Consider the following 144,179-nt stretch of genomic DNA (forward strand, 5'->3'; position numbering starts at 1 on the left):
ATTGGTCTCCTTTTTTTTCTTTTTAGTTTGCAGATAGTGAAAGCTGGTGCATCAGTCTCCTTCATGTTTCCCATCAGACACCAAGAAATGACCAGGCAAAAAGCCAAGCCTAAATGAGGCAAAAAATTCAGCAATGTTGTTTTTTCCTCAGCTTTTCATTTAGCTGGAATTTAACATTGACTCTGCAAAGAGGGAAGGGCAAACTTTCTCTGAAAACACTTTACTTAGCAACCAAAATTTGAAGCCTTCCTTTACTGTGGATGGGGAATACCCTCTATGATTGGTTTAGTCAATTTACATACAGTGATGTCTAAGGCCATGGAAAGAATGAATGATTCAGGGTGACTGCAGAGCTGCTGGACTCTGGTTCCCTATATAGTCCACTGCATGGATCCTGAATAGAGACCATAAGTTTGTCTCCTTTATCTATGCTACTTAACATATGTATCTTTCATCAGCATCAGAATCCCCTGGATCATTTTCCTGGATATACCAATGGTTGGTAGGCAGTATGAGGAGTACATGTACTTTGTTCTGTGAGCAACTCAGTGTTATTAAAGACTTATGCTTTCTGAGTCCTCTTCAGCCATTACTGGCATAGCTGAGACACTGCAAGGAGCACAATTTTAAGTTGATACAGCCTAATATCTGGTCTGCAGTTCATATGGGCTTTACCTAAAACTACACTGAAACCCTTATGAGTAGTGGAAGGATGTCATACATGGTCTTGGTAAAACTAAAAATAAGCTCCTCCCACTTACACTGAGAAGCAGCTTAATATTCTGTTACTTATTATCCTTGGGTTCTGCTTACATTATACAGTGAAAAATTATGTCAAGAAATGTGTAAAAGATACAGGAGAAATTAGTCTATTAGATTTACAACATTTTTCATTACCATTTAATTTCATGTTCATCATTTTCTATTTATTAAAGATTTTTCTTTTAAGTTCATGTCTAGTTAAACTACAATAACCACAGCATGTATAAAGTACTCTGAAAAATTAATTAATTGATTGGAAATAGATAACATTTGATTATTTTGAACTATGAGCTAATTTTCAAGACAAAAAACATAATATCACTGAAGAAATGGTGCAGTTATGAACGGGACTAAAATAATTAGGGCTTGAATAAGAAAAAGTAGAAAATGAGAAAGTAAAATTTGCATACAGAAAATTTAAGAGCACTTGAGGCTTTCTGATATGTATTTTTCTTGGAAAATTCTCTTAGATTTTAGGATAGGATAGAATAGGATAGGATAGAGTAAGATTGGGTAGAATAGAATGGGATAGGATAGGATAGGATAGGATAGGATAGGATAGGATAGGATAGGATAGGATAGGATAGGATAGGATAGGATAGGATAGGATAGAATTAACCAGGTTGGAAAAGACCTTTGAGATCATCGAGTCCAACCTATCACCCAACACCATCTAATCAATTTGGAATGCAGAGAAATGTTGAGAAACTTTTAGTTCTTGGAAAAGTTCCTTTGACATACCAGGTCCCTGAAAATCTATGTAGATGAACCACTTCATATAAAAGAGGCCTTTTAGAAAGACACATCTTAAGGTGCCTGAAAACCAACTGCTGTCAGGCAGGTTCCAAAGTTGTCACTGCTGGAACAATGTTCACAGAGAGCACAGCATACAAGCTACAGGCAAGTGTCTGTTTAAAATCTGTAATATTAAATTCCCTGTGTGGTGAAGCATCACTATGAAAGTTAAACAGAAGACAGAATAGAATAGAATAGAATAGAATAGAATAGAATAGAATAGAATAGAATAGAATAGAATAGACCAGACCAGGTTGGAAGAGCCCTCCAAGATCATTGCATCCAACCTATCATCCAACCCACCTAATCAACTAAACCATGCAACCAAGCACCCTTCCCCCTGTGCATGGGACAAGAGAAAGAAGAGCAGAGAGTAGCTGTTAGTAGTTAGCCACAACAAAGGAACAGTCAAGGTCAGCAAGCTAGCAGAAGCCCCTGCTAGAACAAGGAAACCCAAAAAGAGAGTTAGTGTACACAACTAGGTTTGTGTTAGTTATCAGGCCAACAAGATTATTTAGACTTCATCATTATTTTCACTTTTACATTCAGTGGTGATTTATTTGCATTCTACCACTTTCTGTTCAAGATCTGTGGAAATTTTTCCTAGGCACAGCCTGAAACTGCCACAGCTGAGAATCCCAGAACTGCATGCACTACTCTAGGTAAGGTCAAATGAGAGTAGGACAGCATATAATATTGTGGAGAATTGTGTCCTTCCGCCTGCTGGCCACACTTCTTTTTATGCATATCAGGATACAATTCATTCTTGGGAAAGGTAAAGGCTGTAATCTTATATTCAAAGAAATAAAATCTGTACAGAGTCCAAAAATTATCGTCTTAGGAGGCAAAAGTTCACACAGTACTCAACACTCAATCAGTTCCAGTTTCCTTAATGAAAGTTCAAAGTGTGCAGACTCTCTAGAAGTGTTTGTGTGCACAAATGTACACAAATACCTGCCAACTGCTAGAATAAATGCACATGGCTGCTGAACCATCCAAATCACAGACATAAATATCCATCAGGAATAGATCTGAGAGGTGACTTCCTTGAACTTGTGGAAATGATCACTCTGTGCCTTTTTGGCTCTGAATTCACTGGATAAAAACATGCCACAAATAACTAGAAGCTTCGTGTAGAGCTGCAGTGTTTATGGTATTTTCAGCTTTTATTTGCTATTCTGTATAAAACCACTGGTCCTGAATCCTCATCTGGTATTTTTAGAAAACCACATTTCAGGCATAAGGCTCAGTTTTCAGAAAAGCTTAATCTTTTAAGTGTGAATACAACATATGTTAGGATCTGTGTGAAGTCTGAAAACAGGTTATGCTGTTAGATTAATATAGCATAGTCTGCTGCTTCAGATCCAAAGGGATTGTAGCCTATCAAAGGATGACTGGAGCACAATTAACTGTTAGCCAAATTTTCCTCCCTCATTTGCATCCTACACAACTTAATGTATTTCTGGTCTCTTCAGCTGTAGGATCTGAACCTACAGTTTTCATGAAGCATGAAATTTTAGAGCCAAGAAGTGGGCCATCATTGTGGCTCCAGTTCTGTGAAGTGAGTTCTAAAAGTCATAAAGAGAAGGAGTTTTGCCTGTGGGTTGACTTTCAGTAATTTTTTTGTCCTATAAAGTCACTAACACATGGCAGGTGTAGTTGACTGTGCTTTAGGTATGTTCTTATGTTAATCCAAGCTCTAAACTTCCCTCAGAAAAATACATTTTCCTCCCTATTTTCAGAGCTGAAGAGGCTTTTTGAAAAAAAGACAGGGTGAACACCTGCTTGGTCATCCTACTCACTGTAGGGCCTCCTACTCATCCACTCACTACTGAGACCATGTGTAAGGCCACCAACTATAATGCTTATGTTTTTCATCAGGGGGACCTTAGCTGCCTCTCCATGTGGGCATTCAGAGATGACTCAATAACCCTTAATATATCACTGCTGTCCACCTGAGTCCTTCTAGACAAGCCCTTGACTACTGTATCCACACCTTGAGTACTTGTGTCCAGTTCTGGGCCCCTCAGTTTAGGAAAGATGTTGACTTGCTGGAACGTGTCCAGAGAAGGGCAACAAAGCTGGGGAGGGGCTTGGAGCACAAGCCCTATGAGGAGAGGCTGAGGGAGCTGAGGTTGCTTAGCCTGGAGAAGAGGAAGCTCAGGGGAGACCTTCTTGCTCTCTACAGCTACCTGAAGGGAGGTGGGAGCAGCCTACACCAGAACAAGAGGACACAGTCTCAAGCTGTGCCAGGGGAGGTTTAGGCTGGATGTTAGGAAGAAATTCTTCACAGAGAGAGTGATTGGCTATTGGAATGGGCTGCCCAGAGAGGTGGTGGAGTCACCATCACTGAAGGTGTTTAGGAAGAGACTGGATGGGGCACCTGGTGCCATGGTTTAGTTGATTAGTTGGTGTTGGATTATAGGTTGGACTCGATGATCTCAGAGGTCTTTTCCAACCTGGTCAATTCTATTCTATCTGGACTAAGGAATTTAGGAAGAACAGTAGAGAGACTGTACTTTTTGTGTTCTGTAGTAAAAGCTAGAGCTTTATCCTTGTGTTACAAATCCATTACAAACTCATATTATTATAAACAAACTTTCATATAGCCAAAAAGAAATGCCTACTTACTTCACATAAACTTAAAAACCCCCAAGTCAGTGTCATTTTAATACTGCAAAATTCACTCATGTCTGTATGCTGCTGCTGACTCATATCATACAGAGCTGCAATAGATCATTTTCCAAGAGATATGGTGTGTATCTTGCTTTTTTAACATTATTATTAAATTTGTTCCATGGTTGTACAGTAAAATGCCTCAGTGCCTTTCCAATCATTGTCTAAACTAAGGCTAACTTCACAAGCATTTTACTTATTAAAATCTGGTGATTTTAAAAGAGAAAATATAGAACATGAAGCCTATATGGCCTTTTCATTACATCTCTGTCTACTTCTTTGCTTTGGTTGATGTTGTCAAAATCAGCCCTAAGTAACTGAGCAGATTTTACTCCTACAACATTGGCTGTTTTCTCATGTTGAGCTATCCAGTCACCTCTATCTAGCATTTCTCTTTCTTCTGTAGGTAATGATGTCTCTTACAGCACAAGACCTGAACTGTGCAATTTCATCTAAGACCTGACCCCCTTTCCTTTGTCCCTTTCCTTCCCCTGGCTTTGTTGGTAAAATTCATAGTTCAGTTTTGCTCAAATATCTGTTTTTTTGTTCTCACCTTTCTCACTAAAATGTATTGTCATTTGCATTCAGGAGTGTCCATACCTTCTCTATGTTGTATAACCTGAAAAGTTATCCAAAATAAAAAACGTTCAGTACTAAGAAGGTGCAAAGGTGCAGAAGGCTTCTTTTCACTTTCCTGTATTTGTTTTTTGCAGAGCAAATTGCATCCTGAACAAGAAAGGTAGATTGCAGCTAAGCAATTGCTACCCATTGTCTGGGTTCACTGTTGTTTGCTTTTATTATGTTAATGTTTAAAGACCTCATGAATAAGGAGCTATCTTGCAAAGTGTTGTGTCTGTTGTGATGCCCAAGGTCACAAAATTATTTCTATTCAACTCTTGATAGTGTTAGTGACACTTAAGGACACATTTGCAGGCAGGTGTGAGCCCATGTGCTCTTCTAAATCGGGCTCTTAGTCTCTGCTTTTGCAATCAGATCTGTGAGGGTGTGCGATGTTGTCACCATGACCTCTCAACTGTCAGCTCTAAGCAAATGTTTTTCCTAAACTATTTGCTGAAAAATTATATTGACTGTAGAATGTGCACATCTGTAAGCAGATAACTGTCCTTAAGTCATTAGAAATTTCATGCATACACTTAAAAAGAGGTGTTTCTGTGGTCCTAATAGCATGTATGTTTGAGTAGATACTGGATTGATAAGCAAATTTGTACTTGAAAAGACTTTTCAAGAGTAGTCTTAATTTATCTTTTCATTCTTTGAAATATATGCAGTTTTAATGATTTACTTGTGTTAGGTACCTATATAAAAATATTCACACACAACCTTATTCAAGAGTTTACTACCCAACAGTGCATATTAATAAGCCATTTATTAACAAATCAGTGGAGCATGTCCAGAGAAGGGCCACAAGGATGATTAGAGGGCTGGAGCACCTCTCCTATGAGGACAGACTGAGGGAGTTGGGGCTGTTCAGTCTGGAGAAGAAAAGGCTCCAAGGTGACCTCCTTGTGGCCTTCCAGTATCTTAAGGGGGGCTACAAGAAAGCTGGTGAGGAACTTTTTTAGGGTGTCAGGTAAGGACTAGGGGGAATGGAACAAAAGTAGAAATGGGTAGATTCAGACTGGATGTTAGGAAGAAGTTCTTCACCTTGAGGGTGGTGAGATACTGGAACAGGTTGCCCAGGGATATGGTGGAAGCCTCATCCCTAGAGGTTTTTGCAGCCAGGCTGGATGTGGTTCTGAGCAACCTGATCTAGTGTGAGGTGTCCCTGCCCAAGGCAAGGGAGGTTGGAACTAGATGATCCTTGAGGTCCCTTCCAACCCCCTAACAATTCTGTGATTCTAAATGTGCATCCTATCCCACAATGTGGCATAGGAATCTTTCAAGAAAAACTAAGGGAGCTGTAGCTGTCTCTGCTCTCTCACTCCACTATGCATCCAGTCAGAAAATTCTAGTAGCTTTTATTGTTGTATTCATTGAGAAAGTTTTTTCCTAGTTGTGGTTAGAACTTAAAGGTAGCTTTAAATTATACATGTGCTAAGTTTAAGTTATGAACACGTCAAATTCAGGGTTTATAGCAAGAGAATCTGAGGATACAGAAGATAACTTAAAAATCACCTTAGCCTAGATTGACTTAAATGCACTTTTAAAAAGTAGATGTCCTCACACAGAATCACAGAGTCACCAAGGTTGGAAGAGACCTCAAAGATCATCAAGTCCAACCTCTCACCCAACACCTCATGACCACTAAACCATGGCATCAAGTGCCACATCCAATCCCCTCTTGAACACCTCCAGGGACGATGACTCCACCACCTCCCTGGGCAGCCCATTTCAATGGCTAGCAGCTCTCTCAGTGAAGAACTTTCTTTTCACCTCAAGCCTAAACCTCCCCTGGCGCAGCTTGAGACTGTGTCCCCTTGTTCTGGTGCCGGTTGCTTGGGAGAAGAGACCTACCCCCTCCTGGCTACAACCTCCCTTCAGGTGACAGCTGATTATTACTTAGGAAAGGAGGTAAACACATCCAGGTGAATAAATAGAGTCAATGGGTTAAACAAAACAAACCCTAAGGCTAAGATTGATAAAACTGTAGTCTTAAACCTTTTCAATGGTCTGCTCATAATGACAGAGAGTGGCTTAATCAAATTCCTGTCTGAAGTGAGACACATAAAGGGGAATGGAAATAAAAAAAGAGGTAACTTCTACTTTGTGAAATAAACACAGACACACACACAAATCCAGTCTATTTTCTCCACTAAATGCACTGAAATGACCTCATTTTCCCCCAGAAGAATGTGCAGTACAATAAAGAAGTAGTCCTTTCTACACAAAAGAAGGCCACTAGAGAGAAAAAAATGCCACATGAGATGAAGCTTTCAAATAGTACAGCAAATTCTTGCAACATTTAGTTTTGCTTTAATAAGAGAGGGGATATTATTCTTCCTTGAGTGCAGTAATGGGAATACAGTCTTAAAGTCAGAGTTTGTAATAGCCTTGCTTTTTGTTTTCCAATGGAATAAGAACTGTTATGACCCCTTGAAAGTGTGCTGAAAGCTGCAAACTTAGGAAGGTATTCTAAACTAAAAGCACTCATTAAAGAGAGCAGCATTGTGATCTGCTCTCTTGTGGCTCACCTCTCTGAGAGGAGCATTTCTTCCACTTGGCTTGCTATTCTCTACTCTGTCCACTGCTTGTAGAAGTTATTTTCCTCAGTCTCCTACTCCCTTCAACTCCCATCCCAAATAAAGGTCATTTCCAAAAGGGTTTCTAAATAGCAAAAAACCCAAACAGAACTCCCTAATCATAAGATCTGCTGCTATAATAATGCCATTAATTATTAGCTTCTACCTCCACTGTGCTCAGTTACCAACTGCTGCTATCATCATGTTAACAGAAAGCCATGAAAGTGATTTTTGGTCTTTACCAGTTGTGTTAATGTAAGAATGCTCCTTGTTGCAAATACTCTGCTACCTAAAGCTATCTTCACTTCTGCTGCTCACATACTAGCTTGTGCAAAAGATTTTTAACTACCTCCTTTTGGTTTTCATTTGAGCAATTGGTGTTGAGGTTATAGGTGTTTGGTTGTTTGTTTTTAATAGGGTCCTGATGGAGAAGTTAACACTTTAGCCTATGACTTTCCAGATAATAGCTTTTGAGCTTGGCAATTAAAATAGCTTGAGACATGTTGATTTCACATTAATAAAAGCGAGCATGGTGTTAGGAATGTTTAAGGCCATAGGTATCTCCTCCTCAGATTCCCACTCTGACACATCCAGACAAGAAATATTTGGCTTCATTCCATTTTCCTGAATGATAGCAGGATGATATAGCCTTCTGTTGGAGTTCATTTGTCTTCAGAGGCTGAAACTCATTTTTGTATTACAATATCATATGAAGAGACAGCCTGCAAGCCCTTGCTAAGCCATCCTAAACAGCCTATGATATCATGGAATGTGTTGTTAAATGCAACCAGTTATAAGCCAGTTACTATCCAAAACTGTGAGCAAGACCTAATAAACCTGCCTCTCTTAGCTGAACAGCAAAATCTGATTTTAGTCTCAGGGGAAATACAGTGTTTGACCATTACATAATGCCATTAAGCATATTAATCTTGTCTTTGGTAGCAGTGTGATACAAAATACAAAGCCTGTTGTTTGATTTTTTTTTGGGGGGGGTTAATAATAGATTAAATTCAGTTGATGTGCTACAGCTTTTTTCTCTTCAAAACTGGGAAATATATTGCTCTCTGGAGCATCCAGAGAAGGGAAACAAAGTTGGTGAAGGGTATAGAGAACAAATCTTATAAGGAATGACTGAGGGAACTGTGATTTTTAGTCTTGAGAAGAGGAGGCTAAGGGGAGTCTTTATTGCTCTCTATAACTACCTGAAAGGAGATTGTAGTGAGTGGGAGCCAGTCTCTTCTCTGCAGTATTGAATGACAGGATGAGAGGAGATAGCCTCAAGTTGCACCAGGGGAGGTTTAGATTGGATATTAGGAAAAATTACTATAGGAAAAGTAGGGTCAGATGTTGGAATTGATTGCCCAAGGAGGTGGTACATGGGTGTACATGGCACTTTAGGATGAGGTTTAGTGGGCATGGTGGTGTTTGGTGGTTGGATTGAATCTTAGACATCTTTTCCAACTAAAATGATTCTATGCTTCTATTCTATGCTTCAATTCTATGGACAAGTTGCTGTATCTTTTATTCTATCATATACCTTATTCTATAAAGCAAATAAAAGAAAGAGTTTGGGGTTTTGGATTTTTTTTAATTCTATTCTTATATAGACTTACCAGAAATAGGATTAGGTAGATTGTGTGCTCCTTCCTTTCTTTCACCTCTTCAAAGTACTGTGATGTGGTTTCTTTATCCAGATGAAACTGTATACATGTCAAAACCTAATTCCATTCAGAATTGTTACAAACACTTCTTCACACACAGTCACAGAAACCTTTAGGTAGACCAAATTTCTGGATTCTTGTAGAGATCAGGAAGAAAAGAGATTCTTCCTATATCCCCAATATTAAGATTCACAGATTTCAGATCTTTTCCTCTCACAAGAGGAGAGCATATGGACTCATATTCAAATAACGTTTCTTTAGTGGTTTTTTTTTTCCTTCCTCTCCTTATGTTCCTTCTTTCTCCAAATATTTCACTTGAGCATTTCTACATTTTTTAATCACCCAACCCTCTACTGTCTTTGTTAGATGCCTTTATGCCTAGCTGTTTCTTTGGAAAAAGAAAATATTATTAACAGTGACTTAACAAAAGAAGTACCTCAAATACGAAGCAGCGGAATTAAATGGATTGTGAACACAAGAATATGCTGTTAGTCTTTTAGCTGTAAAAAACCCACACCTTTGAATTTGGATTAAGGAAAGGATTGTTTGGGGTATTTGATTTTCTTTCCCACATTCTGCCCACTGTCCCCTATGACAGAGTAAAAATGGGGAAAAAAAGGCTGGAAGAAGAAAGCCTAGAGACAAATGAAAAGTGACAGAGGAAATGTACTTCAGAAACTGGTATTTTTCTACAGAGGGTCTTGAAAATTGTCTTTAAACATGTCAGAGCTCTTTGAAGGTGAAATATAAGTAGCACAGTCATATATTTTCACAAAATATCAAGCCTGACAGGGTCTATAGACTAAGAATCAGACATGCTCATTAAAATAAATGCATTTTGCAAATAAAGAGTAAGTGAAGCACTTCAGTTACTGGTATTTGGTGATGCTTGGTTATTTTCTCTGCATTACCTTTTGCGGCACATTTTAGAACTGATTTAGCCCTCATTCAGACTAAGAAATAAGGGGAAGTTAAGTTCAAAAGACGTCTTATTTCATTTTTTCAGACATCAAACCTAATGCTCTGAAAAGAAAATAATAAAAAGTCTGGACTTAAAGCATCTGTGATACGGGTGTAAGCCAACATTTTTACCTACAGGCCTGTAGTAGGCTATAAAGTAGTAGAATTTAGAAAATCTCTCATGTGATCATTTTTTTACAAGATAACAAACATTATGATTGTTATTCCACATTCTTTGTTATCTTCTACAAAAGCACTGTAGAACAGAATAAGGAAGTAGATGAATAGTAGAGTAACACAGGTAAGTGCCACAATATTAAGTACCCGATAGACATCTTGTGCCAGCACTCTATTAGGTTAGGCTAACTGGAAGTAAGACAAGCAGGAAATACTAGAGATATCAGAAAGAGGTGAACTGGAACTCTCCATAGGTAAAAAAAAGGTCAGAATAAATAGCCTGACTGCAAAGTAGCTCATAATTCACAGCCTGTAAACTTACATGATATTCTGTGTAGATTTTGGTAGCTTTATATTAGTGTTTAAAATGAAGAAAGAGACATCTGGTGTGAGGGTATTGGTGTGATTGTGAGATTTGTTAATGCAGGAGTTCTTAGCCTCTTGAAACTTTTCTGAACTGTTAAATCTTTCTTCACAGGAGAGTAAAATTCACTACTAGCTAAGCAGTGATAACTATTAAAGTCTTTATCTCTTACTTTCCCCCCTTTTTTCCCTTTGCACTTAGTACTCACAGCATCACCATCGCCAATGTGTATGCTTCATATCATTGTATTAAGTAATATTCTTTGTGACTATTGCACTGGGTCCAGCTAGGGTGCAGTTGACTTTCTTCATTAACAGCCTGTATAGTTCTGTGTTTTGTATTTGTGGCTAAGACAATGTTTGTAACTCACTAGTATTTTGACTGTTTCTAAACAGTGCTTGCACAGGGCCAAGGTTTTCTCTTTTCCCACATTCTGACTCAGCAGTGAGTCAGATGAGGGTGGGTAAGAAGTCAAGCAGTGGATGGAGTCTGGTCAGCTGATACAAAATGGCTAGAGGAGCATTCTATACCATATTAATTACATCATGCTTAGCAATAGACAAATACTGTAAATGCTTGTAACTAATCATACTGGGGAGATATCCTTGAACCTTTGCAATTCTTTGCTACTGTTTGGAAGTGCAGGTGTCAGCAAAAGAGCAATGGAATCTCTGTGTTTCAGGACAAGCTACTGGGTGTGGATGTGTTTGCTCATATCCACCTGTATTGCAGAGATGGCATTAATTTCAAGAAAGTCATGTTTAGGAAGGGAAATTTTGAGCACCTTTTTGGCAGCAGATCACTCCTGAGCTAAGAAGGGACCAGGTCCCTAGAGCATTGCACACAAACGTAGTGTTCTGATAGCAGCTGCATCAAGTTTTGTATAAAAAAATTTAGAGGTGAACATGTTTCTCTCTTCATCAAGTTAGGATAATCCACTGAAGATTCACTAAATGTGTGAACTTGGGGCAATTAAGGAGCTCATATTTAAAAAAATAATAATTAAAAAAAATAAATAAAGCAACACAATATATCTACATAAATTAGGCTTTTAAAAAAAAGCATGAGGCATGAACAAGTTTGCCAGGTTGATGGTCCAGCTATCCAGATAATCTCAATGGGATGTTCTCCTTCTCAATGTGAGATGTCACTCAGAAAGCACACACAAACCTGAGCACTCCCCAGCCTAATAACTTTAATTGCCCTCATCTGTACCCTCCTCAAATCTACTCTGGTATTCTTCAGACCCAGAGAATAGAAACTGCCCATTCAGCAGAAGCTACACTCGAAGTGAAAGTGCCCCAAGGATTTTACATAGCATTTTAAGTCAATTTTAATGATGTCTTCTTTATTGTTACCATTAACTCTCTTAATAGCATCCTCAATATTTTCTTTGCTTTCCTGGCTGCCCTCGTGCACTGAATTGAAAATTCAGATGACTGTTAACCATTCTGCCAGGATCTTTTTGCTGAGTTGAAACTGCTACTTTCATCTTAACATCGTGTAGTTGTATTTTATATATTATTTTATCCCCTAGATGGATAATCTTCGCATTTATCTACATTGAACTTCATATTCCATTGGTTTTAGTCATTAACTCAGGTACAAGAGAAACTTCTACCTAAACTGTCCTTAATGCATCCAACTGTCACCAAAGCTTAACTTTAGCAGCAAACTTGGACATTTCACTGGACATTTCACTGGATATTTCACTTAGAACTCACTTTGCTGAGGTCAGTGCTGAAGAAGCCAGCTAGAAATAAGTCACACAGACTCCGCTGCAGTTTCTTCCCTACCCTGAAAAGTGAGAACTAAGCTCTTTTTCCTTTCTGTACATAAACCAGCTTTATGGGTCCCCATTAAGGCACCTATCCATCACTTCTGTGGCAACTTAGCTTCTTTAATACTTCTTCAGGTGGCATCTTGCTAGACTATTTTGAAAATTGGTATCCTGCCTGGGTCAGGAAGGTACAAACAGGACATTAGTGCCCCCCAAAAACCTGTAAGCTTATTGCAGATATATTTGTTACAATGTAGGAGAATATTTAGAATAGAATAGAATGGAATGGAATGGAATGGAATGGAATGGAATAGAATAGAATAGAATAGAATAGAATAGAATAGAATAGAATAGAATAGATCAGATCAGGTTGGAAGAGACCTTCGAGATCATCCAGTCCAACCTATCATCCAACACTACCTAATCAACTAAACCATGCAACCAAGCACCCTATCAAAGCTCCTCCTAAACACCTCCAATGATGGTGACTCCACCAGCTCCCTGGGCAGCACATTCCAATGGGCAATCACTCTTTCTATGTAGAATTTCTTGCTAAAATCCAGTCTGAACCTTCTCTGGTGCAGCAAGTCAACATCTTTCCTAAACTGAGGGGCCCAGAGCTGGACACAGTACTCAAGGTGTGGCCTAACCAGTGCAGTGTACAGGGGCAGAATGACCTCCCTGCTCCTGCTGGCCACACTGTTCCTGATGCAGGCCAGGATGCCACTGGCCTTCTTGGCCACCTGGGCACACTGCAGGCTCATGTTCAGCCTACCATCGACCAGTACCCCCAGGTCCTCTCTGCCTGGCCGCTCTCTAGCCACTCTGACCCCAGGCTGTAGCACTGCATGGGGTTTTTATTTTATTTAAAAACTAATAATAATTAAAGAAAAAACCCAAATAATAGCTTTAAATAAACCAGATTTATTTTTCATGTCTGTTCTTTCAGAAGACATATTTCATTATTATTGTCTATTAATTCTGGAAAGCAAAAAGAAACTTGGGCTTAATACTTGTTGTAACAGATGTGGGGTTCTGTAACTCAGCACTGAGAGATTCTGAGTGTTACATCTCTGTTGCCCTGACACCCTGAATATCTGAAAACTTCAACCTAGAGATCCTTATTCCTTCAGAGTAGAGTCTTTGAGGCCAGTTTCTAGCAGGCTGTGCTGAAGTCATTTTGTCCTCAAGACAACAATTCAAATAAACCCTAAATATATAAAGACCTTTTTTTTCACTTGATAGTAACCAGAAAACCTTGCAATACATTTGTGCCCTAATAGTCATACCTTAGAATGTGTGTACAACTCAATCTAATTTCTGAATTGTAAATATGAAGGTAATAATTTTGTGACAGAAAATAGTTTAATTTTCCACTTGTATTTTAAAGAATTGACAAAAGTATGAGAGAGGTTATTACACCCTTCTTTATCAACAGCATATTACCTCTCCATTCCGCTGCCGTAATCTTTTATCGCTTCTATATGTAAATGGAAAAGAACAGAGATTTCAAACCCATTTGCAGTACTAGTACTTAATAAGACATGTTTTTAAAGGTAAATTGATTCTAAATGGGTTGCTTATGCAAAGCTTGGAAAAATCAGGGTGTTTATAGGCAGTATAATGATTACAGGGTTTTGGCATTTCTATTGTAATAATAGACATATCTATTACCTAGAAATGGCCGAAACTCTTACTTACTTTTGTAGTGACAGGTAGATAAATACAAGCTCAAATGCTGATATATTTGTAGACCTTAAAATTCTTCCTTGTTGAGCTAAAATATCCCCTTCCTATTCCTTGTCCCTCTCTTCCCATGAGGGAAATAATATAATGTGAAAACTGAAATATTGGTCTTATCCACAGGGATTTCATTAAGGTCTGATTCTTGGGAGCATTGGTGTTTGGTCAGCTACTAGAAGAGTTTGGAGGGGTTTGGTATTTTGGCTTGGGGTTCTTTTGTTTGTTTGTTTGTTTTACTTTTGCCAAGTTTCAGTCTTGCATAAAAGAGCATCAATATTTTTATCTTTTTAATATATTTATTTGTTTGTTTACTTGGTTTTCTTTCAAAACATATAAAATCAGTCAAAGCTGATTTACATTTGTGTTTAAGTACTTCCACGCAGACTAGTCCTGTGTCTCATTTTTCATTGATTTTTATGAGTGGCAATTCTGATTTATAAATGTAGACAATCTGAGGCTGAAAGCTTGTCCTATTAAAAAAGCTATGCCATTTCAAATGTCATTGTTAGCATTTAATTATAGAATCATAAAACTGTTGAAGTTGGATGAGACCTTTAAGATCATCAAGTCCAACCACTTGCCTAGAGTTCATAATCCCACCTCTGCTGCTAAGTTACTGTCACTAAATCACGTCACTCAACACCACATCCACACAGCTTTTAAATACCTTCCTAGAAATTTCTTTGGGTCACTTCATTGAATAGATGATTTTAATCCACATTTATGAATCCTCCTCAAGGGCTGCATGAAATCTGTAAGGAGTTTATGCACGTTCCACCCCCACCCTCTTTTTTTGTTACAGGCTTATTGGAAGTCAGAATTTAATTAATTTTTGAGTTCACAAAACAACACAGATATTAGCTCATGTGACAGGAATCTAAAACTCCTTGGAATCCTTTGGCAGTTTCAGTATGGTGTTCCATGTAAAGTAAATGTATCAGTTACTTAATTGCAGTACAGTATCAGAGTATCACTAAGGCTGGAAGAGACCTCGAGGATTATCGAGTCCAACCTGTCACCACAGACCTCATGACTAGACCATGGGACCAAATGTCACGTCCAATCCCCTCTTGAACACCTCCAGGGATGGTGACTCCACCACCTCCCTGGGCAGCCCGTTCCAATGGCGAATGACTCTCTCAGTGAAGAACTTTCTCCTCACCTCGAGCCTAAACTTCCCCTGGCGCAGCTTGAGACTGTGTCCCCTTGTTCTGGTGCTGGTTGCCTGGGAGAAGAGACCAACCTCTTCCTGTCTACAACCACCTTTCAGGTAGTTGTAGAGGGCAATGAGGTCACCCCTGAGCCTCCTCTTCTCCAGGCTAAGCAATCCCAGCTCCCTCAGCCTCTCCTCATAGGGCTTGTGCTCAAGGCCTCTCACCAGCCTTGCTGCCTTGTAGCCCTTGTCACCCTTGTTTCCTTTCTGTGGGTTTGCTTATTTGTTAAGTGACACACGAATGTAGGTGCTTCCTTTCTAAAGAGATTTATGTTCTTCATATTTGCTTATCTTGTGCATGGATGTGCCTGCTCGGGAATGTTGTAAAAACCTATCAACAAAGTTTTATGGTGTCATTAATTTACAAGCGCCTCCTATAAATATCTGTTCGTGTGGATTATTATGCTTCTTTTCAGGTTCTGTCTTTTGTCAGTGCTTAATTCATACAAGCTTTCAAGAGAAACATGAAGGTGAAAAAACCATCTAATAAGGAATATGATCCTGTTACTAACTATGAAGTTTTATTTGCTCTTCTGCTCGCAGCTTTTGTGTGTGTTTGTGTTGGACTGATTGTACTTTCATGGTTATCAATTCAAGAGTTAGAACGAGGTAAGTAGCCAGCTTTTAACCTTTCCAGAAGTTCTTCAGTAGATGTTCAGACTTTGAAACCAATGGTGTTATCTCTGCAATTATATTTCATATTTCATGCTATGTTTTTAATGATACAGTCAATGGTTGAGGGGTTTTATTTCTTTTCCTCCCCTGGAAAATGATATGAACAAACCAGGCAAAACTACAAGCACTTGAAGCATGTCCTGAAGCCATATAAATTAATTTTCATGGCTTAGACTTTGGGAGATGTCTCTGAAATGCAATCCAAGCTACAAAGCTTTGGTTATTCAATTGTATTCATCAAATAGATGAGGCAAAATGGCAGACTCTGATTTTTTCCTTTTTTCTCCTTGTATGAGGTTTCGCTCAGAAAGACTTTGATAATACTCTGAAGTTTGTGGGGAGCTTTGTGTGTTCTATATCTTGAAATGTTTTTATTACCAAAAAAAATATATATTGGTATGAGAATGACCCTGCATTAGACAGTCAGCTGCCCATGCTGCATAACAGTAAGGTAAAGTAATTATAAATATTTAGCTCAGAAGAATGTGATAAACCAAGTTGCTGCTACTCAAAGTAATCTAAATTTTAAAGATCTTGTGGAATTGTGCTTTGATGAGGCCAAACCTGGAGTATTGTGTCCAGTTCTATGGTCCCCAGTACATCCTGATTTTCATTTGGAACAAATTGTATTTAGGTTTATGTACTATGTATTTAGGTTCATGTATTTAGGCCCTCAGAGCTAATGGGAAAAACATATTTTGAAATGGAGGGAAGGTAGTAGGTTAGGCAAAAGTTTCAGGAAATACATTTTTTTGTTTCATTCTAGTGATTTCTGTAGTTCAAAAAATAGAATCATAGAATCAATAAGGTTGGAAAAGACCTCAAAGATCATCAAGTCCAACCTGTCACCCAACCATGACCTGTCACACCTCATGACCACTAAACCATGGCATCAAGTGCCACGTCCAATCCCCTCTTGAACACCTCCAGGGATGGTGACTCCACTACCTCCCTGGGCAGCCCATTCCAATGGCTAACAGCTCACTCCATGAAGAACTTTATCCTCACCTCCGTCCTAAACCTCCCCTGGCACAGTTTGAGACTGTGTCCTCTTGTTCTGGTGCTGGTTGCCTGGCAGAAGAGACCAAACCCCACTGGGCTACAACCTCCCTTCAGGTAGTTGTAGACAGCAATAAGGTCTCCCCCTGAGCCTCCTCTTCTCCAGGCTAAACAATCCCAGCTCCCTCAGCCTCTCCTCACAGGGCTTGTACTTGAGGCCTCTCCCCAGCCTCATTGCCCTTCTCTGGACATGTTCAAGAGTCTCAATGTCCTTCTTAAATTGAAGAACACAGAACTGGACACAGTACACAAGATGTGCCCTAACCAGTGCTGAGTAAAGGGGCACAATGACTTCCCTGCTTCTGCTGGCCACACTATGCCTGAAAAAGGCCAGGATGCCATTGGCCTTCTTGGGCACCTGGGCACACTATTGGCTTATGTTCAGCCAGCTCTCAACCCCAGGTCCCTTTCTGCCTGGCTGCTTGCCAGCCACTCTGTCCCCAGCCTGTAGTGCTGCATGGAGTTGTTGTGGCCAAAGTACAGCACCCGGCACTTGGACTTGTTGAATGCCATCATGCTGGACTCTGCCCATCTGTCCAGCCTGTCTAGGTCCCTCTGGAGAGCCCTCCTACCGTGTAACAGATCAACACCTGTCCCCAGCTTGGTGCCATCTGCACATTTACTGATGACTGACACAATCCCCTCATCCAGATCATCAATAAAGATATTGAAATAATTCTTTCACATTGAAGTTTTTGGTGCTTCCATCACCAAAACTCCATAGTATCTCATACAGAAGCACAGGAAGACTAAACTACCTGTGAGACATACTTTCTTTTTTTTTTTTTTACCTGCTTTGTCAGTGTATTTCTTGAGTTCTTATTTTCATTTCAGATTTTAAAACTTGTTCTCCCTACTGAATCTATTCCCCTTTTACAGAATACAGTCACATTCCAGGAAAATGAAATTTCCCTTAAAAGTACTGATGATATATTATTTCATCTAGATACAGACCTGAAATTAATGACTTATGATTCAGAAGATTAATAAGCAAGAATTTAATCACATTCAAATAATAATACATTTTTTTAAACATGTGTTTGATACATATAACCCCACAAAAAGCACTTTTACTCTGCTCAGAATATTTTTAATCCAGAACACACACAAAAAAAATTCATAATTCCTTTGCAATTATTCTTCTTGTTTATTTTTGTCCCTTGTGTTAGACACAAGCAGCCACATCATTGTCCCTTTCGTTCGTTCACAGTGCTGCTGGAAAGTAGCACTTAAAACAGAATTAAGAGTACTGAAAAGCAAAGATATATAATAATTCATTCAGATATGTTTATGTAGCTCTCACTCTTATGAACACTGGAAAATGTTTATCACTTGTATAAAATCAGCACCTCTGATTTCAAAGCAAACCAAAAAGCTGAAAGTTATTCTGTTGATGATCTCTGTGGAACCAAATCTAATGCAATGTTTTTCGTTTATTTCTGTATAATTCCAAACATTGAATTGAATTTTTAATTATCCAGCTGAAGCATCTGAGAGTACTCACAGCTACACAGGGATATTTCAAATACTCTCTGGGACTCCATTCACTCCTGCTTTAAAAAACAGATCGTCAGCTGATTTCAAAGTCCTTGCCTATGATGTTGAACAACTGGTAAGAGCCGATTAGTGTCTGGTTAATTCAAGAGCATTTCATAGGGAGGTTAATTTCATAACATGAATACAAATAGAATACCAATAGAATAGAATGGAATGGAATGGAATGGAATGGAATGGAATGGAATGGAATGGAATGGAATGGAATGGAGTAGAATTAACCAGGTTGGAAAAGACCTTTGAGATCATCCAGTCCAAGCTATCACCCAACACCATCTAATCAACTAAACCATGGCACCAAGCACCCCATCCAGTCTCTTCCTAAACACCTCCAGTGATGGTGACTCCACCACTTCCCTGGGCAGCACATTCCAATGGTCAATCACTCTTTCTATGAAGAATATCTTCCTCACCTCAAGCCTAAACTTCCCCTGGCACAGCTTGAGACTGTGTCCTCTGGTTCTGGTGCTGGTTGCCTGGGAGAAGAGACCAGCCCCTGTCTGTCTACAACCTCCCTTCAAGTAGTTATAGAGAGCAATAAGGTCTCCCCTGAGCCTTCTCTTCTCCAGGCTAAGCAACCCCAGTTCCCTCAGCCTGGTATTCATTAATTATTTTTCGTTTCTATGTAGATACAAGAAGTTTTTCAAGCAAGTGGTCTGAAAAAGGAATTTGAAAGATGTGAAATTTCCCAGTTCCAGTGAGTACAGTTTGATTAAACTCCACAAATAAAAGCTAAGAGTCCTCACTACACTTCTCTCTGGAGTGCTTACCAATACTTTGCTATTCATGAGATTCTCAGATACACCCAATAATATTTCTTTCACATCTTACATCGTCTAAGTGGTGCTGTTGGGAGTTTGACACCAATGTGTTTCCTTTGGGCAAACTGCCTTCTTGGACTCCTTTATGTTCATCACATGATCAAACCTGTGAGACTGAGCCCAACTCATATAAGATCTATATTTTAATGGGCTGCTAAAATCTCTTCTCCATCCCCTCCCCTGCTCCCTCCTCTCCTGTGCTCCCCCTGCCCCAGCCCTGCCTCGAGTCTGGTAGTTGTACTGTGTTTGCAGGGATGATGGCACTTGTCATCTAGAGGAAAGTGCAATTAGAGATCTGCTGGCATAAGCTCAGATGAATGGAAATACACTTCTATGAGTCTATGGACATGAAGTGCAGTTGTTATTTGACACTAGGTAAAACTGCACCCTGTGTGTCCTAAAGAGTCCATAAAATAGATACAGTAAGACCTTCTTTATTTATAAAATTTGTTTGACCTCATTTTTCAATATTCTATTATGGTGCTCAGCCTACTGCAGGACATCTGGCAAAAAAGTGCAGTGGGCTCTGAAGTGTTAATTCCATGTGGACTGTTCTTAATAGGATCCTAATTCTCCCATTATTAAACAGTTTCAGCACATGCTTCCATCCTATCCAACAAAAAGAAAATAGAATAGAATAGAATTAACCAGGTTGGAAGAGACCTTTGAGATCATCAAGTCCAACCTATCATCCAACACTATCTAATCAACTAAAGCATGGCATCAAGTGCCCCATCCAGTCTCTTCTTAAACACCTCCAGTTATGGCAACTCCACTGTCTCCCTGGGCAGCACATTCCAATGGCCAGTCTCTCTTTCTGTGAGGAACTTCCTCCTAATGTCCAGCCTAAACCTCCCCTGGTGCAGCTTGAGACTGTGTACTCTTTTTCTGTTGCTGGTTGCCTGGGAGAAGAGAGCAACCCCCAGCTGGCTACAACCTCCCTTCAGGAGGTTGTAGACAGCAAGAAGGTCTCCCCTGAGGCTCCTCTTCTCCAGGCTAAGCAACCCCAGCTCCCTCAGCCTCTCCTCATAGGGCTTGTGCTCCAAACCCCTCACCAACTTTGTTGCCCTTCTCTGGACATGTTCCAGCAAGTTCAACATCTTTCCTAAACTGAAGGAGCCAGAACTGGACACAGTAATCAAGATGTGGCCTAACCAGTGCTGAGTACAGGGGCAGAATGACTTCCCTGCTCCTGCTGGCCACACTGTTCCTTATACCGGCCAGGATGCCATTAACCTTCTTGGTCACCTGAGCACACTGTGTAAACTGAAGGGGAATCAAGTGCTTTTGTGCTGGGTTTTGATTTTTTTTTTCTTTTTTTTTCCAGGAAACCTGAAGATAGTCATGAAAGATTCAAGTCAGAGAATGGGTACTTACATCTTAACTTAAAATATGGGCAATGATGTTGCTGTTTAGATAGTTCTTCCATGAACAGTGAATAGATGAAAAAAATATATGTTTAGAGATTGGATAAGGCCCTGTAAAGATCATATAAAGCTTCAAGACAGATCTTTCCTCCAAAAACATCCCTTTGGATTACAGGGGGGAAAAAAGAAGAAGGGAAAAATAAGTAATAGTCTCTGAAAATGTGCATTTAGAAAGATAAGGACAGTGATACAGGTAGGAAACTAGCTAGAAGGAAAGGATATCAGTTTGTGCTGATCTTTCTTGTGGAAAGCTGCTTAGATTGGTGGGGGCAAATCTTACATTACCATAAGCAACTTAAGTTATTTTTGTTTAAAGTAAAGGGCTAATAGAACGCTACAGTAGGCAAGAACAAAACAGAGAATAAAAGATTAGGACCTTGGCAGATCTGGAAGAGTATGAAAAATTAATTACAAAATTGGCTGCCTTAATTATGAAACAGAGACCACAAAATTGAAGCGCACATTACATGACGACAGGGGATGAGATTCTGTGATAGCAGCTGTACTTGTGATATACATGTTTTCTATAAATATGTTATGTGGATAAACTTTCAGAGGAGACAGCTCATTTGAGGGACTGCTGAAAACTGGAACCAGATTTGAATTAGAGAGATCTTTTGATTGGGATAGTGAGGGTATAAACCTAATTTAGCTGGAAACTTGGGAGTATGAACACTTTATGAAGGATTTTACAACATCAACAGAATGGAGTGCACAGTGGTATGTCATTCCCAGTTTTTATCCTTGTGAAGGTGCATCCAATACATAACAATGGAATTAGTCTCCTAAAAAATTTGGGCATCAAAGATGGAGACATCTCTGAGATAATTGTTCAAGACTCTTTGTAAGTCATGGGTTTATAGAGTTTTCTGACCTGGTCAGTTTAGAAGCCTTTTTTGGGAGGAGATCGATTGTACCAAAGAAGAGTGTATTTCTTTATAGCAACTACAATGGGAATCTAGATATCTGCACTGGGAGCATCTGCATTTGGTAACACCAATTCCACTCCTGTATCTTGACACAAATACCAGAGAAATCACAGAAAACCTGGTGTCAGTGAAAGTTGGAGCTGAGTTTTTAATACATCAGTCAAGATATGTCTTCATTTCCATTTGGAAACAATACTTGGAATTTTGTTTTGTCTCAGAAATTATTCTCTGTTTGACTGCTAATTTAAAAAGTGTTTGCCTTGTTGGTCAGTCTCCTTGTTATTTCACCCTTGAAACTCTGCTGACTCACAGGGATAGCAATAAACTCTTTTGTTTGCTCAGCATGGCCCAGAGGTTATCAGAAACATGTAAGAAATTATGGAGGGCAGTTTCTCCCTGTATTGCAAACTACGCTTAGCAAAATTGCATGATTAATCAACCCTTATCAAAAAGCATTACTGAGTCAGCTGCAGTTGGGTAGTATAAATGCTTAAGAATAAAAGAGTTTCTGCCTAAATGTAGGTAAATAGAAAGGAACTTTAGCAAGTACTGTATTTTAACAATACCTTAATCTGGCTACAAATATAAAACTTAATATCTAGAAAGGAAAGCAGAGAGAAAAGAGAAAGCACTTTGAATAAATTTCAGGCCCTGTGGATTGTAAATGTAGTTTCACCACTTATTTCAAAATACCTGTGATTTCAACCATTGCTGTTGTTTTATGAGGATCCAGGCAGTCACACAGATCCTCACATATGCAAAATCTACAGATGATGTTTCCTTCATAGAAATGGTCACCTTGTATTGTATTTTTGTAACAGGAACAATATATAATTCTCATAACTCTTCAAAGTTCACCATCAATATTCTAAGACGTGAACTAGGAAGATCAGTCAAATAACAACAAACCTACTTCTTTAACTTATTCAAATTTTTCTCCATTGCAACAATTAATATAAGTCTTGGTTGCTGTTTTTTGGTTTTTTCCAATTAAAATAAAAGTAAACAGTGATGAAAAACCCCACAAACTTGTTTCTCTACAGTTCAAACCCACCTGACAATTAAGAGATGTTAGGATAGGATAGGATAGGATAGGATAGGATAGGATAGGATAGGATAGGATAGGATAGGATAGAATTGAATTGACCAGGTTGGAAAAGACCTTTGAGATCATTGAATCCAACCTATCATCCAACGCCATCTAATCAACTAAACCATGGCACCAAGTGCCCCATCCAGTCTCTTCCTAAACACCTCCAGTGATGGTTACTCCACCACCTCCCTGGGCAGCCCATTCCAATGGGCAATCACCCTTTCTATGAAGAACTTCTTCCTAACATCCAGCCTAAACCTCCCCTGGCACAGCTTGAGGCTGTGTCCTCTTATTCTGGTGCTGGTTGCCTGGGAGATGAGACCAGCCTCCACTTTATGTGTCATTGTTGCCAGCTAACACTTAAAAATACTCTGATTTTGCAAGTGGAACCCATGTTGGAATTAAATATTGTCTATAGCACATATGGCACATAGCAGATGTGCTTAATTAGCTTGCATAACTAATAATTTTCTCTGTTTTGTCTTTCTAGTATCATTGTGATTTTCAACCTTTATTTTACTCCACTGATAGAAGCTGAGAAAGTAAAGAGTGAGCTGGTTTGGGGTATCAATGCAAATAAAACTAATCTTACCCAGACTTTGAAAGTTGATGTGAACAGCATACAAGTCACAGGTAATGCTAGTAAAAATTTTTCTTTCTTATAAATCCTGAAGAACTCCAGGTAGCACAAATGAAAACTTTGGCTTCCAAACAGCAAAGGAATTGTTACTTATACTCATGGGTGCCCTTCTTCCCCTTACAGACTTCTCAGTAGCAGCAGCAAGAATCATGTAAACCCTTGTTAGCTAGAAAGCATGAGTCAACATTGTGTGCATGTTCACTAAGGATGGAGTGAAGGACAGTGATTGCTCATGGAAAACACTCCATTTTATCTCTTTTATGTAGCACAACATCTGTAATTTCATTACCTCTCGAGGTAAACCAATTAAGCCCCGACTGTTTCATAAGTAAATGTGATTATCATTTTGTTTTGCTAAAGACTAAGGACCCAGCCTCACAGTAAGTGGAGACTTGTTTATTCACAAGATGTCAATAAGAACAACAAACTGAATACAGAGTGCAAATTATGGAGAAGTATGCTCAAGGAACTGACTTTATACTCCTTTAAAGCTTAAGTAAAGTGTAAACGGAAAGAAATAAATGTGGCTTTGAAGACTTTTAATTCTGCAAATATATAAATATAGTGGGTTTTGTGTACATTTATGAAAGCTTAAGTGGAAGCCCAAGAATCAATGGTTTTTACCTCAACAAGCTTCAAAACAGACATTCAGTGAGGATGAGGATAAAAAGTAATTTGAATCTCTTGAATTGGATGTTGATTAGTTGATATCTGAAGACTTGCTGGAGATACTTTTAAGTAGCAACTGACTGCTTTAAGAGGAGTGGGACATCTGATGTGCAATGTCTCCCTCTTGAACCTAAAAGATGCATTTAGGTATTCAAAGGCTAAATTCAGAGTCTTGACATATGTTCTCTTTAGTACTTGTACAACATATAAGAAGTTGTTCTAAATAACTGCACATCACTGTGAAAAGTGATTGCTCATTGTACTTCAAAACTTCCACCCAAGAAAATTATGGAGAGCTTTTTAAAAAGTTATATATCTATTGATGAACTTTGAAGGAGTCAAACCTTTCTTGCTATGGGCTATTGAAATATCTTTTTTTCACATGAGATATCATCTGTTCAGTCTATCTTTAGTGCTTTAATAAAATAGCAACTGTAACTAATTAAGAATCATAATTATATATGGCACCTCTGCTTCCTATATCTCAGCATGTTCTCCAAGAGAAGTCTTATTCCTATTTCAGAGAGGGAGGGAATTGCAGCACAGGTGTGACTTGCTTGAAATCATGATTTTCACAGTGATTAAAAGTAATTTTCTGGCAAATTATCCCAGGTTAATTTTAACTAATTTAGCTTATCTAAATACTGTTCTATAAATCACAGGTACTATGAAAGTCTCCACAGGACAAAAAGTTTCAAGACAGAGATTGCCCATTTTAAGACATTTTATATGTAATATAATTAATAGACATTGAGGATTGGAAATAATTAATGTAGACCTGTCCTTCTTAAGAATATCATAGAGTATAAGAAACTTCTAGGAACAGGGTGACTTGGCCAAAAGAAGGAAAGAAGGATAGATGCTATAGGTAGTGATTCAAAGGTAAAGAATTACAGCTGGCTTTGTTGGTTTGGGTTTGGGGTTTTTTTTAACCTTCTTCTAAGTTGCATAAAAGGAGATACTATGCTATAAAAGGAGTTTATAATGAACTTGCTTTCTTCCAGTAGCTGATGAAAATCTTACTACAACAGTGCCTTTAACTTCATCAGGTCAGTATCTTTCTTAAAATATACACAATTTTTTGTTACCAGTACAACATGAAGAAACATCCACTCCTCAGTGGACATGGGGTGGAATATAGTAACAAAAGATGAGGAAAAGGCAGAGGTACTTAAGGTCTTCTTTGCCTCAATTTTCAATAGCAGGATAGGTTGTCCTCCAGACAACTGGCCTCCTGAGCTGGCAGATGGAAACAGGAAGCAGTATAATCCCCCTGTAATCCAGAAGGAAGCAGTTAGAGACCTGCTGTGCCACTTGGATCCCCACAAGTCTATGGAAGCAGATTGGATCTGTGCTAGGGTAATGAGAGAACTGGCAGATGAGCTGGACAAGCTGTTCTCCATCATTTTCCACCAGTCCTGGCTCACTGGAGAGATACCAGATGACTGGAAGCTGGCCAACGTGGTGCCCATCCACAAGAAGGCCAGTTGGACAACCCAGGGAATTACAGACCTGTCAGCCTGACCTCAGTGCCAGGAAAGATTATGGAACAGGTCATCCTGAGTGCAATCACACAGCACTTACAGGATGGCCATAGGCATTATTTTTTTTTCAGATGATATTGTCATATTAACCTACTCACATATTAAAGTCTTAATGTAGAAAGTAAAAATAGTAAACAGGGATGGTAATACAAAACAGTTAATAACCAAACAAACAAACAAAACCAAAACAACAACAACAAAATAAACCTATGTGGGAGCTGGAGACACAAGGGACATCCTCAGTGATTCATAGAATCAATAAGGTTGGAAAAGACCTCAAAGATCATCAAGTCCAACCTGTCACCCAAGACTTCATGACCACTAAAGCATGGCATCAAGTGCCACATCCAATCTCCTCTTGAACACCTCCAGGGATGGTGACTCCACCACCGCCCTGGGCAGCACATTCCAATGGCTAACAACTCTCTCAGTGAAGAACTTTCTCTTCACCTCGAGCCTAAACTTCGCCTGGTGCAGCTTGAGAGTGTGTCCTCTTGTTCTGGTGCTGGTTGCTTGAGAGAAGAGACCAACTCCCTCCTGGCTACAACCACCCTTCAGGTAGTTGTAGACAGCAATAAGGTCTCCCCTGAGCCTCCTCTTCTCCAGGCTAAACAATCCCAGCTCCCTCAGCCTCTCCTCATAGGGCTTGTGCTCAAGGCCTCTCACCAGCCTCATTGCCCTTCTCTGGACACATTCAAGAGTCTCAATGTCCTTCTTGATTGATACTAAAAGCACCCCTAAGTGGAAGTGTCATTGGAGCAATCACAAATAAGCATTCTGTACTTGCTGAATGCTTTGCAGTTTGCTGTCACCAGTACAAATCTACTTTTTGGGGTTTTTTAATGTATAAATGTGCCTACATGTACACATGCCTGTAAGTAAATACACAAATACTAGATAATTTTGAGGCTCCTCTCCTCTCACTGAGATAACTGATTTACTGAGCAATGTTATTTATAAGTAAATGTATATAGATGTTTTAGTACCAATATTAAAGTTGTTGTAACTTGTCTGGTTTCAGCAGATCCCGTGAGTCTGATTACAAGCTCCCTGACACCAACCTCAGGTCAGAATCTTTCCATACCATTGGAAAACTAAATATTGCTGTTATTGTTTTAATGGGGGAAAAAAAATCCAACAACAATATCTTTTGAAGTTATTGTAAAGAGTGTGAGTAGAGCTGAAAGAATGAGATTTGAAATATACTTGGGTTCCACCTTATTGTTTTTATGTTTATTGCAGCCTTTGACCTTTAGGATCAGCACACTCAAGCTGGTGTTATCATATCATATTACATAAACTGGTGTTTGGGGATACAGCAAAAAATGCAGATACAGAAGCAGAGTAGCTGTTGCTTAGTTCTGCCCAAGAAACTGCGTGAGTGCTCCTGGAGTGCAAGCAGAGTTCCAATTTTGTGTTGTGTTTCCCCAGGTTCAGAGCTAGTCACCACAAGCACGTCCTCAACAACTTTAGGTAAGTAACTAAAGTATGGGGAGAAGCAAGAAGATTATATAAAACACTTTGAGATCTTAGAATTACATCCTGTACAGCCTCGTCTCACATCATTCAATTCTCATATTCCATTCCTGCAAGTACACAGTGTGTGGGGCTGACCTTTGATTTGACTAAAGAAACCTCTTCAAAGAGAAAGGACTTATAAGACAATACAAAAAGAGTACAGTAATTTACATATTGACACTCATACCAACTGCTACTTTTTGTTGCTTTATTCTGGGGGTTTTTTGTACACACACAAAGTGTAAAAATGTTAGCAAACTTTCACGTGACTTCCAATGGACAGAAAGCCAAAGGTGTTTGAATCTTTGCAAACCTCCCCTAGCCTTATTAAATGATGACACATATGAGATATTTATATGCATTTTCAAGTAAGTCTAGTGTATTTACTTCCATGTTTTATTTTGAGTAGAGCAATCACAGTGTAATTTAGGGTAATTTTCTATTTTAAAAAGGGGGGGGCTGGGAGGGAGGAGAAAGTCCAAGTTTCACCAGAACATGTTAAATTCTTTTTATCCAGTAGGTGGCAATGCTGTTTAGTTTTATGAGTGAAGAACAAAAAGACTCGACCATGTATGGCAACAACGTTTTCTTGCATTCTGGGCTTGTATTATATATTCTTAGATTATTGATTGAGTTTTTGCCCTAGGCCTAGAATGCACAGTTTCACCCCTGCTCATCTGTGGCAATTCATTCATTGGCACTCTATCACCTCCAAAGCTTGACTGAAGTACGTTTGGTTTGCTTCAATTATCAACTGAGCACAAAATGGCAACTCTTTTGCTTTCCACTGTCTGCGTTGCTGACATGAAAGTGTTTTTGTAAAGCACTTTGAAATGCTGTGACACATCCAAACCAATTTTAGTGTTTGTTACACTGATGCATAATAAAGTGTTTGACAGGCATTTATTTAATCTGATTACAAAGCTAACAGTATTATGTAAAAGTAAATCAACTTAAAATAGTTAGAGGCTGTATGACTAGCTTTACAAATTAATGTTTATCTTTCTTGCATAAGAAATGTTTACCTTTTCCCATGAGCATTTATTGAAAGAAAGGCTGAGGGAGCTGGGATTGTTTAGCCTGGAGAAGAGGAGGCTCAGGGGAGACCTTATTGCTGTCTACAACTACCTGAAGGGTGGTTGTAGCCAGGAGGGAGTTGGTCTCTTCTCTCAAGCAACCAGCACCAGAACAAGAGGACACACTCTCAAGCTGCACCAGGCGAAGTTTAGGCTCGAGGTGAAGAGAAAGTTCTTCACTGAGAGAGTTGTTAGCCATTGGAATGGGCTGTCCAGGGAGGTGCTGGAGTCACCATCCCTGGAGGTGTTCAAGGGGGGCTTGGACGTGGCACTTGGTGCCATGGTTTAATCATGAGGTCTGTGGTGGCAGGTTGGACTTGGTGATCTTTGAGGTCTCTTCCAACCTTGGTGATCCTGTGAATAGTGCTAGCTGAATAGTTTCCATAGAATTCAATGTCATTTTCAAGAAATTTAAATTAGCAGTTATCCAATACTTTTTTAGCTGCATGTTTTCATTCTCTTTAATGAGACCTACTTAAATTCTACAGATGTCCAAGACCAAAACCACCTAAAATATAAAAGAGCAAGTTTGCAGTGGATGCTATAAGAAAACACTCTAAGTGAGATTCCACATTTTCAAGGATGTGCCTATGTATTATTTTATGCAGAAATTTGCTCTTAATTTAGAACTTTCATTTGCAAATCTGAAAAGAATAAGGTTTCTGATAGTCCTGGTATTTAAAAATCCAGTCTTAAAGGGTTTTGTTTTCAAGATATGCTGTTTGAAAACTCGATGAAGTACAACATTGTGTTACATTGAGGTGAAGAAATTAAACTGTACTCAACTAAACCAAAACAATTCCAGTTATTTAGACCAAAATACAGTATTTTCCATCTTAGGAAAGCATAAGAAATTGGGAAAATGTCATTTAGTATATTGCATAAAGCAGCTTGAGTTGAAGGAGGAAGCAGGAATTCATGGAAATTTTATTCCAGCCCTACTTCAAGTTTAGTTTAAAATAATACATCACTTCTGAGAACTTCCTGCATTCTGAGCCAAATTTATCTATTTACTGTATGATATTTCATTCAAAGCTTCTAAGAGTGCAGTTCTGTAGAACACAATAGAGAATGGTTTGTTATGTGCTAAATAACCAGAAGCAAGTCAATTTCCCTTTATAGTGAAACTGCATTACTGCTGTCCTTTTATTGCTCCTGTCCTTATTTCAGCTGAGTGTTTGCCACCTGCTGAACTATGTGATGATGGTGTAACCTGCCTTGGAAAAGATTTATTTTGTGATGGAATCTCGGACTGCCCGGATAGTTCCGATGAATCTCAAAAGAGATGTGGTAAGAATACAAACCCCAGTAAATCATTTATTTTCCCCAAAATGTACTTAATCATTTCAGTAGTTTGATAAGCTTACAGGCAATCAACTACACAGTGAAGTCCAAAGAAAAGTTTCTAAATTAGGTGTTCAAGGGGAGATTGGACGTGGCACTTGGTGCCATGGTCTAGTCGTGAGGTCTGTTGGGACAGGTTGGACTTGATGATCCTTGGGGTCTCTTCCAACCTTAGTTATACTGTGAGACTGTGATACTGTTCTAGGAGAAGTTGGGGGAATTAGTTCCCTGCTTCTTTGGTTTGTTTGGTTTGGTTTGGTTGTGAATATAGAATTTAGTGCTAGAAGTTGGGAAAGCTTGTTGCCTTTCTGCTGTCAGAACAGCCTTCTGACCTTTCCTGAGAATAACAGTGGAGGCAGTCTGGTCTGAACACCCAGGAACATGTATGTATCAGGCTCTGGTTTAAAAACAAAAAACAAACAAACAACACCCACACAAAACCAAACCAAACCAAAACAAAAACAGGCAAGTAAAAGACCAAACCATTATAAAAGAAGAATTTCCAAGCCTGATTCTGAAGGCTGGTGGTATGCTGGCTCCTTCTGCCAGGAGTTGAAATTTAACCCCCTGCAACATAAGAGGTAAATTGCAGATCTACACATTACCTCCATTTTTCTGAGTTCAGTCAGCTCAGAAGGGAGCATTTAGATGCTTTTTGGGGGGAAAATAGGCATCAGAATACTTCAGTAGTATATCCACTGGAACACATTTAAATGTCTATTTAGCCTAACTGCTGCATCCAGGTAGATCATAATGATGATGGGGTCTGAGGAAGAACTTCTGCTGAAGAAATCAGGTCTTAAACTAGCCCCAGTTAAACTGCTCTGCTGTAAGCTGTTCTGCTGTAAGCACCATACTAAGCTCACCTTCTTGCAGTCAAAGCTATGTAGATAGACATGGTTCAGATGTGCCCTGGAGACTGTACAGAGGTTTAAGTTGTGAATTTTTCTAGGAAGAGTTGTTCATAGCTTCTTATGCTTCTTTTGGGTATGATTTGCATCTCTCCCTGAATCTCTACCAAATACAAGCTGTGAATGCTCTGTCCCTTTGTTAATGAAGATACTGTCTCTTAATCAGCATTTTAACGGTCACCAAAACAATATGCCCAGCTAAGCTGAAAATTTCAGGCATGTGCATACAAGTGAAAATTTTTCAGAATGCCATAAGGAAACTAGCTACGGTTACACACTTCAGGGAGCTGGATGACTTAATCATGTTCCTCTTGCCTTGTACTTCCAAACAACTCATTCAGTTACCTTTAGTTCACCAGTTTCAGCTCATAGCCTTACAGCAACACAATTTTGGCTGAAGCACAAATTGCTGCTCCATGACTTTTATGTTACATCCTCAGTCTTACATTTTCCATCCAAACCCCAGAGCTTTTCTGAATGTATATATTTAGGTTTCTTAGCAGACTTTGCAAAAACAGTGGGAATCTAAAACTGTGTGCATGTTTGGGATACCTGCCATTTTTCCCACCTCTTTGATTTTTCACTTAGGTCCCATCTCTAGAAAAGCTTAATACTGTCCTATAAAAACTGAAATAGTCAAGCTTTTCAGAAGTGCTTCAGAGTTTCACAAGGAGATTTACAGCCAATTCATAATTTCTACCAGAAGTGCTTTATACACAAGGAAATTGCTGCCCTTTAAACAACTTTGTTTGGTTTTCATCTTATTATTCCCTCTAGTACTTCTGATTTTGGAACATTTTAGTGGTTTTAAAACATAGGGTAGGATGGTTAATTTTAATAGTTTCTTCCTGCATTAGAGAGAATTCAGTAAAATCTCAAATTCTCAGCAGAGGTTTAGGCAACTGAACACCATTTTTAAATTTTATTGATTAAAATTAACTTGAAAGGTTTTTCCTGGCTCTGCAATGCAGTGCAGTAACAAAAGGCATTGCAGTTAGCAATTTCAATGAAAGGGTCTCTAGAGAAATGTGAAAGTCTGAGCAGCATCTATTAATAATGGCTGGCATTGCTGAAAAGCAGCCATGTACCACATAAGTGTAAGGAAAAGGAGACTGGAGGCTGATCCCAGGAGGTATTTCTCTCTGCAGACTCTCTTTGCAGTTATTATATGTCTAGGCTAACACTTTGTGATTGCCTACCTCACAGAATCACTACAGTATTGAGAGAGATTAACCATATACAAGACAGTAACTTACTGTCCTTAATCATATGTAAGCAAGTAATGTACTGCCCTTGGCAGGGAAAGGTTCTGTCACTTGAAATATGTGAGCTTGATCTGACCAGTTTGGGGAGCTTCTTCCTGAAATTCAATGATTGTAGGATTAAGCCCTACTAATGTGCCCTGCATGCAGCAAAATAAATAGAAGCAGACAGCAACATTCATGTTGGGAAAGCAGTGAAAGTAGTTCCCACAAAAGATGTTTCCTGCAGAATAAGGCAAACTGATGCTTTTCTGAGGGCTCCAAGAGAAGGTAGCAATGAAATGAGCTTGCCCATTTTGATCACAGCTGCATCATCCTCCCTTCAATAAGGGGTGCTTAGAGATGACCTCCAGAATGAACTAAAATCTTTCTGTCCTGTTTAATTACCTACTGTCTCTGAAGAAACATAAAAGGAAACAAGAACATAAATGAGTTGTTGACAAAAGCAAACTTTTCTCACTCATTTTATTAGACCAATATGTTATATCTCTTTATTACTGACAGTGTTATAAACTCTTTTTTAGGTCATGCTGTGTCTTGCTAATCACCTGTTAACAGTGCCACTCTTTTACACACTGCATTAATGACAGTGTAGGCACTTCTCACAATGATCCTATTCTCAGTGGGAATGGTTGTAAATATTAGGTCATTGGAAAGTCCCTTACAACCTAAAACATTCTATGATTCTACAAATTTCTATCACTGTAAACATGAATTAAAATGGAGAGGAAAAGTACTTCTATACTAACACCTAGCTCTAAAGTGTAGCCTATTCTGATAGAAAGGTTAAATAAAAAGTCTCTTTCAGGAACCTTTTCCTCTCTCTATATATATATTTAAATATATTTTTTCCCCTCAAAGGCCATGAAGATTGCAAAAGGGAACGTGTTTCTGTTCCAGCTGATGCATTACACTTATCATCACTAGTGAAATTCATTCTGCACAGCCTTTATTCACAGTGCCTGCCTGAGCCTGACTGAAACAAAGCTCAAGTTTTATGTTGCCATTGCTACAGTGGTAGTCAGAACGAATGTTACACTTATAAAATGAACAGACAAGGAACTGCAATTTATCATTTTATGTCTTTTCCCAGAGGTAATATGATCAATAAAATTTCCATGTAATTTTCAATATGATTGATTGATTATTCATAATTTTGAATGCAATTACACATATACTTAGATTTCTGATGTTAATGAAAAGCTCTATTTCTGATTATCTGCCTCAAATTGATGAACTTATCCTTACCTCTCCAGATAATCTTGCATAATTTTTACCCCTATTTGAAATCTCTCTGATTCTTCCTCAAAAAAAAAAAAAATGAGGAGAAATCATCATCAGATTCCTAACAGTGTTCAAGAGATGCAGCCAGAGCTTCAACAGTGCTTCAGTGTCTGCTGAAATAATGTAACTCTACATGAATTAGCATTTCCAATCTTCCTGAGGATTAAAATTTATTTTTCTTTAAAACAACTAATTTTCAAACTGAAAAACATAGAATAGAATGCATAGAATAGAACAGTAGCACCAAGGGGGGGAGGGGGAAATATATGATGATAGATGATGTTTGCCTCAGATGAATGAATTTGATTGCTGGCAGGAAATGGGTTATCCACTCATCTCTTTCGAGTGTTTAGAAGTATATAAGACAAGAAACCAGGAGGGTCATAAAAGAAGAGATAGTGGTCGTCAATCTTATCCCATCTTGCTTTTATTCACATGGTATCAGGTTGTTTCTGGTTGCGCAAACAGCTTCCTGATTCAAAGTAGCTGCAGATAAGATCTGTTAAGGCCAGGTTCTGGCTCCTTCCAAATCTGTAAAATAAAGTAAGAGCAAGCAAGTTGGATTAGTTGAATCCAGCTGTAGATTTCAATTATTTAGATTGGTTTAGTCTAGTTTGAATTAGTTGGATGGTCTCTAACTTAAAAGCTGTTCTTCTCTACTGCTTTTCTTCTCATAGTACTTTGAGGTCAAATACTCATAGGAATTAGAAGTGGGAGTAAGTTGGTAAAGTGTTTTATTTTGTTTTCCCACTCTTGCTTACAAAGCATTTCCAAGCTAACTCATGCAAACTAATATCTAAAATTGCCCTCATTTTTGGCTCCAATTCTGTTTTTCACATGGCATTTTGACAAATGTTCTTCATTATATCTTTACAGATACAGTTTGTGATGGAAAATTTATGTTGACTGATTCCTCTGGGTTTTTTCATTCTATGAATTATCCCAAACCATATAATGCAAACATCATTTGCCAATGGATTATACTGTAAGCCATTTCCCAATAATTTTCTCTCCTTTATTTTTCTTTTAGTTATTATTGTGAGGTGCTATTGTTTCATGCACATCAGCCTTATAACATTTAGGTTTTTTTCCCAAATAGCCTAGCCTGGAAAATATGTCAGACAATTTTCTCCATTGTATTTACATAACTTTCTTTTTAAACTTGAAAATCTAAAGCTCGTAACTATGTCAATAATTTTCCCACATGAAAAAAATTCTTAGGTCTGATTTTGAGAAATCTTGTTTGTTTTATGCAGGCACAAGAACACACTTACAAACTCACAATAAATTGCATAACTCAAAATAATTACAAAGATATTTATTTCAAAGTGTTATAGTAAATACTAGTCTTTAGGTAATAGCTTTATTGATAGAGCTTTTACTAACACTTGCAAGAACTCCCTTGTCGTGGGAACACATTTCATCTGGGAGTTAATGGCACCTCTACTACTAACTCATTTAGGAATATGTTTTAAAAGCACACGAGTATCATTTGCCATAATACCACCAAAATGCTTTTTAGGCTGTAGACACAAGAAGTGGTAGTTGTTTAATCAGGGATACATACCTACAGGGAGGGACAGTTATTTGACTTTGACACTCTAAGTGCACTTCATAGGCCAGCAAGAAGAAAACACCCATATGTGATAAATCTCATTCTAATAATATGAAATAAATTAGATCATTGCATATTGGAAGCTCCTGAGAGTCTCTACAGTGACTGCCAGTTGAGAAACTACTGCTTTGAAAGGCAGTAATTCTTACTATGGCTTTGTAATAATGGCTGTTCTTTAAGAAGCATTCATTTGGTAGAAGAGTATCAAAGGAGATTAAGGAAATGCCTTTAAAATTGGATAAGATTTGGACTTCTTATTCCCAAGGCTTCTTTGAAGGTGCTATCCTTTAAGTTTGTTCAGGGCTTTTGTCTTCACCCTGACACTTAAGAGTCATGATTTCCCTTCTGCCTAGTGCATTTGTTTCTTCTCATCTTCAGCAATATTAACCTGGTTCTAAAATGTAGGTGTGTCACAGAAAAAGACTGTATCCTTCAGAATATTAGCCTGGATAACAGAATTGTTTCTATGAGGGAATATTTTGAGTTTTCTAGTAACCTATGTAAGATATTTTCTCTTCTTATTGTTATTATCGCTATAAAAATATGTTAAAAGTCACCTTATAATACATCCAAGATTTGATTTCTCATCCACCTTTCTTTGTCTAGAGAGATTTCCCCATTACCTTCAGGAAAAGCTCTTACATTTTCACCCCATTTAACTCCTGCCCAAATGAAGATACAGTTTTCTCTCCCTGTTCAAGAGCAAAGAGTATACTCAATATCTCCCTGAAAGGAAATGCAAATGCAAATATTCAAACATTTACTTCATGCTTCTCTACTAATTGGTACTGATAAGCACCAGCAAATTGCTTTCAAAAAGCTATCTTCAGTGGGTCTCTGAATGCCAGGAAACAACCAATGGTGGTAGAGGAGGCTAAGTTAATCGTGATAGTAGAGTTTTAGAATTTAGAGTACCATATATGTTTAGTAGAAAGGCAATGGGAGAAGTACCTAAATATAGATTGCTATTCAGCTGAATATCACACTGTAGTGTTTAGACAGTTTAATTCTTAAAATATACCTAATTTCAGTGACTAAATGACCACTTATACTGTCACAAAAGAGTTTTGCCCTACTCTTTGCTAATTTCACAAACTGAAAGTTAACCAAATAGGTCATCTTGATCAAGAATCTTAATTAATGTGTTTGTATCCTTTCTGAATTTAACATCATTCAAGCATGCAATAGATTTACTACTAAAAAAGAAATAAATTAGTAGAACATAACTTTCAGCTATAAGACTTCTATTTCTTGTGTTATCTTAGAGTGCCTCGAGGGTTATCCATTAAACTGAACTTCACTTCTTTCGAAACACAACAATTTCAGGACAACTTAAATATTTTTGAAGGTATAGGACAAAACAAGATTTTAAGAGGTAAGATTATTTTCCAGTTAACATTACTATTCCTTTGATAAAATTTCAGTGCTAAAATAAGTGTTTGAAGTGAAAAAAAAAAAGTAATTGCATGTGTATGCTTCAGTGGAAGAATGCATGTGTGTCCAATTAACCTAACAGAAAAATGATCTAAATGGAGCAGGGAGGTTATTCTGCTTCTGTACACTGCGCTGGTTAGGCCGCACCTCAAGTACTGTGTCCAGTTCTGGGCCCCTCAGTTTAGGAAGGAGGTTGACTTGCTGGAACGAGTCCAGAGAAGGGCAACGAAGTTGGTGAGGGGTTTGGAACACAAGCCCTGTGAGGAGAGGCTGAGGGAGCTGGGGTTGCTTAGCCTGGAGAGGAGGAGACTCGGGGTGACCTTATTGCTCTCTACAACTACCTGAAGGGAGGTTGTACACAGGCGGATATTGGTCTCTTCTCCCAGGCAGCCAGCACCAGAACAAGAGGACACAGTCTCAGGCTGCACCAGGGGAGGTTTAGGCTGGATGTTAGGAAGAAATTCTATGCAGAGAGAGTGATTGCCCATTATGTGCTGCCCGGGGAGGTGGTAGAGTCACCATCATTGGAGGTGTTCAGGAGGAGACTTGATGGGGTGCTTGGTGCCATGGTTGAGTTGTTTAGGTGGTGTTGGATTGGTTGATGGGTTGGACGCGATGATCTTGAAGGTCTCTTCCAACCTGGTCTACTCTATTCTATTTTATTCTATTCTATTCTATTCTATTCTGTTCTGTTCTGTTCTATTCTGTTCTATTCTATTCTATTCTATTCTATTCTATACAAAAACTATTGGGCAATGTGCTATGATACTCTTTGAAATTCATTACAAGCATGGCATTGCTTTCCTCATACCTTGAAATACTGATGATACCTTATATCTGTTTCTATATGCTATTCTGGAAAAACTGGGAGTCACAAGACTAAGTCTGTCCAGCTAAATTCCATCAGAAGTGAAATATCTATAACTGAAGATAAATATATATATATAAAAGTCACGAAAATATATTATTAATTATCCTTATTTTTGGAAACAAGGAGAGAATAGGAATGAGAAATAGTGAAAGACATAGCATTTAGGAAATGGAGAAATTATTTCCTTTTTCAGTATTGCTTTGAATTTGTCCCTTGCTTTGGAATTTCAATTTAGATGTAAGAGATTGCTTCTGTAACATTCTCTGCAGCAATCATTAACTTGCATGGGTTTAAAGACTGCTATGGGCATGACCTAGGATGACATAAAGACAATGTTGAAGACTGTCCTTCAGTGGACTGCCTAAAGCTTTGTTGTTTGAGAGGCAGCAAATGTAGAGGAAAGGACTACAAGACATTGCCAAATTAAGACTCTCCACTTTAGTAAGTACAAGAAATTGAGAAGGAGGAAGAAAAATAATGAACATATATGTGTGAAAGGGGATGCTCCTTTTCTTTCCTTAATAATGTGGCACTATTTCAGATAGATAGATAGATAGATAGATAGATAGATAGATAGATAGATAGATAGATAAAATATTACTAATAAATAACTCCTCCTCAGAAAAAGAAGTTTCTCTATCTCTGTAAAACTGGGCTAGGACTTCAGAAGATGAAAAGTGAAGGCAAAAACTCTCACAGAACATTGAGAAATTCAGAATTTTCTTTGTCCTGAATATAGGTACTAGTCTAACCATTATTGCCCTGCATTGTATCAGCTTTAGATGGAGAAACAGCCACGTTACTGTGTGATAGTTTGTATCAATCCTTTGATTTCACACATATGATGCTTAAATGAATGAATTTAAATTAATTTAGAATTTGATGTCGACATTGAGATACAGTGTACCATAGAATCACAGAATTGCCCAGGTTGGAAGGGCACTTGAAACATCTTCTGGTCCAACCTTTCACAGAAAAGGGAGCCTGGATGGGATTATCTAGCACCCTGCCCAGTCACTTCTTGGACCTTTGTGATTTCTCCTGTACTAAATGCCTTCATTCATATATCAGAAAATTAATTTCCCATGTAGTTCACATTTTTCCTTGCTCTTTGAGTATCTGTAAGTGTGTGTGCTAATTGTTGAACTGTGAGAGTAAATATATATATAACAAAACTACATAATTAGTGCTATGATTCTGGAGTTTCAGAATGCATATCCGTTAATTTTGACAACACTTACAGCATAACAGGCATAGAGATTATACTGCTGAATTTGTCTACATTTCTCCACTAGCTACTATCCATATTGATGTATATGAGAGATGGAATATGCAGAATGGGATATGGCAGCCAAACTGATAAATGTCTTTAGGGTTTTTAAGATATTGTTTGCAGGATCACAGTACAAGAGGGAAAGCATTCTTTAAGATTCAAAAAGCTAATCCACTGTATATTTATGACAGCACTGGGGATTTTAATGCACGTGGGCTTGGGGTTGTATTAACTCTGACTATATTATTCTTTATTTCTTCTCAGCTTCTCTGTCAGGGACTAATTCTCAGACAATTTACATTTTCTCTCATGAGGCTACAGCACAGTTTACATCAGATTATTCTGAAAATTACAATGGCTTTAATGCAACGTACACTACATTTAATGCAAATGAACTACATGGTAAGTGTTGGGGTGTTTGTGTGTGTGTTTGGTGGAACTATATTTTCAGTTTGACAAAATGCAGACCAAAAGAGAATCAGTATTTTATAACCCCAGTCTACTAACTGTATCCACTTTAAGAAATTTCACAGTATCTTAAAGATTCAATCATTGTTTTCAAGAACACTCTCCACAGGTATACAGGTCTGTGTCTAGCAGCAGGGTGATGTCTTACAAACTTAGTCTGGTTAAATAAGAGTAAACCTCTGGCTATGTCTTCATCAAATTCCTTTCAGCCAATTTGTTCACTAATGAACACTGCTGAATCAGTGACACTAAGCATTATTCTGTGATCACCTGACAGTACCTGATGTCCAGAGTTTCTGGACACTTCCACAAATAGTGGCCCTAAATGGTAAAATTAATATTCAGGAAAATGCTTGTTTCAACAAATAGGCACAGGGAAAAGTCCAAATACAGTAAATCAAAAGTGACCACAAAATGCAGCAATATGATTCATGCATTGGTGTTCTTTAGTAGCTGGGGGGAAAGCTTCTTCAGCTGCTTAATTTTGAGCATGATGTTTACTGGGATTGTAACTGGAACTGCTACAGGCAGTATCCAGAGTACTAGAAAACTCTTGTCATGTGGAAGCCTTTGCTAGGGGCTAACCTGCACTTCAAGGCACTAAGCACAGACACTAAGCAAAATTTCATGGGAAGAAAGGTGATGAGGATATTGCAGTAAAAAAATTTGAGCAAAGAAGGTACAAAGGAGAAGGTTAAGGAAAGGGAAATCTGTGGTGCATGGAGCACAACACTTAACCTTCTGAACATTCAGTTCTACTAGTAAGCCCTTTCAGCTGGAGCAAACCAGGCCTTGGCAAAGAAGGACAAGAACATGGTTAACCCTTAGAGTTATCTTTGCAAGGAGTCCTCTCTCGTTCTGCCACCACATGACTGTTAAAGAACCAAAAAAGCAGGTTAATGCATGAGTGCAAGAGCATATGGAGCTACCTACAGCAATAGTGTTTTGTTAACAAATATAAAGAACATATCTATTTGATTAATTATTTTGTATTGCATAGAGGGAATTGAGTCAACACAGGCTCCAGTTCTCAAATATTTACACTGTTTGTCACTCATTCTTATGTCTCTGTCATTTTTACTTACTAGAGGTTCTTATTCACAGATTATGAGAAAGTCAATTGCACATTTGAAGATGGCTTTTGTTACTGGATACAAGATTTAGATGATGATTCAGAATGGGAGAGAGTTCAGGGTCCTACCTTTCCCTTTATGAGTGGTCCTGAATTCGATCATACATTTGGTAATATATCAGGTAAGGGCAAACACAAGCTGCTTGCAGATTAAAGGCAAAGGTCAATTTAGCTTGTATTATACCACTGTACAATATAGAATACATAGAATACATAGAATAAACCAGGTTGGAAGAGACCTTCAATGGTACAGCAGTGGCATAATTGGGATGTAATTTTATTCTGTCTTAAAAAGTGAGTCAGGCCTACCAGACAAAATATTTGATGCTACTGATTGCCATCCTCTGGAAATACAATAAAACAAGAAATAAAGGGATATATAAAGTGATTAAAGTATTGAAAGTATTAAAAGTATTGAAAAGTTTCAGTACTATCAGCATGACAAAGTGCTTTCTCTAAGAAATGAACTTCTATTAAGTAATTATAGGTCAAATAATTGCATGTTTACCTTAAGGTAATAAACAAGTATAGTACAGTTACATTTTAGAGAAATCACTTCTGTTTCAGCCCTGTCTACTGTCAGCATTCTGGTTGCCACAGAATAATTTTGCTTTGTCCTGTGCACCAGGCACGCTAGTGCGCACAAAGCACAGAAACACTCCAGCAGCTGCTGTGCCAAAACAGCTTATTTAGAGGAGTAATCACATCAAATGTGTGCTTTAATTGACGAGACAATACCAAAAAAAAATCAGCTTTTGAATGTGCATCTGAATGTTTATCCCAGAATCATACTCCAAAAGTGGTTTTCTGCTTCTGCAGGAAAGCCAAACAATCTTCCCCTCCGCCGATTCGTCAGTCTAGTTAAAACTAATTAGCATAATTTGTATTTTGCAGTGGTTCTATGTATTCTATACAAGACTTAATGAGTGACAGATAACAGGAAAAATTGCAAATTATTCTGGAAGAAATTGCTCCTAGGAAAAGAAAAAAATATTATTCAGCATATTATTGGATATAAATTATTCATTTCTATCTGAGTAAATGCACAGCTTCTAAACAATCTTCAGAAAACTGTTTTATCTTCCCACTTGACTCCTGGAATACAAATCAGATTAAAGGATGTAAAATATGTTTAACAGCACATTTGAAAATTATTTCTAGCTCTCTAATTTATTTCCAGTGCTCTCTGCTTCATTGTGCTAGATCTAAGCTGACATGTGTAATATTGTTATATGTAACGTTGGTATTGAATATTCAAATTTATACAGCCTGCGTTTGAAGTAAAAATGTGAGCTGCATCTTTAATATCTAGCTATTGTATACATTGGGTGAGACACACTGTTTTTGTTTTGCTGGAATAGAATAGAATAGAATAGAATAGAATAGAATAGAATAGAATAGAATAGAATAGAATAGAATAGAATAGAATAGAATAGAATAGAATAGAATAGAATTAACCAGGTTGGAAGAAACCTTTGAGATCATTGAGTCCACCTATCATCCAACACTATCTAATCAACTAAACCATGGCACCAAGCACCCCATCCAGTCTCTTCCTAAACACCTGCAGTGATGGTGACTCCACCACCTCCCTGGGCAGCACATTCCAATGGCCAGTCGCTCTTTCTGTGAAGAACTTCTTTGTAACATCCAGCCTAAACTTCCCCTGGTGCAGCTTGAGCTCTTGTTCTGTTGTTGGTAGCCTGGGAGAAGAGACCAATCCCCACCTGGCTACAACCTCCCTTCAGGTAGTTGTAGACAGCAATGACATCTGCCCTGAGCCTCCTTTTCTCCAGGCTAAGCAATCCCAGCTCCCTCAGCCTCTCCTCATAGGGCTTGAAAAGCAAAAGACTCAACAGTCGATTCTGAACACTCTGAGAGCTGACGAAACAAAGACAGAGAGCTGTTACTTTGCCTATATGAAGACCCTTTCTGAAAAAGAATGCTAAGCTCATTTTCTTAAAACTAGACACCATGAATTCTTTAAGGCATGCTTTCTAAGTCAACTCAATAAAAGGCCTGATTGAGATTTCAGGCTCTTGCATGAAAAAGCTATCTAACCTAGAAGTATAAATAACATTAAAATTGCACATAATACAGTTATATAATCATATTTATATCTGCACATATATAAGTATTAGGTAGACAGAAAATAAAATCCAGGATTAGAGCCATTATTTTAGTAGAGCAAGAGTTTTACTTTAGGACTTTTAACTCTGACTAATTTTGGTTTTCTTGTGCCAAATCACAATGTTTCTGTAGCCAGGTCTCACATTATTTTTCCACATGGCAGAGAGAAGTACAAATTCTCAGCAGCAAGGAAGTAACTTAGAAATTCTTCTGCAAAATCACAAACAGTGTGAAATAGGAAGACTTTTTAATAAATTAAACAGAATTGGAATAGAATTAACCAGGTTGGAAAAGACCTTCAAGATCATTGAGTCCAGCCTGTCATCCAAGACTATCTAATCAACTAAACCATGGCACCAAGTGCCTCATCCAGTCTCTTCTTAAACGGCTCCAGTGATGGTGACTCCACCACCTCCCTGGGCAGCCCATTCCAATGGCCAATCACTCTCACTGCCTTCACTAAATAAAAAGCAGCTCTCCCACTGACTTTAAAAGGACTGGTTTCATTTCATGTCTAGTTCTGGAGAGTGCCAGACAAGCTTAAAAGCTCACTTTAATATGTCATTCATTGATGAATATAACTTGGGATAATCATTCACATTTATTGGGTCAGGAATCTTCCAAGTCATGTAAAACTATCTGCATTTGATATTATTGATATTATTTTTAACATCAACAAACCAAACAAACCACAACAAAGCTGATTCTATACCAACTAAAACATGCACATTATCTTGCAGGATATTATATTTCAACACCCATAGGACTTGGATTCACAGAAGAGAGAGTCCGAATTCTGAGTCTGCCTTTGGTCTCTTCAGACTTGTCTTGTTTAAGCTTTTGGTATACTTACATAACTCCTATACATATATTTTGTTTAAGAATAAAATCAAATAGCTTTCTTTCATATATAATACTAATCCAAGTAAATATTTCAGCAATACAAGCTTGCTTCTCTTTGACTTTTCACAATCAGTTTCAATTCCAGGCCTGAAACCCTGACTCCTTTAAAGATTTGATGCTTGTGGTTTGCTCTAATGCAGTTTCTTTTTCACCCTGCATCCAATATTCATTTCCATACAGAAATCATAGGAAGAATCCCTGAAATATTGATTTGGTTTTTTCATGAAGCTTAGCTAGGCTTCTGCAGAAAACATAACAAAACACCAAATGAAACTTTGCAGTGCAATATAAACATACAATACATTTGATGTTCATGTTCCCTGCAAATTAGTCCTAATTCCATAAAAACATTTATCCAATAAAAACCTTTTGCTTTTTTTTTTTCATTATATTTTGCTTTGTTATACTAATGAGAAAAAAAAATTGTTCTTCCCCCTCTAGGTATTTCATGTACAGTCCCAACATTTACCTTTTAAGAGTTAGCATAAGTAATGAACACGGTTTGGAAAAGATCGTTTTCCAGAAAGAAGGGAACTATGGAAACTATTGGAATTATGGACAAGTAACATTAAATGAAACATCTGCTTTTAAGGTTTGTTCTTTTCAAAATTCACCTTAGCCAAACTCGTATCAGAGGTTTCTGCCAAATGAACTCCACCGCTCCTAAGACTATTTACTAATGTATTTCATCAGATAGATGTTGGCATGCAGAAGACTAGATTTCCCACTTGAATTGTCATCCTCTTCTCTTCCCTACTCTGGAATTTAAAGTATTATTACTGTAGAAAATAGAAAACCTTAATACTGTCTTTAGACAACAAAAGTTATCACAGAATCATAGAATTGTTAGGGTTGGAAGGGACCTCAAGGATCATCTAGTTCCAGCCCCCCTGCCATGGGCCTGGACACCTCACACTAGATCAGGTTGCTCAGAGCCACATCCAGCCTGGCCTTAAAAACCTCCAGGGATGGGGCTTCCACCACCTCCCTGGGAAATCTGTTCCAGTATCTCACCACCCTCATGGTGAAGAATTTCTTCTGAACATCCAATCTGAATCTACCCATTTCTAGTTTTTGTTCCATTTCCCCTAGTCCCCTAGTCACCTGACACCCTAAAAAATCCCTCACCAGATTTCTTGTAGCACCCCTTAAGATACTGAAAAGCCACAATAAGGTCTCCTTGGAGCCTTCTGTTCTCCAGACTGAATAGCCCCAACTCTCTGAGAGAGCTTTGCACAAAATGAGGGTGTTAAAAGCCTATCACAATCTGATGTGGAGTTGAAAAATCTTGACAGTGAGTGTGATATGAAGCACTTAGCCATGGGAAGAATTCAGTTAAATAACTTCAGATTCTGAAGTAGTGTTTTCATTTATTAATTACAGAATAATTCACTGAAAGTATTTTCCAGACAGAAATGTATTTGGTGCCACAGGGTTAATAACCAACCTGACTTATCTGTAAACAAAAGGAGGAGACTTATGCTAGGCAGTTTCATCGGCAACTCTCTACTGAAAACAATTTCTTTTTATAGCTATTTGAGGTGGCGTGTTCTGCTATAGTAGTTTTGATTGATGCAAAAGCACTGCCATAAAGATGCATTTAACATCTGAAGAAGTAAATGCATCTGTGACCTGGCTGCATCAGATTTCCAGCAATGTGTGCTTTACAATCTCAGGAAGAGTGCTAGAACTAGCTGCATTTCCCATCACAAAGTCCTTAGTAGCAGTATTACCTACAATATGTGGATAGTAAAGCAATGTAACAAACAAGCAAGATTAATTCCATTTTTTCATGGAGATACACCATTAGATCAGAAGAGGTTTGAAGTGATGTGTGATACAGAATTTGTGCTTCAAAAATTACATTAATTTGTATATGAAAACTGAAGTTATTGAAGAGTTTTAAATCATGCTCATCATGAAGTTCCTGCATTCCTTAGGATGTTTTATGTAGTGCTGGTTTCTTTTACCAGGAATCTTGTCTCATCCCGTGTAAACTACAATGGAAATAAGAGCAACCAAGAAAGAAGACAGAGTGGTTTGGTACAGGAAACTGAAAAATGTTTTCTTACATTATAAAATTATTTTTAACTTTTTTTTTTTTTCTCATGAACTCAAGGTTATTTTTGATGCATTCAAAAGGCGTGGTCCCAGCGATATTGCCTTGGATGACATTGGCCTGACGAAGGGAAAGTGTGATGAAAGTGATTATGTAGAACCAACTCCAGTTCCAACTGTCACTCCTGAACCTTCAGTTCCTAGTAAGTAAACACTAAAATACATTGATTTCCATTCCCTGTTACTGTATTTGTGTAAAACTGATTAAGAATTTCATCTTCCAATGTTACAAAAAATCTCTCTTCATCGCTGCAAAATTATCTTCAGGATAACTCATGAGGGATCAGGTTCCCTGCCCATGACTCCTTAATAGCGAAAGAACTGTTAGGTTGACAGGTTAAACAATCAGTGTAGTATGCCCCAATACCTGAAGAATGGGGGATAATTAAAGAACTCAGAATTTTTCTCTAACAGTTTTCATTAGTAAAGTTTCCAAGAAGCCACTGAAGGGGAAAGAAGAAAAAAAGAGAATCATAGAATCATGGAATTGTTAGGGTTGGAAGGGGACTCAAGGATCATCTAGTTCCAACCGTCTTCAGATGGTCATGAACCTGATCTTCACTCACCATGGGCAGTTCCTTCTTCCAGTCCCTGCCATTATCTTGTGTTATTCTGGGAGTGCGGCTGGAGTCCTTACCAGTGAAGACTGAGGTAATGAAGTCATTGAGAACCCCAGCCTTCTCCATGTCACTTGTCACCAGTTCACCTATTTCCTTTCTGAGGGGGCCCACAGCTTCTCTATTCTTCTTTTTACCATTAATATACCTATAGAATTTGTTATTATTTCCTTTGATCTCCCTGGCTAGATTTAATCCTAACTGAGCTTTAGCATTTCTAGCCATGTCTCTTGCTGCTTGGACAGCTTCCTTGTATCCCCTATTCCAGCTGTCCTTTCTTCCACTCCTTGTACAGTTTCTTTTTGTGTGACAGTGTGTCCGGGATATCCTTGCTCATCTAGGCAGGTCTCCCAGTATTCTGTCCTTCTTTCCTCTTTGTGGGTATACTTTATTCCTGGGCACGGAGAAGGTGATCCTTGAATACTGACCAGCTGTCCTGGGCCCCTCTTCCCTCTAGGGCTTTGTCCCTTGATACTTTGGCCAGCAGATCCTTGAAGAAATCAAAGTCTGAATGCCTAAAATTCAGGGTTGTAAGCTTGGGTTCCATCTGAGAGGTATCTGAGGGGGTGTTGCCATGGCTAAATAGCCACTTTGTTAGTGCTAGTTCATTGTGAAAGAGGCATGAACTGCTTTTTGAAGAAAAGATTTCTGCAGAAGACCTATTAAAAACTGCCTTGAAATCTTTAAAATAAACAGTGAATATGTTCCAGGACTGCCTCCTCTTGGATTTATTGTCACTCACATAGACCAGCTTGTTGCTTTTTTGACAGCACAGAGTAAATAAACGTGGTCTGAAATTAAAATAACAGAAAAAATATCTTGTTGCATTGTATTCATGTTGAAGTTCTGTTTGCTGATATCATCATTCTATCAAATCTGTCACCTTTAAATCTATTGCATCAGGACAGGTAAGCAAACAAAACCTTCTAAATACCAGAGCAAAATTCAGGTATGGAACCTCATCCTGAGAAACAAGAAGGTAAAGTTCAACAGATGCCAGTAAAACTCAATTTCAATAGCACAAGTAATTTCTGTTATACCAAAATGCATTTGTCATTTGATTGCAGTATTCATTAAAGTAATACTGTGGAGGGGTGTTGATATCTTCCACCTCAACCCACCTTTCAGGTGCTGTGGGTAAACACACCTTCACATGGTAGCATCAGTCTAATGATTAGCGGTAGAATGACCCTGTGGTTGAAAGGAGATGAGTGCTGCTGTCAAAACACCAAAGAAATGTCCTTCAAACCAGCAATCTCTACCCAAAATATGATAAAGTTTTAATACTCAAAAAAAAGGAAGTGGTCATGTGGCTCATTGTGGGAAGAGGTTATTTTCAGATAGCTTTGGAAGGTTATAGGGAAGATTTGCCTTTGCTTGAATTAGAGAAAGCTCTGTTTTGTCTTTGACTCTGAGGGGCATGTAAACACCTTGTAACAGGAGAGAAACTGGGCAGAATTTGGTTGGATGTGTTAAAAGATTGTTTTGTTATTTTGACCTATTGTATGCCTTAATTACATGCATGCCAGTAGAAAATGACCTATTAAGATGTGACACATGTGCCTTCTGATAGAATATATAACTTTACTGTATAATGTAATAAACTTCTTCACCTGCTTACATCTTGTCCTGGAACCATTGCTCTGGGTGATTAGAACATTTATCTAACAATAGCTTATAACTCCTGATCAAACACATTAGAGAGGACCCATACTGTCCTTGAAAATTATACAAAAGCATAGTCCCAGGTATTGCTTGGGCAAAGTTAACTTGTTTGCATAAATTTGTTGAGGCATGGTACATAGACACTGCCTGTAACCTGACAACAAATAGTGAATGTTATCAGTCATCTTCAAAGAAGTACGAAATTACTTTGATGGATGTGGTGCAAGCTTACTAACATTAATGGCTTCTCTACAAAATGTCATGTCTACAAACAAGAGATGAAAGAATTTGAGCTGAGCCAATTTCTTTCGCTAGACTTCGAGCTTCAGTAACAGGCACTGGCATTATTCACAGTGCCACAAAAGCTCACTGAAAAGTCAAAGAAAAACAAATTGATAGTGGGATAGAGAAGCCAGGTTTGCTTTTGTCTTCTACACAAGACTGTCAGCTTATGCTTTCATCTGAAACAAAGACTGCTTTCATCTTCATTTTCATTTATAACCTGTCTTTTGCAGTGTAAATTCCACACTTAGGATGTATATGTCAATATAAATTAAAGTTTGGGCTAAATCACAGGGGAATATTTTTATGAGTAGATCATATATATTTTTCTACAGTGTTGGGGAAATAGTCTATTATGCTCCATGAAAGGACAAAGATTATTGGTGCTGATTGCTGCTTCACGTAGCTCTCTCCAGTGAGTGACAGCTATGTGAATAACTGCAACTGGAAAATTTGAAACCATTTTTTTCAAGACATAAGTAAAATGACTTACTTCTATCATTTTTCCATGCAAGAGAGAGAAGATCTCTACCAATATGTCTTACATGTAGTCAACATCAGATTAGAATTCATTCTAAGTTGCCCCTGTTCTGCTACCAAGAAAGTTGGGTTTGCTCTGCTCATATCACCAGATGATACTAGTAAAGAGCCATGCATTTCTTCATGCAAATTAACAGTAGTTGCATGTCTCTTTGTATGTGCAGCAATGTTCCATTAAAAAAAAAAAAAAAAAAAAAAAAAAGAAAGAAAAAGGGAAAAAGAGTGTAATTTCAATTTGTTGTTAATGGTATTTACAGAAAATAGTCCTCACTGTGAGCCATAGGGCTGAAACATTACACATTTGTTAGTCAGCGTGTGATCGTTGACAGTTCCTTCTCCTTTTAGAAGGTTAAACTTTTATTGACAGGAGTGATTTGGTGAAATACAAAGTTCTATAAAATGAATGTTGTAAGAAGGTTCAAAGCTTCTTTGTATGCAGTAGAGCTTTGTCTCAGTGGGATTCAAACAGCAAACTCAGTAGGACTTGTAGATTATGAAGTCCTCAACCAAGCGGCTCTCAGTCTACAGTACTGAAACACAGTGAACACACTGAAACTATTCTGAAACAACATGGAGTTAGGAAGAGTACTAAAGTTTAGCTGAAGTCTGAAAGTAAAAAAAAACAAAGGAAAAAATCAATTTAAAAAATAAACCAACAACAATGTTAAAAAGAAGGTAGATTTCTTCTGTCTTAATTCATTTCCTAAAGCAGGCAGAGGAGTACTCTTTACTTTTGAATAAAGTTTTTGTGAACAGCAGAAGTGGAAAACCAACACAGCTCATTCTGATGGTACAGCTGAAATAAAAATATATAATATTTCTCAATATGAAGTAAAGTTTTGGGAAATGAAGCTGTTGTATTTCAGATGTAAAGTGTCATATATATATTAAACTAGAATGTTGAATATATAGAGTACAATTAGCTATGTCTTTATGTGTGTATATGCACATCTCCAATACTTGCTTTTAAATATATTTCATTCAGTTCTATGTATAAGTGCATTATACATGTTTATGGTAAAGACTTTTCTTTTTGGAGCAGTTGTTTCAAGGAAAAAGCATATGCCTACTTTTACTAGAATAGACTAGAATAGGCCAGAATTAACCAGGTTGGAAAAGACCTTCAAGATCATCAAGTCCAACCTATCACCCAACACCATCTTATCAACTAAACCATGGCACCAAGTGCCTCATCCAGTCTATTTACAAAGTTTAACTGTAAAAGTTTCCAGGGTGATGATGAAATCTAAATAACAGTAGAAGATGAGGAGGGGTTGCTATGAATTTTATTTGCTAGATAACAAAATGGGCTTTATTCTTGAGTTTCTCTGCTAATGCTGCAAGATCAATCAGATAATGAGCAAGGCAAGCTAAGTGCATAAATAGGTTCTATAAGAGATAGAGGGGGTTTCCTCTCCTCATTTGGCATTTTCTAGCTTTAATTTAATGTACTAATAAATTATACAGTTTCTGTATCATATTCTTTTCTTCATATTTTCTGTCATGTGAATGGCTTGCAGACCACTGATTACCAAATGAAGGACAGAATTCTCATAACTACAGGGTGAAGTCATCTCATGGCACCAGCACATGGTTGTGCACTTGGGCACTAGCACTTCATGAACTATATATATGAACCCTTTATATGAACTATAGTTGTAGTTAGCACTATGATCCTGATTGTGTGTGTCTGATTTAGACACTGTAACTAATAGGGACAATGACTTTCTTACATTCCTTATTTCCTCAAAGCTCTGCCCTTACTCACAACTCATTGTTCAATCTCTATGTTAACAGCACCATAACTGAACCCTTACAGTGATGATGTTATCTTGAATATCCTCTTCCTAAGATTAGTTTTTCCAAATGATCTGTGTTACAATAGATTGCAAAAGTCAAACAATGGATTAACTATGTTTTTAATGGTTTTTTTTTTTTCAGCTGACTGTGGAGGGCCAGTTGAACTCTGGGAGACAAACAGTACATTCAGCTCTGAAAACTTCCCAAATAACTACCCTAATCAAGCTTCTTGTAAGTCATTCTTCTTCAAGTCTTCAGGAAAAATTTAGCTGTATAAAAGCAAAGATACTAAATCTGCCGTCCCAAGTAAGATGCTAGCCATCAAAAATGATCTAAGTGGGATCTTTTAACTGAAGTCTATATGGAATTTAGGAGAAGCTAAAGAAGAATGTGCCAGTTGGTTAAAAAGTGAAGACAAGCATAATCCCTTTGAGTGGGTTCAGAGGCCAATTTCTTAATACTTATTATGTCAAATATTTGTATGTCTATGCAGCAGACGAGGTGCTGAAAATTCCCATTTTACCATTGCACCTCAGTGTATTTGCCAGGTCAAAAGCACTACCTCTTCTGTTAAAGAATTGACCTTTTCTAGAGGCAAAGAATATGTGCATTCATTGTGCCAGGGATCTTCATTCCACATTTCTTAACATCCTAGTGAAATAAACATAATTATTTTGCTCCTGTGACTTGACTTAGATTAAGCTACAGACAGCAGAAGTGAAACTGCTACAATGTGGTTCACTATGTGCTGTTGATGGATGGAGCAAGGAAGAGAATTTTTTCATTGTTTCTTAATTAAATGTTCATTTTTTATGACTTTACCTTTAACTGGAGAACTGTGTTGGGATGGTAATCACAAGAGCTGAGATTTTGGGCATGTGTGTTTCTGTGCCGCTTGAGCTCTGGCTCTCATTTCCACTTATTAATTTCTCAAGTTCCCAAATGAGATTTCTGTTAGTGAGAAAATAATTTTCATTCTGTGAACAGATTCATTTGACTTTCTTTATAAGATTTACATAGTGTCCACACTTACACAGAGTAAATATGATAAAACATAAGCTAAACAGAAGCAAATACTTCTCAAAAAGACGTCGAACTTGAAAGACAGGCTTCCATCACTGATTATAGAAATTATCATACCATCAAATAAGTGACAAGGCCATTTGCCACATTTTCACTGTTAAAAAAGAGTGAGTTTTGCTACTTTAGGGAAACTCACAGTTGTCATCAATGGTAAAATCTGCCTCTGTGTATGTCTTCAAAGCCTCTGTTCAGTTTTCAAACTTATTTTAAGGAATGGCAGTCAATTGAACTTTGGATCTTGACAGCATTAGTTGCTTTTAAAGATGAGATTTAGACTTTAGGTCTCTTGGGTTACTCTTAATAGTGTGTCATTTATTTATTTATTTGGGTTCCCAAAACCTTTCAACATGAAAGTAACACAGTAAATGCAACAACTGAAAAAGTTATTTTTGTGTGTTACTTTTTAGGTGTGTGGTACCTAAATGCTGAAAAGGGAAAAAACATTCAGCTTCATTTTCAGGTTTTTGATCTGGAAAGTACATTTGATGTGGTTGAAGTCAGAGATGGCAGAGGACCAAATTCTTTACTTTTGGGCAAGTAACAGAATTGGGTACTAAAATGAATGTGGTCAGACAATTGGAGTAGACTGATAGACATAATGCAAAGGAAATCCATTCTGATTTCATTCTACATCTCTTCACATTTTGCCCAGGGAGGTGGTGGAGTCACCATCCCTGGAGGTGTTCAAGAGGGGATTGGACATGGCACTTAATGCCATGGTTTAGTAGCCATGAGATGTTGGGTGACAGGTTGGACTTGATGATCTTTGAGGTCTCTTCCAACCTTATTGATTCTATGATTCTATGATTTTTGAGTCTCAGAAATTTGGGGGAAATCTGGAGAAAGCATCCTGTATGTGACATCAAATTTCACAAGTATTTGCATACACTCAACTTTCCATGTAATTCAAATTACTTTAATGACTTTTTTGGACTTGATGATCTTCAAGGTCTTTTACAAAGTAGTTAATTCTGTGATTCTGTAACTTGTCGATAAATAGGACTGCTCATTATGTGCAGAAACAGAAGTATAATCTCTTAATTGAACCTTAATCATCTATACTGATAGTAGAAATTTGGAGTTGAGTTTTGATCATTGCAGTCTGATATCAGTCAAATTTAGGGGAATAAGTATTCATTGTGGTAGCAGTACTTGCTTTTGAAACTAAAACAATTGCAAATACCTAAGAAAAATGTAGCTTAAATGTGTTCATGTTCTCCTGGAGAGCAGCTGTCTATACAGGACAAGACCCCTTGCCAGATGTTTTCTCTACAACAGATCAGATGACAGTAATCCTCTTTACAGACAAGTCTGTAACAAAGAAGGGATTTCTTGCAAACTTCACTACAGGCTACCGTCTAGGTAAGCATATAAATCCTTTGGTTTTAAGAGGTTATACCGCTGGCCCACATGGAGAGTGGAAGGGAGCTCTCAGCCCTTGATCAACAAAATTATGAAAAATATAAGAGAAAATGCCTAGTGATTACTCATCTGTACTTTAATGTTTTCTAGCATGCCTAGTAATTACTCATCTGTACTTTAATTGGACCAGTATCTGTATCACCTGCAACTCTATGTGAAACTATGTGGAAAACTGACTCAGTGTTTTGACCAAAAACTATTCAGATACTAGGAGGGTAAAAGCAAACTATTGCTTACCAAAGCCTCAGAAAATATGACTTCATGAGTTATTTGAGGGTGTCATTAATGCACATTTGCATGCATTTGTAAAATATTTATTATTAATCACATGCACTGTAAGAGAAATAGATACAATAAATCTAGTTAGTGCTTGCAGTACAGTCCTTACATCTTCAAAAACTTTGTCCTTAGTGCATGAAGAATCTAGGAAGAATTAGTCTTTTAAATGTTTGGGCAGCAGTGGTTCTGGTCCCAGCCAGTCACCTTTGGAACGATTCTGGGTTTTGTCAATGACTACAATGAGATTTGTTGCTCACAGAAGTAATTCAGCGATCAGCTCTCCAAAACACACAAAACTGAGACAATTTCTAAAGGAGAAGGAACAGCACTATGCTTACCAGGGCAAATATTCACACTAACTCTAGGCCACATCCTGACAGAATTAATTAAAGGATTTATAATATTGCTGTGAAAGTCTGAGAGCAGGATAAATGACAACTAAAAAGCAGTGTCTATTCAGAGATGTGACGTGTATTAGTTTGCACAAACAGAAAGCCTGCAAGAATCTCTGCCCTTTTTCTTATTTTAAAGATGCTAAAAGACAAGTGCCTCCCAGTTTAGCTGCAGGATTTTTATGGATTAAAAGCAAGAATAATAATTTTCTTAATCTTAAAACCAAAATGTTAACCATTGATTTACTACTGTAAAATCTGGTTAGTCCCATTGTGTAAAGTTGAGAGGTTTATAGGGACATATAACTGTTTTGCTGCTTCTTGTTCTGCCTACTCCATCATATTTTTTTCAGTCCAGTGAAGCTGTGGTGGTTTTTTTTTGGCTTGTTCAGCATCGTTGCTGAGCCAGCTTTGCCCACATTTTGCTGTGAAATAAAAAGCAAGGCAGAGTTCTCAAAGTGGCCACTGCCATTTCTGGTTAAATGTATTAAAGTGGTTCCATTTGCAAAATAATTATGCTTATTCATGATCTTTGCAGCCAAAAGAAAGAGACTAATATGATTAGCATGCAGGTCCAAGGATAAAAGGATTGTCAGTAAATAAATTAATTTTACAAGAAAAAAAAAAATCTTTGCATTTTATTTTTCCATTAAATGTTGAGGTTTTGAAAAGGAAGGATAATTTTAAAAGAAATATTTTATGGCAGTATGTAATAGAATAAAAAACCCGTCAAGCTGAGAGCTAAGTTCTGTGAAAAATCTGTGTAAAAATCTGGTTCTGGCCTTTTATAAGTCTTATCCTTTTGCTTCCATATTGTATAACAGATCATACTGTCTTGACACTGTGAGATATTGCTAACAATGAAAGACAATAGAGTAGAACAGAATTAACCAGGTTGGAAGAGACCTTTGAGATGACTGAGTCCAACCTATCACCCAGCACCATCTAATCAACTAAACCACAGTACCAAGCACCCCATCCAGTCTCTTCCTAAACACCTCCAGTGATGGTGACTCCACCACCTCCCTGGGCAGCCCATTCCAATAGTCAATAACTCTTTCTGTGAAGAACTTCTTCCTAACCTCCAGCCTAAACCTCCCCTGGCACAGCTTGAGACTGTGTCCTCTTGTTCTGGTGCTGGTTGCCTCAGAAAAGAGACAAAATCCCACCTAGCTACAACCTTCCTTCAGGTAGTTGTAGACAGCAATAAGGTCTCCCCTGAGCCTCCTCTTCTCCAGGCTAAGCAACCTGGCTCCCTCAGCCTCTCCTCATAGGGCTGTGCTCCAAACCCCTCCCCAGCTTTATTGCCCTTCTCTGGACACATTGCAGCAACTCAGCATCTTTCCTAAACTGAGGGGCCCAGAACTGGACAGAGGACTCAAGGTGTGGCGTAACCAGTGCTGAGTACAGGGGCAGAATGACTTCCCTGCTCCTGCTGGCCACACTGTTCCTGATACAGACCAGGATGCCATTGGCCTTCTTGGCCACCTGGGCACACTGCTGGCTCATGTTCAGCCTACCATCAACCAGTACCCCCAGGTCCCTTTCTGCCTGGCTGCTCTCCTGCCACTCTGACCTCAGCCTGTAGCGCTGCATGGGGTCGTTGTGGCCAATCTGTAGAACCCTAATGAAGGAATCATCTTATCATCTTGCATGAAAAAGTCAGAAGGAAAACTGTTTTCTTGCCTTAAGATAATGGCAGATGCTTGTGTCAGTAAGATATTTTAAAAAAAAAAATAAAAGGAAAGTTTCAATAGAATTTAAGTAGATTTCCTGTAAATACATAAAAGGATTCCATTAAAAATATATTTTGGCCATAGAAAGAACTATATATTTACTCTCTACTTGCTTTTGTTACATAGCTGATACTGAAATAGCTCTTGGGAATGCTTTCCTGATTTTTTCATTTTTTTTCCACTTTTGTCTCTTCCACTTTCACTCCCAGGAAGATTTCGAAAGGAGGCTCTTGGCTTTCAGTAATTCTTTACTTGTATCTTTGACCTTGCATACTTTAAAGTCTAAAATGTTGTGAAAGTGCTGAATATCTGAAACTGGAAATCATTAGTCACTTTAGGCAGGATTTGACCAGCCTTTGACTTTCCTTGTTCGTCCAAAGTTTATTACATGTAACAGAGGCATACTTGTAACTAAACAATGCTAACAACAGCAGAAACTATAAGATATAATACCACAGATTTATTTCTTAATTTCCTTCTCTTTACATGAATAATCTTTATTTTGGGGGGAAAAAAATAGTGAGGAGAGGAGAGGAGAGGAGAGGAGAGGAGAGGAGAGGGAGAGGAGAGGGAGAGGAGAGGGAGAGGAGAGGGAGAGGAGAGGGAGAGGAGAGGGAGAGGAGAGGGAGAGGAGATGAAATTAAAGGTACTGTGTACTTTCACCTTTATTTTTTTCAGGTGAACTGTATGATCTCCAGTGAATATAACCTTCCTTATAATTACAGATTTACTTTTCTGCTTTCTTCTAGGAGCTTGTGCAATTGATGAGCATCAATGTGGTAGTGGGGATTGTATACCACTGCATAACCTCTGTGACCACATACCTCAGTGTGAAGATGGCTCTGACGAAGCAAAGTGCAGTAAGGTTTCCTTCATACACAGAGAAGTATTGCATGCATATTTGGTAGGAATCACTTAGGAAAACTGCCACAAAACTTCAGCTAGCACAAAGTACTGCAAGCTGCATGAAGGCCCTGATGATTTACACAGCAGTGTCTTGCTGAGTTTGTCAGCACAGAAAAAAACAAAGCAAAAAAAACAACCAATAACAAACCCAAACAACAAATTCTGCTCTTTAGTAATGTATGTAAACTGGAGAAGATCTCTGGAAAAGGTACAACATTCCTCTGTCCTTAAAACTGTGGCTGCTGGTAATAGCCATTTAACTAAGTGAAAACTCTGCACATGCTTTCCTTCTGTATCCATTTTATATTCCCAAATTCTAGCACTTTTTGGCTGGCTGGCTTCCATTATATGGAGGCAACACCATAAGGTAAAGCATCCATTGCTTACAGTATTATGTGCATGTTCCTACAACAAGGAGACCAAGAGCTGCTGTTGCTTATTCTTCTGGTAAAATGGTTATTTCCAAACTGCAGGTGTTCAGTGTGTGGGTTTATTTCACATAACATGGAAACAGCATTCTCTAAACATTCTTGAAAATGCATAACCGATGTTAAAACCATGTTGGGCCTAGCATAGAAATTAGATTGCTGTTTCTGGCAATGTGTTGTTCTGACAGTCTGTTATGGAGAACTACTGGAAGAGTTAAAAGTGGGTTTTTAAGCTCAGTACAACATCATCTTCCCATGATTTAAACAGAACTGCTAGGAATCAGATAAGTCCTTGGATGTGTGCTGGCAGTTCTCATTGATTTCAGTGTCTTTTACATGCATATATATATGTATATATTCATTATATATATATTCATATACATGACATATATAAGTACTATTATATATATACATACTCAAAGGCAGAGGTTCATTTTTCACATTACTGTAATTGCCTTTTTTAATTAATATATTCTTCCTTTAAAATGCAGAGAATAAAATTCATTCCAGCTTTTTTCTTGAGAAAAGACTTTAATGTGTTTTTCCAGTTCTTGCTAAAGAAGAGCTGAACAAGATAACCATCACCTACATTAATACGATTTACCTTTTCTCAGAGATTTATTTTGCCATAGATTGGCTACTACTTCATAACAAATTACCTCACATTAGAGGACTGGGAGAATTGTTTCCAAAACCCCATTTAATCCAAACAGTGGCTGAATCAATCTAAGCTTTAAAATAAGAAGGAAATTCAATTAGGTATCCACACATTGAGTCTTTTCAGTGTCCAAAAGTCTTTTCCTGAAACCAATTTCAATTTCTTGTCAAAAGTGGGAATTTGAGAGAGACAAACTCTCATTTTCAAATAATCCCACTTCTGAAATTTCCCAGAGACCCTAAAGAAAAAGCATAGAACACCTCTTTGTGGAATTCTAAAATATATGAAGTTTGAATTGAGCAGAGAGCTCAATGACTCTCTGATTCCTTATCCAAAGTATGCTTTGAGAAGAACATGGACCTGATGATGAAAAAAATAGATAAGGAAATTATAGTTCAAGTAAAGGAAAAGACATGTCAAAAGCATTTTGGAGAAGTCAGGTAGTGCAAACAATTTTGAGGTTTTCCAAGACTGCTCAGAAGTTTCTTATAACAGTGATAAATCACTGTACATCACTTCTTTCCTTCATGCACTCTGCCTGTCAGAGACACTCCTAAAAATCAAGTTTGGTTGGTTTTGTTTGTTCTTACTATAGTAACTAAGCTTTTACTCTGTGGTGGAAGTAGTTTCTTTGGGGAAAAGGGAAACAAATAAGATCTTAAAAAGTATGTTTGGCAACTAATAAATTTCATAAGCATTGTGTATTTTTTCCTTAATTCATTATTGCCATAATTGTAGCTCCTGAGATATACATGGGGTTCTGCTGACCTTCAACCTTGTGATCCAACTTGCTTAGTCACTATGTCAGCAGCATATTTTTCACCAAATGCTTAAGGTGTTGCTGATTTTTTCTCCAGGAAGTTTACATAGAGAGTTAGATTTTCAAGGAGCTTTCTTTATTTGTGTGTGTGTTTTAACTAAAGAGACAAAGAAAACAGTGAAAATTGTCATAGCAATTTGAACTGGAAAACCCACTTCTTCTGTTAGGTTTGGGTTTAACCTTATCTCCAATCGGTGTTACTGAGCATCATGTGGCCAAAGCTTTATACAGCATCTGGAAAAATTATGTAATGGTGGCTAAGAAAAACCACTGGTTAGAGTTGATGGGAAATGTAGTTTATTGTCTATTCATGAGACATTTACAGATTACAGGTTATGAAACTCTCCTGTGGCAGAAATGTAGAAGGAGATAATAAGATTTCCTTCCTGTGGGAATACAGCATCCTGTAGATGCTGTGTTTATTACTGCTGTGATGTATCTCAATTTTGTTGTTGTTCTTTGCTGGCAATAATAAATCTGTTTTGTTTATATTACATTTTGTCTGCTTTGTGGTGGTGGGGAGGGTGGTTTGCCACCTATCTAACATCTTTCTGTCAATTTTGTTCTACAGTGAGATTGGTTAATGGTTCTTTAAGCACTGAAGGGCTGGTACAGGCCAGGATTGGGATGACATGGCACCTGGCATGTGCAGATGGTTGGAATGAACAGATTTCAGATAGTGTTTGCCAGCTGCTGGGGCTAGGGTGAGTAAAAAAATATTCATTGTCCTTGTGACTTGTTCTTGAGTCTGTATATTGGTGTCTTCATCATCCTTTTTTACTGGTGTCTTTATCATCCAAAAAAAAGGGCAAATGTATTTTTATGTGGCAAGTGAAGTGCTTGGCATGCCAACACAATTTGAAGTATTGAGAACCCTGTTTTGATGGCATTCATTACAGGACTGATGATTGAATATGGCAGCTTAGGCATGAGGATACATATTGGAGAACATTGGGAGACTGATGGAGAGGCATTAGCCTTTTTTCATTTTATATCATCATTTACTCCTTCACTTTTATGAGGATGGCTCAAGAGTAAAGCTGGAGCAAACAGCCATCTTGATTGCTTTGCTATCATATAGTGTTCATATCAGGTAAATTCAAGAGAATCTCTTGGGTATTCTGCTACATGGCTTCAAATACATTTCATATCTGTCATTAGAGCTGAGCTCTTGAGAGAGGAGAAGAAAACTATTTCACTTGATGTATAGTTAGATGAAGAAAGGAGGAGGGAAGTATATGAGTGAAAAAAAATACAATTGGCTTCAGTCACTGTTCAGCAGAATTTCCAGGGAAAAGCTGAGGAGGGTTGAATGCAGAAGTGTTGTATTTTTCAGTCTATGCTAAAATTTATGGCCTAAATTCTGGCCTGCCTTACACTGTGCAACTTCACTGCCATCCACTGATTAATAAACAGCTTCCTTACAGTGCTGAGGCTTTTAGGGAATGTCACTCACCCAAGTAATAATCAAATTAAATTCTAAACTTGCAATTCATTATGTTGGTGTCTGTCCAAATTAGGATGCCTGCAAATGCCCTTCTGATAAATTAATTGTAGAAATCACAGAGTGAGGACACAGAAAAATATTCAAATGTATTTGGAAATACTTTTAGTTGTTGGGTTTGGCTTTTTACTTCTTTCCCTTTGGGGCAGGTACCACGATTGCATAAATACCAGATACATGCATGCACACATCCTGACTGTAATTTATGTTATCTCACTTATACATGCATGTAAGAGCATACAAGTACTTGGTCCTTTACAGTGCCCAGTAGCTGCCTTCTGCTGATTATTTCCACCCCTCCCCCATTTCTTTTTTCTCTGTAACTTCTGGACACTAGTCTTTTTGTGGTCTGTTGATTTCATTTACATTTTTATGTCTGATAGGCTTCAGTGAACTTTGTCTTTCACAGTATTACCTCATAAAAATTACTTATGGTTTTGCCTCCTTAATGTTCTGTGGCAATATGTTTCAGCATGCCTCTATAAACTAGTCAGTCTTGCTCAGAAAATGTCTATTAAGTCTCCTAGTACCTATTTTTATTTCAGTTGCTTAGCTCCTGTAAGCATCATGCTGTTTCCACCTTCCATTATTTGCCCCATAGTTGTGTATGTGTTCATAAGTGGCACCATATTTGTTACTAAATGAATGTTTATAAAGTGGATCTTGAGCAGGCTATAGCTCATGCTCCTATACTGAATAATTACCTAGAATCATGCTTTATTAGAGCAGGAGGCTAAGGTTCATCTAGGACAATTTACTTTTGCTGTTACATTGCTCATACATTTACAGTTTAATTTATTAAAAGCCTGAAACGGTGGGAGTCCTGTAGCACATCCTGATTATTTATGTAGCTGGGCTATAAAGTGCAATGTTGTACACAGATTCTAATACATCCTAAATATTAGTTCTTTTCCTGCTATTTTTCAAATATGTGACTGTTGCATTTGTGATATGCACAAAGTGAGGGGTTTGGAGCACAAGCCCTGTGAGGAGAGGCTGAGGGAGCTGGGGTTGCTTAGCCTGGAGAGGAGGAGCCTCAGGGGAGACCTTATTGCTGCCTAGGAATACCTGAAGGGAGGTTGTAGATAGGTGGGGGTTGATCTCTTCTCCCAGGCAACCAGCATCAGAACAAGAGGACACAGTCTCAAGCTGCCTCAGGGGAGGTTTAGGCTGGTTGTTAGGAAGAAGTTCTTCACAGAATGAGCGATTGGCCATTGGAATGTGCTGCCCAGGGAGGTGGTGGAGTCACCATCACTGGAGGTGTTTAAGAAGAGACTTGATGGGGTGCTTGGTGCCATGGTTTAGTTGATTAGATAGTATTGGATGACAGGTTGCACTCGATGATCTCAAAGGTCTCTTCCAAACTGGCTAATTCTATTCTAGTCTAGTCTAGTCTAGTCTAGTCTGGTCTGGTCTGTTCTAATTCTATTCTATTCTAACAGGAAGCAAATCTGGAGGCATGGCTATGTGTAAATCCACAAAACACAGCTTAGGCAAATCCTTTACAAATAATCTTAATGAGTCTGGAGTGCAAGCTGCACAAGCTGATGTGTTTGAGAAATCTGAGCAAGATCCTTTGAGCAGCTTGCACTTGTAACTGCATGCATCTGACAACACTGTTAAAATCTGAGCATTGTTAGCATCACTTTTGCTTGAAGTAACAAAAACATCCTGCACCTTTCCATCATCCTTCTGGTGTGAAATATACTTGTTTCTCTGGGACCAGAGCCAGCTGGATCTTTACTGAATCTTACCCAGGGATGGGGATAGACCTTGTAATTTTCCCATACCCAGAAGTCCAAATAACAACTGAGAGTTTAGGCCTTGCCCTGAACCCTGCAGTTTAATTTTTTGCATGACTTCACAAAATCTTAGAGAAGGAAATAAGTTCATTGGAATAGAATGTCTTTTTTTTTTTTGTGATTTCTAGGTCAATTAGTTTTTCATTGAGGAAGACCTATCAAATCAATTATTGGCTTCAAGCCTGGTGCCACCAGCTGGACACTGGGGTTTTTGACCGTGGGTCATCTCACATGATGCCAGGTCTGCTAGTGGCAGATGGGGTGCATCTCTCTCAAAGGGTAGAAGGTTTTTATCACAAGAGTTGGCTGGGCTCATTAATTGAGCTTTAAACTAGATTCAAAGGGAGAAAGGGGAAAAAATAGGCTCACTGGAAACAAGCCTGAGATGTTTGTGTGATGGTGTGCCAGCTCCACTGCTGTCTCAGGGGAGCTAGGGCACAATGGGTGATGTGCTGGCAAAGATGCAAGGCCTATCAGTGAGCTAGGACTCACTGTAGAACCTGGGGGTGATCAAGTAGATGCAAAGGTGAGGGGGCATAATGATATCATCAGGCCTTCATGTGACAAGCTGTGGGACAATACACCAGGGTTGGAGGGATGTGGGCTAGTAAGGGCCTTCAGCCCATTGCCCTGCAGTATGCTGGGGACACAGCAGCATGGTCAAAGTCTCACAGAGTCTTCTGCCACGCCAGGGTAGAATCAGCGTGCTCAGCTCGCTCCCTGAAATGCCTATACACCAATGCATGTAGCATGGGCAATAAACAGGAGGAGTTAGAAATCTGTGTGCAGTCAAGGGGTTATGGTCTGGTGGCAATTACAGGGACATGGTGGGACAGCTCACGACTGGAATGTGGTCATGGATGGCTGTGTCCCTTTTAGGAAAGACAGGTCAACAAAGCAAGGTGGTGGAGGTGTTCTTCATGTGAGGGAGTAACTACAATGTACTGAGTTCTGCTCAGGGGTGGATGAGGGACAAGTTGAGAGTTTGTGGGTGTGGATTAAGAGGCAGGCTAGCATCACTGATAGTGTTGTGGGCTAAGGAACAGTTAAGCAACCTGGACATCCATAAATCCATGGCATGCACCTGCAGGTGCTGAGGGAGCCGGCAGAGGTCATTGCCAGACCACTCTTCATCATCTTTGGTAAATTATGGTGGACAGGGGAGGTGCCTGGCAACTGGAGGAAAGGCAAATGTCACTCCCATCTTCAAAAAGGGTAAGAAGGAAGACCCAGGTAACTATAGATTGGTCAGCCTCACCTCCATCTCTGGAAAGAATGGAGGCCCAGTTCTGGGCCCCTCAGTTCCAGAAGGACAGGGAACTGCTTGAAAGAGTCCAGTGCAGTGATTAAGGGAGTAGAACATCTTCCTTATAAGGCAAGACTGAGGGAGCTGGGACTCTTCAGGTTGGACAGAAGGAGTCTAAGGGGTGATCTCATTAATGTTTATAAAGATGTAAAGTGTGTGTGCCAAGAGATGGAGTCAGGCTCTTTTCAATGTTGCCCAATGACAGGACAAATGGGCAATGGGTAGAAATTGAGGCATAAGAAGTTCCATGGAAATATGAGGAATAATTTTTTCACTGTGAGGGTGACAGAACACTGGAACAGGCTGCCCAGGAGGGTTGTGGAGTCTCCCTCTTGGGAGATATTCAAGACCCGCCAGGATGAATTCCTGTGTGGTCTGGTATAGGTGATCCTGCTCTGGCAGGGGGGTTGGACTAGGTGGTCTCTTGAGGTCCCTTCCAGCTCCTAACATTCTGTGATTTTGTTACTCATGGTGCCCACTTACATATGGTCAGTAGTAGTTACCTGCCTACCTCTTTGAAACACATCAGAAAATCCTGTCTGACTGTCAGACCCAGGCTCTCCAGTGTGCTCATATATAGCATACCACTTGAAAGGGGTGGAAATGATCCCCCAGAATTTCTGGTGGATAAATAAAGATCATAAACAGCATGCCCTTACTCTGCTCTAGAGCCAATGAGAGTCATGCTGGATGTAAGAATGTGTGTTCAGGCTGTTTTTTCAGCATTGAGGACCAGAATCAGGACAGTTGATTTAGTCTGAGTTTCATGCCAGTTGTCACCAAATAATAATACAGACTATAATGTGGAAACCAGGGGAGAAGCCTCAATGATTATTTGTTTGTTTGTTTGTTAATTAATTTATTCATTTGTAGGTCGACTGCTTCATTTAGTGTCAGACACAGATTGGCATAAATCCGTTGCTTAAGAATCTCCATTTCAAACTCAGAAAGTACAGAGTGGCTACTTTTATTCATAATTCACAAAACTTCATATTAAAAATACTGTGCACACAAGCATTTACAAAACTGCAGCTCTTCATGTGAATCCACATGTGAACAAGTTTCTGTTATGCCAAAAAGAATTCACTATTTGTAACTTGCCACTTCTCTTCTTTGTTTTTCAAACACTGCCCTGTGTCTTAAGCACAAATTAAACCAGCTGCAAACATCTCAGCCTGAAAACTAAACATGAATATTTTTTCAGCATGGCACCACATCATCTGAATCTTTCTCAACATTTGCCTACAGCATATTGTTAGTGAGCACATCTGAGACAGATGTGAAATCGCAGTGATCCATGGAGTATTTATGTACATGATGACCAATAACATCTGAGGAATTTAGAGCACAGATATCTTTCTACATCTGCATGTAAGAAACTTCTTTAAGACTGTTCTCAAGGTTTTCTATAAGATTTGCCTAGTGAGCAGGTTGAACAGAATGATGTTTTCTTAACATCTGTGTTAGCCTCTTACAGGCCCTTTTAGAATAGAATAGAATTAACCAGGTTGGAAAAGACCTTTGAGATCATCAAGTGCAGCCTTATCACCCAACACCATCTAATCAACTAAACCATGGCACCAAGCACTCCATCCAGTCTCTTCCTAAACACCTCCAATGATGGTGACTCCACCACCTCCCTGGGCAGCACATTCCAATGGCAAATCACTCTTTCTGTGAAGAACTTCCTAACATCCTGCCTAAACCTCCCCTGGCACAGCTTGAGATTATGTCCTCTTGTTCTGGTGCTAGTTGCCTGGGAGAAGAGATCAACACCAACCAGGCTACAACCTCCCTTCAAATAGTTGTAGGCAGCAATAAGGTCTGCCCTGAGCCTCCTCTTCTCCAGGCTAAGCACCCCCAGCTCCCTCAGCCTCTCTCTTAGAATATGGTGTAAGTGTGAAAATAGGCAAGTTGCACTTTAATCTACCTGAATTTCAAGCTTTACAAATATCTGGAAAAATAGTTATTATTTCAGGAAAAAAATATGCAATATATTCCACCAGCATAAAAAATTGCTGAACATTCCTCCCCTGGTGGAACAGGGTCAATATCTAAAAATGCACATATGTGTCTTTTCCTTCCAGGGATGCAAATATGTCATCAGCTGTATTATTCACTGGAGATGGCCCCTTTGTCAACATCACCCAAGCAACAAACCACAGCCTGATATTTACAAAAAGGTGGGTGGAGTGAGGTTTCTTCCTCATACAAAGGATAACTTAAAATATGGTGGTGATCATTTATACAGTAATTTCTATCTCAAGTTTATGTGAGAGGTAACATGGTTCCTTCTGAGCTCTGTACTACAAACATATCTAGATATTATTCTCTGTCTACTGCTGAATTCTATGTAACATTTGGCAACTTACTCTTCTCCCTCCATTCCTGTACATATAGAATAGAATAGAATAGAAGAATGGAATAGAATGGAATAGAATAGAATAGAATATAGTAGAATAGAATAGAATAGAATAGAATAGAATAGAATAGAATAGAATAGAATAGAATAGAATAGAATAGAATAGAATAGAATAGAATAGAATAGAAATTAACCAGGTTGGAAAAGACCTTTCAGATCACCCAATCCAACCTATCATCCAACACCATGCAATCAACTAAACCATGGCACCAAGTACCCCATCCAGTCTCGTCCTAAACTCCTCCAGTGATGGTGACTCCACCACCTCCCTGGGCAGCACCTTCCAATGGCCAATCACTCTTTCTATGAAGAACTTCTTCCTAATGTCCAGACTAAACCTCCCCTGGCACAGCTTGAGACTATTGTAAATTCAAAAGGAGAGAGATGCTTGATCCATTTCTAGCTAGCATTTAGTACAACCTTAAGCAAAGTCTACACATCTATTGTAGAAATGATAATGCTGTCATTTTTACAGAACATTTCTTACTGATACATTTCTAAATTATGAATATATAATACAGTCAAATTAAGATGGAGTGGCATTCACCCATGGCTGTCACACTAGGATCTCTTTGCAATCAAAAGAGAAAGATAAGCATTCCAAATTGTGATCCACCAAGGCATCTTTTGAAATATAATGAGTCACGCTCTGTAATCTATTGACTTTTTTGATAGACATTTAGGACTAAGTGTGGATCACAGAATCCCAGAATTATTGAGGATGGAAAAGACCCCTCAGATCTTCAAGTCCAGTCTATGACCTAACATCCCGTCATCAGCTAAACCATGCCACCCAGTGCCGCATCCAATCTTTTCTTAAAGACCTCCAGTGATGGTGACTCCACCACCTCCCTGGGCAGCACATTCCAGTCCTTAATCAGCCTTCCTGTGAGGAAGTGCTTCCTAATATCTGACATAAACCTCCTCTGGCACAGCTTCATACCATGCCCTCTTGTCCTGTCACTAGTTACCTAGCCCAATCCCCACCTGACTAGAGCTTCCTTTTAGGTAGTGTAGAGAGTGATAAGGTCCCCTCTAAGTCTCTTCTTCTCCAGGTTGAACAGCCCCAGCTGCCTCAGCCTTTCCTCATAGGACTTTCCCTTCAGCCCCCTCACCGGTCTCGTCAGTCTGCTCTGGACCTGCCTCAGCACCTCGATATCAATAACTCTTGAAGTGAGGGCATTGTTAAAGTAAGCAATCCAAGTGTCTATATTTAGACAAATTAGTCTCACTCAAAAATTACTTCTGGATTTGTCTCCACATTTCAAAGTGAATTATTACATGAGATGATCCTTGGAATACATTTCATTATATTCTAATCCTCCTCTATCCCATTAACAGCTGAAGTGATTCTGAAGAATCCTACAGACCAGTAGAGTCCCTTATAGATTCAATGAAAATCCAACATTAGCACAGGATCACATTTTCAGGAAATTCTGGGATTTACAGTATGCCTCCCAAAAAGAGCAAGGCTTGCCATCATCAAATCTAACAAATATATCATGAGTTCAATTCCTGTCTTTCTGCTTCTAGGAAGGCTTATTATGCACACTTTCTGGAATGCTTCCAAAAGTACTCAGGCAGAAAATGACTGTCTAATTGCTAAAACGCTGAAACCATGCTGTGTCCATATTCTTTCAGGCTCCCTTTACAAACACGCCACGTAGCAACAAAGCAGGAGAGGATTCTGCACTGTAATTTGTCTACAGTGAAAAGTATAAAAAAATACTCATTTCATGCTAAATCCAAACATTTATCATTCTCACTGGTGGTGAAAGTATCTTAAAGTAATGGAATAGCATTGCAAAGTGTTTTTCTTTTGTTTTTTTTCTTGAGTGAATGTCTAAACCAGCATTGCTACAAGGGATCTTAAAGAATAGTAATGATTTAAAGATGCCTTTTGTTAATATCTGTTAAACACTAGAAAGTGATTAATGCAGGAGGAAATGGAAGAAGTTCATTCATCTTGGTTGTATTTCTGTTGCAGAAAGAGGTGTCTACCATATTTCATCTGGGCACCTGATAGCAATCATTTTAAAGGGTGCCACCGTTACAGACTTGCACACTTCTTTTGTCCGTATGATGAATGACAGAGGGTTCACACATATTTTATAATTGAAAAAATAAAAATCATTACCTGGTAATCAAATTATAAAAGCTATTTCTTACATTGCATTTGGTCTTTATTCAAGTGTAAGAAACACTGAAGCAAAGGAGGGCACGTATAATAGGACTTGAAAGCTATGTTGGCAGAGACAGCAAAACTCTGCTCTGATGCCCTTAGGTAATATATTTCTTGGCAGGACAGCTTTCTAACAGGGAAAAAATCCTGCCCTGGAGATATATGTGAGCAGATTCCACAAGCATAATTGCTTTTGCCAGTCCTAAGTGAAGATCATATTCACAGATGTCTCAGCTACTACAGATTTCTGCCTGGCAAGCTGCTTCATAGATGGTAGTCAAAGATGCACACAGGGTATTCATCACATGCAATGCCTCTGTTATCTTCTGGACTCTTCAGTGCTGACCAAGAGGCAGCTGGTGAATTGAAGGCAAGCAAAGAAGTGGTTTTCATACTGGGAGCTAGCTGCAGAACTAAGAAAAATTCAAGGCCCAGGAAGTAATTTCTTCTAAAGCAACCAACAGATGCTGATGGTGGACAAAGGCCCTCATTATAAGGGACCCAATGGCTCAATGTGAAAAAACCAAACCCAAATCTGACATGTTGCAGAAAGTGTAGGTTCAGATAAAAGAGCTAATCCACAGTACAACTGACTGCTTTTTGAAATCTGTGGAGGGAGCTTGGACAAGAGTATTTAGTTGCTCGGATGTTTACACAGAAGACAGTACAGTTTTCCTGTGGGTTTATGTATTTCTATTTGTCCTTGATGTTTGTTTCACTACCAAGGGGCACCCTTATGAAATTCATGCATATTTGAATACAAATTACAAAATTTTGTTTCTACTTTATAAATTACAGCTTTTAAATCATGCATCTGTCTTGAAGAGGAAATGGATATGTGAGGCTATTCAGGGCTGGAGGCACATCTCATGCTTACCCACTCCGTAGTGAAGATTTAATGGGGGAGTTGCACTTGTGTGAAAACTGTGGGTGATGTGCATTATTTCCCTCCCAGCAGGTATATTGTGAGGTATACCTAATGCCACATTTAATGTATCCTTCCCTTTTTCCATTTAAAAATGGTGTGGAAATGCATACTGTGAATTAGCCACTGGCCGCCTTTTTTCACCCTGATATATTTCTCTGTCTATCAGATTTACATTGCTGCCACACACACTTTCTCCGGTGTTCAGATTCATTGCAAGCTATGAAGATAATCTGAAAACCTCTGGGTATCAGAAATGCTTGAGTAGTTTTGATCTGTGATCTTGTGCTCTTCAGACTCTGGCTTTATATCTCTGATAAATAATTTCTAACCCTGTAGATGCAGCTTCAGATTTCACAGTGCATTATAGCCTTAGTAAAAAGATGCAGTGATACCAAGCTACCATGTTAAATTCTTTGGTCACACTGATCTCTAGTGGTAAGGTATTGAACACATTTCAAAAGGTAGGAAGAATAAAACACACAGTTAATTTTATTGAGACTCTGTCACAGACAGATGACTCATTGCCCTAAACCACAATGGGGAGACTACTTTTATATCCATAACATACACCATTTAAGTGCCCATTGGAGAGGAATATGTACATTTAATACTATATAGAATGTTGTATGTTGTATGAGGAAAGGCTGAGGGAGCTGGGGTTGCTTAGCCTGGAGAGAAAGAGACTCAGGGGTGACCTTATTGCTCTCTACAACTACTTGAAGGGAAGTTGTAGACAGGTGGCTGTTGATCTCTTCTCCCAGGCAGCCAGCACCAGAACAAGAAGACACAGTCTCAGGCTGCACCAGGGGAGGTTTAGGCTGGATATTAGGAAGAAGTTCTATACAGAGAGGGTGATTGCCCATTGGAATGGGCTGCCCAGGGAGGTGGTAGAGTCACCATCATTGGAGATATTCAGGAAGAGACTTGATGGGGTGCTTGGTGCCATGGTTTAGTTGTTTAGGTGGGTTGGATTGGTTGAGGGGTTGGACACAATAGAATAGAATAGAATAGAATAGAATAGAATAGAATAGAATAGAATAGAATAGAATAGAATAAACCAGGTTGGAAGAGACCTTCAAGATCATCGTGTCCAACCTATCATCCAACACCAACTAATCAACTAAACCATGGAACCAAGCATCCAATGATCTTGAAGGTCTCTTCCAACCTGGTTTATTATTATTAGTAGTAGTAGTATTATAAAATATAAATAAAACATGTATGATAAAATGTTGTATTTAACAGTCTTATACATGAATGTACTTCTATCTATATATGCTTATATACATTATATATATATATGTATGTATGTCTGACAATCAGTATTACCTGGTGTGATTTAATACTTGTGATTTAATTGCACTTTCATTCTAGAGAAAACTGTTTGAACAACCTAGTGATTCATCTGCAATGTAACATTAAACGTAAGTACACAATGTAAGTACACGTACCCTGGCAGTATTTCACACAGAAATCAAATTGTTCAGGCCATAAAGCTGAATGTTTACAGTTTGAATTGAAAGGCTAGAGAATGGACTGTGAAAGCTGTACTCATAATGATAAAAACACGGGAAAGCTTACAGTCTTCACTTGCTTTCAGAGTTTAGTGTACACTAGAGATGGGTCTATATTGAAAACACCCATATAAAATATACAGGAAATAACACATTAAAATCCAAGTTATAAAGCTGCATCTTGACCTTGGCTACAAAATGCCTAACATTTTTCCACAGCAATAGTATTCCTGAACAGTAGTTCTGCCTGGTTTTCCAAGAATGTTAGGAGCAGGGAGGTCATTCTGCCCCTGTACTCAGCACTGGTTAGGACACACCTTGAGTCCTGTGTCCGGTTCTGGGCCCCTCAGTTTAGGAAAGATGGAATGTGTCCAGAGATGGGCAACAAAGCTGGTGAGGGGTTTAGAGCACAGCCCTATGAGGCTGTGGGAGCTGGGGTTGCTTAGCCTGGACAAGAGGAGGCTCAGGGGAGACCTTCTAGCTGTCTACACCTACCTGAAGGGAGGTTGTAGCCAGGTGGGGGTTGATCTCTTCTCCAAGGCAACCAGCACTAGAACAAGAGGACACAGTCTCAAGCTGTGCCAGGGGACGTTTAGGCTGGATGTTAAGGAGAAGTTCTTCATAGAAAGAGTGAGTGGCCATTGGAATGTGCTGCCCAGGGAGGTGGTGGAGTCACCATCACTGGAGGTGTTTAGGAAGAGACTGGATGGGGTGCTTGGTGCCATGGTTTAGTTGATTAGATAGTGTTGGATTATAGGTTGGACACAATGATCTCAAAGGTCTCTTCCAACCTGGTCTGGTCTATTCTATTCTATTCTATTCTATTCTATTCTATTCTATTCTAAACATGTTATATCCCCCTAAAAGAGTACAAATATTTTTTGTTGTGGCTTTGGTTGGTTGGTTTTGGTTTATTATTATCATTTTATTTTAGCTTGTGGAAAACGTCTGGTCCCCCAGAAGAATGGAACAAGGATTATAGGTGGAAGTGATGCCAGAAGAGAAGCTTGGCCATGGATTGTTTCACTCCATTTCAATTCCAGACCTGTTTGTGGAGCTTCCCTTGTCAGTGATGAATGGCTGGTGACAGCAGCACACTGTGTATATGGGTAATGTTCATTGCACTGAAAAGCTAACAGATTCTGAAGCTCCCACAACATGCAAGTGTCCAAAGGGTGGATACACATCAGTAAAGTTGGGTTGAAGTATGACATGAGCCATCGATCAGGCCTGTAGAGAGCAAACCACACTTTTAAAGGATCAAGCTGAAATTGCTGAGGAGTGGTACTTTTAGAGGCTTTATTGATGTTTACTTTAGAATCAAATTAATATAAATTCACAAGTGCTTTTTTCCCCTCTGCTGACTCCAAGGCAGCTTTCTAACTAGCTGAGATGGCTATGTGACATCCATGCAGTGTCTTTCCCTTTTTATTTTAATGGTGATGAAACATTTGTTTTATGTGCCAGTTCTCTAAGGAGGCATCAGAGTATAAATAATTTGTGACACTGATATAAAAAATTAACAACTAGCTCACTGTTCAATTGCTGTGTTTTGACTCACTTGTGGTTGTAGCTAAGGGCTCCTTTACTTTCTGGTAAAACCTCAGTTCTTACTTTAAAGCTGAATCACAGAAACTAAGCAGCATTTTCTGAACAATGAATAATTGCACTTAAAATATATGTTATTAATACCCAGCATTAGTACTTAACCCATAATTAATGTGGGCCTCCATTAATTAGTTAAATCTTTTCACCAGAGGCATAGATGATGACATCATATCTTATAAAGCTAAACTCAATGGTGCCTATTCTTCCTGTAAATTATCATAGATTGATTAAGATTTACTGCACATCATTGTAGAGAATCTTGATTTATGTCCATTGATTAGGCAACACTGGATATCCTCTAGATGGTGATATTTGTACCATTCAATGATGTGATGTATATTTAAGTATTTCCTAGGATTTGCTTCCATAACATCTATAATAAAAATAAGAAGGCACTTAGAAACTGGAATAGGGGGGAAAAAAAGAAGCATTAATATTCAGAACTACAGTAGAGCTCTCATTGTAAATAGCTAAGCTAAGTTGGCAGTGGAGACTGTGCCAATACTTACTGCTGCTCACTGCCTGATGGGAGCTATATTCCACAAGAAGACACTGAAATGAGAAGGATAAAGGTCTCTTAGTTTCCACACAGAATATACACACCTATCTTGTTACTTCCTTTTCACCTAAATCACCTTCCTATTTTCACTTGAATCTCATTTTAACATCTTAACTTTGCTGGAATTCTCCTTGCAGTTTCACACCTTATTTCTGAACATTTAACTTTTATGCCCTAGTTTAAGACAAGATAACCTCTCGAGGTCAAACCAAAAGATCAGCAGAAACCAATTCAGTACAATAATTGGTCTGAAAAGGTATTTTTGCAACTGGTTGATTAAAAAAAAATAGCAAGTAATTAAATTCTCTGCCTTAAATACAGCCTCAAACCAGCATGCAGATTATGTCACATTTTGTTCTGGCATGTATTTTCCGATAGAGATTAAAAAATGGAGAGACCAATTTTCTAAGCCTATAAGCTGCAGCACTTAAGAGTAACTTTTGGGACCTATAATTTTTTAGATACTCTACAATAATCTTCTAACTGAGACCAGTATCAGTTGCCTGGTGGGAAGTCAGGAGTATTCTTCACAGCGTTTAAAAAGCCACAGTAATTTAGCTAATATATTATTTCCCTCCTTTGCACCACTGTGTGATTAATTCTTTATAAATAATGCATTATAAGCTGTATATAAAAAAAAAGCCAACCGTGTATTTCTACAGGGTGGATGTTTAAGATCATATTAATAACCCAAAATTGTAAGCACATCTGCTACATTATCTTGACAAAACATGCAAACGCGCTGAAGTACCGTGAAGTTAAAGATTAGCATTTTAACTGCCATGTTTTACAAACCTTCAATTAATCATTCATAATCGGGAATGTTCCTTGCAACTTCTAGGAGGCAATTAAAACCATCTCAATGGAAAGCAGTCCTTGGCTTGTATGATCAATCAGATGTGACTTCAGCGGTAGTTCAAAACATCGATCAAATCGTTATAAACCCTCATTACATGAAACGCACAAAAGATAGTGATATTGCTCTCATGCATCTTGAATCCAAAGTGCAATACACAGGTGAGCTGTTATTTTCCCATAAACTGGATTTACTCTGTCATGCAAAACTCCAACTATGCCAAGCATATGAAGGTGATGGAGAGGCTGGACATTCTTCACAGTGCAGTCATTATGGAGTCAGTCCAGTACTTCCTCGATATCTGGCCTAAAAAGCAGGTTGGAATTAATGAACATTTTCCTCATGTGACTTCACAGGAACATGAACACAGGGAAGAGATTGAAATTAATTGCTTGTTTCTCCTTCACAGATTACATACAACCTATCTGCTTACCAGAAAAAAATCAACAGTTTTTACCAGGAATGAACTGCTCCATTGCTGGCTGGGGTAGTATTCTGAATGAAGGTGGGTTATCTGCTTGGGAAATCATGACAGGCACAAAGCCACAAGGCTTGCTCCTGATTCCAAAGGGGTTGCTGAGGTCAAATAGTTTAGAAAAACACTCCTCCATATGAAAATTTGGGAACTATCACACTCCACTGTTCCTTCTCTAAAGCAATAGTTACATATAGTTATATATAACATATATATTATAACAGAAAAAAATATACCTATCTTTTATCATTAAATTAAGAAACAACAACCAAGCAAACAACTTGTAAGTTATGATGACTACTTTTCTAAACACAAAATACACATATTTTATTTTGAGATACTGAGTGGGATTCCTCTTTCTGACAGTGGAGAAATGGTTTTCCCCAGAGACTAGTCAAGCATACTGACTGTAGTGTGAAACGTATGTTCTGTCTGCACATCCCGTGCTCCAGATTTTGGAGTGTCTGTGAAATAATAAACATGCCATTTCACCTCCACAGCTGCTCATATGCATTTGCTTCTACATTTTCAGAATAAAATTGCATCTTACATATTGGGTAGGAATTAGTAGAAGAAAACCTGGAATAATCAAAGTTACACAATGAATATTGAGGAAACATTGAACAGTTCAAGCTCGTAAGCCCTTAATTATGCCTTAGATCTTCCCACAGGGAGTTTCTAGTCATTTATTTTAGTAATCTTGATTTAATAATAACCAAATTCAGTTCCACTACACAAATGAAAGACAGAATTGAGTTAATGAGCGCTGTTTAATCAGTGAGTGTGTTACAGTGGTATACGCCTGAACAGCATAGCAGCAAAGGAAGTTTTCCTGCTGCCTGGTGGCATACCCAGCATACTGAACAGGAACAAACCCACCAGTGTTCTGAGCATGATATAAATATTTATTACACTAGGTAAATGTGCTTTTATTTTCATCAGGTCCCACTTCAAACATATTGCAAGAAGCAGAGGTCCCTCTCATTTCAAATGAAAAATGCCAACAATGGATGCCAGAATATAGTATTACTGAGAATATGATCTGTGCCGGATATGACTTAGGAGGAATAGATTCCTGTCAGGTAACAAGAAGCAACTCATTTCTACTGCTAGCATATACCACATCTAACTACTGAATAAAATGCTCCCTGATCCTCCAGTCACTAAAATCATGACATTGACTATCCATGAATGTAATTTCTATTCACTGCATTTTGTCCAATTAAGACTTTATCAGGATAAAATTTGGAAAGCTAAAAATGCATTCTGCATCATCTTGCCATAAACAATCATACAGGGAGATAAATTTTCTGTTCTAAGCTTTGAACGATTACTACTGAGTAATTTAATGAATGAAAGAGGGATGTGCTTAGGGAAGAGTACAGTGAAATAAATACCAGATAGACTGAAGTCCCGGAAATGCTTCATACAGGAAACAAGACAGAGTAAGGAAGCTTTTCCCTGGAATCTGTAGACTCTGGAAACCTTTTGTAAGTGGATTCCACAGTATTTTGGAGAGGATGCCTTTCTGTATTAATCTCATATGCTGCTTCCTGAGAATCTAGCTTTTATCCATTCTTGCTCTTCTTATAACATAATGCTTCTTCTGTGAGGATGTAGTGAGACTTGGCTGTCACATAACTTCTAGCAATACAGAGTATACAGCATGGAGACTGGCTGGTTCTCCTTAAGTCTGATGAGGAGCACTCTCATTGCTTTTGCCTTGCCCTCATGAGCTAAGCCTTAATCAGGTGCAATGGCTTTGAATAGTTTAGTGTAGGAATATATGCAAGCCTTATTTCACTTACCATTCCTTCAGCCTCTGTTGGCTTTTGTCTTTCCTTTTTGCCTGCTGAACCACATACGGAAAAAAAAGAGCAGTTGAGCACCACAGGCTGATACAGAATACAAGTGACCAGTGCTGTGATCAGTGACCACTCAACCATAAGCAAAGATGAACAAGTGAGTCCTGAGAGCACTTCAGCCTTTAGGCCACTGTCACAGCCTTTGAACATTTGTGGATGCCCTAGAGTTGCGGGCAGAGGTCTTTTAATGGCCAAGTCCTCACAGAACTCTCCCATCAAGCTCCATTCACAGTGCTATGAGAAGATAAAAATAGTACCGGTTCAACTAACTCAACAGACAACAAAAAATAATTGTTTGCTTTCTCATAAAAAGAATGAAAGAGACACTCATGGCTGACTCATCCTCCACTGAGCTCTGGGATGAATCAAATTTGGTCTCCCACACCCTTCTGCAATGCTACACCTGCTAAACTGTTCAGAAGGAGGTGTGAGAACAGGATACCTCTTCTTCTGGCAACATTGCCATCTTTTTCTCTAAATCTGAAACTGCAGAAACTCTGGGGTGACCAAACATAGAGCTGCATTTTGACTGGATAGAGACAACTCAAAAAGAATCCTACACAATTACCCAGGCTCTGTGAAAGATGAAGGACTAAACATGATAATAATAAACAGAAAAAACATGTATTTGAAAGCCAGTTCCATACCGAAAGACTTGTAAGAGCTTAACATTGCATCCTTTGGAAGGAAAAAACCAAACCAAACCCACAAAACCCAACAACACATATTATGTCAAGACATATTCCATATGGAATTCATACTGATCTCACTTGTGGTACCAAAGAAATCCAGGGATAGAATCGCAGAATCGTTGTGGTTGGATGAGACCTTTAGGATCATCAAGTTCAACTGTTAAGCCAACACTACTAAGATATAATGCCTGTGATTAAGAATCAACATAAGCAAAACATCATAAACAGGCTCTCCTTCAGAGTTGCCAGTGTTCATTTTTAACTTTTTGATTTCATATTGCAGGGAGATTCAGGGGGCCCTCTGACATGTGAAGATGGTAACAAGAGTTTTTTGGTTGGTGTAACATCATTTGGCTATGAGTGTGCATTGCCCAAACGACCAGGAGTGTATGTTCAAGTCACCATGTTTGTGGACTGGATCAAACAAATAATCTATTAGGTGAATATTTTTTAATGATAGAAATACAGTTTAAAGGTTGAAAGAATAGAATAGAATTAACCAGGTGGGAAGAGACCCTTGAGATCATTATGCCCAGCCTATCATCTAACACTATCTGATCAACTAAACCATGGCACCAAGCGCCCCATCCAGTCTCTTCCTAAACACCTCCAGTGATGGTGACCCCACCACCTCTCTGGGCAGCCCATTCCAATGGCCAATCACTCTTTCTGTGAAGAACTTCTTCCTAACCTCCAGCCTAAACGACCCCTGGCACAGCTTGAGACTGTGTCCTCTTGTTCTGTTAGTGGTTGCCTGGGAGAAGAGACCAACCCCCACCTGGCTACAACCTCCCTTCAGGTAGTTGTAGACAGCAATAAGGTCTCCCCTGAGCCTCCTCTTCTCCAGGCTAAGCAACCCCAGCTCCCTCAGCCTCTCCTCACAGGGCTGTGCTCCAAACCCCTCCCCAGCTTTGCTGCCCTTCTATGGACACGTTCCAGCAACTCAACATCTTTCCTAAACTGAGTGACCCAGAACAGGACACAGGACTCAAGATGTGGCCTAACCAGTGCTGAGTACAGAGCCACAATGACCTCCCTGCTCCTGCTGGCCACACTGTTCCTGATGCAGGCCAGGATGCCATTGGCCTTCTTGGCCAAAGGTTGAAAGCAAGCATGATGATGTAAATCAAACTACCATTTCCATCTCAGAGCTACACAAACTGAATAAATATTTATATTTTGAGGAGGATAATATTAACAATTGAGACCTCCATTACAAACTGATAGCAATATATTAAAAATTGCTGCTGTGGTCACACTAATAAATAGTTTCAGTGTTCTACTTTTGTATGAGACCATGAAGAAACAGCTTCTTTGAATGCAGGTTCATTACATGGATAGTGGAGGGGTTTATAAAGCATGGGCAGTAAAAAAAAATAACCACCAACTTTGCAAACTGCAAATTCTTTATTGAAAATTATTAGAAATGATGAATTTCAGGCTAAACATTACCTGTTTTTTGGTTTTCAACTGTATTTTTCAGCATTCATTTTCTTTTCAATGCATAGTCAACTCTTCTCACCACATATCAAAATGAAGGTTTATGATCCCTGTTTAAACTGGCTTCATGGGAGTTCTTTTACCTCGTCTACTAAAAAAAGCCCTGGAATGAGGTTTGTGGAGTGTGCACAAAGGCTGATCATGTATCATGTTGCTTTCTAATGAATAAACTGAATGTGAGCCAAAGCTTCCCCCTTGTGTCATTTGTTTGGAATTAATAGAGTTAAATAAAGATTGAATACAGCTTCTTAAGTTTCCATTTTTAAGCAAGTGGTTTGGCAATTATTCAAGTCATTACAGGTATGTACTTATGCACACTCAAGCACAGACTCACAATACTGCAACTTCCACTCAAAAAAAGTAATGTTTTTTAAAAATATCTGACAGCAATGAGTATCAGTTATTCCTGGTGAATAAAAAGTAAAAGGCTTCCTTTGATATACCACATATTTTTTTTCTATACTGATACAGAATACAAAATTAACCAGGTTGGAAAAGACCTCTGAGATCATCGAGTCCAAATCACCCAACACCATCTAATCAACTAAACCATGACACCAAATGCCCCATCCAGTCTCTTCCTGAACACCTCCAGTGATGGTGACTCCACCACCTCCCTGGGCAGCACATTCCAATGGCCACTCACTCGTCCTATGAAGAACTTCTTAACATCCAGCCTAAACCTCCCCTGGCACAGCTTGAGACTGTGTCCTCTTGTTCTGGTGCTGGTTGCCTGGGAGAGGAAACCAACCCCCACCTGGCTACAACCTCCCTTCAGGTATGTGTAGACAGCAATAAGGTCTCCCCTGAGCCTCCTCTTCTCCAGGCTAAGTAACCTTCACATCATGACTGCCAGCAGCGTGCAGAAAATCAGGTCACAGAGCATGCAGTGACAGGACAAGGGGTAATGGCTTTAAAATGCAAGAGGAGAGAGCTAGATGAGGCATTAGGAAACAATTCTTCAGGCCAGTGAGGCACTGGAACAGGCCACCCAGAGAAGCTGTGGAGGCTCCAAGCTTGGAAATGTTGAAAGCCAGGCTGGCTGGGACCCTGAGCATCCTTGCCTAACAGTAGGAGGTGTAAAATGACTTTTAATACTGATTTTGTGCTTTGTATAAAATCTATCACGATAGTCCATTAGATCTTTCTAACGGGGAAAGAGTATGAAGAAAAAAGGTGGCTTTTATCTTCTTGAACTCTTTTCTAAATAGGTTTGTATTTAAACAGAATTATCTACTTCTTGAAATGCCTTAAAGTCAATGATGTTTTAATGTTGGTGTAATATGGTGCATTTCTGTTATTTCACTTTTCAGCCAGTGTAGCAATGTAATGTATTTTTAATTCCAGAGTACTGTATGAAAATACAAAATGCATTCTAATTTACTCTGTGTGTGTATCTACACATACACACATAGAGGGGTCCAGTTCTGAGCCCCTCAATTTAAGAAGGACATTGAGACACTTGCACATATCCAGAGAAGGGCAACAAGGCTGGGGAGAGGCCCTGAGCACAAGCCCTGTGAGGAGAGGCTGAGGGAGCTGGGGTTGTTTAGCCTGGAGAAGAGGAGGCTCTCTACAACTACCTGAAGGGTGGTTACAGCCAGGAAGGGGTTGGTCTCTTCTCCCAGGCAACCAGCACCAGAACAAGGGGACAGAGTCTCAAGCTGATTCAGGGGAAGTTTAGGCTTGAGGTGAGGAGAAAATTCTTCACAGAGAGAGTTGTTAGCCCTTGGAATGTGCTGCCCAGGGAGGTGGTGGAGTCACTATCCCTGGAGGTGTTCAAGAGGGGATTGGACATGGCACTTGGTGCCATGGTTTAGTAGTCATGAGGTCTTGGGTGACAGGTTGGACTTGATGATCTTTGAGGTCTTTTCCCACCTTACTGATACTATGATTTGTGAGGAGCCCCCACAATTGGTGCTTAAATTGTTAAATATGGATATAAAGTTCTCACAAATACAAAGCTACCTTACAAAGTTTTCTCTATAAATGCTGCCACACCAACAGAGATTGAAGGCTTTATCACATGGGCCTACAGGCTAGCAGTCACTGATAAAAACTACTAAGTCTTAAACTGTTTTCAGGTCTTCATAATTATTAGAGGACTAGGTCCATACCCAAGTAGTTAGCTTTACCAATGTGTCTGTGACCACAAGAAACGTTGACAGATGTTAAGGCAAAGAGAAGATTAAAGGCATTTTGGACACCTTCTTTCATATAAAGCAGATGTTTTTTAACATTAAAACACTACAGTTGCTATTTCTATGCTTCACAGTGGACTACTGTTTCTTCTGTTACTCTCCTTCACTTGAAAACAGCCACTGAAAATAAAGCACATTCTGCTATCAGTATAAATTGATTTGGATGAAGCAATTATGTTAAAATGGTTAATTAAAACATGGCACAATTTCTGCATTATTTACCATACATCACTACTGTAAATTGTATTTCAGTCTGCTAATGAAATACAAGAGGCAACTCAAAACAGATCCAGTCACTGGAACATGTGCTTCCCCAAAATACAGTAATGTGTTTTTATTTACATGTATTTTTTGCTTCCCAAAATGTAAAGCACTGATGGATTTTTGGGGTATACAGTAATAAATCACTGCATCACAGTAAAAAATTCCTACTATACACTCTGAAATAGAAACATATATGCAATGTAGGTTAATATAAAGAGAAATAAACATTTTATGTCAATCCATTTTTGTCTAGATAAAACTAGCATAACTTTAGTTGACCACACTCTACCCTTCAATTCAGTATCCTTTACTTCAATTACCTGCATACTAACCCTTTGACAAACAAGTAGTTACTGCATTAAAACATGTAGGCAGCATGGATCAGTTTCAATTGGGTCACAGTTCCAAGATGATGAGAGGGTGGAAGCTTTATGCTTACACTTGATTGTACCCAAAAAAGATTAAAAGATTAATGAAAGAAACAAGAGCTTTCTCTCTCAGATGCTTCTCACTTGCAAAAGGCCAGGATCACTATAGGAAAAAAAAGTGATAGGAGTATAATTTTTTTAACATGCAAAACTGAAGCCATGACATCTTTCTGATGACCAGCTAAGGTTTACTGCTCATCCTTCAGTACTTTGCCTCACCTTCTGCTGCCAATTGGAAGAGAGATAGACAGGAAGTGAAAACAATGGAATAGAAATAGAATAGAATAGAAATAGAAAGAAAAAAGAATAGAAATAGAATAGAATTAGAAATAGAAATAGAATAGGAATAGGAATAGGAATAGGAATAGAATAGAATAGAATAGAATAGAATAGAATAGAATAGAATAGAATAGAATAGAATAGAATAGAATAGAATAGAATAGAATAGAATAGAATTAACCAGGTTGGAAGAGACCTTTGAGATCGAGTCCAACCTATCATCCAACACCATCTAATCAACTAACCCATGGCACCAAGCACTCCATCCAGTCTCTTCCAAAACACCTCCAGTGGTGGTGACTCCACCACCTCCCTGGGCAGCCCATTCCAATGGCCAGTAACTCTTTCTATGAAGAATTGCTTCCTAACATCCAGCCCAAACCTCCCCTGGCACAGCTTGAGACTGTGTCCTCTTGTTCTGTTGGTGGAGACCAACCCCCACCTGGCTACAACCTCCCTTCAGGGAGTTGTAGAGAGTAATAAGGTCTCCCCTGAGCCTCCTCTTCTCCAGGCTAAGCAACCCCAGCTCCTTCAGCCTCTCCTCATAGAGCTTGTGCTATAGCTTCAATCTAGTAAATTTATTCAAAGTGGCTATAGCTGATGAAATCTGTCATCTGTAACTGGAAATAATTTACCTTCCTCCATTCTGTAAATCTGGAAATGAATATGAAGAGTGCTGGGGGGTTTTGTTGATTTTTGTTGTGTTTGTTTTGTTTTGTTAATTAGAAATTCTGTTGCCCCTAACAGAGCATGTTACACAACTCTGGATTCTTCAATGCTCCACAAAATCCAAAGGAAATACCAGCATCAAGTGTGCAACACATATCTTTCCATCTTCCCCCTTACTCCTGTCTCCCTTTTGTGTGCAGAAATAAGGGAAATAAAGATGAAAGAATTTGTGTGTGTGTGTGGTTTGTTATGTTTTGCATGGAAAAGAATCATCTGTTTAAAGGTGGGAGCCATAAGACTATAAATTTGATCTGTGCACTCTTAGCAGTGTTCTACATATTCTTCTTAGGTGTCTTTACATGTTACCTAGTATCTAGGAATAACATGCCAAGCTAAGGAAATACAGGGAGAGAAAGTATTTCCCTCTCCTAAGCAGGTGATGTGATATGTTATGGAAATATGTTGTCCCAGTAATCAGTATTTCATGTTTACATACAGAATCTGAGTACATTATAATAAAAACCTTGTATGCCACTTCCTGTTCTTCATTCATGCAGAGTTTGACTCATCCATTGCTCACCCAAGCAATCACCTTCACTCCATAAGACACATCTGAAGGTATATGCATTCTCCTACATGCTGCATGGAAATCACTTCTGCTGCATTAATAATTTTATCGATTCCTGTATCTTTACATTTCCTTTGGAAGCACAGAGTATGAAGAAATAGTTAATCCCTAGATGAAGTTAAAGGGAGTTAATTCTTCAACACCATAAAAAAGAACTACATTCTTTTGACCACAACTGTTCCAACAAAAGAAGAGTATCTTGCCCTTGATTGAGACAGATGAAAAACAATTCTGGTGTTTTTTTTGTGATCACACAGAGTCATAGCCTTTTCTTTTTTAAAAACACCACAAAGGATATTGAAGTAAGGGTTTAAGCAAAGAAGTTGGGACTGACTAGAAAAAATAGAGACTATTTTAAGTAGGACCAGCAATATTTAACGTGAACTACAGAAAGAGGACTGTTCAAAGAGGAAGTAAAAATATGGCGTAAGAGCAACCTTAAGATGGTTCCAAGAATGCTTCAGCAATAGCACTGTACAACTAGCATTAGTGGTATTGAATTTTTAAATGCTTTTTCTTTACTCAGAAAAATTGATACACCTTTGCCTCTAAACTCAAAGCTGTGGTTAACACCAGCTAGCACACTGTAGTTTTGCTTCTGTCTCTCCCCACATCCCCCCCACTGGTAGCCTTTAATCTGTGATAAAGTAAAACCAATTACCTTGAACTCATGCTCTTCACCTCCCACTGCCACTGCAGCAAAACCCCCTTAACTTTCTGCTACAGCACCTGTCACCAACAAATCAGCTAGAGTGCTATTGCTACCACCCCAAGACCTGCTCCTAATGACTGGCAAAACCTTTCTTATGGTAAAGCTCTTATGGAACAAAAGAGAATGGACTTTAATGATGTTAGCTAAAATAAGACTTTTAAATGCATTTGAGTTACCTCGAAATCTATCGATTAACACAATTAATGCTTTACCAGCTAACAGCCTGAGTAATGTTGGGAACCTATTAGTGCAACTTCCAAGAAGAGCTATTCATCTTCTATTTGATCCACCAGTACATTATTCCTAACAAACTATTAGCTATATTTAAATTATCCTTAAGATTTTTTACATAGATTTACTGAAACAAGTGAGTTTAAACTCGTGCCTACTGTGATTTTTTTTCCTCAGAAAAAGTAAAAAGTACTTAAATAACAACTAATGGCTGCCTTCAAAAACTCCTCATTAATGAGGTGTCACTTGCCAAGTTATTTACCTTGACCTTGGACTGATATGCCAAAAAGTTATAGTTCTTCCTCGGCAAAGTGGATTCTTTTTATGACATCACACGAGTTTTATGAATCCTCGGATTTTTCCCCACCAGAACGTCACAACGTGATGGCTAACTCTGCCAGCAGCCTGCTTAATATTTAACAAAACAATTTGGGTGTCTTGAGGATCAAACACTGTGTTGTGTGCAAATAAATACTAAACAAATGTTTTGTATAAAACATTTATGCAAAGATAAATAGTTACACTGTAAAATTGTCAGTTCCATTTACAGTACATCAACTAGGTTACAATGCACAACAGACTAAAGGAAACAAAGAGGGTTTAACTACAAACAGTCTTAAAACTGGTATACATTGCAGATATTTCCCCATAAAAATTTCAAAGGCTCTCTCCATTTCATTGCTCACAACTAGCTGACTTACATCTCTTAGCAAAATAAACACATACCCTTTATTTAGCATGGCATATTTTGTTACTGAATTAATAATCCAACATGATATAAAAATGATCTGAACATTTGCCTCAAGGGGGAGCTTACAGTTCATTCTTGTAGATCCTCTGCATTTTTCAAGCCATTCCAAGCTCGTGTTCTTTGACGACATTATAATACAGCCTGACTGCAAAAGGTTATTGTTTTTCCCTTTGTTTTCAGTCAGTAACTCATTATACCTCCATGCTACTGTCCTTCCTAGGCGTTTTTGAAATCCATAGTGTGGACTGGTTTGGACTGGTTTTTGTTCTTCCTTTACTGAAAAATAAAAATATAGACTATTTTCAGTGCATGTGATCCTTCGCAGTCCTGGTTCAGGTTTGCAATCAATCCCCTAGTTGAAGGCCATCTTTCTTGCTTTGATAGCATAGGTTCCGCGGCAGCGGCGGGTCTCGGGAAGCAAGTCTTACCAAAGCGTAGCAGCGCTTCTCCCGGGAACTGAACTGACCTGGCTCATGCTTTTTATTTTACTTTTCAGTTCACATTCAACCATACCCACTCATACCCTGTGGCCTTTTCAGAGATGGGTGTGGACACTGGGTGGTAGGCGGTTGGGCACTTCCCTTGTCTGGGGGAACGTGTTGGCGTGTCCAATGTGCTTAATCCACCCCAGGGGGAGCTACCGGAACCCTGCCCATGCACATCCTGGAGCTGCACCGCTGTGATCACAGTACACTAACAGTGCACTGGTACACCAGAAAGCCTTTTCCCATCAGGGATTGATCTAACTTCTAATGAAGTAATGGTGCATGAATCAAACTCTAGCAATGAATGACTGGTAGAAAGCTTCCTTAGGCCTATTTTTCATTCAAAACTGTCAATAGTAGTTTTTGTGGAGGATTTTTTGTGGGGTTTTTTTGTTTGTTTTGTTGGGGGTTTTTTTTGGTAATAAAACTGGTTCCAAAAGCTTTGTAGTACTGCAAAAATGTTCACTCTAATCTTTACAGTGAGTCCTAAAGTACCATATACGTTGAGGCCAGTCTTTCCATGGGTAGCATCTCTGCTTTGCCATAATACACCACTTTCTCTCACTTAAAGAACGATGCAGATGACAGTGTACTGCATTCTGCTGAACAGAAGAGGCACTTCATGAAGCAGTGCAGCTGTATTTCAATCAAAATGTTTTAGTCTTTGGCCACATTCTATGCTGATTTTATAATTTTCTCCAATTAAGTAAAATCAGAGAAGTAGCCCCACACAATTCTCTAAGTTGGAAACCTGAGAGTCAAGACCTCAACAATCTTAAGAGTTTTACCCTTTCCCTGGTGGGTATATGTAAATGCATCTGAGTTGATTTAAAATGCACTCTGAGGGAGCTGGAGGGTACAGTAGATTTAAATCCCTCCAGACTTACCTCTGAAGTCCTATAATGTAATGCATTAAGTACTTGAGCCCATTGGAGTAATTGAAAAGTTCCTCATTGGTTTCAGTGGACTTTAGATCAGGCCACAATGACACAAACAAATCATGTGCAATGAATCAAGCAGTTTCAGCACTTCTTTAAGAACCTGATTCACTACTTCCCTACAGATTAATACAGCAAAATCAGTCATATTTTGTAAATCAATGATTAAAAGCTTTCAATGGAGAGTCCCTGCCACACAGCAGGAACAATTTCTAAATACCTCAGATCAGAATTTGAGCTGTATAAAATGAGTTCATCCTCAGTGAACCTATGCTGATTTTCATCAGCTGTAGAACTGGTTCAGGAAATAGGTTTTAGTAAGAAATGTAAGGAAGATACAAAAAAGCTTGAGCATATCGCTGCTTTGACCATCAAATGAAATCATAGAAACTCAGAAATATACCAGGTTGGAAATTAAACTTTCTGCAAGGCATTCAGATGATAATGGAGATGGGTCTTTGAAGCAGTTTCTCCTTGCTTCCCTGGAAGAAATGAAAGGGAGAGCATCTAAGCATGAATGAGCTGACCATTTCTACTAGCTACAGGGAAGACGTTTTGGTTTGCCTTATTACTACCCTTTAAGAGCCCAATGCCAGGCAAAATTAGTCATGACCTTTCAAGCTAGATATGTCCTGGTTGGCCATGGATTGTAGCTTTCAGAGGAAAGGTCACCATGTTGTGGAAGCCTAAAAAAGAATGAGAAGTCAGGTTCATTTGGAAAGTTGGGGATCCCTCCTTCCCCAGCAGGACAGAATCCCTTTCCTAAAGCTCTAGAGTGTCCAGCTGACCAATTCAAGTGGTTGCCTCTTTTTTTTGATTTGCATTTTGTCTATGAACTGTGCATTTGTGATGAACCAAAATGATTCATGAGGTAGGTCATATGTGGAGAAATAACTGAAAACAAATGGGCAAACATTGTTTAAAAACAAAGCTCTATTTCAACAGATCAAAAAAACCTACATTTTTTTTGTGATACCAGAATATCCTTTTTTGACTTACATGAATTTTAAAGAAAAATTTATTTTCTGTAATTAAAGTTTTGGTGCAACCCAAAATGAATATTACAGGGTGGGGGGAAAGTCTTCCAAGCTAAATCTGGATATCTGTGTCATGCAATTTTGAAGTCTTGGAAGTTCAGATTAACTACTTCTGAGTGAGCTGATACAGCATCAAAGGCCTGATCAAAGCCCACTGAAGTCAACACTGCTGTTTCTATTGATTTCAGTGGGCCATGAATCTCTCAGTGTTTTCCCAGGAGTATTTAAGAGCTGAACCTTTACTGGGGAGAGAAAGAGCTGCTAGAAAAGATCTGAACAAGTATGTCATACTTACCAAGAAATCCAAGTCCATTGTAATAAGGGTTCCAGATTTAGATTATTTATATGTATAAAAATAGCAGTTATATAATCCCTTCATTACTCTTTTTGCTTTGAGTTTCCACCCTTCTATAGCTGCAGTACTGAGGTTTAGTTGTAACCTTTCACAAGCATGAAGTCGCTTGTCACAGGACATGTTGGAAAGCACACTTTTCTTTATAGGGAACTGCATAAAATAAGGACTCAATCTAGTTTGTGATGGAGACTCCCTAATTTGTTTGTGATTGTGTCAGTGAAACATTACTAAGGAGAGCTGTGAACATCACCACTCACTTGTAGCGATACAAATAGATGTGACATTTGGAGTGGTTTTGCACTTTAAATGAGGTATTTAGCTATTTGCAGAAAATGCTAAATAAAATACCCAAAGAAGACTAAAAGTAAGGAGAAGATTTCGGGATTTTTTTCCTAATTTCCCAAAACAGTGATCTTTTATTCCTTACTGCTATTCCTGCTCCTCAAGAAGAGCAACACCTTGACAATCTGTTTATTACTTGTTATTTTACCAATACAGCATTGATTCGTAAAGGATATTTCAGTTACATTTTTCTGGATTACCTTAACTTGAGAGCACTTTCTGGGGGAAAAAAAAACAAACAGAAAACCTGCAACATGACAAACATCCTTGAAAGTTTCAGAAAGATTAGTTTAGGGGGAAAAATATATGTATTTTATGTTGTCATATATTGGTATGTCAGCTTTTGAGAAAGCTAAAACGTCCAAATAGTTTGAAGGCATGGATCAAAACTTATCCTCTTTCATTGGCTGCAAGGTTTCCTACTTGCACATTTGTTTGATACTACAGCTATGTACACATAAATTATTTAGTTAATATATCTTCTCTGGCAGACACATGATGTGCAAAGGAGTTGCCCTAGTGTATGGCTTAAACCCATGGGTTTTGCCTTTTGTTTTCAATTCATCTACTCCGGTGGTATCTACACTGAAACAGAATTAAACAGCTGCTGGCCCCTTAGTTTTATCCTTGGAACAAACTACACTTTTGGTCAGAAAGTGAGGCGAGTCCTTGAGTTCATCCTCTGTCACTGAGGATCCCCCTATTGTTTCCCATAGCCCAGATGCTGTATAAGTGGTAATTATGCTGGAAGAGGTGACGTGGAAGTGTTGACTGTAGCTCAGCCTATCAAATGGTCAGCAAAGATAACTCCTTGAAAAACTGTTGAAGTCCTAGTGGCTATATACTTCGAGGCCTGACTATTTCAGCATGCTGTGGAAAAGCCTGAAGGTGACTATTAAGCTGTAACAGCTGTAAACTACTTGAATTTTAATAGATGGAAAAAAATGTTTATTTGCATATTTAGGGACAGATGTAAGCAATCTTTTAGTATGAATAGCTTGCCAATGGAAATATGAATTCTGCATTATGAGACCATTATGGATTAGTATATTTTACCTTTTATGAAGCATCTGGAAACAGCATGTCCCAAAAGCCACCAGTATCAACAGCAGCAGTGGTATAGTAGGTATTATGACATAGATTAGATTTGGAATTATACCTACAAGACAAAAGTTCCCATCAATATCTCCCTTGTTGAAATACTCTGCAAGTGTGAGAGTAAAAATTCTGGAGCAAAAATCAGAAATGCAAATCATTTACAGAACAGAACATTCATACATTCCTTCTATAAGAAGACTATGCAAAACATATCTTGAGAACTTAAATTCTAATATTATCTATCACCAGTGCAAGACTTTCAATTTTGCATTGAAAATTTATGTATTTCAACAGAGCATATTTCACAGCCTATAATTTCTACAGTCCACATATCCTGCATATTCAGTTGTCCTTGCATGTTGGATTCCCACCCTTGCAGGGCCACAAGAGGAACAAAACTCTCTTCTTGTCTCCTCATTCCCCTGAAAAGAAAAATGCACACTCTCCTTGACTAATCAAGAGAGAGCTAGAGCTGCTCCCCACAGGTCTGTGAACAAAAGGAATGGGAAATGGTACAAGCTGGGACTATTACCTGCCTGCAATAAAGGATGGGGTCTAGCACTTCCAGAAGAGTTTGATTTTTTTTTCAGTAACTATATGCCCATGATTTATAACAGTGTATATTCAACATACAAAATGTGGGGCCCTTCTCACAAATTGCTCTCTTTTTGAACATATGCTCTCTTTTTGAACATACTTTCACTAGCAAGAATAAATGTGAATGTTCAGGTTGGGTTTACTTACAAGTTTTAAACAGAGAGTCTTGGCATGGTTTATATAAGTGGCATTATTGATTTCAAATAGTAAGGTCATCAGTATATTCATTTCTCTGGAGTTCCAGTTTCTCTGGAGAGAACATCAGTTAGGAAAACTGGCTCAAACCCAGCTAATCAGTGTGGAAATGGAGCACCCGTTTTCCGTAATCCTGTGAAATCCTTAGAGAGGATTGAGGCCATGTCACAATTCTTCACGAACATCAGGACTGTTTAGGATGTAAATTGTAAATGAAGTAGCTGGGGCATTACAGCAAGCTCCCAGGGAGGAGGTATCCATTTTCAAAACATCAAGTGCCATTTCTACCAGAAATCTCAACAAAGCACATTAACTCCCCTTAGAATGTGGTGTTCCTTAAAAGACAGTACCTGGGGGAGAAATAGTGCAGTTCTTGTTGTGTAGGTAACTGAAAAATTCATCTTATTCTGTAGAGAACTGAAAAATTAATGTGCTGTCAGGGAAGATTCTTTTGTATCTTTTTTTTTTGGTGAGCCTTGGGTATAAATATAAAAGATAATATATGCCCATGTGTTTGTTACATGTGTTGGAGAAGACGTGAGAAGGAGATAAAGAAAGGCAAGGAACTGGTTACTACAGCCTAGGAGATGCACCTCAGCAATTTCACTCCAGTGAAATCTTGCACTTCGACAGAGATTCACCAGGGTCAGAGGCAGCAGTAAAGGTTTCTCAGAATGCTAAACTAAGTTTGGATGAAAGTTTGGGAGGACATGGAAATAATTTGTTTTCCACAGCTACAAACAGGAGTGACTAAAACTTTTCAAATGTTATTCCAAAGTATATGCTTTCAGGGCGCTTCCTGAGGAAACAGACTACATCCTCCCAATGACAATAATGGAAATTGTTAAAGATTAATTTAACTGAGACCACTGTTAATACTTTTACCAGAACACTAGATTCATATGAACACATTACCTGTTTCAGTGGCAATAATATGATACTGATCTTCTGGTTTGCTTGTGTCATAAGGATTTCCTGCCGGCACTGTTGGTAAAATGTCTGAAAATCGTATTAGACATATTAGCAAAATCTTGAGTAAAAGGTATGGCTGTTATACTTTAAAATAAATTAATAGTAATTACATCTTAATTGATATTGGAGGAATGAGCATTTTCAAGTTTGATTAAAATGCTGGATATAAGCATGCAAGCAAGATTTAGTTGCAAAATTTGGATCACACCTGGAACAAAACTTTTGAGCAGTGCTATTCTGAACAATAACCATGTATTTGTAGCTACTGCTTTCTAAAGGACTCATTTTTTCCTGTGTTCCAGTTCTAAATCATGTGTCATAAACCTGAGGAATTATGAAGGTTCTTGTAAGCCATCCTTATAATTGTGTATTTACCATTGGAACTCAATTTAACATTTCAAAATGTCTTACCGTAATCTGGCTCCGCTCTGGCTCCTAATTCTTTTTCTAAGACCTTATCTGTTAAATCAATATTTGAAAATTATTGTTGAAGAATGAAAAATGTGTGTAATAAAACAGATGTTTTCATTATTCTGCAGGCAACATCACAGAAACAAATACACACTCCAAAACAGTAATTCCTAAATTCTTCAGTATATGCTATATCCAAGATCCCTACTGCCCTTTCTCCCTCATCCCTACCCAAAATCTCACTCTCCAGCCTGTTTGCTATCCTTGATCATGTCTTCTTCACTGGACTAAACAATTCTTGGTGGGACCTTCTTGTGCTGGAATTGTTTTGTCTGTTCCTTCTCAAGTACTTAGAATCATAGAATCAATAAGGTTGGAAAAGACCTCAAAGATCATCAAGTCCAACCTGTCACCCAACACCTCATGACTACTAAACACTGGCATCAATTGCCATGTCCAATCCCTTCTTGAATACCTCCAGGGACAGTGACTCCACCTCCCTGGGCAGCCCATTCCAATGGCTAACAACTTTCTCTGTGAAGAACTTTCTCCTTACCTCATGCCTAAACTTCCCCTGGCACAGCTTGAGACTGTGTCCTCTAGCTGCACTCCCCGGCTACAACCTTCTTACAAAAGGCTATTTGCAAGCTGGTATCAAATCACTTCTAGTTCATATGTTTTGCTCCTTAGAAAAGGGCTATAGTTTATTCTATTCTTAGTGGTCTCTGCTAAGTTACTGGCTAAACCACTGAATTCCTTAATTTCTCATAACATAATCAAATTTTTATTCATGCAGATGAATCTAAACCAATTTAAATAAAGAAGTATTCTCAACTGATACCTAAACCTTACTCACATTTTCAAAATAATGCTTACAGAATCCTTCCTATGAAGCAAAACAAATCAGCATGAGTTTACAAGGTTAGATGTCAACTTCATGAGGTCCACGAGGATGAGCAGAGGGCTGGAGCACCTCTCCTGTGAGGACAGACTGAAAGAGTTGGGGTTGTTCAGTCTGGAGAAAAGAAGTCTCCGAGGTGACCTTATTGTGGCCTTCCAGTATCTGAAGGGGGCCTACAAGAAGGCTGGGGAAGGGACTTCTTAGGGTATCAGGTAGTGATAGGACTAGGGGGAATGGAATGAAGCTGGAAGTGGGGAGATTCAGACTGGACATGAGGAAGAAATTCTTCACCGTGAAGAGTGGTAAAGCCCTGGATTGGGTTGTCCAGGGAGGTGGTTGAAGCCCCGTCCCTGGAGGTGTTTAAGACCAGGCTGGATGAGGCTCTGGCCAGCCTGCTCTAGTGTGAGGTGTCCCTGCCCATGGCAGGGGGGTCGGAACTAGATGATCCTGTGGTCCCTTCCAACCCTGACTGATTCTATGATTCACATAGTTTGGTTTTGCAACAGGCAACTCTGAAATACAATTCATGGGCACTAGTTTCTAATACATCCCGTAAGGAGGTGAAATAACTGAAAGAGGAATGATAGCATCGTATTTCTTGTAATGCATCAGAAACTGGAGAATCATTTAATGGATTTAAGATGGAGTGTTTACTTATGGCTATTGTTACTTCTAAAAGTTTGCAAAGATTACAGAATTAATTACCTCATATTGGGCATAACAGCATAATCTGTGTGATTGCTTGAATCACACTCCTTTATCATAAACATTTATTAACATAATAGTGTCATTAGCCTGCAGTCTCAGCTGTCCTGAAAACACAAAAAGCTGGGAGAAATCAAGGACATAAAGCCTACAAGAACAAAAGCAATTATTTCATCTTCTCTGGTAAAAATTGGCTATGTTTGGCCATAGATAGACATCAAAATACCACAAAGAACTGAGTTCTTAGATCCAGACAGCAGAAAAGGAGATGAGTTTTTAATTTGATTGCATAATCAAACCTCCAGGAGCTGCGCAGGAACTAAATGTGGTTGCAATTGCCAACCTATAATTAAATTTAAGATCACTGAATGATCAATATGATCTAAAGCCAGACTGCACATTGCAACAGTAAATGCTGCCAAGGGAGGTACTATGAAAAGGGCTTAGCAAAATGATGGTGGCTACCAGGAATGTAGCTGCTGCTTGAACTAAACTGCCTAATGAGCACTGCCCTGAGCTTACTACTGATAAAATTAGATGCAACTTCTTCATGGTCACCTGCAACCCCTGTGCTTTGGCCTGTGACTGGTATCATACACCACATATTCAAAACAGACAGAAAAGTCATGAAAAACAATATGCTCAGATAACAAAGTGAAATTCAATATGCATGTGGCACTTTAATACTCCTGGTAAAATGGATGCATTATTTTGCACTGCAAATACAAACAGCTTATGTTGAATATATTGCAGTGATTTGCGGGGGTGGGGGGAAGGTAATTTGTAAGTCTCATTAGGTTTCAGCTAGAAAATGTAATCTTCCGTCTAACGCTGTGGTACTTTCTTCAGGCAGTGGAAGAAATTCATGCACCTATTTATATACATTTATGCATCTACTCCTTTCTGTGACAGAAAAATGCATTTCTGGAGAATAGCCTGTTTTCCTGAAGAGCACAATCCCAGCAGCTTGGGAAAAAATAAACAGCTACAATTCAGTGGTGCTGTATTTAGCTGCATAACAATGTCAGTCCTAATAACAATAGACCTATATATCGTTTGCCTTATTATATACTTCCTTATATGCTAGCAATCGATTTCTACATAATGAAAGAAATATAAACTCATTTTCCTTATTACTGTTATCACTTTGTTTTCTGACAATATTTAGCCTTCTTTAAGATGGTGAAAGCAATAGGAAAAAAACAATTATTTATCACATCTCAACTAGAATGGAAAGTAGTTCACTAGTACAGAATAATTATTTCAATTGAATTTGATTTTCAAGGTATGAAATATGCTTGAAAGTGAGCCCTTTTAATCAAGCCTGCATTCTTCTGACATAAAATTTTTATTTTAACCATTTAAAACATTGCTATCCTGTTCTTTTATTTCAAAAGAATTGTGAGCTGTTGTAAAAGTGATAAAATTGTACATCGTAGATCCTTGAAGAGCCTATGTGACCCAGATGATAACCAATTACCACAAAATAGTGATATTCACCAATAAATTAGGAAGCAGGAACAGATTTTGGGGGTGAGGGTAAAATGTGTGGGTCTATCAAGTCTTCCAAGTATTTGCTTGCAATATTAACTGTTATTAATATCCCCATTAAAATATTAGACCATGAGAAAGCTATTAGCCACCAAAACTGAAGGAAGAAAATAGCCTGGGTCTCTAGAGGCAGACAGATCTGTAGGAGGGGTGTGATTATTATTAGATCATGAGCAAGAAGAAGGTAGGCATGTAGGAAACTGCAGAATTAGGTAGGTCAAATAGCTGTTAAGAGTAGGATTTCATAGGCATTAGTTTTGGAAAAGCTGACACACCATAAATTATTTGAAAATATTTGCATGATCCTGCTGAAAAACTTGGGTTTCATTTATCATAAGTACCACCCAAGGCAGAAACTGTTGCAGGCTCAACTTGGAAGTTTATTTTCCACGTCCTTTCTCTGTTTGCACAAAGTCCTAGCTTATAATCCATGTTGCCTCTACTGACAAATACAGACCCTATGTCATACCTGGAAGTACAGCCAAATTTCTGTGAGCTGGTTTTTTTTGTATCACCATCTGAACTAGTCTGCATCTGCTTCTCATATCTATAAATCTACATGCAGGAATGCAGAATTGTCTTATTGCTATATAGGCCTTCATTGTTTAAGGCAAAACTTTTTGAGACAGCCATCACACAAGTTGGCATATAATGCCACAAGGGCAGTGTAATTACTTTTGCAGCAGGGCCAAGGCATGTCGTGTTCATCCTACTAGATAGAGAACAAGAGAATTAGAAAATGGCCACTTAAAACACCTTGTGGGGAGTAAAACAACTGGTGAATGAGTCAAATCCAAGTAAACCTGAGAATGCATGACAGTGAAGCTAACCTTGAGAACATTCTTGCTGGATACAGACAGCTTTATTTAAGTTATCACCAGATTTGCTATATTGCATCCCCTGTTAATGCCAGCTTAGGCAGTCACACACCACAGGAATCAGTATTCCAGGCCACAAGACACTTTGATTCTTGCACAAAACAACAGGCCAATTGTTTTTCTCAGAAAGTGCACCACCTATGAAATACAGCTTTAATTTTACCTACCTGGGCCATACTTGCAGATAAAATTGTGCTTCATATTGCATCTATCATCATTCCACTGATAAAGGTATGGCCCTCCCAGACCAGGGTTTGCAGTTGGTTGATGATACATCACAACACAGGCTTCACTTCCACAGGAAGGCTCATCTGTATACCAATTTCTAGTAGCACAAACATAGAAATAAGCTTTCAGATTTTGATGGCAAGATTCACCAGGATGCCAAAGAAAAGAGTTTACATCAATGAAGACATGTCAACTCCAATGGCTCCATCCTCTTCAAATATATGCTGCATTTCCCACAGCTCCTTTGTGAAATAAGTTTAGGGCCTGGACTCCACTTCTCAGGATCTTAAAAAACATTCTGACCAAAGAACTTTTGCAGAACACCCTACTGCTCAGCCCACACTACTAAGACCCTACCTGTTTTCACGCCTATCTGACTCCTACCCATTCCTTTGTCCCAAGTCCTGTGAGCTGCTGCTAGTCTGGACTTTGGTTTAATCAGGAAATTAAAGGCTTTTCAAAAGACATGGTAGAAACAGAATAATTTGCACTGACATGCATTAATTTACTTGGTGGCTGGTTCCCTGATTTGAGGTGACCTGAGCCTTGCAGAATTAGTCTGCCTGCTTCCACCTGGCATCCTGAAGACTCTACATGGGGCAGAAAAACATGCAAAACTGCCAACTCATCAGATGAGCAAAGAACACTTTAGGTTGAAACCACACTGTATCACACTCCTGCAGCTTCAAATTCATAACCCTGGCTGCCATCTCCCCTCTATCTGTAGAAGTTAAGGAGGAATGCTACCAACTTCATGGGGCAGCAAGGCTTGAAGCTTTATTCTAGAAGACTTTTTGGACATTTCACTCTGTATTTTTTCCATGAAACTCCTCAATAAGCAGTTTTATGGACTTACCTGAACAGTGAATTGCTTCCATCAGCCCACTGGTAGAGGTCAGGGCAGGCACTTGAGGTGGCTAGTGCATCACCACTTCTCCACAACCCAATCCAGAAATCACCATCAGAAATCCCAGATCCTGACTTGGTGAGGTTTTGCAACATGTTTTCTATTAGTTGCTGCTCAGCTTCACTTTCCAAGCTTAGTAAAGCCCCACCATCAATTTCACAAGCCTGGCGGGCCTCCTGAAAGCCCACACGTCTAGACAAGTCCTGGAAATAAGCTAACTTATAACAAGAATGCTTGAAGTCACCATAGCATACTTTCTGACCTGAAAAACAGAAATATGAGAATATTTAGAGTAAAGTAATAAATATGGTTGTAAAAAAATCAAATAAATAAATATAGCACAGCATGCATGCATAGATGGGAAAGGACAGTGTGTTTTGTTCCCTTCTGCCCCCACCTGAAAGGGCTCATTGTGATACACTGAGCCTGCGGAAAACCTTAGCTTTAATTCAAATTGCAAACACAGAGTTCATGGGAATCTTCCATGGCTTTCTTCCTAGGGCCTGTGGAACTCACCAAGATACTGTAGTCTCCCACTAACTTCTAGAAAAATATTCTCTGCTTTAATGACTGTACCATCAGGCCCCTCTGTTACAGCCAGGATTTGTCTGAAGGGTATTTTCTTAACTGTTTCATACTCATGGACCAGCTCCACTCTTATTTTGCTATCAAAGCTATCTGATCAGAAAATGGAAGACCAAAAATTAACATTCTTCAGTGCAGAAGAAGCTAGCAGGTTTCTGATTCTGCTACCTAATAACCTTGAGAAACAGTATTCACAATGATGTCATAGCTTGTCTTTGCTATAACATGCTAAGTACAACTTGTAAGTGTGTGGAAAGAGAATGCCCCTTTAAGGGTATCTGGTCAATGACTTTTCCAGTGCAAGAAGAAATATTAAGAAAAGGAACAAAATACAGACATAAACATGAAAGGAAAACATAAACAAGAAAAAAAACACCCCAAACTTCTTCAGACACACTAACTGGTGGGCTGTCAAGAAACTGCAGGCAAACAGGATTCTGCAGCATGATAAGGATGTTGGAGCAGTTGGTGGGACTACGCAATCTGATGAAGGACAGTGGAGGGTCAGAAAATGGAGAGGAAAAAAGAGGGAAGAAAGAGATAAAAAAGGGGCAGGTTCCATGTAAAACAAAGTGTGTGTTTGCCTGGATATGTGCCTTCCCTAGAGATCTTCTGTCTCTGCCAGCTGCCCAGAGGGAGGAGATTTAGCTGTCTATATTGATATGGCTCCTGCACACGGGTGCAGTTGACAGCAGCACCTTGTCTGCGACAGTCTGTGGGATGGCTGTGTCAGAATCCTGGCTGTGTCAGCATCCTGGCTAAGTGGCACTAAGATGTCTGCTCAGCTTCGCCACCGATTGAACTAGCAAAAGGAAAAGCAGTAGCCCTATCCCTCAGCTCAGAGGGAGGCCCTGAGGACCAGGGTGGGCACCAGCAGGCAGGCAGGCAGGATCACATCCTGGGACTGGAGGTGCTGGAGGACTGACACGTGTTTCAGCGTCAAACGGTCACAAGGACAAGCCAAATTCTTCACATCCCTGAACACAGCCAACAGAATCTCCATGTATTAGCTGCCCAGGGAGGTGGTGGAGCCACCATCACTGGAGATGTTTAAGAAGAGACTTGATGGGGTGCTTGGTGCCATGGTTTAGTTGATTAGATAGTGTTGGGTGATAGGTTGGACTTGATGACTTCAAAGGTCTTTTCCAACCTGGATAATTCTATTCTATTCTACTATCCAGAAACCATAAAGATGTCCCAAGATACTTTCAGAAAGCATTAGATCTTCTACAGTCACACCAGTTTTCCCTTGTCCTTCAGAGTTATGTCTATATAAAGAATTACAAAGAAAAAAAAGTGTTTATTCCCTGGAGTTCTTTGGCCAAGAAAGACACATAATTATCCTCTTCATCTAGTGATATTCTCTAGAATTTATTCAACATATACAAGAAGTGGAATGAACAAGCCTACTAATCACCTGCAAGTGAGCTCCAGGGTGTTTACTTAGGAACAGGAGAAGGAATGTAAATATAAGGAAGTAAGCTAATCATCTCTAAAAAAAAAGCAAGTTTCTTCAGTATGGAAATACAGCATTGGAGAAGAAAAGTAGGAGAGTTTATTTTGCTAACCAAGTAAGAATTACTGAATGACTTAGTTTAGAGTGAGACAGATGCTCTTTTACTTCTTCCAAAAGGGGTAAAAGAAAACCACACAAAGGATTGGATAGATGTGGAAAATTTAAATGGAAATGCTATTCATAACTCGATAAACCAGTACAATATATATAAAATACACAAAATCCATAGCCTGGGTTTTACACAGAACCCCATTAAGCCAAAGCGTCACACAAACCTCCCTTCAAACCAGGCCAACAAACCCAGGCTTTCATGCCCCACCCCCTACCATGCCTCTCTATGCCCTATTCCAAACCAGCTGAAATTCGACTTGGCAGCTCCAAGCCCCTCTTACTAACTGGCAGCATTGCCAAGGCTGACACCAGGCCTCCCCTGCAACAAATACCAGCCTGGGTGTCCTCCCAGGAGGAGAGAATCATAGAATTGTTAGGGTCAGAAGGGACCTCAAGGATCATCCAGCTCCAGCCCCCCTGCCATGGGCAGGGACACCTCACACTAGATCAGGTTGCTTACAGCCACATCCAGCCTGGCCTTAAAAACCTCCAGGGATGAGGCTTCTGCCACCTCCCTGGGCAATCTGTTCCAGTGTCTCACCACCCTCATGGGGAAGAACTTTTCCTAACACTCAATCTGAATCTACCCATTTCTAGATTTTTTTCCATTTCCCCTAGTCCTATCACTCCCTGACACCCTAAAAAGTCCTTCCTCAGCTTTCTTGTAGGCCCCCTTCAGATACTGGAAGGCCACAAGAAGGTCTCCTCAGAGCCTTCTCTTCTCCAGACTGAAGAGCCCCAACTCTCTCAGTCTGTCCTCATAGGAGAGGAGCTCCAGCCCTCTGATCATCCTTGTGGCCCTTCTCTGGACACACTCCAGCACCTCCAGATCCTTCCTGTAACAGGGACTCCAGAACTGGATGCAGTACTCCAGGTGAGGGTCTCACCAGAGCAGAGAGAAAAAGAGAAGCAAACTGACTCTGCAGCCAGGTTCATAGGGACGCAGGACTTTGGGGAATGAAAAACACTTCCCAGTCTACCTCCTGGACACTCTGGACCTCTGGGAGGTCTGTGACTTCATGGTTCTTAAAGGCACCTAGCTTCAAAACCTTCACACAGAAGGATACCAAAGTAATAAGGAACTACCAGACATGAACTAGATTGTTTGGAAACAATTTTCATCATTTTACTGGATAATTTGGCAAGGCCACTACTTCATTATACCATGTCAGTTTTTCATTTTAAAATCTTGTATTTACTCCTACTCTTAAGCAAACCCAGATACACAACTCAGGTAAATAATCATTTACATTTGAACAGGCTTTATCCTTTTTTTACCTTACAAAATTGCCATTTGTCACTGGGAAACAGCCACACAACCCTTTAACTGTACTTGGGCTTTTTACAACAATGTTTTTCTAAACACAAAGAATAAACATAGAATTGAATAAATTAGCCTAAAAGTTACAATGAAATTATTTTGTCATGCTTTATTGTTATTTTAGTTTTTGTATTTAATGACAGGTTGCATACAATCAATACAGATTGCATATGCAATCTGTATGCAGATTGCATACAGCACATGAGCTGACTGAAGACTCCTCTATATTTGCACAGAGTAGAAGCACAGTGTATCAAAGCTGCATGAATACAGGAACATAAAAACAGGACATCTCATGACATTGAGCTAAATCTGAAAGTAACTGTTATTAATGGGATCTTTTTATTGTGAAAAACTAAATTATAGAGGTAGTACAGAAAAAGAATAGGATAGAATAGAAATAGGAATAGAATAAGAATAAATCAGGTTGGAAGAGACCTTCAAGATCATCACATCCAACCCATCATCCAACACCATCTAATCAACTAAACCATGCAACCAAGCACCCCATCAAGTCTCCTCCTGAACACCTCCAATGATGGCAACTCCACAATTTTCTAGTGTTTCCCATGATTCTTGTAATCTTTTCCCCTTGCAAAACACATCACTTGAAATATTTTCTTTATCACACCCTATCAAAGTTTATCTGGGAGGGCTGTATCTTTGCAGACTCATTCTTACTCAGGCTTGGCAGACAAGACTTCTGAAAAATCACTTGATTATCAGTAGCTATTCTGCCAAAACAATAGAGGAACAAGAATAATCTAATGTAAGGACAAGACTGTACTACAGACAACTGTGGGAAAAGCCAGGCTCCAAGATCAGAAGAGAGTACCTATTTGGACTTCTGATAATGTTCTGAGAGTCCTATATATGTCCTTGTTCCTTCCCTGCCATTTTCTTTTATTCATATAGATTAAGAGTCTTGCTATCAATTAATGTAGTAAGACCCACAGTCCTGGCTGGGCCATGATGCTAAAGAATCAAGGAGCAGACCCTTTGTTAGTGATACATATAAAACAAGGAGTTTCTTTGCACTTCTTTGAACATGAAGAAAAAATACCCCTGTTATCAAAGTGACAAAGTGGTAACCCTGAACATTCAAAAGGGGGAAGGGAAAGTATGAAAACTGCATATGAAATCACAGCTCATTTCCTCCATCTATAATGCTACAATTCAAGCTTTGCTACTATGACCACCACTATTTTGTTTTCCTCAGGAGCTCTGTCTCATTGACAAGACAGAGTGCCCAGTGCAGGAGGAGCTGATCAACATTCTGATTCTCACCACTACACGAGTGACAACAGCTTCTTACCAGAGTTTGCTTATGTACATAACAGCACAAACATCAAAATGCTAGCACTTAATTACTTGGGACACTGACCATTTACAAGGAAAACAGACCACTCCTCTCCCTGTAACTAAACATTGGATTAAAATCATTAATTCAAGATGTATGATTTATAGGGAGTCTTTTGTCCATTGTCTTGTTCCTTTTATTTCCCAGACAACTCCTTTCATTCTGTGTACATACTCTTCCTTAACACTAGGTAGCAAGTTATGAGCAATACAGGTACCAAAATATCTTCATCACTATTTCAGTTATGCAGAAACATTCAATCCACTGAAACAAATGTGCTGGACACTACTGATCTCAGTTCCTGTGCTGTACTCCCTTTCCTGAAATAAAGCTAGCTTTCCATCCATAACACATTATTCACTCTGCCTTCCCATGCACTTCTCAGGTTGCTGCAGTGCCCTATATTTTCTGTTCCCATGAGCAGTCTCTGGTCTTCTGTGACTCTCCCAAAATCTGATTCAAAGATCACAGTATCACTAAGGTTGGAAGAGACCCCAAGGATCATCGAGTCCAACCTGTCTCCACAGACCTCATGACTAGACCATGGCACCAAGTGCCACATCCAATCCCCTCTTGAACACCTCCAGGGACGGTGACTCCACCACCTCCCTGGGCAGCACATTCCAATGACGAACGACTCGCTCAGTGAAGAACTTTCTCCTCACTTTGAGTCTAAACCTCCCCTGGTGCAGCTTGAGACTGTGCCCCCTAAATGACCCCTCCAATAAGACAAAAGGGTCCTTGCTGGCTAACCAACCAAGTTTCTTCACGGTACTCATCTCCCAGTCAGATGCTGCCTTGAGATTCATGTTGTCAAATGGCACGTGATGCTTCTGACCCACTATAGAGGTCATGCCCATAAGACACAAGTTATGCTGTATACTGGTCCAACACAGAAGCTGCATCAGTTTTAAGTCCCAGCTCTACCACCCTCTCCAAGCTAAGGGAAACCAGACAGCACTGTAAAGAGCAGGGAGGACAGACACTTGTAATGCACAACAGCAGCAGAGCTGCTCAGCAGCAGCTAATCTAATCTACAGTCCCCACTACATGTCCAGTTATGCACTCAGAGCAGATAGCCCTCTTGGAGCCATGCAGAATACAGATGTGAAGGCCCAATCCATACCCAAGAGTTTATCTGAAAGGTGTAGTGGATCAAAATCTTGAAACTTTGTGTAAAGACTTTTTCCTCAATCATTTTTGAAGATAACATTGTTTCTGTGGGGTTAAGTAACTACAAAATCAGTATTCTAAAGTAAAAATTTGCATACAATCCAGCTCCTAAATGACTTCTTTTTTACTTGCTGCTTTCTGCACTTGTGGCAAAAGAAAATTTCCTTCTCACAAACTGCTCATTCATGCAAGGGTACACTTCTAGAAATAAACAGAGAAAACTCCAAGAAACCAAGAAATAAATATTTGGCATTAAGACCCATCTGGTGTGAATGAAATATGCCATGCAGAGTAGCAAGCATTCTGAAAGAAGCTGTGAATATTTTTTTTTCAGTTAATTTAGTCTCTGTGTTTAGGCAATGACCTGCTGTGAATCTTTTCTTTCTTCTTTTGAAGGGGACTTTCATCTGCTGCAGCAGAGCTCGTGCAATGTGTTAATGGAAATCTGCAGTTGTGCCTTAATCAGTTGACATTTTAGTGCTCTCCTCCGAACATGCCCAGATGTCAAGTTTTCAAGCATCATTTTTCACAGCTTTCTCTCACTGCTGATTTCTGAACTACAAAGCTGAAATAGTTTACCAGTGAAAAATGACAGAATGGACTGCATTGTACAGTAGACAAGACAAACATGGAAACATTAACTATGGACTGTTTTACCTTCTTCTACCATATTTGTAGCAGATATGAGTCCGCTGTTAATTCTACAGGAACATTTGTTATTTCAACTCCATAAATTGTATTCCTTTTCTTTTGTTCACAATTGAAAAGAAATTAAGTTTGTAAGCTAATTGGAATCAATCAAGCTAAGACACTATATAATGTGAATAAGTATAGGCAAGTGAGGCCTTTACAACCTTTCCACAAAATCTTCCCTGTGCTGCTTGAGAGATGGAAGAAAACACAAAAGAAAACTTTATCACAGGGTATTCAGAAAAAAAGAACAACAAGAAAAGGCATGTTATTGTATTTAGTCCTCCCTTCAGCATGACACCAAACATCCAAATAATTTAACACCTAAGAACTCATCCTTACTGTTTTCCCCTACAAATTCCCAGACAAGTTAGGACTCCAACCATCCAGCTGACTACGTGCAAATGTGAAGCTGAAATGCTTATATTCTTCCTTTCATGGAGTGTATCAATTCCTTAATCCTTGACCCACCTTCCCTTACCTAAGCACAACAGCCCAGAACCTGGTCAGATGTCAGCACAGAAATAAGTAAAACAGGCACTGGGCTTGGTGTCATGAACCCATACCTTATCCTTTCAACTGCTTTATTGCTCTTTGAGTGAAGAGTGCTGTGTTGAAGCAACAAATAACTGACAAAAACGGTTCTCTTTTTTCCCAGTTGCAAAACCACAAGATTGGGTGTCTCCAGTTTCCCCAACAGAAATGTCTCTAGGTTTGTTCTTTCTTCCCTTCCTGTGTATACAAGCCATACAACATAGATCTGGCCCTGTTACCTGAGCCTTAGCAGCTCTAGTCGCCTACTGCAGAGAATGCGAGGTGCCTGAAATGCCCTTTGTCTCATCATCCTCTTGGTTGAAGAGAGCAAATGTACTGTACTTCCTCAAAATACTAACTACCCTTTGCATCCATATGGATCAGTTTTCATCTTTAGGTGTCACATAGCAGCTCCATATCAGACAGTTTTGGTATCGACATTAAAACAAAGTTAGCTTTTTGTTAAAATACTTCATACTTAAAGCATTTCTACAGATAATTCTGCATGGAGAAAAATAAATATATATAACCTTCCAGAAAAGGAGAAACAAGCAAATGCTTCCACTATGTTTTAATAATGATGCTTCATTAAACAGGACTAATAGGGTCCTTTAGATCTATCAGGCCAGAAGTTAGAAACAAAGTGACTGCTAACCTACCCAGCTCAAAGATTCTTCTCCCTAAGAGTATCAGCCTCAGTCCTAACTACACCTTCATGGGCCTAAGGGCCACAAAGGTTATCTTGAACACCACACATGAATCAGATGGATGTTTTGAAGATGTCAAGCAGAAGACAAGCTCCCTGCTGGTAAATCCCATCACTCTTTCTCTCAAAACTCCTAAAAGTCCAGGGTCCATTACCACTAGCATTCACTTAGATTTGTAGGGAACAGCACTTTCATGAGCATAGCATATGTGAGGAGAGAACAAAGGAATGTACAATGCTGCAGGAAAGTTAATTATGTTTTCATACTGTGACTTTTTTCTTCCTAACATAATGGACTCAGCGGAAAATGCGGAGGAGTATTGGGCACAAAGGAATGTGATATATTTAACGCTAACCAGAGTCCCCAAGGTCGGCATGAGGCTGATGAAGGCCTCTGAAAACAAAGTAACAAAGACATAAGCGAAATGATACTGAAATAGCAAGACAGAAATACACATAAATTAACCAAAAGATTCCACTGGCTAGCGAATATTCCTCTGCTTGTGTTATGAAAGCTAGTCTTGAGCTTGAGGGAGCATCTTAACGTCAGAGGCTGGCTAAGAAGCATGCAGGACACTGGGTACAATTCGTTTTCACTTGCCCTCGTGTCTCGATGTGCTCTGTGTCAAGTCTCAGTAATGCACTGCAGAATGTGGTCAGTAAAATACTAAAAGGTATTAAATCATCCTAATCACATTTTGATTCAAAGCTTATGCATCTTGTCAACTGACCTTTCTATCATCCAGTCAGATCCTGAGTGGGTTCAGCTGCTGGTCATGTTTTGATATATCATGTTACTGCTGTTGATGTTTTGCTGCATCATATTTGCGTCCATCTACCAAATTCAATTTGGTTTTTTGATGATTCATATTACTTTTCTTAACAAATACTACTGTGATAAGACTTCATAATTACATTCTTTCTTCATTTATGATTAGAGCAAATTGCCATCTTGCCTCCCAAAGTTTGTAATACTGAAGACACATCATTCTCTATTTGAGTCAGTATTCAAATCACAGATGTTGCTCAGCTCACGCTCCTGAACAGCTTAAGGAATTGCATGTGCTCACAAATCTGCCATTCAAACACAGACTGTGATACAGCTATATCATGTACATATGTGTACAGGCAGACAGTTTGTATACATTGCATCACATAGAGACAATGTCTAAAGTGCCTTAATAAAGGCTGGCCCCAGCCTCTCAACCAGGGCTCATCTATTTGCCATACTTCTTACATCGTAGTCAGTCTTCGGAGTGGAGTTCCTTTCTTGCTAAATTCTTAGGCATTAGCTTGTAAAAATTATAGATGTATAGACAGCATGCAGAGAATGACAGGCAAAAAGCAAATCTTCTATTCTCTCTCAAACACAGACCAGATGTTTAGCCATTAACCATCCCACATCTTGAATTAGCAAAGATTACAACAAATGTCCTCAAGCACCAGCTAAACAGCTACCTCTAGGATTAATGCAGCTCTTGTAGAGAGAAAAAAGGGGGGATGATGGAAATTTTCAGTAAAAAGAAAGTACTGTATTATACTACTCATTTAGATATTTAGTAAAGTTATGCAGAATATGAAGCTACACAAGAACTACTTGTCTCAGTTCAGTTCCTAAAATCTTTATTTTCTTTTCTGCCATGGGAAGTGATTTTCAGTTCATTCATTGATGAAATTGAGTTTTCACCCGTATGTCAGCCTTTACTAGTTACGCAATTGTGTTCCCAAGTGCTGTTGGGGACAAGAAGGTGACTTGGTTATTTCTGAATAACAACTGTTCTCAATAGACCAATAATAGCTACACTTTAACAAAACTGCACAACTGAAGGGAGACAGACTCTTTGGAAAGGAGCACTGGGAAGCGTCAGTTTGAATATTAAAGAATATTACTTGTCACTAACACCTACTTTTGACCATCTGTCTGAATACAAAGGCAATAAAATGAAACCTGATCACTTCCCTGAATAATGCAGCAAGATAGCTAATTGGAAAACAGGTGGTTAAAAAAAAATATGTGTGAATACTGATGACAATTATTGACCTACACAGGTTATTCTGGGGGAGGTTTGTTAAAGCCTCTATATGCTTAGAACCCGCACTATTCTATGTCTTGGAAAGACAAACAAGGATTTCTTTCCTGCAACACATAGAAAAGTTTTTCTTTCTGTTGAATAAAGTGCTAGGGGAATTTTTTTCCCCACAGAAGACTACAAGTTTGTCAGAATCAGAGATACTGTGTTTCAGACGGGCTTGTTCTTACGCACTGAGACCTGCAATATCTGCCTGCATGAAAGGATGCCATCTTCACCAAGCTATGATAGGCTTCCCTCATTTCACAATGAAAACAACACACATTTATTTCTTATGGTGGATTCTCAGTCCTGGCTCACATAGCCAGTGATTGAGCTGTGAAGAAGTAGCTTGAGATCTAAATCACATTAGAGGCTAATCAACACTTCACCATCCATAATTACCCTTGCAGGAAAACATACTATTACAATTATGTAAATCAATACTGGGTAAGTGTCTTCAACTGGAAAATAAATACCCATTTTTATGAAACAGTTTTAGTCACTGATTTAACTTATATGTCAGTATCCAAAAAAGAAATAAATATCTATAAAGTATTTCCCCATGTACTTTCTCCCCCACCCAGGTCAAATCATTAAAGCCCTGACAGTATTCCTTTCTTCCAAGTGAGACATGCCTACATTTTGGCATCAGTTCAGTTTCAGATATCTAGCACATCACAAATTTGAAGCCTGAAATCCATTTAGCTTTTCCTGTAAGAGCTGTTCCACTCTCTTCTGGTCATGTGAACTTTACGGGTATATATCACAGGGCTCATCATGGCAGACAGCCACTTGCTTCTATAATGGCCCAGCACACAGCTGCACTGTCCTAGGTGTTCATGCAAAGTGCTAATATAGCTGCTAAGACAACTCTTTAAAAATTATAAGTTGTCCTCCCTTTTCCTCATGCTAAGAAGTAATTGAGATTGGTGTCAGACCTGTGTTTCCCCCCGGCTGTATTTGAAAGGTCTAGCAACGCTGTCATTGTGAGCAATGCAGGCTCCCTGGCATCCCCAAGCACAATGAGGACAATGTACTTAGAGACTCAGCACTGGCATCCACAGAGATGCTTGCACTTCAGCACAGTACAGTCTGCATCTTCTCAACTGGCAATAGGGAAAAAAAATCACCCTGAATTTAGTTAGGACATGGAGCATAAATGTTTTCTTTTGCAATATATACTCAGGACCTCAGTTTCCCTAACAATTAATTATGTCTACTAAAAAATAAATAAATGCAAAACTACCCTAAGTGTAGCACTCCTCGTGGAGTGCTACACCCTATTCACTTCCATGGAGACAACCAGTAATATCCAAATGTCAACAGAATCTAGTTGAGCAGATTCAAAATAAGAAGAAATAGTAGGTCTTAGGAAGATCTATACATATCCAAGCCTGCTCCAAGATGTGGTTTATTTGCCCAGTACTTAAAAAGCCTCACTTGGTGCTCGAGCTGTTAGCAGTGGCTTTGCTTGATCATTTTCACTTTTGAGGAAAGTTGTACACACACACACACAATATTTTTTATACAGCACAGCCTAAAGACACACCAAGAATGTTCCATCACTTCAGATGTTGTGTAAAACAGCACAAATACTGACAAAAGACTTGACAAGACTGTCAAATTGTCACTTCATTGATAGTCTTCTATGTAGCTGTAAAGACCAGAATAGATTTCCCAGATACTTCTAAGACAAGCATAATATGGCAGCTAGTAAGTTGCTAGCGTTCTGTGGAACAGACAACAAAAATTTAGGCTCTGAACTACTTAGGGGAGCAGGGAATATTCTCCTGCTCCAAACCAGCAGATATTTTCACACATACCTAATTTTATATACATCAGACTTCCTCAACAATATTTCTCACTTCTGAGAATTTCTGCTGACTGCTTATTTTTTTGTTTCTAGAAGGAAATAGCTCATAAATCTTTAGCCATTAAATTATACTCTTCATCAACCGTTATCCAGAGCAAGCATCAGTCATTTTCTCATTCTTTTTCAGTGAAATCTGACAGCTTTTTTCCAAATGGTATTTTCATGGATTGTTACCAAGATACCTGTATTTGCCACAGCTACAAGTCTCTGCCCTTTCACCTTCTGTCAAAAAACACGGGAAAGGCCAATCCACGTGGGACCTTGAAATTCATAACAGTTCACCAATGGCAAAATTAAATGGGATATTTGAGGGGAGGAGAAATAAGTTAGAATATTTTTCTCCTATGGAAAATTGTCCTTTATAATAAAGTCACATTGAGGAACAGTGTAATCGATACAACCCTGTATGGGAAGAAACTGTTGAGATAAATAGAGTGAGCCTCGCCTCACCAAACTTCAGTTTATTCACAGTGTACCTGTCCATAGCTGAGCTGGCTCACTGACCTCCCTGTGTGGACACCTGAAAGAAACAGGAGTGTATCTGCAGAATTTTCAAGATCTATGCTAAAAGGAAGTTAATTCCCCTGAAAAAATACTGTTGGTATTCATTTAGTTGTTTTTGTTGTTTGGTTTTGGGTTTTTTTCCCCTTCACTGCTTATAAAGTAAGCCTAGAGTGATTAGCTGTACACTGAAGTTACATTTAGATTTAGAGATGTATCAACTGCTTACTTAGGACTCGGTATTTTTTAAGATTGCTTGGTCTTACTGCTGTGAGTGACAGGTGTAAGTATGGGATTACAACGTAGAAATTACTATCAAGTCATTGAGTCATCTGACTTATTTCACATTAGTACTAGACATTATTTTCTGATCCAGGAGAAAAAATGTCATGACAATTAGTTTGAAAAAAATGTGCTGTATGGAGTGCTTTGTGAACCAAAGCATGTTTTCCTTCAAACATCTTAACGTAAATGAAGTTTGGTCTATGCAGGATCAGACCTTAACTAAAAAGAAGCAAAGTTAAGGTACAGAATGAGACTTCAGTATAGGGAGAGACTTTTCCATACCTAGTCACTGCACTGGGATAGCACGCTAGCCTTGTCTTGCTGCAAGCAAGAGAAGCCATGTGAAAGACAGACCATCCATTCGGTCCTACATATTACTGATCACAGCTCCCTCCACGGTAGACATTTTTCATTTGGGCCCATTGGCCAAATGGGGTACTGGGGTTTGGCAATGATCAGTTTGAGAATCCTAATACCTTCCTCCGCCTTTGCACAAGACACTGAAAAAGCAGCACGCTCACCTGAGACAAACACTGTAATTTCATCACTCTTTCCTTAGCCACTGAACAGAGCCACAGTCTTGCCAACATGAACAGCTTTCCCTCACAGGCAAAGGAAGTTTTACAGGGTAGATATACATGGATAGATTCTAATATAGAAGTCTGATTACTGAAACTGATTTTAGTACTTCAGTGTTTTGACTCTGCTACAGATGGGCTCGACCACTATCACATCCCAGGTTATCAAAACTTCGAGTTATAGCAATTTACCTAATATAAAATGGTTTTCCAGAAGTTACAATGGAAATTCTCGGTTAGGAACAACAAGGTATTTAGTAAAAACATGTATTACATTCAAGGGTTATCACTTCATTTCACTTTGAGAACCTAGATCATTAGTTTATCCCCAAGAAAACAGTCCTCAGAATAGGTGCCTAAGGAGGGGAATGAATAGAATAGAATAGAATAGAATAGAATAGAATAGAATAGAATAGACCAGACCAGGTTGGAAGAGACCTTTGAGATCATTGTGTCCAACCCATCACCCAACACCATCCAATCAACTACACCATGGCACCAAGCACCCCATTCAGTCTCTTCCTAAACACCTCCAGTGATGGTGACTCCATCACCTCCCTGGGTAGGACATTCCAATGGGCAATCACTCTCACCATGAATAATTTCTTCCTAACATCCAACCTTCCTAACATCCAGTACCCCCAGGTCGCTTTCTGCCTGGCTGCTCTCCAGCCACTCTGACCCCAGCCTGTAGTGCTGCATGGGGTTGTTGTGGCCAATGTGTAGAACTTGGATAATAACAGAGGCTAGGGGAGTTAAGTGCCCAGCTTCCCTTGAAGTTCTCCGGGTCATAGCTTCAGTAATTTCTGAGACCTACAAGTGAACAAAAGGATCTTTTACTATGTGGGCAAGCGTGTCCATTAAAAGCCTTTGCAGTATGGAACTGAATGCTGGGCATTCACAAGAAAATGCTGTGTTCTATACACAACTGTTGTGTATGTATCCTGTAGATAATGCAATACTTTCTCAAATTTCAAACTACAAATGTTGCTTAAAATCAACAGTTCATACCCTCAATCACAAAAAAGCAGAAGCTTGCATCTCTAGAAAAAATTTACACTATGACAGAAAAACTCAGGTGTAATAAGCAGGTCAAGCCAATTGAATGAAATTAAATTGTGCTGTTTGAGAAAGGGTCTGCTATCTCTATTCAATTTATTACCAATGAAGATACTTCTTTAACTATCTTACTTTACAATATTTTATGACCAATTGAAATCCACTCATAAGCTGTGCAAAAGAACATATCCACATCCTTAAAGACATCTGGTGCAAACAAGCTTATAGTTTAGGGACAACTCTTCATTTCATGACCCACCAAATATTTTCCTTCATTTATTGTTTTATGCATCCAAATACTTTAACAACAAAATAGACAGCTATTGCTTTAAAATGTTGTATCAGTATTTAACCTCCTATTGATGCATAGCAATAGCAGAGTAAAAATTAAAAAGCCAGCAAAATGCAAAAAGACAACAAAGAGTAGTCATTAAACTATAACATCTATGATTAATACATAGGCTGTTAAATGATTAGCAATAAGATTAGCTTGCATCTTCCCTGCCCAATAGATACTTAAAGTAATTGCATCTTTGCAAACTGCATTATCATCATTTCATGTTGTTCATGATGTCATGGGACAGCAAGGCAGACTCAGCAGTTTCTGCTGAGCTAGCTTTGATTATTTTTTTTTTTCTTCTCAAGAATCAATTCTCTGGCAACACTAGATATTCCAATATGGAGGCCGTGAGCACTGGTCACAAAACATCTGTCTAACTACCCCCAAAATTTGCAAAGCATTTCTGACCCTTTTCTTCAATTATTCCTGTATTAAAGATGACAAGAAATAACACCTAAACGTGAATTGTTTTATGCCAACTATCATTTACATCCCCCAAAAATTATCATACTTGCCAAAAGAAAACCCCCACCTAATGAAATGGCATTTTGAAAATGCAGACCCTGCCTTTTCTGCCATCTTGACATTATCATCAACATAGTCTCAATTTTGTAGTCATTGCCAGTTCTACTGCAAACTTATTGTACTTTATGGGAATCTTTCCACGGGGTCCAGCCAGCACTCACGTCAGTTTCAGGAACAGTTTCTATGTAAGTGATGGGAATGATATTTAACTTATGTGGAATGAGAGCAGTGAAATTTCCATCATTTAAGTATAAATTACCAGTTTTTCAGAAACAGATCTGGTTAAGATGTAGACTTAACCATGCTAAATGTAAGCCTGTTTTAGTCCAAACTGTTGGTTCTTATATAAGATAGACAGGTAAGCTAGATGGAAGTCAGGCACGCAGCACACACTGCCCAATAATTCAGGAACATTATTTCCTGTTTCAAAAAATGCCAACTACTACTGGTACTAGACCTATCCATGTGTATGTGGCAGGATAGGAGATCCATGTGTATGTGGCAGGATAGGGGTGTGGTCCTTGAGAGGGAAAACAAGGAGTTCCCCTGCCAGTGTATGAGGGGATTCTGGCATAAGCATACTAAATATATTTGGTTGTTATTGTCTAGAGAATCTTTATCTAATAAATACAACTTCAGCTAATATACCTAATTGCACATAAATAGTTCCTTCTGTATGTGGCTTCAAATCCTTTCCTGCATTCCACCAGCCAAGTATAAGCTGCAAAATACAGTGACATAAGACTCATCACATGCTTTGAAATGCTTCAGAGAAATACAGGGTAGAGTCTGTATTCTTTAAGGAGCTCAACGCCTTATATGCATTTGGAAACAGTCTGACTAAGCAGTATATACATATTAAACATTGTTTTAAAAGTTGGACCTCTACTCTGTTTACTACATCCCTTGAATACAGAAGCTTCAGCTAGAAGGTTAAGGGACTAGGTTTCCTCACCCACACATAGGCATCTGTACTGAATCTGATGTCTCAAGTAAGTCCTGAGATGCATCTCCTGATGAGTAATTTTCACTATTCTTGAAAATAATGAAGTGCAGCATAATATCCATACACTGTTAAACCTTATTACAGAGGTGGATTAAATGTTCCAGGGTACATTTCAGGCAGGCAAGCCATTTCAAAATTGTACTGCTACTTAGCTATTGTTTCCTGGAAGGTAAGTTTCAGCAAAAGCTCAACAGCACATCTCAGGTCTGCACATGAAATTCCTTCAAATAAAACATCACCAGAATGGTCAATGCCTGTACTCCATCAGCAGCTAATCATCTGAATTCAGCAACTAAATGCTTCCTACAAAAAGCTCCAAAAATGTTTTTAATGTGCTCCCTTTACAGCTTCTGAAATAATTGTATAGAAATAATTTGCATTGTTCCAGAATCAGTTTGTAAAGAAATATGTTCTTACCTACATACACAGAGATTTACATATAACTTCACAAGTACAGTCCAGTGTGTAAAACTTTGTTTCAAGACAAAAGCATGGATGTGCTCACACACAGCATGCCTCCAACAGCCTGTTAGCTTCAGCTTGGAAGCCAAAGTGCAATTAAAAATAGCCTTTTCATTAGATCTAGCATCTTCTGAGCATATTCACCTGTGTGCCAGAAATATACAAGATGATCTTACAACTCTTAAACCTAAGCTCAAATTTGCATTTAGATTTCTGAAGCATTGCCTTCTTAGTTTTGAGAGCTGCAGATATACCCACACACAACAAAACTATTTATGCTGCACACCGTCAAAAGTTTGCCTTTTTTCTCTTAACCGCATTACAAAGAAGGTATATTCCTGTATAGATGCAAACAAATCTCAACGTATAGCTGTTGCTCAGAAAGACAATTGCAGCAAGTACATGCACTATCTTTCCAAACAACTAAAAGGGAGCTACATCACCCAGGCAATCAACCAAATCTAAGAGCCTGCCTGTACAAACCAACACCGGATTGGCAGGAGATTACTTGAAACCGCGGCAGAAGTTTGACAGCCTAACTTTCAGTCTCTGCAGACCCACGCCTGTAGCTGCTCCCCGCTCTGACAGGTGCGCTGGCGCCGGGCTGGACTCACCCGGCCCGGACACACTGACAGCGGCCGGCGTCGCAGGACAGCTCCGAAGCAGGCGGAGCGCTGGTGCGCGGCGCGCTAGGGAACCCGTGTTCTAACACGCGAGTCGTGTAACGAGTGGGTTTGGTCCCAGGTCTTCCCCTTCGTAGGTCCTGCTCCTGTGAGCGTTGAATTCCCACACCGGCACCCGCACTAGAGCTGACATGATCCGGCCCCGCACCTCCCTCGCCGGCGCACTCACCGCTGAGGACGCGCCCAGCGAGCCCCCCGGGCCCGCACAGTACGGCAGCCGCCAATACCGCCGCCAGCCTCAGCCCGCCTCCGGACCCCATGGCGCCGGTCGCGCTGCCGGCTCCCCTCCAAGAAGCACCCCGGACGCTCAGGGCAGGCTGATGCCTGCCAGCGACAAAACACCGCCTCTGCAGCTTCACGCCGGTACCCACCACCGCCTTCCCTCAGTGCTGTGCCCCTGTCTATATCTGCTCCCCTCGCCGAGGGCCGGCCCAGGCGGGCGGCCAGGACCGCCCCCGCACCGCCCCCCGCCGCCCCCTGGCAGGCCCCGACGGCGGCTGGACCCTGCCAGAGCTCTACCCCCACCGTGGGGGTGGGACGGATGCGGACATAGCCCCCGGGATTACTGGCTGCGCTGGGAGAGGTGGGGGAGAGGAGGGGCCGCTTGGGGCCGTGAGTCCCGCCGGGCAATCGCCCAGTTTCGGGTGTGCAGAGGAGTGGTGTCCAGCGAGTGCCCGCCCCTGTTCGCCGGCCGCAGCCAAGCCGGGCGAGAACCGCAAAGGCAGCCGGTTACCGTCGAGGCTGTCGCTTCCCGCTCCGGGCCTGAGGCTCTCGAAGTGGGGGCTGCCGTCGAGCCCGACGCCCTCGGGTCACTCGGAGTTAGTAACTGTCCTGCCGGCTGGTGAATGTGATTACGATCAGGTCCTTGGGGATTTCATACTAGTCAAAGGCTTTACAGACTTTTCTGTTCTGTGTTTTCCCTAGCAAGAATAGAGAAGTGCTATTGCCAGCTTAAAAATTTATAGATACGTAAACGTAGGTATACATATTGCAAAATTCCCCTTTCTCACTGCCCTAGAAGATAACTGTACTCAAATTTCTATTACTGTCACTGCAAACACAATGTGCTAATTCGTTGGAGTTCTTCAAAGAAACACTTAAAGACTCTGTTCTTCAGAGTCACGTTAAGATTTTTTCTACAAATAATGTGTCTAGGTTTATTACTTGTGTAGTTGTGAACACTTTGCTTTTAAATGGGATAGATCATTGTAGATAGGTTTAAAACACACTTTATATGCAAATGATTTGAGGGTTTTCCAGTCAGCTTTCTCAGAACTCGGGTAGATATCATATATACCTGGCATACTGGTAAGTCATTTTCCATTTGGATGTTTATAACCAGGTTTTGAAGTCAATACATCTCAGATTACTATGGATTTTAAAACACTTGATGGATTTCCTAGCTGCCTTAAAGCTACCCCATATCAGTTTCTTAGTAAAAAACCCTTAGAGTTTTATGTAGCAAAGGAAAATTATTTCAAGCACTTCCATGTTTTGTTAGCAACTTTTTTTGATTTAATAACAGAGTTATTTATTTATTTGACTGACAGAGATTTTTTTTCCACCTGAATTTTGGGTTTCCAAGCCAATAAGTTTTCTTTTTAATTTCATATCTATAGGCAAGTTGAGCTGGGATCTAAAACTGGTCATACATCTGAGATTCAACCTATTCTTCATGTAAAGCCAATGGTATGCAGGGAAAGAAGAGCACGACTAAACCCTATAATTAATAAAGTAAGAAATGTAAAACATGTTTGGTCATAAAAGCCTTTCAGCTCTACATGTTTTTAACCTACTCCTATGTTGCAAATATGAAGGAGTTCAAGTTTGTCCTAATTATTTCGGTTCCCAAGTGTTGTCCAGCCAAAGGAGGTGGAGAAAGTGTTAGAAGTTTTCCAGAGTGTAAGTGTCCTACTGTTTCAGAAATGACATGTGGATAGTAAGAGATTAACCCCTCCAAACTGATTTTAGTTTTACGTTGGATATCAGCCATAGATGCTGAAAAGGTCTTCTTTCTTACACCTTTGCAAAAACTTTGTTAGCTTGCTAGCTCCTAAAGCCCTGTTGAAATTAAATAATCATATATTACCACATCTAAAGAAACTCTACAGGCATCCACAACACCACCTCTTTTCCAGTGGAATTAATAGCCTGCAGAGGGGAACAAACCAAATTCTGTCTTCAGTAAATTATGCAGCACTTTTTTTTTTCCTTTTCTTTTTCTTTTTTTTATGCTGGTTTACTAGCCAAAATTCTATATACAGCAACTGTTCCTGGCATTCTGCTGATCTTTGCTACATATCTCATCACACAACACTCTTGGGTGGGGGAGGTAAAAAATAAATGCTGTTGTATGGAGACCAAACTGCATTTTCACAATTATCTGCAGAAAGTTTCTAGGCTTGTCTTTACCTTACTTGCAGCAACTTGCTGCTTTCTTTCCTCCAGAAAGAAATCACAGAGCCCTATGATACTGCATCATAGGAGCTTTCCTTACCAGTGCTAATTAAGAACAGTTAAGAAGCAATCTATTAATCTGTCTGCTTCTCCCGGTCCCTTTTCTCTCTTGGTGGGGGGGGAGGTAAAAAATAAATGCAGTTGTATGGAGACCAAACTGCATTTTCACAGTTCTCTGCAGAAAGTTTCTAGGCTTGTCTTCACCATACTTACAGCAACTTGCTGCTTTCTTTCCTCCAGAAAGAAAACACAGAGCCCTGTGATACTGCATCACTTCCTTACCAGTGCTAATTCACAACAGTTAAGAAGTACACAACACAACAGTCACAACAGTCCTGGCTCACTGGAGAGGTCCCAGAAGACTGGAAGCTGACCAGCGTGGTGCCCATCCACAAGAAGGGCCAGCTGGATGAGCCAGGGAATTACAGACCTGTCAGCCTGACCTCAGTGCCAGGCGAGATTATGGAACAGGTCATCTTGAGTGCAATCACACAGCACTTAGAGGATGGCCAAGTGATCAGGCCCAGCCAGCATGGATTTAGGAAGGGCAGGTCCTGCCTGACCAACCTGATCTCCTTCTATGATCAGGTGACTGCCTGGTGGATGTGGGGATGCCTGTGGATGTAATCTACCTGGACCTCAGCAAGGCCTTTGACACCGTTCCCCATAGCAAACTCCTGGCCAAGCTGTCAGCCCCTGGCTTGGATGGGAGCACACTGCGATGGGTTAGGAACTGGCTGGAGGGCCGAGCCCAGAGAGTGGTGGTGAATGGTGCCACATCCAGCTGGCAGCCAGTCACCAGTGGTGTGCCCCAAGGATCAGTGCTGGGTCCCATCCTCTTTAACATCTTTATTGATGATCTGGATGAGGGCATTGAGTCCATCATCAGTAAACTTGCGGATGACACCAAGCTGGGGGCAGGAATTTATCTGGTGGAGGGAAGAGAGGCTTTGCAGAGGGACCTTGACAGGCTGGACGCATGGGCAGAATCCAACAGCATAAGATTTAACACATCCAAGTGCTGGGTTCTGCACATTGGCCACAGCAATCCCATGCAGTGCTACAGGCTGGGGTCAGAGTGGCTGGAGAGCAGCCAGGCAGAGAGGGACCTGGGGTACTGGTCGATGGTAGGCTGAACATGAGCCTGCAGTGTGCCCAGGCAGCCAAGAGGGCCAATGGCATCCTGGCCTGCATCAGGAACAGTATGGCCAGCAGGAGCAGGGAGGTCATTCTGCCCCTGTACGCTGCACTGGTTAGGTCACACCTTGAGTCCTGTGTCCAGTTCTGGGCCCCTCAGTTTAGGAAGGAGGTTGACTTGCTGGAACGTGTCCAGAGAAGGGCAACGAAGTTGGTGAGGGGTTTGGAACACAAGCCCTATGAGGAGAGGCTGAGGGAGCTGGGGTTGCTTAGCCTGGAGAAGAGGAGGCTCAGGGGAGACTTTATTGCTCTCTACAACTACCTGAAGGGAGGTTGTAGACAGGCAGCTGATGGTTTCTTCTCCCAGGCAGGCCAACACCAGAACAGGAGGACACAGTCTCAGGCTGCACCAGGGGAGGTTTAGGCTGGATGTTAGGAAGAAATTCTATGCAGAGAGAGTGATTGCCCATTATGTGCTGCCCGGGGAGTTGGTGGAGTCACCATCATTGGAGGTGTTTAGGAAGAGACTGGATGACTTGGTGCCATGGTTTAGTTGATTAGATGGTGTTGGGTGATAGGTTGGACTTTGTGATCTTGAAGGGCTTTTCCAACCTGGTCTGGTCTATTCTATTCTATTCTATTCTATTCTATTCTATTCTATTCTATTCTATTCTATTCTATCTTATCTGAAGTGCCTGTAAAGTTAACATGTCAAAAGAAAAAAAAGAGGACCAGGAGAGAGAAGAAAGGAAATGTACCATTTCTAGTTATTCAAGTGTCTAAAAATGTATGCCTAGCCTGTGCAATACAGTGTCACTTAGAAATTCCCAAACTAACTGAGAGTTAGTGGTCTGTGTAGCTGAGGCCAGCAACACAAGCTGGCTTGCACTGAGATAGCCCCATTAGAATGGCAGTGTTCCCACCTTAATCTGTCCAGCTCTGAAGCCAGCTAATTCAGCACTAACTCAGATATTTCTGCAGAGTGCTGCATTGCACAGTGCAAAATGCCATTGTGGCCATACGTGCAATGCAGTAATAACTGACAGTTACACCAAGTTCTGCCAAGGAGGACCAAAGTAATTCAATTTCCTTCGATTACAATCCATTTAGATGTAACATATAGCAGAAGTAGTTCTAAAAAATGATAATGAACAAAGAATTTTAGATAATCAGGGTTTCCTAAAGGCCACAGGGCGTTTTTTACATATTAGCACAAAAATTGCAAGTTCACTGATTTTTTTTAAGCATTCTTGAGGTGTGAGGTATCTTGTATCTGCCAAAATAACATCCTTTCCTCCCCCCTGTACCTCCCACACTTCTCATAATCCCACCTAGGCTTGTTCTTCAGCAAAATCTTGATGGCTGCAGACACAATTTAACCTTTTTTGGGTTTGGAGTAGACTAATCAGTAGAATGAAATTCTGTGCCTGTTAATTAAACCTGATTCTTAAACCAGATGCAGAATGCTAACTCTGAAATGCAGTTCTGATCCAAACCAAGATAGTAAGCCGTTTGGACCTGCCAAGATGAGCATTTGGACAACTTTAAAGCTTTGTTAAGAAAATACATTCAAGGCAAGGAGGTAAGCAAGACCAAATGTTGGTAGAAAATGAGCCTTTTTGAGTAAGAATATTGGTTCAGCAGGATTCGCAGCTGTGTCAAATTTCTACCCACTTCTTTCTCTGTCCTCTCAAGGGACTCAGCAAGTGTGCAGTAATATTCTTTAAAAATTGAATGCCCAGCTTCAAAGTCCAAGGGGCCTCTATGGGAGGAGATTGAATTATACCTTTGAATGAGCACATGCATCTGTATATCTTTACATGATTCACGTGAATCAGAACTGAAATTGTGGTTGTTGGTCTTCATCAAATATCATGTGTGGCAAATCTATGAGAGTGAAAGTATTAGACTAATATTATCATTTCGCTGTTTTTACCCTGTTTTCCCTGTGTACCAGAGATGAAGACAGGACCTCATAGTCTCTATGTGTCGCAGATACCAGCAGTGTTTATGCAAGTCTTGATCCAGATAAAAGATGCACTGCACATTTCCCTGTTGCTGTGACCTTTGTGATTGCCTGATCTTATTTTCCCCTCATATATTTTATCAAAGTTGTCTATAAACTTTCTGACAGCAAGTTTGTTCAGGAATGTCGTGTGATTCACTAAGTTTTCATACTTTGTTTTTGCTGTTTATACTATTGTGACAACTGAGCAGGACTGAGCAGGATTGCTAGGAGGATTGATCAAGTGTTTTTGTGTATCAGTAACCATGTGAAAGGGAGCACAGATTTTATCTTGTGCTTTGTTAGGCAAACGGCTGACACACGGATTCTTTCCTTCTTTCCTTCTCAACTCCTTTGAAAAGTAAACATGTTTCAAAGAAGATGTGATAACCAATTAAGTTGATCATTATTAAATCTGCTCAGCAGTAGAGACTGCCTGACAGTCTCGGTATTCTTCCTTTCCCTTTGGAACCTGAGCTGTGGGTTGTGTTTTGCTCTTTCATCTTACCATTGGAAGTATTTGTACCGATTGGCAGAAGGGGTTTTTTTGGCCATATGAGACAAAGTGAGCATAATTTTTTTTTCTTTGGTGAAGATGTAGTGGTATTTCCTTTTACATTTCTTTGCATCTCTCACTTTTCCTCACCACTGCCAATGTTTATTCTGTTTCTCTGCTTCTTACTGTTATCCAGAACAAGAGGACACGGTCTCAAGCTGTGCCTGGGAAGGTTTAGGCTGGATGTTAGGAAGAAGTTCTTTATAAAAAGAGTGTTTGGCCATTGGAATGTGCTGCCCAGGGAGGTGATGGAGTCACCATCACTGGAAGTGTTTAGGAAGAGACTTGATGGGGCACTTGGTGCCATGGTTTAGTTGATTACAAGGTGTTGGATGATAGGTTGGACTCGATGATCTCAAAGATCTTTTCCAACCTGGTCAATTCAATTCAATGCTATTCTATTCTATTCTATTCTATTCTATTCTATTCTATTCTATTCTATTCTATTCTATTCTATTCTATTCTATCCCAATTTGATAATTCTATGGATGGTAATGCAAATAGCCTGCAATGTTACCCTGTTTAGACCCTCTTTCAGAACTAGTTTCCCTACCTCTACTGATAGAGGCATGCAGCTCATTCTTGTACCTCCTGGTAATTCTGAATCATGTTCTGTAAGACTTGTAACACTCTGAAAGCAATTCTGTAGTCCTGCATAGTCCTGATCTTTTACTAATGGTAATGATATGGCCACATGCAGAAATTTATTTGTTCCCTTTGCTCAATGTCTCAACTTTTTAATGACCTAAGTATCTCTAATGCAAATCAGGGTTGCAAGTAGATGAAAAAGAAAACAAACAAACAAAACCCCCCTTTGTTTCTGATCAAATAATGCAATTTGATAGCAAGAGCCCTCACCAAGAGTACAGGTTTGTGTTATGAAGTTTGCAGTGCATCTGCAATGTTGATGCAGGTAACATGACTCAAAGTCTCCTTTATTTAAGCAGATGTTTGAGTCTGTTGCTCTTGGCCTTGATAGGTCAGATTATATCTCTTAGCCAGCCCACTCAAAGGATTTTCTTATAGTACAAATGGAATAAAAGTGGGTATCTTGTGTGTTTTGTCAAAGAAGACCAAACTGCTTAATGTCAGGCTGGATATACTCACAGTGCAAGACATGAGAGTATGTTTGTGCAGAGATGATTTATTGCACTTAGGTGAACTGTGTAGACTGTAAGTTAATGAAGTCATGGCCAACTGAACAGAAATGCAAGAGCAATGGGAAAGGGTCATCAGAAACACACAGTAGTAAAACTGGTTTGTGTTGCTGCAGAGGCTGTTGTACTTGGATGTCAGCAGCTGACATTTCAAGTTTTTCTTGCTGCCCTTCAGATCCATTCTTGCCAGCAATAACAATATTACCAATTACCTGTGGGGAGCTGGAACTGTTCAGTTTGGAGAAGAGAAGGCTCTGGGAAGACCTTATATCAGCTTTGCAGTATCTGAAGGGGGTCTACAACAAAGCTTGGGCATTTCACAAGGGCTCAGAGTATCACAGTATCACCAAGGTTGGAAGAGACCTCAAAGATCATCGAGTCCAACCTGTCACCACAGACCTCATGACTAGACCATGGCACCAAGAGCCACATCCAATCCCCTCTCAAACACCTCCAGGGATGGTGACTTCACCACCTCCCTGGGCAGCCCATTCCAATGACAAATGACTCTCTCAGTGAAGAACTTTCTCCTCACCTCGAGCCTAAACTTCCCCTGGCGCAGCTTGAGACTGTGTCCCCTTGATCTGGTGCTGGTTGCTAGAGAGAAGAGACCAACCCCTTCCTGGCCACAACCACCTTTCAGGTAGTTCATAGTAATAGTACAAGGGGGAATGGCTTTAAGCAGGAAGAAGGTAGATTTAGATTAGGAAGAAATTCTTCACAGTGAAGGTGGTGAGACACAGGAACAAGTTGCCCAGGGAAGTTGTGAATGCCCCATCCCTGGAAGTGTTCAAGGCCAGGTTGAATGGGGCCTTGAGCAACCTGGACTATTGGAAGATGCCCCTGTCCATGGCAGGGAGGTTGAAAGTAGATGATCTTTAAGAGCCCTTCCAACCCAACCCATTCTCTGATTCTATGATGATATTGGGGGACATTTTTTTCTCTAATAAGGAATAGCTTCATCAGGGACCTCATTTCAATAAGGAGAGATATCATGATCTCATAACTTTCAGTAATTCTGATAGTGGTAACAGGGTGTCAGCGACTCCTTTTTGTTTCATGATTCTAACTCCTGAAGAGCTGGGATTAATTCAGTTGCAGATGTCAATTGTTGCTAATTCAGCTCTGCAGCAATAAGGTGGCTGATTCAGCAGGAAGCAGAATTAATTTTCTTCTAGACACATACTGGTATCTCTTTTCATGAGTCAAGCTATTTGTGAACCTCCCTACCTTGCAGAAGCAGGAATGCCAGTTACAACTACTGATCTTACATTCCCAATGAGGTCTGATCAATGTTAGGGATGTCAGGACCTCTGAAGGTTCAAGTCTCATACTTCTGTCCAAAATTGAGCTTTGGCAACTGTTACCATCTGAATATATTGCTGTTCCTAAATTGTTTTGGTGTCCTTCCTTCTTTTATCCCTTTCTCCCTACAACTTCCATAAGTGAACCACTTTGGGACGGGGGAAATCAATCCATACGCGTAATACTAGCATGTAGTTTCATGGATAATGTCCATGAAACACAAAAGTCATCCTTTCTAGAAAGTCAAATCAGTAGGTTTTACTTAATCTTTACAGAGAAGACTGAATAATCTTCTGAGACTACATCCTCAAATTAAAGCATCAGTTGTTTCAAGGGTGAAAGATTTTGTTCAAGGAAGAAGGAAAGAGGATTGTTGACTTCTGCAGCACAAAAAGAAATCTAGAAATGTAAGAATATAAATTCCCATGTGAAAAGCTTATTAGTAAAAACTGTTTAAAAGTATATCATTTTATAGAAGGAAAGAGGAGATGATTCTGTTCCTAGAGAACATTTAGGAAAGGCTATTTTTATTGCAAGTTTGGTTGTCAAGTTCTCATTTAAAAACAGTGAATAGTTTTTCTTTTCTATTTCTTCATTCTGTGCTATTGACTGAGGTTGACCTTTTCACATTACTACTTTCACATTAATACTTGCCACTGTGAGCCAAACCAGATATTCCACATTAGAACTGAGTAATGCTGGAGTCAAGGCTTCAGAGAATCCTAATATGACAAGTTTGTCAACAAAAGCAAACGACAAACCCAAGCATGCAGTGATAATTTGTCACAATAAAACTTTGTGATGGAAAGGCCATGAGTCATCACTGGCTAAATTTGCTTTGTTCAATACAACACAATATCAGCTTAGTAGGCTCTGAAGATCTTGTCATACTTAGCTATACATGACTACTGTGGCAGCCACTTCACTGATTGGCATGCCTGACACCTTCCCATGCAATTAATATATTTCTGTTGCTAATGGCTGTATAGTTCTTCAGGTGTGCAGTAGGTGTATCGCTTTCAAGTGTTTCACTACAGATGCAAGGTACAAAACCAAAGTGTCAAGGGAATATAAAAGTTGATTTACTTCAAGGCCTTAATTGTCTGCATTTGCAGCCCAAAAGAAGACTCTGTAAATTCCCCAAATGTCATCCTGATATCGTCTTCAAATGCTTGTTTGGTGGGGGGGGTGGAAATTAATTGCAAGGACAGTGATAAGCTCTGTATAAGTATGATCAGTTGTCTGTATAAGAAAGGGTAAAGTAAGCAGTGGTGTGATTTTGCAGACAAAGATATAGAAAAAGGTTTCCCAAGCTTCTATCTTAAGCCTTAGGTATGTTTACTTCTGTAACTGATTAAATTATTCTCTGAACTCATTTAGTCTATCCATTGAAGGATTGTCTTAATAAATTATTCTTAAGAATGCCTTGAATGCTACCTTCAGAGTTTTTGTTCTACTGAAGTACTTTAGATACCCTTCTGATTCATGGATAAACTTGAGAAGCTCAGCAAAGCTGTTGCAATAGGAAGAATTTGAGTCATCACTGGCTAACTTTTAGGGATTAGAGAGATTTTAGTGACAGAAAACCCTTCAATATTGATCTAGGCAATAAATTCAGCTGTCATAAAGAAATTTGGGGTGTGCTAATAACTTCTTCACTAAAGCTCTTTGTGTCCATGCATTAAAAAGAAGGTCTTCCTCTTCTTCAGCTAAGAGACAGATCAGATAAAAGTGCAATATTAATCTGGACAAGATGAATAGCAGCACCCAATTTGGCGATCTGTATGTGCAGCTATCAAGTTAATTCAGTTCTGGATGCTGAGACTGAACAGCAAACAAGGTGCTAAAGAGATCTCCAGATAGATACACTTTAATATCCCTTATTAATTAACTGGTTTATTTGAGACAAGGGAATTGGATCAAAAGTGTCTCAGTGCTAGTGTGAAGTATTATGTTGAAGGCCAGACACAAAGTGCCATGAGGCCAGTGGAAATTCTGCTGCTCATTTCACTAGGTTCAGATCCATTCTGCACCTCTTTAACTTCCTCTGCCCTCATTGATGTAACACTGATACTTGCAGTCAGGGCAGACAAAATCTGAGCTAATGAGGGAGAAGTCCTGTGTTGTGGCAACCTCAGACAGGATCATACCTAGCACCAAATGGCATCACTGGATAAATTCTCGCCTGATACCTATGTTGCGCTTTTACAATGTGCAAGCATCTGTCCCCTTAACTGTTGGGAATTATACCATGTGGATGGCTCCTTGAAAATTATACCATAATGAGTATTCTGCTTTTTAAAACATATTTCCTGGATAGTATTATGTGAACAGTAATTAATTCTGGTAGGCTCAGAATAGGATTATGAAACTGCTTGGCTAGTCTGTCTAATCAATTTATTGCATCAAAGCACCAAATAAAGAAACAGAAATGAGGAAAAAGTATTCGGTCCACAAACTAGGTTTTCTTGGGCTGTGAATAAAAATATCAGTTCCCTAAGGAGGAAGAGAATTATGCTGCAAGTCTGCTGTAGCATTCACAGTACCAGAGGTAACATAATAATCATTAGTCACATCATCTTTGTGAAAGACGAAGAGAACAAAGGCAAACTAAATGGTCATTAAAAGTACTTGAGTTAGGGAAGCTGCTTTTCTGGAACACAAATCTCTCTTCATGCTGTGGATTTAATGTTGACAACTTGACATAGACTTGATCAGAAAGCAGACTTTTCCCTCTGGAGGAACAGTCTAATTTTTCTACCTGCAAGTACTAAAATGAAATGTGGATAAGAAGATTCAAGGTCAATAACTGCAACATCAACACTGTAAATATATAAAAACAGAAGTCTGATTTCATTTCAGATCCAGTTCATAATGCAAGTGAATTTAACCTGAAACTGAACACTGCACTGGAGTCAAAGGCAAATGAAATTTTCCCTTCCCTTCCCTTCCCTTCCCTTCCCTTCCCTTCCCTTCCCTTCCCTTCCCTTCCCTTCCCTTCCCTTCCCTTCCCTTCCCTTCCCTTCCCTTCCCTGCCCTTCCCTTCCCTTCCCTGCCCTTCCCTGCCCTGCCCTGCCCTGCCCTGCCCTGCCCTTCCCTTCCCCAACCTGGCCTTGAACACATGCAGGGTGGGGGCATCCACAGCTTCTCTGGGAAACCTGTTTCAGTGCTTCATAGTAAAGAACTTCTACCTCACATCTAATCTAATTTGCTCCTCTTTTAGTCTGAAACCATTAACCCTCATCCTACCACTTCACTCTATAATAAAGAGTCCCACCCCATCTTTCATGTAGGCCCTGTAAGTACTGGAATGCTGCCACAAGGTCTCCTTGGAGCCTTCACTTTTCTAGGTTGAACAACCCCATGTTTCTCAGCCTATCCTCACAAGGGTGCTCCAGCCCCCTGATAATCTTTGTGGCCTTTCTCTGGACCCACTTGAGCAGTCTTTTCTATGCTGGGTCCCCCAGTCCTGAACACAGTACTCCACATAAGGTATCACCAGAGCAGAGTAGGGGGGGAGAATCACCTCCCTTGACCTGCTGGGCACACTTCTTTTATTGCAGAACAGGTTGTGACTGACTTTCTGGGCTGTGAGTACACATTACTGGCTATGTGTTAAATGCTCTAGGAAAAAAATCTGATGAACTGCACAAGTCATTGTCAAACTAAATAAAGTGTTGCTAAGAATTTGTCAGAAAAGTCATTGGGGGAAAAAAAGGCTTCTGATTTTCCTTAATCGAAGTCTTCCTGTTGAACATATAAAGGGAGCCATTGTTGCAAGGTGTGTGGTTTGCTGAGTTGGGTTTTTCTGAGCTTTGCACAAATCCAAAAGGAGGATGGCTTATATTTAGTTGTCAATTCTTGTTACTTGTGCTATTTCCAGAATTTTGACCTTCTTTTGACACACAATTGCATCTGTGGAAATCCATTGCTATAATGTGTTTTGCTTTATTTGTGTAATCTCATCTCTTGAACATTCTGTAGAATTGCAGGGGTTGAAGCCCTTATTATTAGGGACAAGGCTGGTACTAATTGAAGCAGGTGTTAAATTAGGGCATCAGACACCTCATTTCTACTGGAAATGAGCTGGAAGATTTCCATCATGAGCTGGAAAAAAAAGTAACTTGGCTTTGATATTTAAGGATGCTCTGAAAGAACTGGTACTAATACAATCCAGGCAAAACACCATTTTGGTTGTGAACTGAACAAATTGGACCTAGAAGTTACTGATTCACAACATACCCAGAAGCCTGAAATCAGTGGGGTGTGGCATGGACATATGGCCTGCCTGAATGATGCTATTTGCAATACCCAAGTATTTTAAAGAAAATTAAGTGTGAGAGACTAAACTCTTGTCTCTTCTCTGATGTGACTCAACAAAGATAAAATCACCTTTGCTGCTTGCCCAGACAATAGCTGGTGTGTATTGGGCAGAGCCACTGGAACGACTCTCAGGAAAGTGCAAGGATAAAAGATTGCTCACTGGACTACAGCTGGCCTGACAACAATGGACCAAGGCTACTGTTATTGATACCTTTAGGAATATGCAAAAAACAAGATCATCTCCACCCATCAGGTACCCCAGAAAGGGAAGATGGTGAGGCAATGGATTCACCACCTGGCCCCTGATGTGTATTGAGTGTGTGGGCAGGTAAATGGAGAAGGAGGAGGCAGAGGCCACCCCCACTTCCTCCAAACACAAAGGAATACACAGAAAGATTTCCTGGGGGAAAATATTTAGACACATACCTAAGGACTAAAAACTGTACAAAAGGACTGGAGCAACTACTGGCTCGGGAGAAGAAAAACACAGGAGAAGGACAATGGCGCTGAGAAGGAAAACACAAGAGAAGGAAAAGCCCAGGGCAATGCTGCTCTGAAGAAAAACTGAGAGAATACCAGGAGAGAAAAAAATGACAGAGACATTACCATGGAGCCTGGAAGAAGCAGACCAAGAGGAACCCTCTCTCTGTGTCCTGCTGCAACTCATGGAGCTGAAGAGGCTGCTCAGAGGACAACATCTCCTCTCCATCCAAAGCTGCAGCACCTTCCCTCCAGGGGCTCAGACTGTCTTGGGGGGTGAGGGGTGTGGTAATGTAATTCCTTTCCTCTTCTCTCTCTCTCTTCTCTCTCTATTTTCTCTCTCTCCCCTTCTGATCCATCCACTTTAATTGTGTAATAAATAGTCTAGCTGTTGATATTTTGGCCTTGTTTGTGCCTCTAATTTCATAACACAGGAATATTCAAAAAAAATGAGTCTCTTTCCCTCTCTGGACCGAGACACTAAGACATTCTATAAGAAAAATGAACAGAAAATACCTACCTGCTGATAGACATTCATTCAAGTAAATCTGCCTGATCATAACAATACTTTAGAAATATATATATATATATATATTTATATATATATATAAATATATATATATATATATATATATATTTACCTGCCTGGTTTTTAATTCACTTGCAATGCTCACTACAGATGGTTGTGTTTTCTTCCTATGGACAACTTGATGGTTCCATCACAATTTTTTAACAAAAGCCAGCCTGAAGGTTGTCTAGCCAACTGCTCAGCCCACACACTGGGAGTTAAGACCACCAAATGGATCCTTTTCCTGTCTGGGCCTTTTCATTTCCCAGCAAAATATTTGATTTAAAAAAAAAAAAAAAAAAGAAGAAGAGAAGAAAAAAAAGTGTACAACTAAACCTTCCTGACACCTTAATTAGGTGGTCAAAGGTTTTCTTTTAAGGTGAGGTTCTGGCCTGAATGCAGCTCATTGTGACTTACAGTACACTGTCCAGATAAATAGGAGAGGATACACTGCATAAGTGGGTGCATTTATTTCACTTCTACAGCTCCCTTTCAGGCAGCTAATTTATGTAATCCTGCAATTTCTGTAAGTCTGAAGCTATTAGGAGATAGAGGTCTTCATTACAGATCTTCTGTGGAAGCTCTGTTGACTATACAGATTTCTCTTTTTTTATGTATTTGTTGTTGAAGGAAAAATAGATAAAAATATTTCTTATTTAATTCAAAAGAGCAGTTCTATAGGGATGAGGTTAAAACAGGCTAAAGCATCTTAGGATATATTAAAAACAACATTTATCAGGGCATAAAAGCACGCTTTTATTGGCTCACTGCACAATTTACAGTTACGGTTAAGAATGCTACCTTCCAGCATATTTCATGGAATTCTATTATCTGTACCACGGTACCCCAGCTGGTAAAAAGTTTGCTTGATGAATGTACATTACTTTATTGACTTGCACTTTACTCCATGAGAGATTTATTCCTTTAAGTGACACTGAAAGTAATAAATATGATTTCAAATGAAAAACATTTTTATTGGCACAGCAGAGAGAGAAGGGAAAAGCAGTGTATAAAATCTTGGCACAAGCACGCTACACTTGTGAAATAAGGCCAAATTAGTGAGGGAAAACAGAATGGAGCTTCAGCATGCTGTTCATTTTCCTATAGTTTATGTAAAAAGACTGAAGACTTGATAGTGAATTTTTCACTGAAGTGCAAGCAGTGGTGTATTTTATGGTGTTATGGAAAATTGTGAGGTTTCCCTGGTTCCAAAAATATCCCACTGTGCCGTTTGCCAGTTCAGTATTACCTTGTGTGCTGCTCAGAAGTGTATTATGGATGTGTAAATCATCATAAGAGTTCATCACGTTGCGTAGAGGTTTGGAAAAAAAAGTGTTAGCACCTTTGTGATAATACATTTACAAAGGGCAGGAAAACCTGTACTATATCAACTGCAGCTGGGGAGAGAAGTGAAAATATGTGGGAGAAAAGATGCAGACACCAAGGTCAGTGAAAAAGGCAGGAGAGTAGGTGCTCCAAGTACCAGAGCAGAGATTCCCTTCCTGCCTGTTATGAAGACCGCGGTGACATAGACAGTCCCTCTGCAGCCCATGGGCATTGATGGTGGAGAAAACATCCACATGGAGGACCCCACACTGGAGTAGGTGGATGCCTGAAGGAGGACATGACCCTGTGAGAAGCCCACACTGGAGCAGGATCCTGGCAGAACCTGTGGACATGAAGAGAAGAGTGCAAGTTTTCTGGCAGGACTAGTGACACCCTGAGGACCCATGCTGAAGAAATTCATGAAGAAATGTAGCCTGTGGGAAGGGCTTACATTGGAGAAGTTTGTGGAAGACTGTCTCCTGTTGGAGGGACCCCATACTGGAACAGGAGAAGAATGTGAGGAGTTCTCTCCCTGAGGAGGAAGAAGCGGCAGAGACATGTGATGAACTGACTACAAACCCCCTTCCTTGTCCCCCTTGCCACTGGAGGGGAGGAGTTTGGAATGAAGTTGAGCCTGGAAAGAAGTGAATGGTTAAGGGGAGATGTTTTCACATGTGATGTTATTTCTCATTACCCTTCTCTGATTTGACTGGTGATAAATTAAACCAATTTCCCTAGGTCACCTCTGGTTACCAGTCCAGCAACTGATCAGTTATATTTATTTCATTGCCTGGGTTTGAGGTTTTGGTTTGGTTTGTTTTTACTTTTTCTTTGTTTTTTAATGGCCTTCAAAACTGCAAAGAATGAACAACAGACTGAGAGAACCACTGTAGAGCAGTCAATGTGGTTTAGTGATAGTTATGCAGCTCTTCCCACAGCCTTGTGAAGTGGCACCAATCAGTGTCAGTGTGAGAGTAAGGTGTGTTAGGGTTAATGCAGCGTAGCACACTAGCAGTTGCTTTCCATTAGAAGATGCTACCTCCTGGGACAATGAGTAGGTTATGCAGGTGAATTGCTTTACCTTGAATATTAAATACATAGAAATACATAGAATAAACCAGGTTGGAAGAGACCTTCAAAATCATTGCATCCAAACCATCAACCAATCTAACCCACCTAATCAACTAAACCATGGCACCAACTAAACCAACTACTACCATTAGGTAGTAGTTCAGAAGACATTGTGGGAGAAAGTGCTTGTTTTGTTAGGGTTTTTTAAAAAATTGTTTCTAAAACTTATCACAGCCATAAATAGATGACTTTTGGAGAGACCAGTCAGGCAACACTGTATTGATCAGGGAGCCTTTTTCATTTTGACATCTCTGAGCACATGTGTATTTCCATCACTATACACGGACTTTTGTCCTACTAACTTGTCATTAGTTGTGGTCTATCAGATCCGAGGGCTGGAGCACCTCTCCTGTGAAGATGGCCTGAGAGAGTTAGGGTTGTTCAGCCTGGAGAAAAGAAGGTTCTGGGGAGCCCCTGTAGTGGCCTTCTAGTACCTGAAGGGGATCCACAGATACTGGAAGGGGCTGTTTGCAAAGGCATCTAGCAAACGCGAGCCCTATGAGGAGAGGCTGAGGGAGCTGGGGTTGCTTAGCCTGGAGAAGAAGAGACTCAGAGGTGACCTTATTACTCTTTACAACTACCTGAAGAGAGGTTGTAGACAGGCAGATGTTGGTCTCTTCTCCCAGGCAGCCAGTACCAGAACAAGACACAGTCTCCGGCTGCGCCAGGGGAGGTTTAGGTTGGATGTTAGGAAGAAGTTCTATACAGAGAGAGTGATTGCCCATTGGAATGGGCTGCCTGGGGAGGTGGTGGAGTCACCATCATTGGAGGTGTTCAGGAGGAGACTTGATGGGGTGCTTGGTGCCATGGTTAGTTGCTTAGATGGGTTGGATTGGTTGATGGGTTGGACGCGATGATCTTGAAGGTCTCTTCCAACCTGGTTTATTCTATGTATTCTATGTATAACTAGGACAAGGGCCAATGGTTTGAAACTAGAGAAGGGCAGATTGGATGGGCTGTCCAGGGAGGTAGTGGAGGCCCCATCCTTGGAGACATTCAAGACTGATGTTGATGGGGCTCTGAGCAGCCTGATCTAGTTAGGGATATACCTGCTTACTGCAGGACAGTTGTAGTAGATGACCTTTAAAGGTTCCTTCCAACCCAGTGCATTCTATGATTCTGTGATTCTGTGACTCTATAACTCTATCCAGACATAAATTCATAATTCTGATGAACATATAATGCTGATTTCTATGTATAGAAATGTGAATGGGACATGCCTTTGCTGGGAAGTCATACCCATAGTCAACAGTTAACATATCTTCAATGACAAAGACAGGAATTTATGTTTATTGAATTGGAATTAAGCTTTGCAGGTGCCAACACATAGAAGTTCACTGAAACTTCATGGCCAGCAGCCATGGAAATTGAGTATCTGCTGAATAGGGTGTTAAATTAGCATGGCTGCTGAAGCAGGCTTGCTCATACAACGCTGTCATATTCTAGTCTGTTAGAACTGTTTTGTGCATGTTTGTGACAAAAAAGATGAATTTCACATGACAGATCTCTTTGTTTGAAGAGATGCAGGGTGATTGAGCTGCTAATACCGGTTTTTATTATTCTTTAGAAGTGTTCAAAGAGTATTTCTTTAAATACAGCTCAGCACTGTGTGGCAAAGGTTGAGGCACCTGTGCAGCAGTGAATGAAGGCTATCTAAATATGAATGACTAATTATCAGGGAACGGGAAAACACTAGTTTTCTTTCATATCTGAGATGGCTTCATCCTATTCAGAATAATCTGTTGGGAAAATAATTAGCATAAAGAAGATGGAGTTTTGATAAGTAACTTTGATGTTCATAATTATAGTAATTTTTTTTCATAATTTCTTTCATTTATGCTCGTGTTTTATTTCAGTTTTCCCTTTCAGCCATAAAAGCTGATATTAAATTTTAGATTAAATCTATCTTGCTGTAGACAGTCTCCTTAGGCAAAGGTGTTATCTTGTATGCTAACAGTGGACTTAGCACAAATTTACTCTTAGACTTTCTTAGACTTTCTTTCCATGTCTCTGAATTTGTCTCCGCTACCATAATAAATCACACAGATTAATGTGCGAGGAAAGGTCTGGAAGTATCAAATTAAATGTGGCATAAAAAGAAACCTTTTTCACTATGTATTATGTTCAATATTTTCATCTTTATTCTAGACAAAATGCATCATCTAAAGTGTTGAGCAAGAATGGAAGTATTTGGATTGGTTTTCCACCCAAACAATAAAGGAGAATCTTCCTGTCAGCTCCTGATCCTGAAGAAATGTCTGTCAGAGGGCTCTGAAGCTTGTGAGGCCATCCTGTGATTGTTCTTGTGCTTAGTGGTATAAAAAGGTTCTTATTCCTTCCTAGCTTTTTTTTTTAAGCAGGAGAGCAAGAGACAATGGTCTTCAGTTTAAACAAGAGAGGTTCATGCTGGGTAGAAGAAGGAAATGTTTCCCCATGAGGACAGGTAGACAATGGAGCAGGTTGAGCAGAGGGGCTTCACATACTCCATCCCTGGAGGTTTCAGGACCGGCCTGGATGAAATTTTGAGCTGTCTTCATGACCTTGTAGCTGACCCTGCTTTGAGCTGGAGGTTGGATGACAGACCTCCAGAAGTCCTTGCCAAAGTGAATTATCCTGTGATCTTATGAGTGTGTTTCAAGATGCTCAGTTACAGGAAATCATTGGCAGAAGAGTCTGTTAATAGCTGAATTCCATTAAATTCTGCTTTTCTGTGATCTTAGTATGGTTTTGACAATGAGAGAATACAGATTCCCCTGGAATATAGTAGAAATAACGTAAGGACAGAAAGACATGGTAAATAAACTATCTGATGCGTTCTCCAAAAGTCCATTACTAGATGATCCTTGTGGTCCCTTCCAACCCTGACTGATACTCTGATACTATTAAATTCCAGGGAAAAAAAGAAGAAAAAAAGAGATGCATCTATATGGTTCTTTGAAGCAGGCTTCCTGTGTAGTTTGCTTACAGGAAAGAAACACATACTTTTCTTAGTTCCTATTTTCTGCACATCAGCAGAAAAGGGCTTTCTGCCACTCATCGTTATCAGAAGCCTATGGTAAAAATTAAATTAAGGAAAATGAAAATAATGTTCTTAATAATCAGAATAAGTTCTCTCTTTTTTTGTTTGTTTATTTTATTTATTCTTCTTCAATTTATGACTAATTGCTACTGGAAGTACTATGCAGTGCCTTTTGAGAGACTTGCTGCTACCCACTAGCTCGTCCCAATTTGCAACTGGCTTCTCAGCAAATTTTCTGGTCCTGCAACATAAGAATATCCCTTAATTCCTATTAAAAAAGAAATGCAGTTTGAACTTTCACTTAAGATGTACTTGCTCAGAACAATTTTCCTGAACATTCAGTTCTAGTTTGGTATTTTTGGTGTGTTTGAGACCTCTGTACAGGAATGCTTTGATACCACAGATGTTTTCCTAGTAGTTCCAGATTCTGGGCCCAGGGAATAAAGTGGAAAGTCTGGAGAATATCATCATGGAAATCACTTTTATTTCATGATCTGTTTAGTAAGAAGTAATAGGAGGGGGTCCCCATTAATTTTCCTGTGGTGGAGAATGATTTCCCACTTTTATTTGGTTTTATAATAGGATGAAATAGCAAAATTAAGCAGACCTTTATCTAACTGCAATTTGAACAATTGCATTTGACAATTCCATGATTCATATTAAGAAAATTAATAAGAAATAATCAACCACACTGCTCTGTGATTCCAGCCAATGAAGTTACTGACACCATTGCAAAATGAATGTCACAAAAAGAGTGAAGGTTAACCATTCTGCTGGTTTTCATCAGTTGTGTCAAAAAATGCTAATGCATGATCAATTGACTTATGGGTAAAGTAAAAGCATATTCAAACCATTCAATTAGAGAGTATGATAATGATGTTCATGAAATACAGATTCATTAATGAAATAATGAAAGAGACAGAGGAGCCAGCAACAAGCAAGAAACAGCTCAGAAGAAGGCTGAAACAAATTTGTACTCAAAATATAAGATATTCCTCAGGCCAATGGAATGAGGTAAATTTACCTTGCATTACTCTTTGTCCAGCCCTTAAGGCTATCTATTCCTAGCATTCAAATCCTCTGGGAAATGTTATTTATAATTAAGACATCAGTCAGTCTTAAAACTGTAACATTGTCTTATTCATGAAGTACCATGAATCCAGTTATGATACTCTAACTTGGACAATCCATAAATGGCATCAACCAGGAAAAACTGATGTTGTGAACTCCAGACTGGTGTGAAGCACTTTGGCTCTGAAAATTAATTGTGGCACTATTGCAGTGTCTTGTCCCTAAACACCAAAGGCACTCAGAGATTCATTTAATACTGGAGTTTGACTCTACAGTGAATCATACCTATCATTCAAAGTAATTCTGAATACCATGTTGTCAGACTAAACAATCACTTCAAAATACACAATTTATTGTTCCTCTGTCTTCCCTGATGCAAACCATGGAATCTATTGATTTTCTTTTTTAATATCAATTTTTATTGTAGTGCAAGGCATCACGACTGCTATTAACTATGGTATTTGTAAGGGCAGTGAAATAGTCAGTGCTATTAGTTAATGTTCAAGCTAATATTGACCAGTCATTTTCAACAATAAATGTAATGCTATGAGACATGAGTGTTGGTTCAGCATTTCATTTTGACAATTCAACAACTGAAGAAAATCTCAGAGTCAGAATCTAGCTATCATTAACATTTACACAATAATTTCTATCCATCTAAGTCTGGCAAAACTGGCTGTGAGCCAACGGTCTAATGACTTTAGCTTTAGAAGAAAATCAATGGCATGCAAATAATTATTGAATTATCATACCCTAAGCAGAACTGCTCCAAGATTTAAACAAAAGGAGGAGTTTTAATTCAAAGAACAAAGACTTGCTTCTATTTCCCTTGAAATGCAGGCAGTGATTCAATAAGCAGTCTTTTTGTTTCCTTAGGAGAAAATACTGGGAAGATGAGTGGCAAGCACATTTAAGATGAAGAACAGCTACCTCTTTTACCAGGAGCCATGTACATTCTCTTAGAGGAACAGAAATATTTTACCTTTTGCCTGTTAGAGCATTTCCGCAATAGCTCCTCTGCCATGCATCAGTGCAGCAACAGGCACTGCGGCATAAAGCCTCTGCTGGTACCTGTTGGTACCCTTGACCCAGGGAAGACAGTGCCCCTCAGGATGCACCCCCGCTGTGAATGCCATCTGCAACCCACTAAAAATGATTTCACCATTGCTTCAAGAAGGCCACAGGCCTTGGCCTTTCCTCGGATTGAGCAGGCTTTAAGAGATGTCTTATGGCTAAGTGAATAGAAATGGCTTGCTGTGGTGGATTGAGAGAGGGCCTAGCTCTCCCTCCCCCACAGAGAAAGAAACCACAGCTAAACTCAGTTGGAGAAGCAAGCTATATTTACAAGCATATATGGAATGCAGGTTATATATAACACTATATATAGTATTATACTTTATATATATATATAAATATACAGCAAAGGAAAATAACAAAATTCTCTCCTCCCCCCTGTACACCCTTCTCTCCCCCTACCTCCCTTTTTTCCCAAAAAGGGGTTAGAGAGAGAAATAAAGGCAGTTATTAAGGAAGAGAATTCTTAGTAGGCTTCAGAAAGCACATGCAAGAATTAGTTTTGCTTATCTCAAGGTCATTCTGGCTAATTTTGCTCAGAAGCAGGCAGGCTGGAAAGGCAGAACAGGCTGGAACTGAGAAAAATTCCCACTGAACTAAAACTTAAAGTTGCATTCTACCAATCTACCAATGAAACTCGTTTAGAATATCATGTTTTCTTTCTGCGACCGAAACATTCAGCCAGAGTGTTCCAACACTGTCCCTTTCTTAAAGGCACAGCCTCAAACGGTCGCACTTGCTGTGGTAAAATAAAGCCTACATTTACAACATAGAAAGGAAATTAATGTTTCTCAGATCACATAATTGTATAAATAGGTGAATCTTAATACTAGAGGAATTGTTTATTTGGTGGTCTCCTTTTAGGCACAAGAAATGGCCTTTTACAGATCTGAATATTGACATGTTGCTGAAGATTTAAAAAAAATAAAGTGAGAAATATTTGCTATCTACTTTGTGTAACACAGGATATCATGAAATGGAGCAGAGGAGCAGTAGTATAGAATAGAATTAACCAGGTTGGAAAAAAACGTTGAGTTCAACAAGTCCAACCTATCACCCAACACCATCTAATCAACTAAACTACGGCACCAAGTGCCCCATCCAGTCTCCTCTTAAACGCCTCCAGTGATGGTGATTCCATCACCTCCCTGGGCAGCCCATTCCAATGGCAAATCTCTCTTTCTGTGAAGAATTTCTTCCTAACATCCAGCCTAAACCTCCCCTGGCACAGCTTGAGTCTGTGTCCTCTTGTTCTGGTGCCTGGGAGAAGAGACCAACCCCCACCTGGCTGCAGCCTCCCTTCAGATAGTTGTGGAGAGCAATAAGGTCTCCCCTGAGACTCCTCTTCTGCAGGCTGAGCAACCCCAGCTCCCTCAGCCTCTCCTCATAAGGCTTGTGCTCCAAACCCCTCCCCAGCTTTGTTGCCTTTCTCTGGACACCTTCCAGCAACTCAACATCTTTCTTAAACTGAGGGGCCCAGAACTGGACACAGGACTCATGGTGTGGCCTAACCAGTGCTGGGTACATGGGCAGAATGACCTCCCTGTTCCTGCTGGCCACACTGTTCCTGATACAGGCAAGGATGCAGCTGACCTCTTTATTGGAAACCAAATTATTTTTCTGTTAATATTAGCCTATACCACTAAAAGATGAAAGATTTATTATCAAATTACTAGGAAACACAAAGCATTCAATTAAGATTTGAATCTGTGGTTGCATGTTTTTAATTCTTCATCACAAGCAGGTCTATGCCACTATGCATAATGTTCATTTTCTCAAAGAAGGAATTAGAAGGAAGTCAATTATTTCAACAGACTCTATACTATTAAACAATTATTTCCCTGATTTTTTTTCCAGTTTTCCTCAGTGCAAAATTAAGTACAGGACAGTCATATTCAATGCAGCTTTCCTTAATTTATGTTGCATTAGCAATATTACATTGTAACCCAGTAAGCACACTTGCCACTGCTGAGGAAGGCATTGGTCTCGGGTCTCAGAATGTCACTTGGTTGCCATTGGCCTGAGCAGGGCCGAGCTGGGTTTACCAGGCACCCTGTGACCAAGTGCCCATTACCCAGCCTGTCTGAGCTCCACCTCTGTGAGTGCTGCTAGAAAAGGGGCTGAAAGACCCAGGCAGTCCCTGCTGGATAAACAGCAGAGGTAGCTTTCACCTCTTCCCTGGAAGCAGGAGGAAGGGAGGAGGCGTGGGTGAGAAAATGAATAATGATGTAAGATGGGACAGGAGACTGAGGACACCACCACAGACAAAGCATAAATAGTAGGAAGATGTTTTTATACATTTAGCTACTTCAACTGTATCATTAATGAGGCTTTTCTGCCTTGAATCATTTGGAGTATTTGGCTTTGAAAATTATAATTGAACAAGTAATAAAAGGCACCCTCCCTTTAGCCATAGCAGTATTTTGAGAGTCTGCAGACCATACATCTAATTTACATTGGGTTAATTAGTATGACTAATCATTAATTTGCTTTAAAAACTACACCTGCATTTCATAAAGTGCACAAGTGATTAATTTTTTCCCTTGTATAACAAAGAATAGTTAAACCAGCCTTGTCCCTTGGTTAATTTATGCATTAAGGACTCTTCAAATATAATTTGCTCTCTGTCCTCTTGTTTTCTTTGAACTGCAGCAAGTCACATTTCTCTTCAGCATCACAAATATCTGACTATGGGACATGCCTTCTTGTAAAATTCTTGAGACACAGGAAAAGTACTGCATAATTTAGCACCTGAAGTATAGACATTATGATTTAACAGTGGTTAATAGAGGTCTGTGGCAGGCTGAGAATTAAAACTTGACACTTGCAAGACTCAAGATTCAGGTTCCTACTGTCACTAACAGCAAAGCTCATCCATAACATTATGTGTTCCTAACAATATTAGTGATCATAACACTAGCTAGGAGTTATGGGCAGGAACAGAGACAGCTACAGATATTGACAAGATCTTGCTCTCAGGTTACTGGTTACTCAGGAGGAGCTAATGGTCTGCAATTTTATCTGGTCACTTGCAAATGAAAGATCTGTCTTCAGGAACTCAGATGTGAAATGGCTCCTGTCTGAAATGTCTGCCTCTTGGCAAGAGGATTTTTGTGTACTGAACAGTTGCAAGGGGTTAAAATAATCTTCTCCTCTCTCCTCTCTCCCTGGCTGACAGGGAGATAACAAAACTGAGATGGAGAGTTTTACTGGAGATATACAAATTATCTACTACAGTATTGCAGGGATATCAGATTACACAAAAGAGACAGGGGGAAACACAAGGGAAATAACTAATCGAATTCACACAGCTACCTGTGGCAAGAGCCCTGCATGAAATCAAAACTGGAAAGAGAAACCCTAGCCCCCAGCCCAGAAGGGACCGTTATGAACTCCGTAAGCTCCTGGAAGCCTCAAAAACCCTGGCAATGCCCACTTCTGTCATACATCCCAGAATGGTGTAGGATATACAAACAATTTCTGCTCAAACCATTACACAATTGGTAATTTTTGTAGCTCTGTGAAGCTGAGAAAAATGCCTAGCATTTACAGAGGAATTAAGTAACCGTTGATAAGTGACTATCACTGTAAGGGGGGTATCATTATACTCACTCTGACAAGTTCTGTGGTGGTTGCGCATGACTTCACAGCTGACATGATCAAACTTCATAGCTCCCACTACCACTCTTCACTGATTCTTTCACCATATTGCTTTCCCAATGAGACAGACAGAATTGAGTGTTTTCCTTTTCTTCCCTCTCAGAGTAAGAGCTGCTCTGGCAGGGAAGCAAGCAGATTCCACAGGAATCAATGTCTCTTTAGCACTACCACACAAGACTCTAGAGAGTGTCTTCAGGGTAAGATAAAGGATATTGAAGGTAATATTTTGTCAGACCCCACAAGCAGAAATGCAGATGATACACTAGCAAAAATTACTTGCTAATATAATGTTCATTCTCTTTCAGTTTGAAAGCTATTAAGTGTAACAGATGGCAGTACTATCAACATAAGATAAGGGACATTGGCTCATACTGGATCGCTACCGGAGCACTATGATAATATTTATGCACTTGGAGACTTTTTCTTTACAATAACTTGATTCCCTTAATCAGGCAAGAGTTATTTCCAAGTAGGCACTGCTGTCATCTGGAAGTCATCTGGAAAGTATTCAAATGTCACAAAGGTCAAATTAAATGACAGGTCTTGTTTCCAGTGCGATGTTTCTCAAACCATAACATCCCTTCACAACTGAGGCGATTCTAAATCTTTGCTAACAGAGAGAGTCAAAGTTTAATGAAGAATTATTGAGACAGTTTTCTAAAATCAAGTGAAAGCAAGATGACAAGGCAGGAGGAATCCTGTTGGCATGGACACTAATTCACTTATTTTGTCTGTCTCAGTTTCAGTACTTCATATTCAAGTAATTTCAAGTAAGATCCAGTCATCCAAATTTTGGAGGTTTTCAGTGTTCACCGGATGGGCAAGCTACTTTTTGTTAAAGAATGATTCTTTTGCATGGGAAATAGTAGATCTCATGGGCTAGACATGCCTCCAAGACCACAGAAAACATTAGACTAAAACCACAATCTTACTTTACCCCTACTTAATACAAATTGCCAAAATTTTGTCTGGATTGTAATTGTTGTGTTTTATTTTCTTATTAACCTATCTTATACATAATGATTGATGGCACACTGCAAGATCTTTAAATTTTGACAAGAAAATCAAATATTGTTGCTACAGAATGCAATCTGGAATCTAAACCTATTAGCTTTTTAGGATATCTCTACAGTAGGAAATTATTTAATCTATTTATTTTAATTCTCCTGCCTGTAGGACATCTCTCTCTGTCTTGGAAATAACATTTGACAAGGACCTCAAGATTATAATGTTAGTATTATAATAATAATTAGATCCATTTGCAACATTTCCTAGTCTTATTATAATATAATAGCACTGTAGTAAAAACTATTCAGTGTTTGGATGAAAGAGCTTTATTGTTTTCTTATGGTCAGTGCCAGATTCTCAGGTGGTGTAAATCAGCATTGGTTCCAGGAGCTAAAGATCTTGGCTCCTACTTTTTGTCCATACTTTCTTTACAATGTTGTTTCTGAAGCATTTTGATAGCAACTCTTTCTCTTGCCATCATTATTTTTTCCATTTGGAAGTTTTCTTTCTTCGATCCCATTTTGATTGCAATTAAAATGAAAGAGATTTTTTTCCTCTCCATCATTAGTTAAGTGATTTTATTCATGATGCTTAGTGAACATCAATTTTACTGACAAGAGGAGTGGCCTTTTTAATTCCGTGTTGTCCCAAGATAAATGTTACGGATCCTTCATAAGTAACAATTACTCTTAATTATTAGACAAACTGATATGTGCTATACGTTATTTCCAGTTCCATATGCATTGATATGGGCACTGTGTTAAAATGCCCTTCTGTCTGATATCTGACCAGTAGCTTTATATATCTATTTATATATACAAGATGAAAGCTTCCATAGGAAGCAGTAATGTGAATATTTATTCTGAGTTCCAAATAATCTCGTTGACAAACTTCTCTTACACTAAACCTTTTCTGCTCATAACTTTTCTGTTTACCAGCCTGTTATTAGCTGTTAGTCTTCTGTGCAAAAATCAAGTTTCTTATCTGCCAATTCACAGTCCTTACCAGCTCTTACTCACAATTCTTTTTCATGTTTTGTATTGCAGTGACACCTGTTCCCTATATTGCTTCCTTCATGAAGTTAATTTGTGTCTTTTATTATTCTTTCTAAAGAGCCACCTGTTTCCTGAGGTTATAGGGTGGCTGTTTTGATCCAGTCCTTCATTCTGCTCTGTTGCACTGATTCCTTCATTTGCTTCACACTACCTGACATTCACTAGCACATTCTGGACCCATTCATCCATTTTCCCCTCTCTGTGATGCTGGTCTAATCTTTGCTCAATCAGGTGAGTATTTTCTCCTTTATGCAGGGAAAATCTTTAGTGATGAGCAAAATCCGGCCTAACAAAGGAAGCCTTAAAGACCCATATTTTTTCCACAATTGGTATTAAATTAACTTTAATCCCACCTTAATATTTTCAGCATCAGACTTCCAAAGATATAAACTGAGCCTACCTACCAAACAGTCATGCTACTGACTGCAAAAAAAAATCATGTGACATGGTACTGGCAATAGTATAATGATACTGATGAATTCTGAATACTGTAGAAAATACAATTTCGTAAAGGCAGGAAATAAGATTTTCTCCTGCACATTTACCTTGGGTGGCCAAGAAGGCCAATGGCATCCTGGCCTGCATCAGGAACAGTGTGGCCAGCAGGAGCAGGGAAGTCATTGTGCCGCTGTACTCAGCACTGGTTAGGCCACACCTTTAGTCCTGTGTCCAGTTCTGGGCCCCTCAATTTAAGAAGGACATTGAGACTCTTGAACATGTCCAGAGAAGGGCAATGAGGCTGGGGAGAGGTTTGGAGCACAAGCCCTATGAGGAGAGGCTGAGGGAGCTGGGGGTGCTTAGCCTGGAGAGGAGGAGGCTCAGGGGAGACCTTATTGCTATCTACAACTACCTGAAGGGAGGTTGTAGCCAGGTGGGGGTTGGTCTCTTCTCCCAGGCAACCAGCACCAGAACAAGAGGACACAGCCTCAAACTGCACCAGAGGAAGTTTAGGCTTGAGGTGAGGAGAACCTTCTTCACAGAGTTGTGAATCCCTGGGCAGCCCATTCCAATGGCTAAACCAATGCATGCTCCTGTACTGAATGTGTTTATCATGTTGTGATTACAAAATTTTAAGTAGTCATAGGATGAAGCTCATAAATTGAGACATCCTGTAGGTCAAATCTGAGTTCCTCATCTAAAGTTGATGGAAAAACTGACTGATTTTTTTTTTTCAGCTGTGTGATTTACAAAGCCCTACAAATCATCAGCATTTCAGTATATAAGCTTGCTGTGCAGTTTTGACACTCAATCACTTCAGAAATTGATTCCAGGGCTCTTTAGTATTTGGGTTTTAGAGGTAGAAGCCAGGTCACTTTGCTAATTATTAGGGATAAGCAAACCAAGCCAGACAGACAAAACTGCAAGACAGTAATAATAAGAATGATGATTATAATAACAATAGTAAATTGTGTATATTTTAACAGGTTACCAGAGGATTAAAGAGTCTTCCTAATGAGTGAATTGTAATAACACATAAAGTAAGAGCAGAACTCCTTCCTGATTTTATTTTTATATCATTTAGTGCCTGACAGTCTGTGGGAATGATGCTGTCCAATGTGACTAGTGACCTGACTCATCTTTATACTCAATTCTCAGCTTGCATCTTGCTTGTAATTTCCTTAGACTTCTAATGTGTCTCTTTGTCTTCATTCCTTGGGGAAAAATGATGGGAATGTCATCCATTTTCCCACTCCTGCAGATGCAGGACAGTTGGATTCACAGACCAAAATGGTGATGTGTGTTCTCAGTCTCTTGATATAATTGTCATGTTGAAATATACTTTGCAAAATGCTTTGTGACAAACAACAGAAAAGGCAGGTTGTTGACTTTAGGCCACAGATATGACTTTAGTGAGGAACCTTGGGCTTGTTCCTCTCTGTCTCCCTTGTTTCTTCTATGTTGCCAGGGCTATGGGCGGTATAGGGCAGGGTGAAAGGACCATTGTGATGCCATTTTCCAGCATGGTGTGCCATTCCCAGCTGACTCTTAGAACTGCCTCAGCAGAGATTAATAAAACTTCTTTAAAAATAAACACAGATTTCTATTGGCCTTCCTGTATAAGAAATTGTAGAAAAATGGAAAGGAAGTCTTTAGCTACCAAAGTGCCTGAAAAAAAAAAAAACCAAAAACTATTGAGACAGAATAGTGACAGCATAGTTTAGTGAACTGGGTTTTTCTCTTCCCTGGTATTGGAAAGAAGACTCAAACTGTGTGTCAGAAGACATCCAGAAGATTGATGACTCATGTATTCTGTAGTGCAGGTATGTGATGGATACAGACACCCTGCTTCTTAGATCATGCCTCCTGGGAAAGCTGTGTGTGCTTTTGCTATTCCTATGCATCTGGCATGCCCCTCTAATGGAAACCTGAGTAGCCAAGCCGCCTTCCATCATAAAATTTCTTTGTAACTATGCAAACACTTTTCCAGTTGCATAGTTGCAAGAAGTCTCTGCTGGGTCCCAGGCAGTGGCCCTGTTTCTCTGCTGTTCTTCAGCTCATAAATTCACAGAATTACAGGATGGCAGGGTGTCCAGATTTCAGCTAGATGGTCTCACAAGACAGGAGAGCCAGGGCTGCCACCAAGCTGATGTGGGGCAGAGCCATATCACAGTGAGCAGAGCCCAGTAGCCGACAGAGAGAGTCTGAAGCCCATGTTGGGTTTCAGCTGAAAGAGTACACCAATCAAGACAGGCAGCTGGACCAGCTAATGTGTATTCAATACCATGCTGATGTCATGTCTACTGTATAAGGAAAGGGCTGTCTGGGACAAAGGATGATGGGCCTTGTTGGCCACAGGCACATATTACTGGGTCACGGTAAACTTATTGTTTACCTGGGGGTCCTTCTCCACAGAGATAGTTTTCCAGCAGACCAGCCCCTAACCTGCATGGGGTTATTCCTTCCTACATGCAGGACTCCAGGCTTGAGCCTGTTGAACTTCATTAGGTTCCTTTCTGTCTAATTCTTTAGTGTGTCCAGGAGTCACTGAACAGCCACACAGCCTTCTGATGTATCAGTCACTTCTAGTTTTATATAATCAGAAAACTTGATTAATGTACACTCCATCCCTTCATCCAGGTCATTGATGGAGATATAGAACAAGACTGGACCAAATGGTGACCCCTGGGGAACACCACTAGCTACAAACCTCTGACTAGACTACATCTCTGATGACAGTCCTCTAAGCTCTGTCATTCAGGCAGTTCTCAATCCAGTTCAATTCACCGTAAGGGTACCTTTCACAACTGTATGAGTCAAAAAATGTGGTCTGTGCATTTGCTGTCCCATATGGCACAAAAGATCGTATCTCACTTCCTAGGAATATGAAATGCTTTCACTGAATAGAATTCATATTCCTGTATTCATAAAAACTTCAACAATGGCAGATATCTTAGGTATCCCCACATCGTATTTTGAATTTGTTTTAATATGGTTTTGGTCTTTTGCTATGCCTAGCATACCTGCAGAAGAGAAAGAAAGTAAAGGAGTGCTAATGGACACTCTTGTGGCTCTTTCCACACTGCATCCCTTGTTTGTTTTCTGCAAATACAACAAGCCCAACTTGAAAACCCAAGTCATTCTTTTCAGCCTGACTAAATGCAAAGTGAATGAAAATGTTAACTAAAGCCTTAGGCATCTCCAGCTCAAAGGAAAGCGTTGGAATACCTCATTTAAAATCTTTGTTCTTCCTTCACGCGATGTAGTTGGATGAGAGCAAGAATAAGAGATAGAAAGTAGCAGCTTTTTTTGGCTATGCTTGATTTTGGGAGAGCTTCCCTTTTAAGTATCTCAAAGCAACAATGCCATACATAGAGGGAAAGCTGAGATGTTTTGGAGAAGGAAAGGGAAGGAAAACACAATTCATACGCAATGCATGTCCTTCATTGAAGGACATTGAGACTCTTGAATGTGTCCAGAGAAGGGCAATGAGGCTGGGGAGAGGCCTTGAGCACAAGCCCTATGAGGACAGGCTAAGGGAGCTGGGGTTGTTTAGCCTGGAGAAGAAAAGGCTCAGGGAAGACCTTCTTGCTGTCTACAACTACTTGAAGGGTGGTTGTAGCCAGGAGGGTGTTGGTCTCTTCTCCCAGGCAACCAGTACCAGAACAAGAGGACACAGACTCAAACTGCACCAGGGGAAGTTTAGGCTCAAGGCGAAGAGAAAGTTCTTCACAGAGAGTTGTTGGCCATTGGAATGTGCTGCCCAGGGAGGTGGTGGAGTCACCATCCCTGGAGGTGTTCAAGAGGGCACTGGATGTGGCACTTGGTGCCATGGTTTAGTAGTTATTAGGTGTTGGGTGACAGGTTGGATTTGATGATCTTTGAGGTCTCTTGATGATTCTATACAGTGTAACCTTAGGACTCACAACCAGAAGCTGCATGAGCCTGTGACAAGAAATGGCTATTTGGAGGGCAGTATAACCACTAGTTACTGTTCTTTTTACTGTGTAGTACCTAGTCATCTTTAACTGGTGACGTGGCAGCACTGGTGTCTCCTATAAGAGGAACAGAGAAGATTGCATTTTCCACAAGCTGAGAGCAGTAAGGAAGTAATCAGTATCAGTAAAGCAAGTGAGAAAAATGGGGCATTTCTGTTTAGTAAGCAGGGATATCATAAGTAAGGCACATTCTAATGAAACACCTTGCATGTCATTATTATTGCAGATGGGGTTTTGCGTAAGCAGGCTATGGGACAGAAAAGCATAAACGAAAATATGCTCCTATTAAAAATGATGGGAAAAATAGTAACAGGAAATTGAACATATCATTCACCTTATGTCTAAA

The 144,179-nt window shown here is 39.4% G+C and overlaps 2 protein-coding genes across 2 annotated transcripts; one reads left to right on the forward strand and one right to left on the reverse strand.

The window, feature by feature from the left end:
• The first annotated feature begins 15,795 nt into the window (after positions 1-15,795).
• On the forward strand, positions 15,796-75,861 carry TMPRSS15 (transmembrane serine protease 15). The gene is made up of 27 exons (XM_054165885.1): positions 15,796-15,940; positions 18,547-18,677; positions 19,249-19,316; positions 20,768-20,809; positions 23,380-23,522; positions 25,203-25,247; positions 27,174-27,215; positions 29,459-29,626; positions 34,014-34,122; positions 36,018-36,127; positions 38,595-38,732; positions 39,903-40,052; positions 42,801-42,903; positions 43,405-43,555; positions 45,083-45,224; positions 50,127-50,216; positions 51,476-51,601; positions 52,299-52,430; positions 55,647-55,757; positions 58,281-58,413; positions 64,409-64,504; positions 69,228-69,277; positions 70,302-70,476; positions 72,376-72,551; positions 72,800-72,895; positions 73,808-73,947; positions 75,706-75,861. Exons 1-27 carry the CDS (start codon positions 15,796-15,798, stop codon positions 75,859-75,861), a joined length of 3,168 nt encoding a protein of 1,055 aa, XP_054021860.1.
• Positions 75,862-82,873: 7,012 nt separating this feature from the next.
• Positions 82,874-112,418, reverse strand: CHODL (chondrolectin). Its single transcript, XM_054165935.1, has 6 exons — positions 112,235-112,418; positions 94,635-94,947; positions 93,718-93,875; positions 89,048-89,131; positions 87,299-87,401; positions 82,874-83,361 (listed from the first exon to the last, which is right to left on the reverse strand). The coding sequence occupies exons 1-6, from the start codon at positions 112,323-112,325 to the stop codon at positions 83,277-83,279; spliced, it is 834 nt and encodes a 277-aa protein (XP_054021910.1). The 5' UTR covers positions 112,326-112,418; the 3' UTR covers positions 82,874-83,276.
• Positions 112,419-144,179: the final 31,761 nt, after the last annotated feature.

Source organism: Dryobates pubescens, chromosome 12 (genome assembly GCF_014839835.1).
Source record: "Dryobates pubescens isolate bDryPub1 chromosome 12, bDryPub1.pri, whole genome shotgun sequence".
NCBI classification, from domain to species: Eukaryota; Metazoa; Chordata; class Aves; order Piciformes; family Picidae; genus Dryobates; species Dryobates pubescens.

Coding starts and splice junctions, on each gene's coding strand:
- TMPRSS15 (XM_054165885.1), top strand. CDS start 15,796: ATGAAGGTGAAAAAACCATCTAATAAGGAATATGATCCTGTTACTAAC. Junction 25,248..27,173: donor AGTGCCTTTAACTTCATCAG/GTCAGTATCTTT, acceptor GTGTTTCCCCAG/GTTCAGAGCTAGTCACCACA. Junction 55,758..58,280: donor CTCTGACGAAGCAAAGTGCA/GTAAGGTTTCCT, acceptor TTTGTTCTACAG/TGAGATTGGTTAATGGTTCT.
- CHODL (XM_054165935.1), bottom strand. CDS start 112,325: ATGGGGTCCGGAGGCGGGCTGAGGCTGGCGGCGGTATTGGCGGCTGCC. Junction 93,876..94,634: donor GGAAGCAATTCACTGTTCAG/GTAAGTCCATAA, acceptor TTGTGCTACTAG/AAATTGGTATACAGATGAGC. Junction 89,132..93,717: donor TATCTGCAAGTATGGCCCAG/GTAGGTAAAATT, acceptor TACGATTTTCAG/ACATTTTACCAACAGTGCCG.